General features: G+C 57.9%; 8 protein-coding genes across 13 annotated transcripts; 4 read left to right on the top strand and 4 right to left on the bottom strand.

The window, feature by feature from the left end:
• The first annotated feature begins 2,776 nt into the window (after nucleotides 1-2,776).
• On the top strand, nucleotides 2,777-7,767 carry CCR10 (C-C motif chemokine receptor 10). Its single transcript, XM_039516269.1, has 2 exons — nucleotides 2,777-2,803; nucleotides 6,598-7,767. The coding sequence occupies exons 1-2, from the start codon at nucleotides 2,777-2,779 to the stop codon at nucleotides 7,669-7,671; spliced, it is 1,101 nt and encodes a 366-aa protein (XP_039372203.1). The 3' UTR covers nucleotides 7,672-7,767.
• An 8,170-nt stretch (nucleotides 7,768-15,937) lies between these two features.
• PLEKHH3 (pleckstrin homology, MyTH4 and FERM domain containing H3) lies at nucleotides 15,938-33,519 on the top strand. Of its 2 annotated transcripts, none has more exons than XM_039516873.1 (13): nucleotides 15,938-16,228; nucleotides 22,792-22,847; nucleotides 25,113-25,201; nucleotides 25,849-26,043; nucleotides 26,435-26,592; nucleotides 26,880-27,003; nucleotides 27,846-28,143; nucleotides 28,772-28,979; nucleotides 29,371-29,498; nucleotides 29,978-30,098; nucleotides 30,500-30,949; nucleotides 31,374-31,565; nucleotides 32,107-33,519. In XM_039516873.1, exons 1-13 carry the CDS (start codon nucleotides 16,082-16,084, stop codon nucleotides 32,302-32,304), a joined length of 2,364 nt encoding a protein of 787 aa, XP_039372807.1. In that variant the 5' UTR covers nucleotides 15,938-16,081; the 3' UTR covers nucleotides 32,305-33,519. The 2 variants fall into 2 exon arrangements, with proteins under 2 accessions (XP_039372807.1, XP_039372806.1); XM_039516872.1 differs by having other exon boundaries at nucleotides 15,939-16,228; nucleotides 29,371-29,507.
• Nucleotides 33,520-35,694: 2,175 nt separating this feature from the next.
• On the bottom strand, nucleotides 35,695-46,659 carry TUBG1 (tubulin gamma 1). Its single transcript, XM_039516874.1, has 11 exons — nucleotides 46,460-46,659; nucleotides 45,112-45,224; nucleotides 44,047-44,214; nucleotides 43,696-43,764; nucleotides 42,222-42,301; nucleotides 41,549-41,675; nucleotides 40,636-40,722; nucleotides 40,004-40,153; nucleotides 37,977-38,129; nucleotides 37,323-37,484; nucleotides 35,695-36,441 (listed from the first exon to the last, which is right to left on the bottom strand). Exons 1-11 carry the CDS (start codon nucleotides 46,506-46,508, stop codon nucleotides 36,244-36,246), a joined length of 1,356 nt encoding a protein of 451 aa, XP_039372808.1. The 5' UTR covers nucleotides 46,509-46,659; the 3' UTR covers nucleotides 35,695-36,243.
• Nucleotides 46,660-46,687: 28 nt separating this feature from the next.
• Nucleotides 46,688-66,382, top strand: RETREG3 (reticulophagy regulator family member 3). Of its 5 annotated transcripts, none has more exons than XM_039516877.1 (9): nucleotides 46,688-46,764; nucleotides 52,942-53,048; nucleotides 55,193-55,223; nucleotides 57,214-57,340; nucleotides 58,080-58,164; nucleotides 58,602-58,739; nucleotides 59,289-59,368; nucleotides 59,969-60,101; nucleotides 62,078-66,382. In XM_039516877.1, the coding sequence occupies exons 1-9, from the start codon at nucleotides 46,703-46,705 to the stop codon at nucleotides 62,527-62,529; spliced, it is 1,215 nt and encodes a 404-aa protein (XP_039372811.1). In that variant the 5' UTR covers nucleotides 46,688-46,702; the 3' UTR covers nucleotides 62,530-66,382. The 5 variants fall into 5 exon arrangements, with proteins under 5 accessions (XP_039372811.1, XP_039372809.1, XP_039372814.1 ...); XM_039516875.1 differs by lacking the exon at nucleotides 46,688-46,764 and adding an exon at nucleotides 46,879-47,087; XM_039516880.1 differs by lacking the exon at nucleotides 46,688-46,764 and adding an exon at nucleotides 46,922-46,950.
• A 1,136-nt stretch (nucleotides 66,383-67,518) lies between these two features.
• LOC120392225 (PSMC3 interacting protein) lies at nucleotides 67,519-73,037 on the top strand. Its single transcript, XM_039516882.1, has 8 exons — nucleotides 67,519-67,691; nucleotides 68,638-68,744; nucleotides 69,203-69,292; nucleotides 69,985-70,096; nucleotides 70,329-70,474; nucleotides 71,298-71,351; nucleotides 72,239-72,298; nucleotides 72,484-73,037. The coding sequence occupies exons 1-8, from the start codon at nucleotides 67,658-67,660 to the stop codon at nucleotides 72,541-72,543; spliced, it is 663 nt and encodes a 220-aa protein (XP_039372816.1). The 5' UTR covers nucleotides 67,519-67,657; the 3' UTR covers nucleotides 72,544-73,037.
• Nucleotides 73,038-73,392: 355 nt separating this feature from the next.
• Nucleotides 73,393-82,493, bottom strand: MLX (MAX dimerization protein MLX). Its single transcript, XM_039516881.1, has 8 exons — nucleotides 82,399-82,493; nucleotides 80,554-80,590; nucleotides 79,888-79,977; nucleotides 78,963-79,069; nucleotides 78,241-78,340; nucleotides 77,420-77,519; nucleotides 76,705-76,906; nucleotides 73,393-75,490 (listed from the first exon to the last, which is right to left on the bottom strand). The coding sequence occupies exons 1-8, from the start codon at nucleotides 82,462-82,464 to the stop codon at nucleotides 75,434-75,436; spliced, it is 759 nt and encodes a 252-aa protein (XP_039372815.1). The 5' UTR covers nucleotides 82,465-82,493; the 3' UTR covers nucleotides 73,393-75,433.
• Nucleotides 82,494-91,624: 9,131 nt separating this feature from the next.
• On the bottom strand, nucleotides 91,625-94,219 carry LOC120392196 (coenzyme Q-binding protein COQ10 homolog B, mitochondrial-like). Its single transcript, XM_039516811.1, has 5 exons — nucleotides 94,037-94,219; nucleotides 93,623-93,784; nucleotides 93,202-93,394; nucleotides 92,414-92,515; nucleotides 91,625-92,107 (listed from the first exon to the last, which is right to left on the bottom strand). Exons 1-5 carry the CDS (start codon nucleotides 94,120-94,122, stop codon nucleotides 91,940-91,942), a joined length of 711 nt encoding a protein of 236 aa, XP_039372745.1. The 5' UTR covers nucleotides 94,123-94,219; the 3' UTR covers nucleotides 91,625-91,939.
• A 3,319-nt stretch (nucleotides 94,220-97,538) lies between these two features.
• On the bottom strand, nucleotides 97,539-106,786 carry COASY (Coenzyme A synthase). The gene is made up of 10 exons (XM_039516970.1): nucleotides 106,658-106,786; nucleotides 105,394-106,062; nucleotides 104,154-104,368; nucleotides 102,865-102,996; nucleotides 101,986-102,175; nucleotides 100,262-100,326; nucleotides 99,866-99,950; nucleotides 99,096-99,193; nucleotides 98,858-99,004; nucleotides 97,539-98,204 (listed from the first exon to the last, which is right to left on the bottom strand). The coding sequence occupies exons 2-10, from the start codon at nucleotides 106,055-106,057 to the stop codon at nucleotides 98,157-98,159; spliced, it is 1,644 nt and encodes a 547-aa protein (XP_039372904.1). The 5' UTR covers nucleotides 106,058-106,062; nucleotides 106,658-106,786; the 3' UTR covers nucleotides 97,539-98,156.
• Nucleotides 106,787-109,826: the final 3,040 nt, after the last annotated feature.

Below are 109,826 nucleotides of genomic sequence, written 5' to 3'. Positions count from 1 at the left end.
TCTCGCCCCCGACAAGGGCACAAGAGGGAAGCTTCAAGGTGGCTGCGAAGCCTGTTCCCCGCTGACCCCATCTCTGCAGCTGGAATCCAGCCCGCGTCGTCCTCCAGCTCCCCCGCTTCAGCCCCCCAGCCCCCGTCCCATCCTGATCTCGTGGGCACAGCCCCCTCCCCCTCTGCCTGCAGCCCCACTCTGTCATGGTGTCCATGGGGTGCAGGGTGGTGTAGGGTTGCCAACCCTCCAGGATTGGTCTGGAGTCTCCAGGAATTAAAGATCAATCTTTAATTAAATATTATGTTGTGATGAATTCTCCAGGAATATATCTAACCAAAATTGGCAACCCTCTGGGCAGGAGTCCCCAGCCCAGCATGCGGCCTTGCAGGTGTGGCTGCCATGGGCAGTGGCGCTGGAACATCTTGAGTAGTGGGGGTGCTGAAAGCCAGCCCCCTTACCCCGTCCCACCCCCTGCCCTGAGGCTGGGAGCAGGGCTGTGTTTCCTGGAGCGGGGGGCCCGGACAGGGGTAAGGGGGCCGAGGCCACAGCTGGGGGCGGGCGTGGAGAGGAGCCACGGGCAGGGGCCAGCAGCTGGGACCCCAGGAGCAGTGCCCTAGGCGCAAGGCCAGGAGTGGGGCGAGCCCCGAGAGCAGAGGCCTGGGAACAGGGGTGGAGCCAGCGGCCAGGACCCGAGCCCCAGGTGAGATGAGGGGTTGGGGAGTAGAGTGCAGGCAGAGGGCCTAGGCACAGGAAACACCCCCAGGTTTTATGCACGGAGCCAGCAGCTGGGGAGCAGGGTGCAGGGATAAAACCTGGGGGCGCTGCAGCACCCCCTGCACCCCTACTTCCCGTACCTATGGCCCTGGAGGGGCCGTGAATGACAGTCACTGTGTGCTGGTCCAAGCAGAAGCTGGGCTGACCCCCACACAACTCCTACGGGCTACTTTGCATTGCCTCCTAGTGAGGAGGGGTCGCTGCCCCTGCCAGGCGCCCCCCCTGCTCACAGCCCCTTGCTGCCAGCTTGCCAGGGTGTGGCAGCTGCCCCTTTCTTTGCACTAGTGCAGAGGGGGAGTCAAAGCCCAGAGCAGCAGCACATTGAAATGCTGTGTCTGTCCCAGGCTTGCGTGCCGCACTGCTCCCTGGGGTAAGAGCCACAGCCCAGGTCGAAAGCCAAGCAGGAGGTTTGAGCTGTTGTGTCTTTTGTTCCTTGCACAACAAAGCTCAGAGGAAGGAACCCCACAGGCATGGTGGAGCCCAAAGACCATGTGTACTGGCTAGATACAACATGCCAGGCCTGGCTACATGCACACACACACGGCTGCTCAGATGGGGGTCGAGCGGCTTCTGAAACCCAGAACACGGTGAGCACCCGTAGAAGGCTCACAAATGTTAAAGGTGCACCACCCTGTTCCTGTGCAGCCCAGGCTGGCTGGTGGACAGGAGTTGGCAGTTGGGGTGTGGGGGTCTGCAAGGCAAAGCAGGGATAAGCCATTGCAAAGATGACTCGAGCCTCGGAGAAAGGAGGGATTGTGGGATTATAACTGCAAAAGGCAGAAAGCCTATTAACAACTGGAATCGATTTGCTGCTGACATGGAGAGAAAAGCAGTTGCCCTCCCCCTCCCCCACCGTGCCCTAATCTGCATGGTAATAAAAAGCTTAAGAATTTTTGGGGGGGTCGTTATAAATTCCCCCAGGGTATTGGAGCAGGGCCGTCTGGGGTGACACCCCTGCTGGGCCAGAAGGGCTGGGCCTCCGCAGGGGTTGTGATGACAGCGGCTGCTCCTTGTTCCAAGAACAAACTGTTTCCTGTGTGAAGCTGAGTCCCGAGAGAGAGACTGTCCTGGCTCCTTACGGAGGGGGAGTCCCTGTCACATGGCCAGAGCCCCACAGGTGTCAGTGGGGCCAGAGCCCCGCTGGTGGAAGTTGGCCTCATTCCATTCATTCAGCTGCCCTGATTCACAGCAGCCAAGGGTCTGGCACAATTCGTGTTATCTGTGATACAGGGGCCCTGTCATGGCCCCGGACCTCACCGTGGCTGGGCGCTGTACATTATTAGGTGCATTACGGTAGCGCCCAGGAGCCCTGGGACCCATTGTGCTGGGTGCTGCAGGTTATTAGGTACATTACGGGTAGCACCCAGGAGCCCTGTCCTGGACCAGGGGCCTTTGTGCTGGGTGCTCCCAGGCTGTACAATCCCGGCTCCATTGTGTGGGCTCCTCGGGGGACTCCAGACAAGTTAATCCCAGTAAATGGCCCCCAATTCGTGAGTGGCTCCCCGCACCCCGACCATGGGCCAGCAGGACAGCTGGTACCAACAGCAGCTGGAGAAGCAAAGGCCCAGCAGGGCTCTGGGGCTGAGCAGGGCACGCTGACCCAGCCTCACTCCCTTGGCCCCAGCCCACGCATGCTCCAGGGGTTTCCGTTCAATTTGCTGGCAGCTCTAGCGCTCTGCGACCTACATCCCCATGGCTGGGGCACCCACCGTCCCACGGACCCCAGGGCCCGTTTCCATGAAGCGTGGCACGTGGGTGCACGAGGAGCCGTGCTCTGTTCAATCGGGTGCCTGCGCTCAGGGTGTTGGCTGGATGCCTCCTGTCACCGACACAGGGCCTGGCCCAGCCCTGGGGTCACCTCGGGCATTCAGGTCCCGTGGGGGCAGGTCTTGGATTCTCAGAGCAGCTCTCGGTATCAGGTAGGGCACGTGGTCAAACCACAGGCTGCGTCGCGCTCAGGGGTGGCCACGGCAGAGTCTCGAGGAAGCAGGACGCTTGCTGCAGCTTCACAATGACAGAGATGCCTCCCCCAAACCAGGTGAGGGGCTGCGGGGGCTTTCCGGGGCAGGGGAGGGGACATCGCTTGCTTGTTTCCATGTAAAACTGTTTTTTCTGATTGGGTTTGAGTCGTGAGCCCCCGGTCCCACGTGGGCGCACCTGGGATCCTCTGGCCCGTGCAGGCTGGGATGGGTTCCACGCCCAGAGCCTGGGGGCTGGGAGCAGAAAGGGATGTCAGGGCCCCGATCCTGCAGTGAGCTCCAGGCTGAGCCCTGCGCCCACACAGAGCTCCAAAGCTGGGTCTGCAGGAAAGCTGCTGTCTGCCCGGCCCACCAGGAACTGACCCTGTGGGTCCCACGTCCCTGGCAAAGGCAGGGCAAAGCTCCACACTGGAGTCTCAGGGGCCAGGCGCTTGGAAGAGGCCAGCATGGGGCCGCTGAGAAATCGCACTGTCCCTGGGCAGTTCTTGGGCTCAGTCCAGCCCCGAGACACCATGAGCAGCCACCCGCAGTGCAGGGCCCCAGGGCTGCTGCGAGGCAGGAGAAGGGAAGCCAGGCCCCCAGGGGCTCAGCACGCAGCCCACTCAGAAGGAAACTACGAGCCAGGGCCCAATTGCTGGTGTAACAGCAGCAGCTTCCCGGAGTCAGCAGCACTCAGTTTGCCCATTTACCCCAGCTGGGCTCTGGCTCCGTGGCGCTGAGCTGCAAGGGACCAGAGCTGGGTCTCCAGGCAGGGCTGGCCCCAGGCGTCCCGGGGCATCCCAGAGGACAGCTGATCACCCGGGAGCCAGAGAAGCTCAGCGGGTTTTGCATGTTTCTTCCCCAAACATCTTTACTAGCAATTCAGGCAGCCCCAAGGGGGGAAAGACCTGCCGGTCCCTGGGAAATCCCCCCGCGAAGGACAGTACGTTCCCCATGTCTGAGTGCCGGTGTGTGTCTGTCTGTGTGTCCAGGCCCATGGACCGACACACACCCCCCACCCCAGGCGGGGGGCCACCTGCTGCTCAGTGCAGCGTCACTGGGTGGGGTCCCAGTGCCCGTCTGTGGGGCCTGACATGACTCATGAGACAGACTCACCCCATAGGCACCTGATCTACAGGGGCTCAGGCTCTGGCAGTGCCCCCAGCAGGGGTCAGTGACCACAACTCCAGCCCTGAATGCCAAGCTCTGGGCAGCTCCAGTTCTGGGTGCTGAGCTCCGGTTCTGGGTGCTGAGCTCCAGGCAGCTCCAGTTCTGGGTGCTGAGCTTCAGGCAGCTCCGGTTCTGGGTGCTGAGCTCCAGGCAGCTCCGGTTCTGGGTGCTGAGCTTCAGGCAGCTCCGGTTCTGGGTGCTGAGCTCCAGGCAGCTCTGGTTCTGGGTGCTGAGCTTCAGGCAGCTCCGGTTTTGGGTGCTGAGCTCCGGTTCTGGGTGCTGAGCTCCAGACAGCTCCAGTTCTGGGTGCCGAGCTCTGGTTCTGGGTGCTGAGCTCCAGACAGCTCCAGTTCTGGGTGCTGAGCTCCGGTTCTGGGTGCCGAGCTCCAGGCAGCTCTGGTTCTGGGTGCCGAGCTCTGGTTCTGGGTGCTGAGCTTCAGGCAGCTCTGGTTCTGGGTGCTGAGCTCCATGCATTTTCCGTTCTGGGTGCTGAGCTCCAGTTCTGGGTGCTGAGCTCCAGTTCTCGGTGCTGAGCTCCAGGCAGCTCTGGTTCTGGGTGCCGAGCTCCAGGCAGTTTCAGTTCTGGGTGCTGAGCTCCAGGCAGCTCTGGTTCTGGGTGCCGAGCTCCGGTTCTGGGTGCTGAGCTCCAGGCAGTTTCGGTTCTGGGTGCTGAGCTCCAGGCAGCTCTGGTTCTGGGTGCCGAGCTCCGGTTCTGGGTGCTGAGCTCCAGGCAGTTTCGGTTCTGGGTGCTGAGCTCCAGGCAGCTCTGGTTCTGGGTGCTGAGCTCCGGTTCTGGGTGCTGAGCTCCAGTTCTCGGTGCTGAGCTCCAGGCAGTTTCAGTTCTGGGTGCTGAGCTCCAGGCAGCTCTGGTTCTGGGTGCCGAGCTCCGGTTCTGGGTGCTGAGCTCCAGGCAGCTCTGGTTCTGGGTGCCGAGCTCCGGTTCTGGGTGCTGAGCTCCAGGCAGTTTCGGTTCTGGGTGCTGAGCTCCAGGCAGCTCTGGTTCTGGGTGCCGAGCTCCGGTTCTGGGTGCTGAGCTCCAGGCAGTTTCAGTTCTGGGTGCTGAGCTCCAGGCAGCTCTGGTTCTGGGTGCCGAGCTCCGGTTCTGGGTGCTGAGCTCCAGGCAGTTTCGGTTCTGGGTGCTGAGCTCCAGGCAGCTATGGTTCTGGGTGCCGAGCTCCGGTTCTGGGTGCCGAGCTCCGGTTCTGGGTGCTGAGCTCCAGGCAGCTCCAGTTCAGGGTGCTGAGCACCTGTTCCCTCAATGACGCTCCCGTCTCGCACTCTGGTCACTGACACTTTCATTGTTCGTCAGTGAAATGCCTCGAGCTGATCAGTGCCTCGAGTCGCAGCCCAGCGCTGGGGGTGCCTCCAGGTCCCCACGCCGCCAGGCTTCCAGGAATCAAAGGAAACCACAGACGGGGCTGCCGCTCCCCCTGCCTGCAGGGCATCATGCCAGCCTGGCCCTCTCCCCCCTTGGCACCCCTCGGCACATGAGTCTCCAGCCCAGGGAGTGACACAGCAGCTCTCACAACTGGCAGCCCGGAAATCACCCCCGCCGATCAGGGCTGGGTGTGAGACAGAAACTGAGTCACTGAATCCAGCGGCTCTTGGTGTGGCAGGGCCCGTCCCGAGGCACCAAGCCGGCTGGGTGTTCCAGCTCCCGTCTCTTCTGGGCTCAACCTAGCTCCTAGCAGAACAGGTGCCCACATCACACAAACCCACCAACCCAGCGGGCACCAGCCAGCCCCCCTCGCTGGCAGCCTCAGCAGAGGACCAGGGCTGAGCGGGATGCAGAGACTGAGCTTCTGGCTGACCCCAGAGGGGTCTGAGCGAGGCGGGGCAATGGGGCAGCACCAGACTGGCAGCAAACTGCTCCAGGGAGTGACCCCCCCACCCCCCGCCACCCCTTGATGCACAGCATGTGCCTGGGGGAGAGGGTCCCGGGCTAGGCTGCCGGCCTGGCTGAGTATCCCAGCAGGGGTTGTGCAACGGACATTGATCCCGTTGCTCTGCAGCGTTGTGGGTTGCTGTGCAGTGCTGCTACCTCTTGTATGGAGTTGTGCTGGACTGTGTGGTGCTATGCGGTGTTGTGTTGCTGTGAGGTGTTGTGGTGCAGTGCAGTGTTGCAGTGCTGTGCTGGATTGTATTGCTAGGTAGCTGTGCGGTGGGGTGCTGTGTTGTGTTGCTCTGTAGCTGTGTGGTGTTCCTGTGTTGCTGTGCGGTGCTGTGCAGTTTTCATGTACTGTGCTGTATTGCAGTGCTGTGTTGTGTTAATATGTTGTGTTGCAATGCTGTGTTGTGTAGCTGCTTTGTTGTGTTTGCTGGGTAGCTGTCCAGTGTTGTGTTGCTGGGTAGCTATGTTGTGTTGCTGTGTGGTGTAACTGCGGTTCTGTGTTGTGTTGTTGTGTGCTGTCGCTGTGCAGTGCCGTGTTGTTGTGTGGTGCTGTGTAGCTGTGCTGTGTTGCTGTGTGCTGTAGCTGTGCAGTGCCGTGTTGTGTTGCTGTGTGGTGTAATTGCACTGCTGTGCTGTGTTGTTGTGCTGTGCTGTGTTGTGCTGCTGTGCGGTGCCGTGCTGTGTTGTTGTGCTGTCTAGCTGTGCTGTGGTTGTGTTGCTGTGTGCTGTAGCTGTGCGGTGCCTTGTCGTTGTGCGGTGCCACGTTGTGCAGCGAAGCTCCTTGCTAACGATAACGATGTTTCGCCCTCACAGACCTTCAGCCCCTGGGCAGCCGAGCCCCCGGTCACCACCGACTACTACTACGAGGATGGGGAGTACTCGGCGGGGGGCAGCCCCCTGCCCGAGATGTGTGAGAAGGGGACCGTGCAGAGCTTTGCCCGCACCTACCAGCCGGCTGTCTACCTGCTGCTGTCAGCGCTGGGCGTGGCGGGGAACGGGCTGGTGCTGCTCACCCACGCCCGCTACCGCCAGGCCCACTCCATGACCGACGTCTGCCTGCTGCACCTGGCCGTGGCCGACCTGCTGCTGCTGCTGACGCTGCCCTTTGCTGTGGCGGGCGCGCTGCAGGGCTGGCTGCTGGGCACCGACGCCTGCCGGACCCTGCAGGGCTTCTACGCTCTCAACTTCTACAGCGGCTTCCTCTTCCTCACCTGCATCAGCGTGGACCGCTACATGGCCATCGTCCGGGCGCCTGCTGCCTGCCGCCTGCGCCCCCGGGCCCGCTGCTACGGCTGGCTCGCCGCCGGGCTGGCCTGGCTGCTCTCCACCCTGCTGGCGCTGCCCCAGTTCGTGTACAGCCGGGCCGAGGATCACCAGGAGCTCCGGCTCTGCAGGGTGCTCTTCCCTGCCGGCGTTTCCAGGGCAGCCCAGGGAGCCACCAACCTGGCCCAGGTCATCCTGGGCTTCGTGCTGCCCTTCCTGGTCATGGCCTCCTGCTACGCGGCCGTGGCCCGCACCCTGCTGGCTGCCCGCAGCTTCCAGCGGCACAAGGCCCTACGCGTCATCCTGGCCCTGGTGCTCGTCTTCGTGGCCCTCCAGCTGCCCTACAGCCTGGTGGTGCTGCTGGACACGGCCGACGTGCTGGGCAGCCGGGAGATGAGCTGCGCCCAGAGCCGCCGCAAGGACCTGGCTCTGGTGGTGACCAGCGGCCTGGCCTTCGCCCGCTGCTGCCTCAACCCCGTGCTCTACGCCTTCGTGGGCGTGCGCTTCCGGAAGGAGCTGCGGCTCCTGGCCAGCGATGCTGGCTGCGTGGGCCAGGCACAGGATGGGCAGCGCCCCAGCCCCAGGCGCCGGGCACCACTCTCCACCTGGCTGGACACGGTGTAGTGGGCGGTGCTGACCGGGCTCAGCCCTCTCCCTGCCGGCCAGGAGGCCAGGGCTCCCCTCCCCGGCTGGCAGGGGGCCGCTGGGGCAGGCTCATGGCAGGAGGCAGTGTCACTTGTTACTGCACCCTCCTCTGGCCGCTCCAGGGGCAGTGTTCACTGGACGGTGGGCGGGAGGGGGGTGTCTGTGAATGCCCAGCACATTGGGGGGAGGGAGCTGTCTCACGCCCAGCACACGGGGGGGGGGCATGTGTAATGCCCAGCACATGGGGGGGAGGGAGCTGTCTCACGCCCAGCACACTGGGGGGGTGTCTAACATCCAGCACATGGGGGGAGGGGGGTCCATGTAATATCCGGCACTCGGGGGGTATCTGTGTAATGCCCAGCACACTGGAAGGTCTGTATAATGTCCAACACATGGGGGGGGAGTGTATTGCCCAGCACACTGGGGGGGTATCTGTGTAACGCCCAGCAGGGGGGGTGGGAGGTTGTGTAACGCCCAGCTGTCACCGAGTGTGGGGGGAGTCAGGGCCCTGCACCCCCCACTTCCTGCGATTCACCGGGACTCTCAGCCAGCCAGTAACACAGAAGGTTTATTAGACGACAGGAACACAGTCCCAAGCAGGGCTTGTAGGTACAACCAGGACCCCCAGCCCGGTCCCTCTGGGGCAAGGGGCTTAGACCCCAGACTTGGGGTTCCTGCCTCTTCCCAGCCAGCCCCATCCTGAAACCAAAACCCCTCCGGCCGGCTCTCCCCCTCCTCTCCCCCTCTCCCTTTGTCCAGCTTCCCGGCAAAGGTGTAGACTTGCCTCCCTTCCCCCCCCCCCGGCTCAGGTTACAGGCTCAGGTACCTTCCCTCACCAGAGTCACCCCCTGCTCTCCCATCCCCCATGCAGACAGTCCCAGTAAAACTAGAGACATTCCCAGGTCAATCCGCCCTGCTCCCTCCTGCCTCACAGCAGGGCACTGAAGGGTCTGTGTAATGCCCTGCACGTGGGGGAGGGGTCTGTGTAATGCCCCGCACGTGGGGGAGGGGTCTGTGTAATGCCCAGCACTATCTAGGGAAGTGGGAAAATAGGCTTCCTCCTCCTCTTCCCCTGCAAATCAATAAAACCTGCCCTGGGCACCTGCGTGTGATTGTTATTCATGTGTGTGATTCTTCGTTAACTCCCCTGCTCCAGCCGCCCAGCTGCAGTGTTGGGGTGACTGGCCCTTTAAAGGTTCTCAGCCGCCTTGGGGCACAGCTGGCTCCCACGTGCCCTGCCCTGGCTGCTTTGCTCCTCTCCTCTGGGACACAGACGGGTAAGGCCCTGGGCCAGATCCGTACTAGGGGCTTCAGCAGGGGCCTGGAGTGTGCAGAGGACTTGACTCCAGGCAGGTGGGGCTGGGAGCAGCTGCTGGGGAAGGAGCAGGGAGTGACCCACTGGGGCCCGGCTGGGAAGAGGGAGAAAGGAAAAGGAGCCTGGGAAGCCCAGCTGGGCGGAAGGGCGTGGGGCGATGTGTGACTGGCAGAGCAGTTCCTCAGACGGGAGGTGTTGGGTGCAGCTGCCCAGAAGACTCTGTCTTGTGTTTGTACCTGTGCACCCCAGCAGACCAGACAGCCAAGTCCCTGAGGGGAAACTGAGGCAGGGATGCTGCATGGCTGTGCCACGAGGGGGTGTTGGGAGGTGGTGACCCTGTTACATGCAGTCTCATGGTCAGAGCCAAGGACCAAGAGTCAGGGAGCTCTGGACATCAAGGCCCTGGGGCCTCTAGGGCCAGGACAGGCAGCTGGCCAGATGCTCTGAACCCTTCCCCCCGGGTCTGTTAATGGCCTATGGCTGTGTCAGCAACAATGAAGGATGGGGCCACATGTTCCCAGCCCCCCGGTACCAACTGCCCCTTTGCCAGCCAACCTGTGGGCCGGGGCTGGGGTAACTGCCGGTGGCCTCGCTGGAAAACATGGCGCTGGAGCTGCGGCTGCAAAAGGGGAGTGGCAGCTGGTGGGATGGGGTGGCTGGCTGGGTAGGGGGGCTGCTTAGAGGCTCTCAGTGGGGTTAGCGGTGGTCTCATCATTGCCTTCCAGGACCTGGCTAACCTACTGGGAGCCTCCCTCGTCCCTGCCCCAGGTCCTGGGGGCCAGGGGGCAGAGTCGGGGCATCTGTGCTGTGTCACTTCGCCCCCTTCGATCGCGCTGACCCCTCGTGGCCCTGGAGGGCGGCAGACACCCAAAGAGCTTGTCAGGTGCTCCCCTGCCCTGGGGCCGGTGGGTGGGGCCAATGCTTGGTCGAAAGTGAGGGTGGCGCTGGCAGGAGAGCAGCGGGCTGGGGGTCAGGGGGAGCCTGGGGGGCATGGCCAGACCCACGTGGGGTTTGCCACTGGGGTGAATGTCTCTGAACCTCTGGCCAGGGGTGCCCTGCAGGGGGCAGCAGAACCAAACTCTTCAGCCCAGTCCCTTCCCGCACCCTGTGGTTAGCGGCCCAGACAGGAGAGTCATAACATGCGGGAGCATCTTGCAGGGGGGCTCAGGGGAGCCCAACCCCCCGCCCAGGCCTGTGCCCAGCCTGCTCCCATTTGTCTCCTCTGGCCTCAGCCCCCAGGGCTGGCAGGGGGAAGGTGTTCTCGGCTGCCCTTGATCCCTGGCTCTCTGCTGGCAGACATGGCTACCCACACCGGGGGTGGAGAGAGGAGCAGCTCTGGCTCTGGCCCACACAGGGCACCCGTGTATGGGAGTCACAGCTCAGCTGTAGTCCCGTCCCCTCCTGCTCCTTGCACGTCAGAACTTGCCCTGGCAACCCGTCGGGTTGGCAGAGCTTCTAATCTCGGTGCAAGGCCCTCCCCCCCCACATCCCTGGGGAGAAGGGCCAACCAGCCAAGCCTCCCTGCAGTCCTATGCTCTGAGTCAGCCAGGCTGGGAGCCCAGGGTCTCTCCCTGGATGGCAGCATGGGGGACCCCCCCCCCCCCGAGATGACCAGTTTCACTCCCTCCTGCCCCTTTGGGACCGCACTGCCCGGCTGGTCGGGGACTCTGCAAACGCCTTGCGATAAGGGTGAGGCTGGGCTAGCAGAGCCCCACCGCCCCCTTTCGGTGGCAGATGGTCAGACGTCACATCATGCTCCTGTGAGATGCACCACGGGCACCCATCCCTGCTGCACCCTCTCCCTGGCACCGGGGCTGGGCACGGGACCTCCCAAGGGGAGTGGCACCACACTGACAGTGCCACCCCTGGAGCAGCGGAAGTGAGCTCATGGCTCAGTTTCCTGTGCTGGGCATTGGCTCCTGGGGTGGATTTCTGCCATTGTCCAAATCTGTGAGGATTCCCGGTTTCACCAGGGTAGGGGCAGTATCTCTCCTGCCCGGCAGGGCAGCTGGAGACCCTGGTCACACACAGACGCTTGACACAGCACTGCGCTTCTCCGTTGGCTTGTGGGCAGCACCTGGGATATTGGCAAACACCCCTCAGGGCTGGGGGTGGGGCGGGAATGCCACAGCCTCATGGGAGGGATAGGCCAGCTGTGGGGGGCAGATGGACCCAGCAGGGTCTCAGCCCCCACAAAGTCACCATGGCCTAAACCAACCCCTCCTTTGTGATGCTGCTGGCGGGTTCCCAGCCCTGCAGCCTAAACTCTCGATCACCACCAGGACAGGAAACTCCCAGCAGGACCCTGGCCATGGGGATTCCCCCCAGGGAAACACCCACTGTCACCATGGAAACCCCCCTCCCAGATGGAGGCTGAGAGGGACTTTTTGCTAGTTTCACTTCCTGGATCCCTCAGTCCCACAGGCAGCACTTCCCAGTTGCCTGCAGATGCCATCCTGGGCAGCCCAAGAGACACCTGTTCGCTCAGCCACCCCGGCTGGCACACCCAGGCAGCACTACGCTGTGCCCTGGGGGGCACTTGGATGGGTCACAGTTTCCCAAGGGGGCATTTCCCCTCTGCACGGCATGATGCTAGCCAAGCGGGGCTGCAGCAGTATCTGTGCCAGCTGGAACTGACACAATTCCGGAGCCAGGCAGCAGTGCAGGGACCAGCTAGGGGCTGCGGGACCAACAAACCAGTCCCTGCGCTGTGATTGCTTTTCCTTCTAACTTTGAGCTGGTGCATGGGGCAACCGCCAGTCCCCCGGCCAGGCCTGGTCCAGGGGGGATGGTGCTGGACTAAAGACAGAAAACAACTGCCGGCCACGTCACCGTTCCCCTGCCCGGCACAAACCGTCCTCCAGGAAGCTGTGCTGCTGGGCCTTGCACAGAGCGGGCCGCACCAGAGGCTGCTGGGCCCTGGCACAGTGGCAGGATGGCAGCTGACAGCTGGAGGGCAAGGGGTCCAAAGGGACAGAGGCACTGAGCACCAGCAGGAACTGGGCTCTGGCCCCTCGCTCGAGGCTCCTGCTGCAGCTCAGCAACTGCTGAACATCAGCGAGCAGCTCTGGCAGCACCCGCTCTTTTACTGAGCCTCGGGGGGAGCTGGAGCCCAGTCCCCGAAAGCATCCTCCCCCCTGCAGACACACACACGTGCGCACACGCTTCCCCCCACGTTTCCCCCTCACACGCTCGGCTGCCAGGATTACTGTAGCTCTGCTGGGCCCAGACCCTTCACCTAGTTCTTGGCAGGAAACCAATTATAGCTGAGTCAGCAGATCCGGCTGATTATTCCTGGGCTGCTATTCACAGAGCAGCCAGGGCCTTGGTTCTCCCAGCCAGCACTTCCCTGGGCTGGCTTCTCTGTGCTGTTTCCTAGCCACAGGGGGGCACCTGGCTGACAGCAAGAGGAGTGGGGAACTGGCACTGGGAACAGGCAGCTCGGGGGGCGTTGCCCAAGGGGATAGGCAGCCAGAGCGGGGGGCTTCCCGCGGAACAGCCTCCGCCAGTGTTGTAGGGCCTGGCTTGCGTGTGCTGTACTGCACAGAGCAGCAAGGAGGCTCTGTCGCCCCAGGATGGGCTCCAAACGCTCAGATGGGGGCGGGGGCAGGAGACAGATCCTCTTGTGGACACCAGGGCCCCTGCCCCATGGCTCAGCGTGGGCTGACGTGGAACTGAAGGTGTGTCCTTCACTCGGGTTAAAGGAGCAGCGAGGACGTGGCCACTAGCCTCTATCTCGGGGTACCAGCTTTAACTCACGCTGCCAACCCAAGTTAAAGCCAGGTTCCACCGTGTCTTCGCCGCTTTAACCCCTTGTGTGCAGTGCGGACGTGGCAGCCAGAAGGGGGGCATGGCGCTAGCAAGAGAGCAGGCGGGTTAAAGTGCCTTTAGCTGATTATCATGCAAGCTGGTGGCTGGAGACAAGGAGAAGACCCAGCAGCCTGTGCACAGCCTATTCCCCAACGCCCCCGAGTCCCACTCCCCGCCCCACAGCCACTAGCAAGAGCCGAGCCCCCAGCCCCCACCTGCTCTGCACAGCCCCAACCTGTCCTGTCCCTGCAGCCCATGGGAGTCTGCTGCACAGCTGCTCAGCTCCCTGCCCCTGCAAGCGAGGCAGGATAAAGGCCCAGTGGCCCAGGCTGGCTCAGACCTGCTGGGAGCTGCGTCTCCTGAGCCGCCTGGGAGAGTGGGAGGAAAGCTGGCAAGCCCTGCTATTTCCTGTGTGTGCATCCCGGCCCCCACTGGCTGCTTCCAGAGACATTTTTGACCCAGCAGCTGTAGGAAACCCAGTGCCAGAGGCTGAGGGATTTAACCCCTTCTGAGCCAGGGCAGGATTCGGGAGGAATAATACAGCTCGGAGACCAGCCGAGCACACGCAACCCAGGGGTTCTGTCCAAGGAGGCCAGCCCCGGTCACGAGGCACCACAGCCTTGGCTGCTGGGTTTGCTGCAAGTGGATCCTGGTATCGGAGCACCATTTTGGTCCCAAGGGCCCAATCCAGCTGAAATTCACATAACTCAGGGACTGTCTGTTTGGGAGGTAGCCCAGGGGTTGCTGCCTTGCTGCAACCACCAGTGTAAACACCCGGCACCGAGGCAAAAAGGGACTCGAGCTGCTGCAACTTACCCTGGTGTCAAACTGCTTTACCCCGTGCAGGGCATGTACCCTACAGTCTGTATTACCATAGCAACCCCCAGAGGTGGTCTTGGGATCCCTGATCTGCCCTGCTGTATTGCTGACTCCATCACTGCCCTGGAAAGGAACTCTGTGAACAACCCTCAGAGGCCTAGGCAGAGAGAACTCCTCCCTCCCCACCTGCTGGGGGTTCTGGGGAGAGTTCCAGCCTCTTCCAGTGGGAAGTGGCGGATGGGGGGAGAATGAAGCATCTTCACAGGAAACAATTGTGTCTCGCTGGGGGTTTGTTCTCGCTAGTGTTTCCCACTCTCCTTGCTGCTTGGCGCTTGTGGAGTTGGTTCTAAACTGCCCCAGTGCACGTGGGGACCGGTCACTGCCCCTCTCAAACATGTCTGGTGCTAGCTAACATGGTAACAGATGCCTTGCAAAGGACGGTTAGCTAGAAAAGGGCCTGGGGATGGACAGGAGGGGTGTGTGGGCCGGGGACAGATAAGAGACCGATTGTTGTGTTTTGCGATATTTTAGATTTGCTGAATATTCCTGCCACTGGCTGGAATCTGCCAGTTTATCACGTCGGGCAGATCTTTGTGATGGTGTCCCTGGCAGAAGAGCTGGGTTGAGTTTCCTTTACTCTGGGTTTTCAGAAAGTCCTTTCCTTCAACTGGCCCTTTGGAAAACTGCTGCAAGTGTTTGCTTGTTACACACTCACACACACATGTGCACACACATACACCTGCATTTAAATGACACTAAGGGGCTGCTGACAGAAATGTAGAGTGAAAGTAGCTGCTACCATCTATCTCAACATACAGTGACGTGGGTGTTTGCTGCCCCAGTGGGTGGTCTGAGGGACCCTGCTACCCCTAGGCTCCGCAGGGAGAGAGCAGCAGTATTGCAGGGTCAGTTTACATTGGATTTGACATTACTTCTAGAATTTTTAGGATTTTTGCATGTAGATTAAAGAGTATCTTGGTTTGGGGGCTGGGTCAGCTAGTAACCCTCTCCTCTGCCATCTGGTGCACCAACACCCACAATTCTCCTCCCATTGTTGTGTGTCTCCTAGCTCTGGCCCAGGCAGAAATCCCACAAGCTGCAGCTGGAGTCCCTGCTAACCCACAACTTTCCCTGACACTGCTACAGGCAGAAAAGCATGTAGCTCTGCGGAGTGACTCAGTCAGCTGATTCTGGCTCCTGGGGTCAGTGTTGTTTGGTTCTTGTGCACAATGTTTATTTGAAAGCCATCCAGAGGTGAGGGGTGGCTTACAGCAGTGGGTGGGCGAGGTTCTGTGGCCTGCAGGTCAGACTAGATGATCATGATGGTCCCTGCTGGCCTTAAAGTCCCTGAGTCTCTGAAAGCAAATAAGCGCCAGTCTCCAGTGCACTCCTGGCTGCACAAAACATTTTGGGAATGGTCACTTTAAACAAATGGATTCAACGGAGCCAGTGAAGCCGGTGGGATCAGCAAAGGAAGCGCTTTGTTTGTTTCTCTTGCCTCTGAAGTCATAACCTTCTAACCAGGGGCTGCCGAGAGTCTGGAGGGGGCTGGATTTCTCCTCCCCTTTGATAGCACCAGGCCCTTTGTGGGAGTCCAGCATCCTTCTCCCGCCCAGTGATGTCAAAATCCTCTGCCTGTGACATCTGCCATCTCCACGGCAACCAGCAGTGAGGTCACAATAAGCGGATTGTGGCCTCACACCAGCAGGCCAGGGGCTGAAGAGACCTTTGCACACAGCTGGGGGGAGGAGGGGGCTAGTGGGTGGCTGTGAATTCGAACCCAGCACCCTCTGCCCTGCAGGGCTCTTGGGGAGCAGGGAGCCTGTCCCCTTCCCCCCCAGGGCACCTGCCTCTCGGGGGGCGGGGGGGCGGAAGGGCTAGTGCAGGCTCAGGGGTTGCTATGGCAGGGTGAGCTGCCCAGTGGGGTCCCAGCGCTGGGAACCAAAGGCTCTACCCAGGACCAAGCTCGCCCCCTGCCCGGAGACCCCGAAAACTCAGACGCTCTTTGCCTGGCCTGGCCCGGCCCGGCCCGGCCCGGGGCGGGGGGTGTGAATCACAGACACGCGTGCCCAGATTTTCCGGCGGGGAACGCGCTGGGGCGGGAGGAGGGCACCGTCCCCGGCAGGCGCAGGGCGCGGCAGGTCCGCGCTCTCCCGGGGCAGAGCCCCCCCGGCGGGGCACATGATGCAAGCGGCCGCGGCGGCGGGCGGGGCTCCTCGGGCACCTGCCGAGCGATTGGCCGGGCCCCGTGACGCGCCTGCCCCCTCCCCGCCCGGGGGCGGAGGGAACCGGGCCGGGTCCCCCCAGCCGGAGCCGGGAGCGGCCCGCGAGAGGCCGAGGGCGCCCGGGCGGATCAGGGCTTCGCAGCGCGCAGGGCTCCCCGGCCCGACGGGGCGCAGCGGCTGCGCCCGCCCTGCCCGGAGCGGCTGGTGCCCGGGCGGGGGGATGCCGTTCCCGGGCGGGCTCTGGTGGCTGGTGTGCTGCCGGCAGGGCTTCACCCTGCTCCGGCGGGACTATGGCGAGCCGGACAAGGAGCCGGACGGGGAGGCCGAGGAGGAATCGTCCTTCGAGCTGCGGAGCAAAGGAGCCCAGGTGGGTGCCCAGCGCACTGCGCCCCCGGGGCTGGACGCGGCTGCTTCGGGCGCTTTCCGGGGGCAGGGGGCGCAGCCCCGGCCCGGTTCCCCGGCCCCGCGGGGTGCGCTCCCGCAGCCCCGCACGCTGGGGCCGGGACGTGGGAAGGTCCCGGGGCCAGGCCACTCCCCGCTGCCCCCGCCGTCCGTGCGCGCTGCTGGCTCCCTCCTTTGGAACGTGTCCCGGCCCGGCCCGGCCCGGGGTGGGGGCGCGGGGGGGAGTCCCGGGACGGCTCAGCCCCGGAGAGGGGCCCGGCCAGCCGCAGCGCAGGGCTCGGGTGCCCAAGGCCCCCTGCACAGCGCGGTGTCCGGGGTCCCTGTGCCCTGCAGGGAGATGCAGCCCCTGGTCTCTGCCGTGTGCGGGGACCCCCAGCCCCGGCTCATGGAATCCAGGCACCCCCTGGCCTGCCCCGTCCATGGAGCCTGGCAGCTCCCAGCTCTTTGGGGAAGGGGGGGCGCAGATCCTGGGCCACCCCACTCCCAGCACCCCTATGAAAGGGAGGTGGCATCAAACTGTGTATCAGGAGACTTGGGCGTCCGTTGGGTCCTAGCTTCCTTGGGCACCTGCCACCCCAATAGCGTGGCTTGTGCCAGCCCTGTCAAGGGACCGCTCTGGGGGTGCGTTGGGGCTCAGGGGTCTCCCCTGGGGGTGCGTTGGAGCTCAGGGGTCTCCCCAAGGCTCTGTTATGCCTGTCCCATCAGGGGTGGCCTAGGAAGGGTCGTGGGCCCTTCTGGCAGGTGGAGCTGAACGTACAGACCCTTCACCCTGGCTCCTGGCACCAGCCGTGTCTGCAGGGAAAGGCTGGGGCTGCCCCATCGCCCCTGGATTGGGCCTGCAGCACTGTGTGTGGCAGTGCCCGCAGGCAGGTCGGTCTGGCACTGAGCTCACTGCTGGGGGTTGGATTTGCCCCCAGGTGGGTTACACCCCATGTTTCTTTCAATTGGTTTCCCAGCCCTTTCCTAGCAGCCTGCACTAGAGTCCCCTCTTCACACCTTCCCAGGCAGGCAGCGCCATCCCCACCCGGCTCCGCAGGGCCGACGTGCTGAGACATGCACCCCTGAGCTGGCTGCAGGCTTTCAGCAAATGTTGCTGAACTTCTCCCGGCGGTTAGAGGGTCTGGCTGGGCCCTGGGGGCCCTGGCTCGATTTCCTGGCTCAGCCCCAGGCTCCCAGTGCCACCCTGGATAAGTAGCTCCTGGCCAGATTTCCAGAGAGCCCCGAGCCAGATTTCCACAGGCTCAGCCCCAGCAGATGGGGCCAGGTTTACAGCCTGCTGTTGAGCTCTCCTGAAAACTGTGGCCCGTCTCTCTGGGCCTTGGTTCCTGTTCCTGTGCCTGCCTTGTTCCCGCAGACAGGTCTTCGGGGGCAGGGCCTGTGTCTCACTGTGTCTGTGCAGAGCTTGGCTCCGATCTGGGGGTGCTGGTAGCGTGGGTGGATCCTGCCCCCCCATCTCAGGGGGGTCTGTGCAGAGCCTGGCACGACAAGGCCGGGTTCTGTCTGGGGCCTCTGGATGGTCCTGCTGTTGCTCACTGGCAGTTTCCCTTCCAAGAGCCTAAAAGGAGAGAAGTCCCAGGCCTGTTTCCTTTGGGAGGGACCTTGGCCCAGGCTTTCTGGAAGTCCATGTCTGCTGTCACTGATGCGCCCTTGGCCGTGGGTTAGCCCTGGGGGAATTCTCACAAACCACCGAGATAAAGGGGCTGTGTGCAGGGCGGCTGTTATGCCCACCTAAGATCACGCTGCCCTCCCGTGATGGTGTGTGCAGGAGGGGCACGGGATCCTGGCTGTGGCTCTTGGGGTTGGTGCAGTGTGCGTGTGCGCGTCCGTCCCCAGGACCTGGCCCAGCCCAGCAAGGTGATCTCAGCGGAGATGCGTGTGGTGCTGGTAATGGGGAGCCCTGTGCTGCCACTGCTCGTCTGGGGCTCCCCAGAGACCTGGCTCATCCTGGGCCTTAAATAGAGGATTCTGGGCTGTCAAAAGGGGCCAGAATCCTTCACGTAACCCCAGAGCAAACAGTGTCTCCCCCTGCTAGCTGCCAGCACCCCAGTCCACACCAGGTAGCTGCCCCCAGCCAGGGGAGGGAACTGGAGCCAGCTCTGGAGGCTAGAGGGGGCTGGTCTCTGTACCCTGAGTTCTGTGTTCCAGGCCTGCGCTGGGACAGGCTCCCCCCCTGACTGCTGCTCACTGGGTAAGGAGACTGGGGTCTGTTCTGTGTGCAGGGGGAGTAGGAGCTGCTGGAAGGACCCAGGTGATCCTGCCCCTTTAATGCCACTTGGTGCTGTAATTCAGAGCACGTGAGAGCTGGCGTGGGGGCCCCGGTGCTGGGCCCCTGGGGGCCGAACGCATGAACTAGGAGCTAATCCTGGACCCAGCGACGCTGGGGAGTGAACAGCCCCACATTGTCCGTCTGATCACCCCATGCGGCCTCCTCTCAGTGCACAGGTTCAGCTCTCCGGAGTTCTATCTGCCCGACGGAGGAAGGGGGGGTGGAGGGGAAGGAGAGGTGCCCCTGCTGCCCCAGAGCTGCTGCTGAGGGGTGCTGGTGGATGGAGCCAAGTGCCCCTGCAAATTCCTGGTAACTAGAATGACCAGGGGGTGGTGCTGTGCGTGTGAGCGGGCCCGGGGTGGGGAGGGGTGGCGGGTGTGTGAGTGGGCCCCGGGGGGGCGGTTGCGGTGCTGGGGGTGTGAGCGGGCCCTGGGGGGATGCTGACGCTGGGCATGTGAGCGGGCCCTGGGGCGGGGTGGGGGGGGTGGTGTGGGTGCGAGTGGGGTGGGGGGAATGGCGCTGGGCGTGTGAGTGGGCCCCAGGGGGGGGTGTTGGTGGCAGTGCTGGGCGTGTGAGTGGGCCCCAGGGGGGTGGTGGGGTTGTGGCACTGGGCATGTGAGGGGCCCCGGGGTGGGGTGTTGGTGGCGGTGCTGGGCGTGTGAGTGGGCCCCAGGGGGGTGGTGGGGTTGTGGCACTGGGCGTGTGAGTGGGCCCCGGGGGGGGGGTGGCAGCGCTGGGCGTGTGAGTGGGGTGGGGGATTGGGTAACTCTGTCTCTCTTGGCCCAGACATGCTGGGCCCAGCAGCTCAAGGGTGCTGGGGGTCCCGGGTACTGAGCCAGGGTCCCCCCATTCCCCAGCCTGTCCTGGGGTCTGAGCCCTGGGCTGGCCTGTCTCTCCCAGCGGGGTCCTGGCTGGGCCGAGTCCCTGCGTGCCAGCGGCTCTCCCCGCAGTGACGGCGGGGCTGCCAGCAGGGCCCTCGCCAGGGCGCTGCCGCAGGAGGCTTGGGATCCATCAGACGCCGGGGCCCAGAGTGGATGAGCTGAGGCCTTGGCTCTGACAGACAAGGCAGAGCCTGTGGGAGAGGGGAGCTCCCTGCAGAGCTGCCCACCCCGCTCCGGGGCAGGGAGCAGCAGGGCTGGGGTGCCGAATCCCAGGGCAGAGGCCCATGGTTGGGGGAGGGGGGGGGTTGCCCGCAGTGCAGCAGAGAGACCGGCCAGCAGCGACCAAACAGCTTCGCAGGGTCCCAGTGGCTTTACGGTGCTCCTGGCCCTTGGGCGGCCCCAGGGCCGTTCGTGGGGCTGCCAGCTCCGGAGGGTGCCCGGGCCACGGGGCTGTTGTTCCTCGTTGCCATCAGAGCATGGCAGGGCGAGGCTTAGTGCCAGTGCGGGCGTGGCGGGGCCGTCCCAGGGGTGCGTGGAGACAGGTCGTATTGCAGTGCAGGGTCTGGCAGCGCCTGCGGCTGCTTCCGCCGAGCCTGGGGAAGCTGCTGCTTGGCCCTGGGGCTGCCCTGTGTGGAGGAGGCTGATAACACTGGGGACTCCCTGCTGTTTGATAAGGAGACTTAGTGCTTCCCCTTTCCCAAGGCCTGTGCACCTCCGTGGTCTGGGCTGAGCAGCGCGCCGGGCCCGGCCCCCCCCCCCCCCCGGTGCGGTCTGTGGTGAAGACGTTATCAAACCACCACGGGTCATGTGCTGCCTGGGGCGTGGCTGCCCGCGCTGCCCTGCCGGGGCCCCCGTGAGCACCTGTCTGTGCACAGGCTGATACGTGTGGGGCTGTTGCCTGGCACACGGGGCTGGGGAGCTGGGGTCCCAGGCTCCCTGCTGTGCAGCTGGAGAGGGTGCAAAGGAAACTGGTGCCCCTCCGTTATACACACCTGGGCACCTGCCACCGTTCAGCTCCCCAGGACTTGCCATCGGTATGGGCCATGATACCCCTCGTCGCCCTCAGAGCCCAGTGGCAGCTGCCCAGATGTGGCTGGGGGGTGGTTTTAGAGGGAACTGTCTCTTTAGGGGGGGCTATGGGTTTGTAGGGTCCCTTTCTCTGGGGCTGATGAGTGTTTGGCCAGAGCTGGAGGAGTGACTCCTGCCTGCCCTTGGGGAGCTGGGCTGGATGCTGTGGCTAGGTCTGGGCAGCAGCCTCACCAAGCACCCCACGGACCAGCCCCAGCTGTGCTGGGACCACCCCCCCGCCATCGTGGGAGCAGCCGCCCCAGCCCTGCACGCTGAGGCCTGGCTCCTGCCTGTTATTTATATCGCTGGGAAAGAGCCCGCGGCTCCCCCGCAGCTGGGAGGCAGCCAAGGCCCCGCGGCTCGGCCGAGGATCTTCCGGGAAGCTGTTCGGGGAGCGGGGAAAATCCTCCCCTGCTCCGTGGCTGGGTGCATGGGGGCCCCAGCCAGACCCCCCCAATGCTGCTGGGCGGCTGGGACTGAACCAAGCCAGGCTGTCAGTGCAGGGGCTCCGGTTATATTGGTAACAGGTGCTGCTAATGCCACAGGTCAGCCGAGCGCTGGTCCCCCAGGGCCGCCGCTCAGTACCTGCTGGAGCCCCCCCCCCGCTCTATTTTTAGCTGCAGCCTCCTTTCCTTTGCATCCAGTCGCTAGTCTGCCCCCCCCCCACCAAACTGTGAATGGCCCATTTGTCACAGAGTCCCCGGGCGCTGCTCTGGAACTGCTCCCCACAAAGCCAGGCAGGACTTTGGGGAGCCTCCTCTCCCTCGGAGTAGCCTGTCTGCAGGGCAAGGAGCTCACACGGCTTCACCTCCTGGGTCTCTCCTTGGAGCATTCAGCATCCCCTGCCCCTCCGTGCGCTTCCCACAGCGAGTGCGCCCCAGCGGGGTCCTGGGGAAGCCACAGGGTCCTGCCCCCCCACTTTGCAGTCAGACTTGACTCTCAGCCAGCCAGTAACACAGAGGTTTATTAGCTGACAGGAACAGGGTCTAACACAGAGCTTGTAGGTACCGCGAACTGGACCCCTCGGCCGGGTCCATTCGGGGGGGGGGGGGTGTCAGTGAGCCAGACACCCACGTCTGCACCTCACTTCCTGTCCCCAGCCAGCTCCCAACTGACCCCCTCCAGCTCCTCCTTTCTGGCCTTTGTTCCTTTCCCAGGCCAGGAGGTCACCTGATCTCTTTGTTCACCTTTAGCTATTCCCTTGCAGGGGGGAAGGGCCCCAGCCATTTGTTGTCAGGAGACAGAGTGTCGGCCATTTATGCACACTGGAGACTTAAGAAATGCACAGGGGAAACTGAGGCACCCACACAGTATTCAGAGGAAACATTAAGAACAGTCCCACTTCGTCACACCCATCAACTCCTCCCTTGCAGACAGGGTAGGGGGCTTCCTCGTGTGGGTTTGTTCTTCGTCTGTCTACATCTGCCAGTGCCCCTCCCTCCCGACCTGCAGCCCCCTGGTGTCCCAGCCCTAGGCTTCCCCCCCAGCTCTGACTGGACTGGTGCCCCTCATTCACAGCCCAGCCCTGGGTTCCCCCCCAGCTCTGCCAATGCCCCCCAGTCCCGGCCCACAGGCCATTGGTATCTGAGCCCAGCTCTCCTGGTGCCCCTCAGTCCTGACTTGCGGCCCCTGCTTTCCCTGCCCCTCTCCCCCTCCACTTTGGAACAGTAGGACTTTCTAGTCTGGGGGGTGCCCCCCACCTGAGCTCTGCTGATGCCCCTTGGTGCTGCCTGCAGTGTTGTTCTCCCCCCCCCCCCCCCGCATCTCAGCCCAGCAGTCTGGGATGTCCCAGGCCCAGAGCAGGGAGGATGGGGCGTCAGTAAAGCCAAGCCCTGCAGCTGGGGAGGATCCAGCACCTCTCTGGCTGCTGGGCTGGGGACTCTGCCGGTGGCTCTTGCTGCGCGGAGCCCCCTTGCTGCCGGCAGGAAGTCGGTGGCCCCAGTGACAATGGGGCTTTGTGCCGTCAGGTCAGCGTCTTGTGCAATGCTGCACGGGACAGAGCCTGGCGGGGTTGGCTGAGGATACAGGGCCAGCTCACCTGGCCACAGCCCCCAGGCCTGGCCGGGGTGCGGGGGGGTGGGCTGGCTTCGTGGGTCACTCATCTCCTTTCATGTGGAAGTGGCTTGGGGTGGGGACGTGCGGGCTGAGTGTTGCCTGCTCCCAGCCACCCTCCTGGGAGGGGCTGGGCCTGGGGCTGAGACCTCTGGCAGATGCTTGTGTGAGGCCTGGTGTGGGGTGAGTGGGGGAGGGGGGGTGTCACGCGCCTGGCTGGGGATCTGGGACTCTAACGGCGCCTCTGCCTTTGCTCCCCAGGGGCCGTTGCAGCTAAGCCTGACCCAGCCCGTCCGCACCAGCAGCGGCTCCGAACGGTGAGTGACCTGGGCCTGGCAGCCCCGGTCTCTCGGGCACCCAGCTTGGCTCCTGCTCCCCTGGAATGGCCCGGCAGTGTCGGGAAGCCTGGCGCGGGGCCCAGGTTAAACGCAGCCAGGAACGGGCGCCGGGTTGGCCCCTTGGCTCGCGTGCTGCTTGAGCGCTGGGCCCTGCTCCCGCGGCCCGGCCCTGCCGATAACCAGCTGCCGTGTGGCTGGCCCCTGGCATGGTGCCCCCTTCCCAGGCCGGGGGGGCTGGTGGAGCAGAGGGGGGCTGAGGCCCTGCTCCTTGGCCCTGGCCCTGCCCTCTAGTGATGACACCCCTAGCCCATGTCTGCCATCCCCTCTGGGCCCCTCTCCCCAGGGTGGAGCTGGCCTGCTGTGGTACCCAGCCCTGATCCCATGTGCCCCGATCCCGGGCAGATCTCCTGGCCTGTGTCCACTCCCAGATGGTCTGAGCTCTCCCAGACTCTGTCCCTGCTGAGCCGGAGCGGGGGTCACAGGGCACCCAGCGGGCACTGGCGTTGCCGGAAGGGGAGGCTATTGCGGGGCAGTGCCCAGGCACCAGCCCGTCGGCACTTGGCTCCGCGGATGGCCCAGGCTCTCTGCAGCGGATCCTGCTGCCGGGCCCTCCTGGAAGTGACTCACGGCTCAACTGGGCCTTGGTCATGTGTGGGATGGGGGAGGGGAGCAGCTCCTTATCCAGATGGCAGGGTGAGGGGGGGAGAGACAGGGCCCTGTGGTGGGAGGGGGGGTCTGGTTTGGGCGGCAGGGTCAGGGCCCCACAGTGAGGGTGTGTGTGGAGGGCTGTGTCAGGGCTCCGCGGTGGGGTGGGGTGGGGGGGTGGAGAGCGGTGGCAGGGCCCTGCGGTGGGAGGTAGGGTCTGCTCTGGGCGGAGGGTCAGGGCCCCGTGGTGGGTGGGGTGGGGGTGGAGGGCTGTGGCAGGGCCCTGTGGTGGGGTGGGGTGGAGGGCTGTGGCTGGGCCCTGCGGTGGGGTGGGGTCTGGTCTGGGCGGGAGGGTCGGCCGTGGGTGGGGTGGGGTGGGGTGGAGTGCGGTGGCAGGGCCCTGCGGTGGGGTGGGGTCTGGTCTGGGCGGGAGGGTCAGGGCCCCGCGGTGGGGTGGGGTGGGGGGGTGGAGGGCAGTGGCACGGCCCCGCGGTGAGAGGTGGGGTCTGGTCTGGGCAGGAGGGTCAGGCCCCGCGGGGTGGGGTGGGGGGGTGGAGGGCTGTGGCAGGGCCCCGCGGTGGGAGGTGGGGTCTGGTCTGGGCGGGAGGGTCGGCCGGGGGCTGGGCGTGGAGGGCTGTGGCAGGGCCCTGCGGTGGGGTCTGGTTTGGGCAGGAGGGTCAGGGCCCCACGGTGGGGTGGGGGCGTGGAGGGCTGTGGCAGGGCCCTGCGGTGGGAGGTGGGGTCTGGTCTGGGCAGGAGGGTCAGGGCCCCACGGTGGGGTGGGGGCGTGGAGGGCTGTGGCAGGGCCCTGCGGTGGGGTCTGGTTTGGGTGGCAGGGTCAGGGCCCTGCAGTGCGACGCTGCCCACTCAGCCGCTGCCACCAGCATTTTCTGGTGGTTCATTTTCCAAATTCCTTGGCAGGCCGTGAGTGCGAGCGGGTTATTTTTAGCCGGGGTTATCTGCATCCGACGGCTCGGATGCTTTCCCACCAGGCGGGAGCGGGGGCGGGGGGGTCTTTCCCCTCTGGATTGGACTGGGTCACCCCGCGCCCCCGCACTGCTGCGTGTGAGCCATGCACAGTCACTGGCGGGGGGGTTATTGGGGGCTGGGGGCTCCTCTTCTAGTCTTGGCAGAGGCCAGGTGCTTGGGGCTAGACCCCCGACCCCCAGGGTGGCGCTGGCTTTGCAGGGGTTTGTTGGGAGGGCTGGGATGACGTGAGGCATGAATCCCCCTCCCCTGCCAGGGCCCCTCCCAGACTCCTTGGTGGGAGCTGGGCGTTGGCAGGGTCTCCCAAGTGCCCATTGGGCTGCACTGGGGGTGCCACCTGTCTCCTCTCAGGCCAAGATGGGCGGGCTGCTGCCCCCTCTGGGGCCGGCGCTGCCCCCTCTGGGGCCGGCGCTGCCCCCTGAGCTGCTTTCCCTGCACCCCCTGCCTGCAGCCCCAGCCTGGCCGTGAGCCCCAGCGGCTGAGTCCAGAGGCCGAGTGGTGCTGCTGCCGCGTGGCCTGTGCCAGCCTGGTACCCCCAGGCAAGGGAGCTGAGCCCTGGCTGTGCCAAGCAGGGTGCGCGGGGCCCTTGCTCACCCCCTGTCTTGGTCCCAGGTCTCTGCCCGTCTCGGAGGAGATGCGCAGCCTCATCACGGAGAAGGGGCCGGGGCCAGTGGAGGAGGAGCCAGATGCCATCGTGAAAGGTGGGTGAGGGGCTGGGGGGAACTCAAGGGGCAGACGGACGCTTGGGCAGTTCCCTGCTTCCCGCGGCGGGTCCCTGCGGGCGGGGAGGGCTCCACGCTGGCCCAGACCCTGAGCCAGCCCCACTGGGATTTGAACCTGGGGCTCCAAGGAGCCTGGCGTCTTCAACCTGCTGCTCAGACACTCCCCCTCCTCCCGGCTCCCATTGCTCTGGGCTGAAGCTGCAGGTGCTGGCCAGGGGCGTGGAGGCCCTGAAGGCCCCAGCACGGCCATGTCATGGCCCAGGACCAGCCGGCTTCCTGTGGTTGCATAAGGCGCTGGCCAGACGTGAGCGGCGGCTCTCCAGCCGGACCCCCCCCCATCCCCCTGGAGCTGTAACGTGGGGGAGCCACAGCCAGGCCAGTTCTGCCTGCAGCCCTGCCCCTGCCCCCCAGCTGCCTCGGGCTGGACTGTGCAGTGGGTACATGGAGGGTGGGTCCCTCAGGTCAGCTCAGTCCCTTCCCCCACACCCTCTCCCTGAGCCCCCTGTGTGGCAGGGGCCCGAGGGGCTGCAAACGGCCAGAACTGCTCTGGTGCGGGGGACCGGCCGGCGGGGAGCCGGGGCAGTGCTGGGCCCTGGGGGAGCTCACCCCATTCTCTGTCTTCCCAGGCTGGCTGCAGAGGGAGGCGCGGGGGGGCGTGAAGGGCCCGTGGATCCGGCCCCGGAAATACTGGTTTGTGCTGACCCAGGACTCCCTGGATTACTACAGCAGCAGCGAGGTGGGAGCCCGGCGCCTGGGCACCCTGGTGCTCACCAGCCTCTGCTCCGTGCTGTGGCCCGACAAGCAGACCTACAAGGAGACCGGTATGGGTCCCTGCCCCCGGGCCAGTGGCGCAGACGCCAGGGAGGGGTTGGGGGGGAGGGCTCATCCTTAACGGGCCCGGGAGGACGTCAGTCTGGAACACAGAGCTCACCGGTGTCCCCGTGCAGAGCTGCTGGGAAAGGCCGCGTCTGGCTCAGCGTCCAGCGCTTCCCCCCGGGTTGCATGTGGCTCCCTGGGGGGGGGCTGCTCTGGATGCTAGCCCCCACCCCTGGGCCCAGCCGCTGGTGCAGCGGGCCAGGCCTGAAGGGCGCATCCTGCTTTCTGGAGCTGGCTTCTGGCTGGGGGGAAGCAGGAGCTGCCTGGTGCGCGGGAGGGGGCTTGGGGCTGGTGGCCTGGGGCCGGCGGCCTGTGTGAGCGCTCTGCCCTTCGCAGGATACTGGAGCGTGACGGTGTTTGGCCGGAAGCACTGCTACCGCCTGTACACAGAGCACCTGAATGAGGCCGTGCACTGGGTGTGCGCTGTGCAGAAGGTGATCCACAGCAAGGCCCCCGTGCAGACGCCCACGCAGCTGCTCATGCACGACATCGAGGTAAGGCCGGGAGGGGACGCGTTTGGCCGGCCCATGGCTCCCTTGGGACCCTCCTCTCCCCTGGCCCGGAGGCCTTGCCACAGCCCTGGCCGGCTCCCAGCCCTTGGGTGGGGAAGCTGCTGCCGGGCGATCACTGGCTCCCATGACATGGCCTGCAGCACATGGTGCCTGGCTGCAGAGCAGAGTCCCCTGGTACTGGAACCCAGAGCCCCAGCACTTGCCTTTGCTGCAGCCGTCTGTGCCCAGCCACCTGCCCTGCAGCCCCGGCTGCTGCTTTGTCTCCCCAGGAGAACTGCGGGAGCCCGGAGATCCTGGAGCAGATCTATCGCTGCAACCCCGTCCTGCGCTACACCAGCAGCCCGCTCTACGCGCCGCTGCTGCCCTTCCCGTACGGCAGCTCCGACCAGAGCGGTGAGCGGGTGGGGGCAGGGCCGAGCTCTGCGGCTCCCTGGGAGGGGGGCGAGGGCTGGATGTGCTGCCTGGGGCTCCGTGGAGGGGGGGTGGAGCCCTGCCCCATGAGCACGGGGCTCCGTGGAGGGGAGGGGGTGTCCTGCCCCATGAGCACGGGGCTCCGTGTACGGGGGGGATGTCTTGCCCCATGAGCACGGGGCTCCGTGGACGGGGGGGGGTGTCCTGCCCCATGAGCACGGGGCTCCGTGGACGGGGCAGTGCCATCCCATGAATGGGGGGGCTCAGGGAGTGGGGGGCGCCGCGGAGGAGTCTCCTCCTTGCGGGCCCAGCAGACGTGGCTGCCATGTGTCTCTGGGGTCTCGGCTGGGCTGCTGCCCAGGCCCCTGCGTGTCTGTCTCACGAGTCTCTCGTGGCAGCTCTCACAGAAGGTGCTGCCTGGGCCCTGCGCAGGGGCAGGGGCCCAGCCAATGCTGCCCTGGGCTCCCTCTGGCCCTGGGGCTGGGCGCCGCGCTCCTGCAGGGCAGGAAGGGGCTGGGGTTGCTGCCAGGAGCCGAGCTGGGCTCTGACCTACCCACCAGCCCAGCTCCGAGCTGCCGGGGGAGCAGGCCCAGCGTCTGTGCCGGAGGGTGCAGGGTCTTCCCCTCTGGGTCGCCATGGTGACACTTGTGCCTGGTAGGGTCTGGGCGGGAGTCTGGTGATGGGGGGGACCCCATTGTGCCAGGTGCCCCCCCGCCCCGAGCTCAGTGAGATCCAGGGACTGGGCCCCAGAAGCACTTGGCCAAGTGGGACCCAAACCTGACCTGCCTGGTTCCTGCCCCGTTAACCGAGCTGTCCGCCTCCAGCCCCCAGCCCCCGCGGCTACATGACCCTGCGTGACGAGGCCGTGAAGCTCTTCAACTCCCTGCAGCAGCTGGAGTCGGAGCGAGACCCGGTGCCCCTGATCCAGGGCGTCCTGCAGACATGCCTGGATCTGCAGCCGCTGGTTGACGAGATCTACTGCCAGCTGGTCAAGCAGACCACGGAGCCGCCGGTGCCCGGCGGGCTGGGCAACCTGCGCTACTGGCAGCTGCTCACCTGCATGAGCTGCACCTTCCTGCCCTCCCCGCCTGTCCTGCGCTACCTGCGCTTCCACCTGGGCAGGCAAGTGCAGGGGTGTGGGGCGTGCACCCCAGGGGAGAGTGCTGCTGGTGGGGGGGTGCATGCTGGGCCTTGGGGGGTGGGGGTGAGGCACTGCATGTGTCTCCGGGCCGTGTACTGGAGGGGTGAAGGGCCTTGCTCTGCAGAGAACAAGGCCTGGAGCAGGGGGGTATGTGCCCCCTCCTCCCTACATCTGTGTCTGAGCCCCTGTAGGATCTTCTGAGCCCTCGGGCTCAGTGATCTTGTGGCAGTGAGTGCCGTGGGCTAACGGTGCTAGGTGCCATGTCTGCCTTCCCAGCTCTGGTGCAGGAAACCTGACTCCCATCAGCAGAGAGCAAATCTGGCTGCTGAAATAGCCTGTGGGCTCCCAGCCAGGCCGGGGGGTGAGGGGCACCCTGGTCCTGCAGCCCCCGAGGGAGCTGCTGGGGATGGAGTGGCCGCGAGGGCTGCATGCCAGATGCCCTTGGTGCGGCGCAAGGGGCAAGGTTCTGGCTCCAGGCCGCCCGTGTTACATCCCCTGTGGCAAGGCTCTGGGGGTCGGGAGTGATGGCGGCCGGGCCCCAGAGGCTGGGTTCTGGGCAGCGTGCTTGGTGCTGCTCATTCCCTGATGCCCCCGTGTCTTCTCCCACAGGACGGAGAGTGAGTTCCCCGGCTCGGAGATGGCGGAGTACGGGCGCTTCATCGCGGCGGCTCTGGACAAGACTCAGGTGCGGGAGTGCGTCCCCTCGCTGGATGAGATTGTGGTGCTGATCCAGCGGCAGGACATGCTCTGCACCGTGCACTGCCCTGGCACCTCCGCCTGCACCGTGGCCATCAGCTCCCACACCACGGCCGAGGAGGTGAGCAGGGAGTGGGGCAGGTGTCTGGGCGTGGGGGGGCCCAGCATGGAGGGGAGGCTCCCGATGTGGGGCTGGCTGGAACCACAGTGCCCAGGCTGGGGCACCAGGGTTGAGCGGTGAGGGGGCAGGTTTCTGCAGAGTGGAGGGAGCGGGTGACCTCGGAACACCAGGCCCTGTGTGGGGAGCAGTTGGGCTCAGGGCTGCGGAAAGCAGGCTGGGGACTCCTGTGCAGACCCCGGCCCTGGTGCCCCGGGGCGTGTGGAAGGCGGGTGGGAGCCACTGGGGGAGCGTCTGGGATTTCCCGCTGTGACCTGTCTGTGTCCCTTTGCAGCCCTGAGCGCCGTGGCCCGGGGCGTGCAGTCACCCCTTGGTTGCCTTTGTCTCGCCCCAGGTGGCCCGGGAGCTGGTGGCTCGGCTGGGCTTGTCTCAGAGCCCCAACGTCTTTGCGCTCTACGAGCAGAGTCGGCACCACGAGCGGCCTGTGGGCAGGGCCACGCTGGTGGCCGACGTCCTCACCAGGTTTGAAAAGTAAATGTCCCCTCGTGCAGCTGTCTTAGTAGGGCCTGGGAGGGAAAAAGGGTGGAGGGGGTTTGGGGGAGCCAGGGGAGGTGGCTTGAGGGGATCCAGGGGGAGAGGAGGCGCTGGGAGGAGATGGGGAGGGGGCAGAGGGGGCTGAGGGGAGAGAGGAGGGGGCTGGGAGACGGAGCCCGGAGCTGGGAGGAGATGGGGAGGGGGCAGAGTGGGGCTGAGGGGAGAGGGAGGGGGCTGGGAGACGGGAGCCCGGAGCTGGGGGGAGCCAGGGGGAGGGGAAGGCAGGTGCGCCCATGGGGGCGGGAGGAGCCAGTGTGTGTGTGGGGGGGGAATGTCACTTGCCTGGGCCCCATGACGATAGCACAGTTCTGCCTGGGCTCGGGGGGCTCGTTTGTCCCAGGAGGAGGCCTGGGGGGCTGCATGGCCTGGTGCTAACGGGCGCTGTGTGTCTCTTCGGCCTCGCCCAGCCTGGCAGGGGAGGAGAGGACGCAGGACTCGACCTGGAGACTCTGCTTCAAGCACTACGGCTTCCTGGACACGGAGAACGTGCCCCGGGACAGCGTGGAGTTCGCCCTCCTCTTCGAGCAGGTAGGAGCCGGGCCCCGGCCTGGGCTGAGCCGGGCAGCTGCTTGTGACGGGGCTCCCAGTACCCTGCCCCAAGGCGCCAGGCAAGCGGGGCAGTGCTGCAGCTCTGAGCTCCTGCCACTGCGTCACCCCCCGTGTCCTGGCCCAGGACCCCCGGTGCTTCCCGACCCAGCTGCCACAGCCCACCCCAGGGGGTTGAATGAGTTAATGCATGTGGGGTGTGGAGGGCAGGCGACTCACCAGTCTCTCCCCACACCCCGCAGGGTGCTCCACGGCTGAATCCCCCCCAAGCCCTTGTTCCCTGCTAGGTCTGCTCCCTGGCTCCCCCCCAGACTGCTCCCTGGCGGACACCCCCCCACCCCCCCGGACCGCTCCCTGGCTGACACCCCCCCCTCCCCCCCCAGGCCCACGAGATGGTGATCCGGGGCTACGTGCCCACGTCGGAGGACACGCTGCAGTCCCTGGCCGCCCTGCGCCTGCAGAGTCTCAACAGCGACTTCTCCACGCACGCCCCCGTGCCCCGCCCGGAGGAGCTCTTCCCCGTCCACGCACTGCACTCCCGCCTCCGGGCCTCCTGCCAGGGCCTGCCCAGGTGCCCCGGCGCCCGCCTCCGTGCAGGGCTGCTGGCCGGCGCCCTGCCCTGGGGCCACTCGCTGGCCAAGCAGCAGGCGGAGCAGGACCAGAAGCTGCAGGGCCGCCTGCGCGAGGAGGGCGCCAGCGTGATGGCTGCCATTGTGGACAAATGGAAGCTGCTGCAGGGCATGGGCCGGGCCGAGGCCATGGCCGCCTACCTGGCGCTGGTGCGGGAGTGGCCGGGATTCGGCTCCACCCTCTTTGACGTCGACTTCCACACGGTGAGCCCCTTCCCTGGGCTGGGGTCCCTGGAGCAGGCCCTGTACCCTCAGCAGAGCCAGCACCAGAGCACAGCACACGCTTTCTGTAGGACCTACAGAAACAGGAGCTGCTCTGCGTGAAGGGACAGCCATTCTAAATTCGCTCTCCTGGGGTTTTGCATGGGGGGTGGGTCACAGCCAGGAGACGAGCATTTCCTGGCAGCCACCCCACAGGAGACGGAGCCCCACTTGGGCTGGGGGCAGCTGCAGCGTCCCTCCATCGTTACCCTGAACTTCTCTGGGGGCAATAAGCAGCCTGACTGGGGTCGGGGGGGCAGGGGATGGAGCTGGGGGGTGATGGGGCCTGGGGGATGCAGGACTGGGAATGTGGCTGGTGGGAAGGGAGGGGCCGTGGGGCTGCCCCTGACTCTCCATCTGTCTGCAGAGCCTGGAGGGCAGCTGCCCCCAGCGCCTGTGGCTGGGCGTCGGGGCCAAGGCCGTGTCTCTGTACAAGCCCGGGGAGGCCGAGCCCTTTGACAGCTTCTGCTACAGCCGCATCTCGTCCTTCGGGGTGTCTGACAGCAGCACCTTCCACCTCTCCGTGGGGGACAGGGACCTGCTCTTCGAGTGCCCCCGGGTAAGGCCCCCGCACTCCCTCCCCTCCCCATGCAGATGGAGCGCGGTCTCCCTGCAGCACAGCTGGGTACCCCCCGCAGGAGTCCACGCTGGTGGCTTGGGCTGTGCAGTGACACCGGGGGGCCGGGAAGCGAGGGCCAGGGCTGGGGGCCGGGCTGGGGCCAGAGAGCCAGAGCCAGGGCCAAGGCCGGGGAGCCGGGCCGGGGCGCCAGGGAGCGAGGCACCAGGGAGCGAGGTGCTGGGGAGCCGGGAGCCAGAGCCGGGGAGCGAGGGCTGGGGCCAGAGAGCCAGGGCCAAGGCTGGGGGGCCAGGGAGCGAGGCGCTGGGGAGCCGGGCTGGGGCCAGAGAGCCAGGGCCAGGGCCAGAGAGCCAGGGCCAAGGCTGGGGAGCCAGGCTGGGGGCCGGGGCGCCGGGGAGTGAGGCGCCGGGGAACCGGGCTGGGGGAGCCGGGCTGGGGGCGGGACGCCAGGGCCGAGGCCGGGGGCCGGGCCCAGGCTCCAGGGCACCTCATGTGCCCCTGACTGGCCTCTGCTCCCCTCCAGGTGGATGAGATCGCCCAGCTCCTGCACACATACCTCACCAGCCTGGGCACAAGGCAGACGCCCCTGCGGGAGGAGCTGGCCGACACCTGCCACCCTGGGGACTCACTGGACTCGGGCCTCCCTCCCCCACAGCAGAGACTGTGCCCAGCAAGCGCGCCCTGGGGGGGCCAGCCCAGCGCAGGCTCCTTCCCCATCTAGCTTGCTGGCCCCGTGTGCCAGCTCAGGTGACGTGCCCTTTGGTGGGCCCCTCCTGCACCAGCAGGGGGCCGGGGCTGCCCCGAAGCGGCTCGCGCCCTGCCAGCACTGAGAATCCTGCCCACCGGGATGTCGGCGGCTGGGGTCTGCTTTGGGCCCCGGGGTCAGAGCCCTGGAACTACATGGTCCTGAGGAGTTGGACACTGTTCCCAGTGTGGCGTCTATAGCCCCTGGCTCTGAGCAGGGGGTGGAGGGCAGGGGGCGGGCAGAGACTCGCTCCCCCCACTCAGCTGTTGGGTTGCTAGTTTATTTCCTTAATTTATTTGTAGAAATGCCAGCTACCTGCACTGGGTGCTGCGGGTGCCCGGCCTGGCAGGGAGGTGCCAGACACTGCTTGGCACCTTATTCCTGGCTCTGCCTTGGGGTGCTGGTGTACTGGTTTGTCATGCCCGGGCTGGGGATTCACCCTTGCAAGTCCTGCTCGGCTGGTGGGAAAGGTGGGGGTGCCCAGTGGGATCTCCCGTGCAGCCCCTGGGGTCTGGTGATGACCTAGGAACCAGCAGAGGTGGGCCAGGCAGTGCAGCTGCTTGGGGGCCCAGAGGCTGGCCAGTTGCTGTGGGGGTGGGGTTGGCAGTCTGTTTGCTAGGACCATGGGTGGGAGATGCTGGGGCTGCTGTCTGCGCTGGGGCTGGCCAGGTGTCATCTCCGGGCACCTTGGGCTGGCACCACCTGATCCCACGGACAGTCACTGCGGTGACTTCTCCCAGTACTTGAAGGGTTAAGGGGCCGCTCACGTCTGCCCGCCTGGGGCCAAGATCCCCTTGGGCAGGTGGTTCCCAGGTGCCTTCACGCTGCTCTGTGCCATGGCACTGGGCCCCCCGCGGAGCACAGCCCTGCCCTGGGCCCACTGGTAACTTGCAGCAAGTTTCCCCAGGGCTTGAGAGCGCTGGCAGCGGCAGCATCCTGCCTTCCACCCCCATCCGTCTGTCTGTCCTGTGCACCAAGCACCTTCCCCGTCTGTGCCCCAGAAAGCTGCAGGCGGCCTCTGAGTGGCGGCTGGTTCCCGCATGGGCCTGTCTCTGCTGTGCTGGCCAGGCTCCCTATGGGCGTGCTGAGGGCCGGGCCCATGTTGAGGGGCGGGGGACGCTCAGGCCTCTCTCTGTGTTGCCTCTGTAAAGTTCCTGTTCTTGTTTTTGTATTAAACACCCAAGGAAAGTGCAGAGCCTGCTCTGTTCTGACATGCCGCCGGGGGCGGGGCTCCCTCGGGGCAAGGGAGGGACGGCAGCCTGGCATCCCTGCTGAACTGCTGCTTGTGGCCAGAATCGGGGCCTGCTTTAGTGACTTCCCCTCTCTGTGCCTGTGATGACAACGGGGCCAGAGCGTAAGCAGCGCAGTAGCTCCTGCCTGAGTCTGTAGAGAGCCTGGGCCATGCTCGCTGAGGGGGAATTGCCCTGGGCTTCCCAGGCAGCTGGCGACCTCGAGCCCATGTAGTGCCCTGGGTGCTCCCAAGGGGCAGGCTCCCAGCATGACAGCAGCAGGATCGGCATCTCCCCCGGGGGCCATGCGTGGGGAGCCCAGCTTGGCCGTTTGCCCCCATTGGTGAAGGAGTCCTGCCCACGCTGGGAGGGACAGGCCTGGGGCACAGGCAGGGAGTGCACTGAGGGGCGGGGGGGAGGGGTATTGCCCTCTCTGCCACCACGCTCAGTACTGGGGGCTGGGGCCTTGGCTCAGCCTGCACTGGAGTTCAGCTGCCAACTCACCCTGAGACTTTCTGAGGAAATTGGTGCCTTGCCTTGGGGGTCCTCCTGGGGGCTGCAACTCCCCACAGGCTGCATGCCCCCAAGGGCCCAGGCTGGCAGGGCCCATGACCAGGTCCCTTCCCCCAGCCAGAGCCCCCTGGCATGGAGGCAGAGTGACAGGGCTGCTGGGGACTGGCTCCCAGCCTTGCTTTGCTCTGACCTCTGGCATTTAATCAACGCTGCAGCCACCTCCCCCGGCCTGCCCAGGGAGCTGGGGGAGGAGGCAGCCCTCAGCTTCCGCCTGTGCCCAGCAGGGCATGGGAGCTGGGCTGGGCACATGGCAGGGGAGTATTTTTAGCTCCCGTCTCTGTGCTGCTGGACCAGAGGAAAAGGCTAATTCTCACCTGGGCTGGAGCCAGTGACTCCCCCTACCTGGCTCAGCTGCTCACTCCCATGGGGGGGCCGGGCTGTGGGGTGAACCAAGCCCCTCCCTTTAACTGCAGCAAAGTCCAGCCCCAGCTGGGGGCCTTGCTGGGGTGCCCTGGTACTCTGCCTTAGCCTGGCAGGGAGGGGGTTGGTGTCCCAAGGGGCCCCAGGCAAAGCGCTAGGAGGCAAGTCCATGGGCCAGGGGGGTGGAGCCAGGCCCCTGGCAGGGGCTCTGGGGAGGAGGGATGGCAGAATGAGCCCCCAGTGGGGGTGCACTGCTCTGAGCTGGCTCCTCCTGCCCCAGAGCCTGCCCCTCTCACCTTATGCCTGGGCTGCTCCACCCTGGGGAAGGTGCAGGTGGGACGTGTGGTTTAGCAGTGGGGCAGGGGCCTTCACCCACCCTTGGCTTTCTGGTGCCAGGCACATTAACCCTCTGCAGGCTCCGGAGGCTGGGACCTCCCCCCCCGGTCTGGGGCCACAATTCCAGATGGACGGTGATAAACTGGAGCCAGGACAGAGACGAGAAACGGTTAGAACCCTGCCCTAGGGACAGACCCCAGGAGCCCGGTCTATTCAGCAGGGGTTCGGGGGGAGCCGATCAGTCTGTAAGTACCTCCCTGGGCAATGGATATTGAGACCAGACCAAGCAGGGCCAGGGCTGCTGTGGGCCCGTGGCTGGAATGCAGGGGAGTAACTAACCCCTGGACCCCGCCCCGAGGGCAATTCTCTCTTTACATCAAGACCGAATGGTTTGGAAAGCTCGGCTCTAGCTGGGGCAGGTCCCGGGAGGGGTCTGACCAGATGCTCACGTTGGTTCCTTCTGGCAGCCCCAGGCCCTTAACAGCCTTGTGCGCTGCCTGCAGGGAGGCCCAGGCCTGCTCTCCTGGAGCTGCCTGCAGGGAGCCCCAGCCCACCCTTCCCACACACAGCACAGCCAGCTCCGGCTCTGCACCGCCCTTGGGCCTGGGTTATACGCGGTGCTGGGCCCTGTCCACACTCCAGCTCAGTGAGCTCCCAGGAGTGAAGCAGGGCTGGGATCCCCACTCCCAGGGTGCTTTGGGGCCTCTGGGGAAAAGCCCAGGGCTGGCCTCCCCTAGGCAGCTTGGGGGCAGCTGGCTCTGTAGGGCCCCCCCCCGGCCTTTGCCCCAGCATTGCAGGCCTGGGCAGTTGTCACCCGCTCCGTGCCCTCGTTCCCGGCTCTGTCATGCCCCGGCAGCACAGGGAGGGCTCAAGGCAGCAACAGCCTTTATTGAAGCAAAATAAGCTACAAAAATAGATACAGCCCCCGCTGCCCTCAGCGCCAGCTGCCCAGGCTAAGGACTGAGGGTAGCTGAGGGGCCCAGCTTAGCTCAGCCAGGTCCTACATGCTCCCTGCTTGGCCGAGGTCTTAGCCCCGGCCCATTCCAGGCTGAGGCCTGTGGCTTTTGCCCTCCCCGAGAAGGGGAGCACTTAGGGCAAGGATTCCTGCTCCCACACAACACCCCCCCGGGCGGCGAGCCGCTGCCCCTAACCCCCGGCAGAGGAAAGGCCCCTGTACTAAGGAGCCACCAGTGCTGGGGCTGGGGTCCTGCTGGGAGGAGGGGTGTACGGGCTCTGCCCCGCAATGGCGTGACTCCCAAGGGTGCAGTGCTGCTGTGCCAGGGAGCCCCACTCCGTCCCTCCTCGGGGGGTGAGCAGAAGCCATGAGGACTAACATGTAGAGGGGGGGCTTGTGGCCCCTGAAGTTACATGGAAAGGGGCCGTGCTCTGTGCGCTCCCTCGCAGAGCCTGGGGGTGCTCACTGCTCCTGCGTGCCCCAGGAGATGTAGTCGGGGCGTGTGGCCGCGTGGTACTCGTCAATCAGCTGCTGCACAATCTCCCGGGAGTTGTCCAGCTCGTCGAAGTTGTCCTTGAAGATATCCTCCTTGCGGAACTGCTCCAGGAAGGCCTCCCTCTTGCGCAGCTTGTCGTACTGCCGGCACGTCCGCTCGAACAGCTGTGCCGGCCCCAAGTCCCCGTGAATATGAGGGCACGGCCCGTCCCTCACCCCACACGCCAGGGGAAAGTGCTGGATGGGCGCTGGGGCATTCCCCTGGCCGTGGCTACCTGGGGGAGAAGGAGGGGCATCCCCATGGCTACCCTGGGGAGATGGGATGTCCCTGGGGCCACCCTGGCTCACCCCCTGGGGGTGATGCAGAGCAAGCCCATGCGAAGGGCTCTCAGAAAACCTCTGCGGTTGGGGCTCCACCACAGCCAGGCTGTGATCTGGGGAACACCCTGCGCTCCCCAAGCTGCTTTCAGCAGAGGGCTTTCCAAGGGGCTAGGTGACTTTGCCAAGGTTCTGGAGGCAGTGGCAGAGGCAGGAAATAGAACCCTGGAGTCCTGCCTCCCGGCCCTGGGCTTTACTCTCATGAGGAGGCTGTTCCTCCAATGGCAGCATGGCCCCGCAGGGCAGGACAAAGGGAACCCACTACTGGGTTAATGGACAAACCTAGCGGACAGCGTCTGTTCCTGCCAGTGGATTCAGCAGGCCAAGTTTATGGGGTCGGAGGCTAGGGGAGGGGCTGGGAGCTGTGCCCAGAATGACTTTCTACTGAAGGAAATGCTGCAGGGCAACCAACTGGCCCCATCCCCCAATTCCAGTCACTGCCTTCTCTAGCCTGGCTGGGCCTCCGCTCTCTGCAGTGCCACCCGCTGCCTTCTCTGGCAGGGCTGGGGCGGGAGGCAGCCACCGCCTTCCGCTCTCCTGCGGATCCTGCGGCAACAGCCGAGTCAAAGGATACATGAGAGCACCTGAAGGTGAAAGCCCCTACCTCCCTGCTAAGGGCACTCGGCAGCAGAGAGGGCAGGGGAGCGAGGGGCCGAGCCCGTACTCACCGAGGAGATGTTGGTGTGGTTTGCCATCATCAGGCCACTGACACGGTGAGCAGATGGCAGGTACGGGGACTTCCTGGACAGCGCCACCTGGATGCTGGCAGGGCCCCAGGGGATGAAGTTGGCCAGTTTCCTCTCCCGGATCCTCTGCAGGCTCTTGTGAACCTAGGGAGACACGAGCAAGAGCTGGCAGTGGTGCTCCAGCCACCTGCCCTGGCAAGAGTCACAGCATCAGAGGGGCAGGGGCTGGTCCCTCAGCTAACAACGTAAACCGGAACAGGGCAGCGTGAACTCCCCCCTGCTGTCCCAGCTGCTCCACACGCCCAGGGGCTCGGGCCCAGGGCTGCTCGTGGGGCAGGTGCCTCCTACGCCTGGCAAACGCCTGCTGGCAGAGCACGTGCCGAGGGGAAGCCTTTCCCAGGGCAGCATCCAGGCAGCTAGGCCCCTGCAACGTTAACCCTTTGGCTGGCTCTGCCAGCAGCTGTTTCCTGCATGGACCCTGCAAGCCTGGCTGAGGTGGGTGGGCGTCCGAGCCCACTCCCCACTGCAATGCCTGGCCTGCTCCCACGCCCAGCCCTATTGGCATCTGCCTGCATGATGCCCAGGGCCACACGACTCAGCCAGCCCTGGCTTGGGGCAGGGTTGCAGCTTGCTCACCTGTGTTGGGTCCACCTCACCCTGGATGATGTTCAGGATGGCGATGTAGCAGTGGTTGGTTTGTCTGTCCCTCCCCGTGGAGACCATGACATTCTTAGGCTGCAACAATCTTCTCATCACGTCCAGGACCGTGGTTTTCCGCACGCTGGCCACCTGCAAACACCAGCATGGGGCACTCAGGGGGAGACCACCCCTGCGCCCTGTCCCCGGGGGGTGGCGGAGCCACACACACTGCACACGCATGGAGTAGAGGCTCTGCCACCCTCGGCTGAAGTTAGCAGAGGCAAATCCCTGGCCAGCCAGCGAAGAGAGAGAGAGAGAGACAAGCCCTGTGGAACGGGCCAGTCACATGCACAGGCACAGAGCTGCATGCAGGAGCTCACAGGACAGCGGTGGCCAAACCTGGGGGCTTGTAGCGATGCCCTTTCCAGGGGACGCTAGGGAGCCAGCCCCGTCTCCCCTCCCCCTGTCCTGACACTGGAGGAGTTGAGTTAAGTGGAGCTCAGAGAGAGCCAGCCAAGGCCTGGGAAGCGGCTATTGGAGACTCTGTGTCCCAGACGGCAGTGGCAGGCTCCTGCGCAGGGCCTGGGCTCGCACTTCATGGGGGACTCGCTAGGAGCAGAGCAGCCAGGCTCCCCGCGGAACCAAGGCCCCGCTCAGCCAGTGCTTGGGCCTGTGCTGCCTGCTGCCCCCCTCAAGCACAGAGGGATGGGACGGGGCGGGGAGCTCGCATGCTTGGAATGTGGCCAACAAACCCTCCCCCGTCCCCACCCTTCTCCAGAGGGTGCCAAGTTAACCCCTGCGTGCAGCAGGCTTGGCCGGAGCACTCCCTACCTTCCCATAATGCACCTAGCTTGGCTGCCGCTCTCTGCAGCTGGGAACATGCCCCAACAGGCAGCGACTGAAGGGTTAATGGTCGTCTGCTCAGGGTGTGAGAGGAAGCTGCACGCCAGGCCCTAGGCTGGGAGAGCTGCAGGTGGCTGGGCTGTTAAATGCCACAGCACCTGGGCACTAGGAAAGGCTGGCCCCAGTGGTGGCTGGCAGGGGGAGAACAACCAGCCCCACAGCTGCTGCAGCCACTGAGCACTCTGGGAAAGCAAACCCCCCTTCTCGCTCGCTTGGCGGCGCGTGAAGGCCCATCCCCTCCCCACCACAGGCTGGACACGGCGTGCTCCGCTGGCCAGGCTTCTGGGGACTTGCAGAGAGGTGGCCCCAGGTTGGAAGTGGGGAGGTCAAGTCAGACACCTATTAACTACTGCAGAGTCCCCCCCGGCACAGGAGAGGACAGAGCACACTGGGTACCCGTTTCAGAGCCAGCAGCCTTTCCGATGTGCTTCTCTGAGCAACGTCCTGGGGAAATGCAGGTCGACAGGAGGAGAAAGGGCCCAGTTAGCTGAGCAGAACGGTGCCCCGGAGCCAGCCCAGCAGCCTCTCCTGCAGACCCAGAACACTGGCCCAGCCGCCCTTCGCTACGGCCCAATGGAGTCCTGGATCCGGCTGGGAACCGTGATCAGGGACAGCACAAGTGTCCTGCTCACCTCACCCCAACGTAAAGCCCATGAACCCCTGCAGGGGGGGCTGGTGCCTGTGCTCGCCGTGGGGGTGGGGGGATCTCTGGGGCTGGTATCCAGTACTCCCACCGGGAGCAGTGCATGGCAAGGCTGGATCTGAGCACCTGTTGCCTGGGAATAACCCCACTGCACTCCCTGGGACGGGCGGGGCTGCCGGCAGAGCGTGAGGCCAACTTGGAGCACCCAGCCTTACCATGTGTGGGCGAGGGACATCCCCTCCCCGAGGCATTCACAGCAGCTTGGGGGGGCCAGGCAGGGGTCCCGCCATGCCCGGGGCTAAGCGAGGAGGCTGGGGGTGCATGGGAGTGCATGTGAGCTGAGAGGCAGACAGCAGCTAAGCTGCAGGGAGCCTCAGGGCCACCCCAGAGGAGCTTGGCTGAGGTGCAGGAGGCAGCCAGGAGCCAGCGTAGGGATGGTGCAGGGCTGCCCGTGTGCCTGGGGAACTGCAGCACCTACCGACTGGTCTGTGGTGAGTGGCGTGTACCCCGTCATCAGGAAGTGGAGTCGGGGGGTGGGGATGAGCGAGGCGATCAGCCCAATCAGGTCGTTGTTCATGTAGCCGGGATACCTGAGCGTGGTGGTGCTGGCAGACATGATGGTGGAGACCTGGTGCAGAGAAGGGAGAGACAGTCGGGGTGAAGGCTCTGGAGGGATTCCCTGGAGCCAGAGCTCAGCTGTGACTCCCCTTCGCTAGGAAGCAGAAGCACAAGCAGGGGTGGCTCTAGTTTTGCTGCCCCAAGCATGGCAGGCAGGCTGCCTTCGGCGGCGCGCCTGCGGAAGGTCCGCTGGTCTCGCGGCTTTGGCGTACCTGCCGCCGAATCTGCGAGAATGGCGGATCTCCCGCAGGCAAGCCGCCGAAGGCAGCCTGACTGCCGCCCTCGCAGGGACTGGCAGGGCAGCCCTCAGGCACGCGCTTGGAGCGGTGGCACCTGGAGCCGCCGCTGAGCACAAATGCAGCAAGGGAAACATCCCAGCTCCACACCCCCAGCCTCCCATCGGAGCTACTCATCAGCCAGCACCAACAGGAGCCCTGGCCCAGACATGTGGCTAAGTTGCCAGAGCGAGCGCTCCCCCGTGGGGCTTCTCACCAGCTGGTTGATCTGGGAGAAGGACGGGTTCTGGATGTGCAGCCGGTCTGTGGCGATCCGATTCAGGGCTGTGTTGTCCAGAACCACCTAAAACAAAGAAAGTCGGTCCCATCAGAGCAGCTCTTGGAGGCTGCAGAGAGGGCCCAGAGGAGGCCAAGCGACTGACTGCTCGGGTGAGAGCACTGATCCATACAGTCTCAGCTCGACGGGCCTGGATACCACAGCACAACGGGGCCAGCAGACACATGAAAGCATGAGCTGACTCATTCCTGGGGCCGGCTACCCCGGGGCGTAACTGACACTGTCAATTAGAAAGCTCTTCTCCTCCTCCCGGAGCCCTTCCAAGACAGCACTGGCCCCACACACCGGCCCCCAGGCCAGCACATCCATCCTCTAGGCCCAAGCAATCTTAAAGCAGTTGAAAAATAGGAGGGTAGGGAGAGAAGGTGCCGTCCAACAGGGACTGCTCTGCCAACGCAGCTGTGCCTGTTCCTCTGAGTGCCAGAAACGAGGAACCCCCGAGAGCAGGCGTCCTGGTTAGTATGTGCCCAAAGGTCTATGGTGGGGCCTGCTGCTGGATCCTTGGCTTCAAACCCGGGGGCAGATTACAAATGATGCTGCAGGAGCCCCATCCTCAGCCATGTGTGTACACCAGAGCCCCCTGCCAAGTGGCCTCTGCTCCGGCAAGCCCAAGGCCTGGAGCAGCAGGGAGAGCAGAGAAGGCAGCTGTGCTAGAGCACATGGGGCCTTCAGGGCTCTGCGGGCTGCTGGCCCTCGCCTCAGAGGTGGCTGCCGTGCCATGGAAATCCAGAGGGTGATCTACTGACTTATGTCGGTCTGTGCAGGTTAGAGCTTCGAGGGCCCCCGTACTGAGTGGTGGGGAGCTGGGGCTGGCTTGCAGCAGAACTCTTACCACACAGTCAGCGTTCTGAGTCAGCCTCTTGAGTGTCAGCAGGGAGTTGTATGGCTGGACCACCACATCGCTCATCTCATCCTGGTTGGGGAAGACGGAGTAGGTCTGCACCAGCTTCTTGGGATACCTGTGTGAGGAGAGCGCCCCGACACCGAACTGGTTAATGTCCCAGAGCCGCCGCCTCCCACGAGCTCCCCGGCAGTCTGCAGCATGCCGGGCGGCAGTGAGTCACCGCACAGCATGCCAAAGTCTGCTCCCAGGGAAGAGAGGAATTTGTCCCAGCACAGGAGGAAGCTGCCAGACAAAGCCACGGGCGAGGCTGAGCCATCCACTGGCTGATTAAGCAGCTGCTCCCCAGCCTCTTCTCGAGGCTGCATGCTGGGACAGGCGGGGTGGCTGCACAGGGACCGTGGCTGCAGCCTCCTGCCTTGCCCGGTGCGGGCAGAGCTTCAGAAGGCTTGACAGGCGACGGGGAGGCTGCAGAGCAGGGGTCCAATTGCAGAGCCTCCCCGGACACAACAGGAGCCGGCCCATCCCCTGGGCAGCCTGCCAGGGATTGCACAAGACAGTGCTTGGGTGGGGGCGGGGGCCCCGGCTCTGAGTCAGCGCTCTCCAGCTTCATGCTCTGGCAGGACGCCCAGGCAGGGCCAGCCTCCCCCAGCGGGGGACTCACCTGTCATTCAGTCGCTCCAGCAGATAGGAGCCCAGCCCTGAGCCTGTTCCACCAGCAATGGAGTGGCACAGCACGAAGCCCTGGAACCAAAGGGAAGGCAGCTGAGGGCGGGGGCTTACCCTCACAGACAGAACGGGGCGAGCCGCACCACCGGCTAATGCCAGAGCCTAGGCCAGGGCAGATGGTGGCTGCTTCCCTCTGGATCTGTGCCAAGAACCGCTGGTGCGATCAGGCAGTCACCAAACACCCCGAGCGTAGCCCCGTGGGCACGGAGAGCTGCAAGCCAATCGCAGCGCTCCGGCCGGAACTGCAGGGCCTCACTTCTCTGCACCCACTGAGAACAGCGCCAGAGCCAGAGCTTCCCAGGAGACAGGCAGAGGCTGGAAGGGGCTCCCCCCCGCCCCCCCCTGTTCAGTTAAACAAAACGAGCTCAGCCCGTCCCAAGCCCCTCCCCCCACCTGCTCCTTAGTCTCCTTGCCCACGGTTATTTCCCAGTCGCCTTTTCCCTTCCCCTGTTGCTGTGCAGCAGCCAGATGTAAACAGCAGGGGGCTCTCTCTCTCTGTGGGGTAAAGGTGCAGCTGACGACAGCCCAGGTGGGATCTGACGCCCAGAGTAAACCCACTCAAAGACTGAGATTCCCTCCTTCAAGTGCCACTGGGAGCAACAGAAGGTTCAAGGAGTCGGGCCTCCACCTCGTGTCTGACTTGCCGAGTCCCTTTGAAACCAGCTGCCCCGAGCTCTTCAGAGCCAATTCCACCGCAGGCAACAGCCTCCGCTGGCCCAAGCCCTCCTGAAAACAGCGGCATGCTGCCCCCCCGTGGCACCAAACTGAACACCCTTCAGACTGCAAGGCCCAGGCAGAGCAGGCAGATGCCACTTCAGCAGAGCTTTTCCTAACTGAAGCAGGAGAGTCATTGGAGGCCAACCTGGAAAGACGGTTGCCAAAAGGTGCAGACAGCACAGGTACAGGGCGAGCATGTTCTCCTTTCGGAAGCAGAGAGAGGAATTGTTCAGGCTGATACTAGCGGAAACAAGCAGGAGGAGTGGGACGAAATGACGAAAAGGTAAATGGAGGCCAAATATCACAAACCCTTCCTGGCGGTGAGCTCTGGTAACTGCTGACCATGTCCCCTGGGAAGAGTCCAACGCTGGAGTTCTTTTTAACTGGATTTGGAAAACGCACCGTAGGGGTGACTCCTGCTTGCCTCAGGAGGGCCTGGGGTCGAGGGGGAGGTCAAGAGAACGTGGCGGAGATGGGAAAGGCCTCCTGTCTAGGATTAACCCTTTCCATGTGCCTGTTGCTTAGCACCCTGACCCCCAGAGGTCGTCACAACTGCCAGGCTTCCCTAGAGACTTCAACTCCATGCAAACAACACGGCAGAGACCTTAGATTGGGCTCCTGCTCCGAAAAAAGCCATCTGGCTCAGAAAACAAACAAGCCAGGGAAGCCAATCCGAGGCCTCCTTTCTTTACCTCTAAGCTGTCGCTCCCATCAGCCTCTCTGTCTATGATGTCAAAGATATCTTCGTGGATTTTTTCCCCCTGCAAGATAAAACCAAAGCAGGCTTCGGTCCCTGTACTTACCCCAGAGGGAGCCGCTTCCCAGGCATAATGCAAAGCCAGGTCAGCTGGGAGACAAGGCTTCCAGCCATATCAGCAGATCCTGCTGGTGGTGAGCTGTCCCCAGTGCGTCCCTGCCGAAAGGTACGGTGCTTGCTCCAGCAATCACACACCACCGCCTGCTGGGAGGCAAGGCGTCCCTGACAAAATCTCAAGCCCAGGGATCTGAACTACGGTTGCACATGCCAACTCCAGCCCTGTTACCTGTGAGAAGCCGCTGGCCCAGTTGTTCCCAGCCCCGCCGCCATGCTCGGACAGGTAGATGTTTTCCGGGTTGTACAGGTTGGCGTAGGGGGAGTTCAGAATGGAATGGATCACTCGAGGCTCGAGGTCCAGCAGCACAGCTCGGGGGATGTAATGTTCATCATCTGCCTGTAACAGGGAAGGACAAGAGGGCCTAGGAACATGCCGGGGCACGATTCCAGACTGCAAAAGAGCGAGCGTGACAGAGGGTGCCCCCCACTGGTCAGAGAGAGGTATAACACACTGCCACAATGGACAAGATAAAGAAACTATTATGTATTGTCTGTATTAGGGGAGCACCTGGCTCGCACCATGCTGGGGGTCATACCTCACAGAACAAAGAGATGAGCCCTGACCCAAACAGCTCACAATCGGAGAAATTATGTAACAAATATGAACTGATTCTTGAGTCCCCAGCACTCTGCACCCACCACGGCACACCAGGCTCCAGGCCACGACAACGTGCTGTTAAGCAGTAGATCTCGGCAGAGATGCCACTGAAGGAGATGAGCTGGGGCTGGACTGAGCTCGCCAGCCCCTTTCACAAAGTGAATGTGGGTTGCTGGCTAGACAGAGAGAGGGGGTGGCCAGAGACTCCCCAATGTGTCCTCAGCAAGAGGAGTAGCTACAGAAGGGGTTTGTTCTCAACAGAGGAGCTAGGATCCATCAATAGAGAAGGATCCAGACTTAGGGTTGGACTTTGTGAATTGAAATAACAACTGGGTCTTCCTGCTGCTGACCCCAAAAGCCAGTCTGGGCTCCAGCCACAGAGAACAGAGAGGAAATGTGAACCAGAAACTCTTGACTAAGGTCCCACCTTGGCTCTGGGAGGCTTTTGGAGATACCAGCATTATGTCAGCGGGGCGGCTGGCAGTGCCAGACCTCCAGGGCTTTCTCCCTCTGGAGGAGGGATGCCTTCTGTTTGTCCAGGGGAAACCCTAGGGAAAGGGCACCCGGCCCAGCCTGGGCTGGATCTGAGCGATGGGCTGCGGCTGTAGGAAGGTGCAGAGCTGGCGCCTGCTGTACCTGGTAGAAGAAGACGTCTTTGCGATCGGTGCCCTCGGTGGCGAACTCCTCAACGATGCCCTCGGGGCTGATGCCGTGCTCGGCACACAGCTGCTTCCAGAACTCGAACCCGACTGAAGAGAGACCAGCCGGGGCTCAGGCAGGCTGGAGGGGGGAGACCCGCCCTGCTGCCCCCAGCGCCCCCCAGCCCAGCGGGGGCTCAGGCGGGCTGGAGGGGGGAGACCCCCCCCTGCTGCCCCCAGCGCCCCCCAGCCCAGCGGGGGCTCAGGCGGGCTGGAGGGGGGAGACCCGCCCTGCTGCCCCCAGCCCAGCGGGGGCTCAGGCGGGCTGGAGGGGGAGACCCGCCCTGCTGCCCCCAGCGCCCCCCAGCCCAGCGGGGGCTCAGGCGGGCTGGAGGGGGGAGACCCGCCCTGCTGCCCCCAGCGCCCCCCAGCCCAGCGGGGGCTCAGGCGGGCTGGAGGGGGGAGACCCGCCCTGCTGCCCCCAGCGCCCCCCACCCCAGCGGGGGCTCAGGCGGGCTGGAGGGGGGAGACCCCCCCTGCTGCCCCCAGCGCCCCCCAGCCCAGCGGGGGCTCAGGCAGGCTGGAGGGGGGAGACCCCCCCTGCTGCCCCCAGCACCCCCCAGCCCAGCCGGGGCTCAGGCGGGCTGGAGGGGGGAGACCCGCCCGGCTGCCCCCAGTGCCCCCCCCCCCAGCGGGGGCGCAGGCGGGCTGGAGGGGGGAGACCCGCCCTGCTGTCCCCAGCGCCCCCCAGCCCAGCGGGGGCTCAGGCGGGCTGGAGGGGGGAGACCCGCCCTGCTGCCCCCAGTGCCCCCCTGCTGCCCCCAGTGCCCCCAGCCCAGCGGGGGCTCAGGCAGGCTGGAGGGGGGAGACCCACCCTGCTGCCCCCAGTGCCCCCTGCTGCCCCAGTGCCCCCCAGCCAGCGGGGGCTCAGGCGGGCTGGAGGGGGCAGACCCGCCCTGCTGCCCCCAGCGCCCCCCAGCCCAGCGGGGGCTCAGGCGGGCTGGAGGGGGGGAGACCCGCCCTGCTGCCCCCAGCGCCCCCCAGCCCAGCGGGGGCTCAGGCGGGCTGGAGGGGGGAGACCCGCCCTGCTGCCCCCAGCGCCCTCCAGCCCAGCGGGGGCTCAGGCGGGCTGGGGGGGGGGGAGACCCCCCCCTGCTGCCCCCAGCGCCCCCCAGCCCAGCGGGGGCTCAGGCGGGCTGGGGGGGGGGAGACCCGCCCTGCTGCCGGGCCAGGACGCCTGGGTTCTATGGCCGGCTCTGCCGCTGTCTGGCTGAGTGACAGGGAAAGGGGAGGGGCCCGCTCGGTGCCTCAGTTTCCCCGCCTCCAAGCCCCGCCCCCGGCCTCACTCTGGTTGCCGCACTGGCCCAGCTGCAGGGTGATGATCTCTCGCGGCATCTCGGCCGCTGCGGCCCGGCCCGGCTCCTCGCTGCACCCGCCGCTGCCTTTGCGTCCTCCCGCCCGCCTCTAGCGGAACTGAGCATGCGCGGGCTGCGCGTCCGGGGAACCGCCGTTAACCCAGCCCCCGGGCTTCGTCTTGGAAACGCGCATGCGCGAAATTAAAAAAAAAAACCCCACCCGCTAGAGTGCGCATGCGCAGTAGGAAGACACCGCCTTTCCGTATAGCAAGATGGCTGCGCCGTGCATCTCCCCAGTGCGTTCCGCCATGCCGATCGCGGCGCGCGGGGGTGGCGGTTGGTAACCCCGCGACGGCGCAGGGCTGACCCGGCCCGCCTGTGACGTCCCGGCGCGGAGCGGATGTTGACCCCCTGACGGGGAAGCGATGGAGGCCGCGGCCGGAGGGAGCCGGGCGGGCGGCCCCGGCGAGCGGGAGCAGCGGGTGCGAGCGCTGAGCGCCGCGCTGCGGGCCCGGCTCGGGCCCTACGAGCCGCTGCTGAGCGCGCTGCAGGCGGCGCTGGTCTGGGAGCGGCCGGGCCGCAGCGCGCTGGGCTGGGCGGGCGCGCACGGCGCCTTCTGGTGAGAGCGAGCGGGCGGGGGGCGCGGGCGGGCCGCGCCTCCATCTCCCGGCTGGGCCCGGGAGCCCCATCGCCCTTAGCCGGGGGCCGGGGAGGTGCCTCCGGGGCCGCAGTTCGGAGAGCGAGGCTCGCGGGGGCTGAGCTCTGGCGAGCCTGCCGGAGGCTGACGTGCGCCTGTGAACCAAGCGGGCCTGGCTGTCCGCCGGGCCGGGCTTGCTGTGTGCTGGCTGGTGGCCGGTGCCTGCCCTGGATCCCGTTTGGGGCTTGGGTTTTGATGTTTTGCAATGTTGCCGCAGGAACTACTTGTGCCACGTTTCAGGTGTGTGTCCTACGGGTGATTCTGAGCATAGCACCTGTGGACGTGCTAAATGTCGGTGGAAAACCAACGCACAACTTCGCATGGAAGACTTATTATTATCTGAGGGGTTTGTAGGTAGGATCCATTCCCAATGGGAGTAGTTTTAGGGACTGACTAGGTCTAGGACATTAATGTCCTGTACATACAGTTTTCTGACAGTAATTACTGGTTTCTACTCAAGTCTGAACTAAACCTAGTTTAATGTTTGTGTGATTAGCGTCAAGGGGTCTGTGGCATCGAGCGGATTCTCATGAAATGAGTAAACAGGTTGTGAAGTTCTAGAGTCTTTGGCAGTTGTGCTGGCTAGTTCAAGTAAGTAGCCATTTCCTCTTCTCCTACAAAGAAGCAAGTGCATTGTCTTCCTCCTGGAGAGAAATAGGAGACTTTGAGCTGCTCTAATAAAGAGGAGTGTGTGATTAGTTTGGGTCAGTGGTGTATGTTTCTGGTAGTCTGTGGCTCTATGGAACTACTTCCTTAACAGGGCCCTGTGCCAAGAATGGATGTTCAAGTGTCTTATGTTTTCATAGCTCTGGCCATGGGCTTCCAACAGCCTCATGCAGCTGGGGAGGGGGCTGACTTGAAACAAAAGAAAAAGCTTTTGTGATGGTTGTAGCACTGTTCTCTTGCTCCTTCCCCTCACCTCCCTGGGGATTTTCCACATCCTACATCAGTCACCAACCTTCTGATGGTGAGAGAATGATGAGGTCCAAAGGGAGCCTGAGCCAATGCTAATAAGTTAACCAAAGAGGATTGCTGTCTGGGTAATTACAGGTGTAGATCCTCCCTCCAGGGGCTGAGCATAGGGGTTGTGGGGAACCAGCCCTTCCTGGGGAAATGGAGTACAACTTAGGCCACTGGGTCTGACCCTACATCTTCTAAATAACAAAGAAATGGGAGATTGTGTTACTTTATCTCAATAGGTGAAGTCAAGCAAAATCCATCTAGCTGTGTTCTCATGGCAAAGCCTTGGCCAGCTGGCAATTTCATGTAAGAAACAATTCTCAAGTTAGACTAAAAGCAGTAAAATGCAGCAGTGTAAGTGTGAGTATTGTCGATGGGGGTCCCATTCCTGAGGTGCCTGGAACTCTTGAGTGGGCTCTGACTGGCCAAAGTCACACGATTAGGAAGAGGGAAGATTCAAAGTGGCTGACGTTGGGAACCCTTTCTAGCACATAATGTTCGGGTCAAGGTCTCCACTGTGAAATAATCAGAGGGGGAGCCGTGTTAGTCTGGATCTGTAAAAAGCAACAAAGAGTCCTGTGGCACTTTAAAGACTAACAGATGTATTATAAGCATGCGTCTGACAAAGTGGGTATTCACCCATGAAAGCTCATGCTCCAATACATCTGTTAGTCTTTAAGGTGCCACAGGACTCTGTTGCTTTTTACTGTGAAATAACATTCACAAAAAGTAGGAAATGTATAGCAGGGTTTCCTGATGATCAGCTTGGGCTTCCAGATGTTTAGTTTGTTAATCAGAAGGCTGTCTCATCTGGCAGTTTTCAGAGTCTGTTTAATCTCCAGGCAGTGTTACAAAAGCAATGCTGTTTGAACTCCAGTTCTACAGTGATGGTAGCAGGAGGATGAGCACATAAAAACACATTCAGAAGGTTTTATTGTACAATCCTTTACCCAGTTATCACTCTGACCGTACTGGGTAGTAACTTGTTTTCTGAGTCAGTGTGTGACTGTTCAAAATTGGGGACTGTTGCCCAAATTAACTTGAAATCTATTAACTTGCTTCTATATTGACTGGTTATTGCAGTGGTCTCATAAATTCAGTCTCAATATCTGGCTCCGGGGGCCCCACAAAGGACTAACTGGGAGTCATCTGTATGGCAGAGAAGGAAGTAGTGAGACAAAGTAATTATTCAAAGTTGCCACTGCCTGGCGGTACCATTGTCGTTCTCCGAACACTGACATGGACAAAGCAAGTAGCAGCTGCAGTGGCAGGATTAGCTGTAGCACATTGTAGTGGACAGGATGGTTGGGAGGGTAATGGGGAAGTAATTCCCAATGCATGTCTTGCGAAGAGGCTACTGAGCTTCATGTTTGTTTAAAGCAGGGGTTCTGCTTGTACTGGTGACCCCTTTTCACACAGCAAGCCTCTGAGTGTGAACCCCCATACATTAACAGCACTTTCTAATGTATTTAACACTATTATAAATGCTGGAGGCAAAGTGGGGCTTGGGGGTGGAGGCTGACAGCTCACAACCCCCCATGTAATAACCTTGCAATCCCCTGAGGGGTCCTGACTCCCAGTTTGAGACCCCCTGGTTTAAAGTTCTAATATAAAAATGCCTAAAAGATAAGTTGTCTCCATATGTAACCATAACTCCGCTGGAGTTCTTGGACACGCTCTTGTTATGGTGTTTGTACAGCAAACATGGCCATGTCAAGGGAGTTTAAATGATCCCTGATATTTAAGCTGCAGGCAATTATCTTCATAGCTTCATGCCCTGTGCTTCTCAGTGGCATCCAAATGCCTCATTAGTTTGGTTTGACTCTTCCATTGCGATTTCCATCTGCATTGCCTCCAAGAGGGAATTGTGAAGTGACCTTAGCGAGGGGAATCAGTATACGCTGCGACTGTCAGGAGGAACTGCTTTCATTGGACAATCAGCCGCTTACGGTTATGAAGGGTCATGAAGGGTCATATGCTCTTGCTTTGACAGCACTTAAGTGTGGGGTTTGTCTAATACCCGGCCCTGGTAGGAAGGCTTCTGTGAAATTACCTCTTCTATGCAGTATCTGTTTCTCTGAGTTTTCAACAAATAATCTCCAGATTTAAACCACCATTTGGGAAAGGGATAAACTGTTAGCATGTGCTCCTAATCAGATGACTGCCTAGACCCACTTAGCTAATGATTGCTAGGCTATAATTGATGCTTTGTGTGTTTTCTTACAAAAATAAAAACACCCTGCATGCTGATGTTTGGCATAGGATGTCATATCTATGGCCTGTTGCTGTAGTTTTGGTCATGTTCCAGTCTGATTCTTCTAGGCATTTAGCTAATCTTTGCACTCTTTAAATATATCAGAGGGATAAACACCAGGGAAGGAGAGGAATTATTTCAGCTCAGTGCTAATGTGGACATGAGGACAAACGGATATAAATTGTCAGTCAGGAAATTTAGGCTTGAAATTAGACGAAGGTTTCTAACCATCAGAGGAGTGCAATTCTGGAACAGCCTACCGAAGGAAACAGTGGGGGCGAAGGACCTCCATGACTTTAAGATTAAGCTAGATAAGTTTATGGAGGAGATGGTATGATAGGATAACGGGCGTAGTCAATAGGTCAATTAAGTGCCACACTGGTAATTAGTACAATGGGTCAATGATAGGATATTGTTAGCCTTTTTCCAGAGGGTCTGGCTGGAGAGTCTTGCCCGCATGCTCAGGGTTCAGCTGACCGCCGTATTTGGGGTTGGGAAGGAATTTTCCTCCAGGGTAGATTGGCAGTGGCCCTGGAGGTTTTTCGCCTTCCTCCGAAGCATGGGGCAGGGGTCGCTTGCTTAAGGAGTGGGTGGATTGGCTTATGTGGCCTGCATCTTGCAGGAGGTCAGACTAGATGATCATAATGGTCCCTTCTGATCTCGAATTCTATAATTCTATGATTCTGTCATGCATTCCCAGCTGCTGGAAGTCAGCGGTTTAGGGGGACACAGAGCATCTGGTTGCATCCCTGGCTTGATGGACTATCCTCCACAAACTTATCTAATTCTTTTTTTCAACACAGTTATACTTCTGGCCTTCACAACATCCCCTGGCAATGAGATCCAAAGACTGATTGTGTGTTTTGTGCAGAAGTACTTCCTTATGTTTGTTTTTTAAACCTGCTGCCTGTTCATTTCATTGGGTGACCCCCTGGTCCTTGAATTATGGGAAGGGGTAAATAAGACTTCTTGATTCACTTTCTCCATGCTATTCATGATTTTATAGACCTCTGTCATATCCTTCTCCTTAGTTGTCACTTTTCTAAGATGAACAGTCCCAGTCTTTTTAACCCTTTTTGAATTTGTAGAGGGTTTAATTCTTTAGTCTCTTAAGCTACTGGAATGTCTGCTTGTTTTGGTATGGATTTTAAACTCTAACTGGCATTGTACCATGGTCTGGCCATGCTATTTGAGCACAAGTAGGAAAATAGCCATATGGAGATGAGCTACACAGCACTTTTGATTCCATCAGTTTTCTGTCCTTAATCAATCCACAACAAACTTTTTAATGCTAAATGTAACTTGTTTTTTGTCTGATCTTTGCCCTGTGAATTCCCTCCATGGGACCTGTCGCTTGCTTGGCCCTACCAGCTGATGCTTTATGCTAGACGAACATGTGTCCGGAACAGTCCAGATGACTGTGATTCAAAATAGATGAGAGCTTTGGTACTGAACCTTACTATTGTCATAACTAAGCAATAATCCCTACAAAATCAGCTAGTCTTACCATTGACTGATTTAGGTAATAGCCTGAGGGGAAGCTGAGGACTGGACAGACACTGAGTCTGTGAGCTATTTCAGCAGCTGAGGATGGGAATTAGGGGTACTGGTGTCAAACTGTTAATTACTTTTTTAGAGTCTTTTTAGCAGCTGACAATTCCAGATGAGCACCATTAAGTTCAGGATTCTGTGTAGGGAGTAGGAGACTGGTAGGGAGGGACCAGTCTGCAGGCAGAAAACCTCAGTTCTCAAAACGAACTACGTTTTAAACTGGAAAGTGAGGAGGAAGGTGACAGTTTGTGCCTTGGGACCACTGATGGCTTCCATCAGACTAGCTATAAACCGAGGCCGTGTGGCACAGAAACCCTGAGCAAACATGAAACGTTTCTTTAGGGTTCTAGAGGCAACTTGGTGTAAAAACAACCACTCCTTCTGCCCAGGCTACCTGAGTGGAGGACTGGTTTGTCCTCTCTTCCTCCATCATATAACTCTTTTTTTCCAGGCTGGCTGGTTAGTCCGAGGTGTAATGGATACAAGACAAAGAACACTTATGAATAAAGTTATTTTGCATCTCCCAGTTCCTGATTAATTCAAAAACCACTTTGACTCGGAATTGGAGGCATCTGCCAGATCCTGAATAGTGCACAAAGCCAGGCATCTTTAATGTCAGCGTGGCTTGTGGAAATGCCGACAGACTAACTATAGTGGTGCAAACATCACTCTTCTCATACTGCCTTGCTGCAGTTGTTAGTTGCTGTACCCTGGTCATTCAAGAGAGTAAGAGAAAACTGGTGTCTTTAAAGTAAATATAAAATTATTTTAGAAATAAATTGGGATAAGCGCCGAACATCCGAGTAACAGGAATATCCAATTCCATGGATCTGATACCAGTTTTGATTCAAGATGTCTGCTGCCCCCAGAGACCAAATGAGCTATTTTCTTATTTCACCCAACCCAGTTGGTCAGTGCATTTAACTAGAGGTGCTCATCTGAGAGGCCTGGTACAACAGTAGAAGCAGACGCACATGCTCACTGCTGATTCTCTCTGCTTCTTTCTTGCAGTTTTTTGGCACTGACATCCCTTCGGCTGGTGTTCTTGGTTGCGTTTGGCCTGATAATAATAGTTTGTTTAGATCAATGGAAGAATAAAATCTGGCCTGAAATTAAAGGTAAGGTGCATTGGTCAGAGCTGGCCCCTGAAAGTGACACCTGTTTCTCAACTTCCCACCATGCGCTCTTTCTCTTCACCATTTGGCTTTAAATATGTCTCGGACAGAGTCACAAGGGGCTAGATTCACAAAAGGACTTATGTGGGTAAATCCCAGATCCAGGCCCCACAGGGATTTGCAAAACCCCCGCAGAGCTGCTGCCAAACCCTGCATGTGCCTAAACTCGCTTGGCGCCTAAGCTTTTGCAGTAAAAGTTCGCTAGGTGACCATGTTTTTGCCCCTGAGCATGTGCGCTGCAGTCCCATGCTGGCATATAAACGCCTCAGCCCCAGTGCAATGCCCGAACTGGGGAAAGGAGACCTGCCCTCTGTCTAGCTTGCCTGTAGAGCCTGATCCATTAAACTACCTCAGAGTAGGCCACGAATATGAGCAGCTGGTGGGGGGCTTCCCTCATAACTTCTAGCCCAGTGGTTAGGCTGCTCACCTGGGATGTGGGAGAACCCTTGGTTCAAGTCCCCCCTCCACCTCTGGGAGAGAGAATTTGAACAGGGATCTGCTACCTCTCAGGTGAGTGCTCTAATCTGTGGGCTGTGCGATCCTGATGGGAGATGAACGCTCTCTCCCTCTCCCAGTGAATAAATAATGTAAAAAGTTGTTGGAACAGGACGACTGGATCCTGGGCCTCCCACGCCCTGGATGAGTGCTCGGCCCGCTAGGCTGCAAGTCATTCTCAGGCCTGTGGGCTTGTGTGGGCAGTTTTGTTGCTCTCTGGCCCAGTGACTTTTTTAAATGACTTTTGCACAGTGAGGTAGCCCCACATCAGAGTGTCCTGTAGCCCAGTGTTTATGGCTCTTAGTTCAAATCCCTTCCCCCCTGAGGTGGAGGGGGGACTCATCGGGGGTGTGGAGACCCCCAGTTGGAAGGCCCTAACCACTTGGCTAAGAGTTCTGAGGGGGGTCGTCGTCCTTCTCCTCTTCCTCTCCTTGCACAAGGTGCCTAATGCCAAGAGCGGGTTTGAATCCCAAGCAGAAGCAGGTGCCTATAGCAGAGGGGCGGGGCTTAGCACAGACCCCCCTCAGCTTGGCACCTCCCAGTGGCTAGCTTGTGAGGAGCCAGTCAGTGACACACTTCGATATTCCAGTAGTGCCCACAATGGATTGACTGCACAGAAGACACAAGTCTGCCCCAACGAGCTTCCAGTGTAAGAAATCAGAGCTTGCAGGATAGGACTGAATTAGTTTTCTCACTTGAACACACTGGAAATTGTTTTCAGAGTGTTTGTAAGGTAATAAATGGTGGTGGTCAGAGGCCCAGCCTCATTATGGAGATTCTGAGAGGGGTGGAATCTTCAAGAACTGTCAGTTACTTGAATACCAAAGTGTTTAGTAAATCACCAGCTCTAACGCAGAACTCCGCCATCCTGGCCTTGAACACGGGATAAGATTTGATGCACAGCCCATTCACCATCTAAAAACAGATCGGTGTGAGATCTGCAGGCTCCCAAGGGGTAACTCCCTGGCTAGCTAGTCGAAGTTAGGTAGTAAGCATTAATATTGTCTTCCAAGAGACAACACAAGCTGAGGCATAGAAGCTGGCAGTGATTCCTGGCATCACCTTTCTTGGAAGGTAGGCAGGCTAATTGTTTCTACTTATCTTGAGGGTTGTATATTCAAGTCCCGCAGTAGCCCTGAGCTGTGCCAGTTCTCTAAGCTAACTTGTCCCTGGGTCACTTATCAGCCCCAGTCCAGGAAGTAAGGCTTTCCTGGATGTCTCCAAATTATGAGCAAATTGTCCATCCCTCAGCACACCCAGTTCAGTAACAGGTGTGTAGGTTGTATGTTGAAACAGGACTGGTAGTTCTTGCTTTTGGTTAAGACTAAAATGAGCTATTAGTGATTTGCAGAACAGAATAGCCATCCACTCACCCTCTCTAATGGTACCTGTTGTGACACAGAGAGGAGGACTGTTTCAGGCTGTCCTATGAGAATATGATGCAGAGCAACAGATTTTTGGTTAATTACCTTTATCAATCACACTGGTTGTTTCTCAACCTCATACAAGTTTTAGTTAAACTCCCATTAGCTAAACATTCTTACAGCAAAAATTCCTTGCAACTAATTCAGTGTCTGTTCTTAATATTTCAGTGGCAAGATCTGACGAATCGGACAATGAGAGGTATGGAACACTAATTAAATCCCTTTTTTTTGTTTTGTTTTGTTTGCTGCTGTGTTGGTACTTTGTTACGATGACAGAATTTACTCATTTTTGCACATGCTTGTCATATCTGCTCAGTTTCAGAGGAAGCATCGAGTGCGGGTTCTCTTCTGCCTCTGCCACAAGCTTTTGTTGTGACCTTGGGCCAGTCACTGAATCTCTCCCTGCCCCCACAGCCTCTTGTGTAAAATGGGGATAATGTTCATGTCATCTTTGTAAAAACCCCACTATGTTAAAAAAAAGTTTTGTGGTGCCTTTAAAGTGTATTGAGAGCTTCCTTGCAAGTGACAGAATAACCATCCTTGAAACAAGAGAAATTTGTCAAACTTCTCTGACCAGAGCTGGATGCACTGCAGGCTTCCCTGGTAGTTAGTGAGACCCTGAGTGCAGCATTAACAACAAAACTAGAACTCTCTTGGGATTTCGTCCTCCATATCAGTTCTTTCCTCTCTCCAGGCACAGCTTACATAGGAATGGTCAGACCAATGGTCTGTCTAGCCCAGTATCCTGCCTTCCAACAGTGGCCAATGCCTGATGTCTCAGAGGGGATAAACAATCTGTCAATCCCGTGCAGTCTAGTCCCAGCTTCTGGCAGTCAGGGTTTAGGGACACCCACAGCATGGATTCTGTCCCTGGCTGTCTTGCCTAATAGCCACTGATGAATCTATCCTTCATGAACTTATCCAGTTCTTTTTTTTAACCCAGTTGTACTTTTGGCCTTCACAACATCCCCTGGCAATGAGTTCCACAGGTTGACTGTGCAAAGAAATACTTCATTTTTGTTCATTTTAAACATGCTGCCTATTAATTTCATTGGGTGACCCCTGGTTCTGGTGTAATATGAAGGGGTAAATAACATTTCCTTTTTCACTTTCTCCACACCGTTCATGATTTTATAGGCCTCTCGTATCTCCCCTTAGTCATCTCTTTTCTAAGCTAAACTATTCATCTTTTAAATCTCTCCTCATGTGGAAGCTGTTCTACACCCCTAATCATTTTTGTTGCCCTTTTCTGTACCTTTTCCAATTCTAATGCCTTTTTTTAAGATGGGACGACCAAAACTGCACACAGTATTCCAGATGTGGGTGTACTATGGGTTTATATAGCGGCATTATATTTTCTGTCTTCTTATCTATCCCTTTGCTAATGGTTCCTAATAGTCTGTTAGCTTTTTTTGTCTGCTCTGTTGTTCACGTGCACTAAATAGCTAAATCAATCTTTCAAAAGTTACATTTTAAAACTCCTCAAATGTTAGAAAACCGCCTAATCAAGTGTCAGAAAAGCACGTCTCTCTTGCAAGTGACCTGGCACAGGAGGAAGCGCTCTTACAAAGGCACAGATACCATGTGTGACCTAAGGTTAAGTGACAACAAATTTCCACCAACCAGGTCACAGGGCTCCTTGGAAACTTGGCACTGAATTCTTACAGGGAGTGGGGAGGTGTAAACAGCAAGAAATAACTCTACTGTACTGGCTAAATCCCCCTGCCTCAGCTGTAGCTGAACTAGAAGATGAAACTTCAAGCAGGGCTTTCCTTCATTTCACTGCAGCTCATTCTAAACTGTGTTAGTGATCCCCAAAATCCTTGTGTGCTCTAATCGGATGCACGTGATTGCTATGGGAGTTTGCAGAACGTGGGACCTGCCAGCTGCCTTTGATGTCCAACAACTTGCAAGTTCTTGCATTCTAATTGCAGTACTCAGCTAATTTATTAGCTGTCTGTAAATTTAAAGAAAAATGGGATGCATATTTAATGGCATATGGGTCTAGCTATTTGGTTTTTCCAAGTACTAGATCTGGTCTTCCAGACTTTGGGCAGCTGGTGGAGGGGGGAGGAAGTGGTCTTGAAACAATGCTTCTGAGGTGAAGAGTGCCCTATATTAAGGTCAGTTTAGTAACACCATGTGGCTCAGTAGACACATGCTCACTAATTATTCTGCCTTCTCTGTAGCTGGGGCTATGTTCACCCTCAGTTGCTGAGTGTGCCGGAGCTGTGTCACCATTTAGCTGATGGATGGGTTACTGGGGTCACCTTCTTAAGGAATCTCTTCGTTTTCAAAAGGCAAAATCCGGGCAAGGTAAGACCACACTTGCTTGGGCAAACTAAACACTCTGCATCTAATCTTTGATGCAGACAGCCACTCTGTGTATTGCAGGAGCATCCAGAATGGGTAAGTATTCCAAACATAAGATGGTCCCTGCCCCTGAAGAGCTCCCACTTTGAAAAAGAGAGGTGGGAAGGGATTGAGTGTACAAGTAAGCGGGGCAAGGAGGTGGGAAGGGATCGAACGTAGGAGTGAGCAGGGCAGGGAGGTGGCAACTTTGCTTGTTAGAAGCTCTTTTTCCCCTCGAGTCCTATAGAACCAGTGTTAGCCTAGTGACAACTGCGATTGTATGGGTAGTATGAGGAGGCTGAATACTTAGATGCTTATTACTGTGATCGCAGCCTCATGAAACATGCCCCTACTCCCGCCTTTGGAGGGGACCGTCTCCCACAACCTTACATCTGCTTGTCAGCACAGACATTGTAGAATCCTACCCTGTCTATAGCAGTGAGCAGTAACTTAAGTTCTCTTTAAATTGCCATGGTGTCTTGGGATGATAGACAAAAACTCTGAAAATGAGACTGTTTTGGTACCTATCCTGATGAAATAGGATCGCCTAAGAAGACCGGAGTATCCAAACAGTGTTGCTGATATTTGAGCTGTTGTTTCTTGGCTGGAACTCTCTAGAAAACAATCCAGTTACACCAGCTGAAATCACCTGATTTGGTTATTTTAATGCTATGGAAACTCATGCTTTCTCCTATGCCTCCAGTTTTGCCTTTTAGTGTGTGGAGTCTTTACATTCTTGGCTGTTCTGGGCCGATACATTCCTGGACTCTTGCTCTCGTACCTTATGCGTAAGTACAATATTCCTCAGTCAAACAAGGTGGTGTATACAGAGGGCTGATGCAGTATCGCTAACGTAGACTCAAAGGTGCAGCTGATATGAAGGGCTAAAATTCTGACAAATATAATATAAAATGACGTTGCTCTTGTGCTAGAATGTTAAAGTGTTGGGACAGATTGGCCAGCTAGCCCCAAACAGGCTCTATGTGCATGTCAGTCTAGGCAGATACATGGACGAAGTGCTCTAGTGTGTTGGTTGCTATCTTAGTTCTAGTCAGTTGGCACAGATCTGCACTGCTCTCTGCCTAGCTTCTGATGCACTGGATTGTGTGCATACAGCACAGCAAAACTGAGTCTTGTATCTTTGTACTGCATCCCAAAACACTTGATTGACAGATCTGTTAAGTAGCACAGGCAGGTTTCTAACCAGCTTCCCCATTTACCTCAGTGCTCTTCATCCTGCTATGGCCTCTCGCAGTGTACCACAGGCTGGGGCAGCGCATGTACATGAAGCTGGAGCCAGCCCTGCAGCGGCTGGATTTCAGTGTTCGAGGCTACATGATGTCAAAGCAACGAGTGAAGCAATGTAAGACTCCAAGAGTGTCTGAAACTAGCCAGACAAACAGCCGCCCCTTGAAATCTACAAACAGTTGCTGATATGAACCTCCAATCATGGGGCGTGACAGCAACCGCATGTGTAGTACAGCATTCATGTCGAGTCCTCTGGTCAAATATTCGCAGCCCCTCCACAGAGATGAAGCTGTGCCACTACACTGGGTCCCTGCTTCAGATGAGAGCTTTCTACAAATTCCCAATGGCTCCCAGCCTTTCCCCCTTTCTCAGCTATGGGAACACAAGGGCACTAAGTGCTGCTTGTTGAAAGCTGATTTTTGCCTGTAGCATCTCTCTCCAATGTGAGGTTGCTGCTGAGCATCTTCCATTTGGCACTAGATCCGCAACAGCCCAAACCAGAACTAGAGAGCCCCCGTTTAACACAACAGCTTTTTGATCTGTGATGGATTGACACCCTTTGGTCTACATTTGAAGTGACTTTCTGCTGTGCCTAATGTTATGCTTAAATGTTGCCTTGTCTGCCCTGGCAATAATGGGAGATTTCTGCTTTGACTCATGGCAGTGCGCCAGCAAGCGCTGAACCAGGAGCCTGCTGATGCTGGGACTGACAGTGAAGAAGAACTTGCTGCGTTCTGTCCCAAGGTAACCAGGCATCTCTGCAAATTTCAAAATCAAGCAAGAAAGCCTCCAGTGCATTGATGGCTTTTGTGGTGTCTGAATCAGGTTTGTGATAAAACTGCAGCCTTGGAATGCTCTCTGGCCCCAAACATAGGGTATCAGGTGGAGAGGAATATCTGGGCAGAGTCTGGCTGCAGGCTTTCATACACTGTCCAGCCTTAGTCTGGCTGCAGTGCTCCCAGCCCACTTAATTAAATCCACGTCTTATCTGTGTATCTTAAAAGCTTGAACTTTCCAGACCTTCAGTCTGAAGGACCCAGCTCCCAAAGGTACATCTGTTACCTTTTCCACACCCCTGCTATGAATCCTGTCCAAAGCCAGATGTTGCACCTGAATTGGCCATCAGAGTATTGTGGAGCCAGCACCCCACACCCCTTCCTCTTCCAACACCATAGGGACTAATATCCCTCCTTCACCCACCTAGGGGTAGCAAAGCAGCAAGCAAGTCTCACGTGGGAGCCTGTCATGCTGGGTCATCAGAATCTTTCTAGCTTGGAGCACAGAAACAATCTTAGCCAGTAGTGCTGATGTTCTTCTAACTGTGTTTTCTTCTCTGCTTCAAAGCTGGATGATTCTGTAGTTGCTAAGGAATTGACTATCTCCGACTCTGAGCATTCAGATGCTGAAGTTTCCTACACTGAGAATGGGACGTTTAATCTGTCAAGGGGACAAACTCCACTGACTGAGGGATCTGAAGGTGAGAGAGAAGAAACAGCCTCCTAAAGGCAAAGGGACTCTACTCTTCCCTCCTCAGCATGCACCACTCTGAAATGAGGACAATAGACCAGATGTATTCCCTGAGAATTGAACTCTGGTGTATAATGTTCACCTGCTACCTGCCACAGGATGACGAGCTCACTGTCCTGTCTGAATAGATCCAGTTTCCACGTACGGTGCCTAGATATGGCACAGAGTGCTTGGGAAGAGCAGCATAACCTGATGCTGGTACAAAGTGACCGCATTAGCATGTTTCCTATTCACACCATTAGTGAATGGAGGCAGCTAATTCTCTGCGTTAAGGAATATTCATATTCTGTTTACAGCTACCCGAAGAGGGAATGTGAGCCATCAGACCAGGCCTTCTGCAAGATGGTCTGACTAGAAAGTGTCTGCCAGGGCAGCACACAGATGATCTAAGCCAGTGGTTCTCAAACTTTTGTACTGTGACCCCTTTCACAGAGCAAGCCTCTGAGTGCGACCCCCCCTTATAAATTTAAAAACACATTTTTATATATTTAACACCATTATAAATGCTGGAGGCAAAGCGGGGTTTGGGATGGAGGCTGACAGCTCGCGACCCCCTGAGGGGTCCCGACCTCCAGTTTGAGAACCCCTGATCTAAGCCTTTTCAATATAGAAATGTAGCACTGGTTTAACTAAAGGTGTCCTTTTAAACTAAGGCAGTTAAACCCATGCAAATTCCTGGGTAGATGCTTATTCTGGTTTACCTTTATCAGTTCCTAATTAACTTGAGAGAAACTGAAGTAAGCCTGGTTTAAACCAAGATGAGTGTCCACACAGGGGTTTGTACCAGTTTAGTTAAATCAGTTCAAAATGCAACACCTATAGCAGTGGTTCCGAAACTGGGGTTCGTGAACCCCTGGGGGTTCACAAAATGTTACAGGGGGTTCTTGGGGCTGGAAAAATTCCCTAATGGCAGACTGAGCTGTTTCTAGGGACCCTGTTATGGGGCCAGTAGACCAGAGCCCCTGGACTTCCAAGAGCTAAGCAGATCAAAGCAAACATCTCTATCTCACTGAGGAGATTTAAACTTCAAGACTCATAAGAAATGGAAAGGGAGTTGGATAATTTTTGCTGTTTTTAAAATTAAACAGGCAGCTAGTATTGTTTTTTAAATTATTATGAAGAACAAGTTTAAGCTTTGTTGTAACGTGCGTTGTTTGCCTGGACTGCTCAAGACCTGAATGCTTGTGTAGGAGGAACTTGAGTTGGCTTCTTAAATACCTTCCTGCTGTTTCACATCTGATACTGCTTGATGAAACATAGGAGCCTTGTCTTATAACAGGCTTATTCAAAGTGATACAAGCTATGAAAGAGTGTTGCCGTTTTCATAATGTAATAAAAATACTGTAATGATAAATAATAATAGTGTATAATAAGCATGTCATAAAAACAAATTTCATATTTCCAAGCTCACTGCTTTGATAATTTATACTCAGGTAAAGGAGAAAATCCCTGGGAATAGTCATTTTTAGGAGGGGGTTCGCGAGACATGACATTTTAGTGAAAGGGGTTCACAGGTTGTTAAAGTTTGGGAACCACTAACCTATAGTAAAACCAGTGCAATATACTCTTATAGTTGAGCCCTTAATCTCAGAGGGTTCAACATCTGAGCACCCTCTGCTGGCTGACGGTGAAAGAAGCCTGGGAGGACATGCGTTCTCTCCGCAATAGCTGTCCCCTGCAGTATCCTCACTCTCTTGGATAAGAAAGCAACTTTCCTCTGTTGTGCCTGCCAAAGGAAAGTGACACTAAGTGTAGCTTGGTCAGAGGAGGCAAGCGGGTGGTGTGTTGGGGGCCAGGACAATGGTTTCTTCCATCAAAGATGGCTGAACTCTGCAGGGGATCCGTATGACACTGTCTGTGGCACTCGCCTGATGGGTTAGGATAGTCCGTGCTCTAAGCTTACAGCTGTTTCTTTTTCCCTTCTAGATCTTGATGGTCACAGTGACCCTGAAGAATCTTTTGCCAGGGATCTCCCTGACTTCCCTTCCATAAATCCAGAGGTGACTGGAATAGATGATGAAGATGACACCAGCATTGGGATTCCCAGCCTTGCTTACCGCTCGCAGGGCATGGAAGATCTGCGTCACCCGTATAACCAAGAAGAAGCTGTCCCTGCGCTCCTACTAGGGGCACTGCCCTCTGCGCACAATCTTACAAATAACTTAGCTGGATTTGTCACCAGAGGCATGATACAATTAGCCTTGTCAGGAGCCTCTCAGCCAGGCCCTGTATGCAGTGACAATCTGCAGAGAGGCACAAAAACCTATCTTAGAACCTCCAGCTCTGACTTGGACACTGATGCAGAAGGGGATGACTTTGAACTGTTGGATCAGTCAGAGCTGATCCAGCTGGATCCAGCTGGCTCCCGCGGCCAGTAAGCAATCACACTTCCTTTCCTTCTGATTTTTCTGTCATGAGTAGCAGAGGGGAATCTTCAGAAGAAAAAGCGTTGTACAGTAATCTAAATTTGTCTCCTGTGGGTACAAGTAGTACGGCAACCAATCCTGGCTGGGTACATCACTGTGATGTGAATTGGTAGGGCTAGCTTGGATTTCAAAATAAACCACGCTTTGGTCATTCACAGGGCAGAGGCTTTTGATGCGATAGCCCCAGTAGCACCCACACATCACTCTGCATTGTCTACTGTGATGCTCCTTGCCCTAAACCAAACCTGCTCACTTGAAACGATAACTGCTGAGTGTGTCTGCAGCTCTAGTGCCCCTTGGCAGACAGACTTCAATCTCAGTTAGGAATGTTCTTGCACCAGCCCAGTCTCTTGCAGCAGACACTCAGCAGAAGGTGAACAGGACTGGTTTCCTCTTAGAAACCTGGATTATGCTATTTTCACTTTAAAAAAAAAAAAAATTCCCTACTCCTAAGTCACGCTTAAAAACAACTGACATTTCTCCCTCTTCCCTCAGCAGTATCCAGCTGTCTTGGGTAGAAAAAACAATCTAATGGCAAAAGCAGTTTCCTCACAAGTAATGACATAATTCATATTGCTCCCCATCAAAACTCAAGCTTTCCAGTGACGCTAGTTTATAAAAGTCATAATGGCAATAACTCCTCTACTGTGCTGGTCCCAGTCCTTCGGGGAGCATCGGTGCAGCACCCGCTATTGCATTGCCTTTCTAAAAGGAAGGGGCTTAGTGCTGGATTGACACTCTGCAGAACTAAATTCTCCCACTTTACTCTAGAGCAGCTACCACCTGGGCAACAGCAATACTACATTCCATACCCTGCCCTGGCATGGAACTCCTGAGCTGCTGTGGAGGGACTGCCTGAGGGGGGGTGGAGAGGATTCAGTCTCCATGGCCCATTTAGTTCTTGGCCTCTGTGACATTGCCCAGTCTGAGGCAGTATTGTGCAGGGAGGACACCTGTCCACTAGGCCACCAGCTTGCGTCACACAAGCCACCAAACAACTGGGAGATGGTGACTATTTTGGTCACTTTTAGACTTGAGCCAGCAACCTGAAGGGGAGGCTCTGTAAACTGACTGGCCTGAGCCATCCAGTCCCTAAATTTCCCGATGCTTTTCTAAGCCATAGAAATTGATACCGATTACACTTGTGCAGCAAGCAGCTTCTCTCTTCAAGGAAATTCTCTTGTTCAATTCAATTCTAGCTTTCATTTTATTTGTGCATTTTTAAGTCAAAGTTAGGCTGAATGTAGACTACCTGTCTGGAAATCATGGCCATATAGAAATCTAAGCTATAAAATGGACATGTGTTGGTATTGAATTTAAATTCAGGAATTGGGTGACCTTTCTAGGTTATGAATAAGGAAAAAAACTAAGGATGTTTTATCCATAATTAGTATCAAATCAACCTGGTAGGATAAAAATCAACCTTAGCTATGGTGCAGCAAGGGCACCCCATAATAACCAAAATGGACACGGGCCTAAATTGGCATTGAAAACAAAATATAGAAATAGCTCCAACCCCAAATCCTTAATTGGGTTAGTTTGGACACTGTATATACTTGGCTATTGTACAGTGTTAACATTCTCATTAAAAATACAAAGATCTTGTTCACTGAGCTTCGAAAAGAATCTGTGCCCTTTACCTACTATCAGACCTGCTTCTTGCTGCCTCTGACGACACTCCTGCCTCAGTGCTGCGGTATCCAGTGTGGCTGGGATTAGTCCAGTACCACGGATATGACTACAGAAAGTGCTTTGTGTAGGCTGCCTTCTCAGTAGTCTGTCACTGCCTACTGCTTTCATGTCAGTAAATGGCCATTTCTCTTGGCTTGCAGGCTACATTAACACACGCAAAAGACTAGAATCTGCCCCATATCACTTGAGAGCAATAACTAAATGAGCCACTAACTAGCACTTTAAATTGTTTGAAACCATTAACCTGGGACTAGATTCTAAAATCTACTTAGTATAGTCATTCTGCTCACCTACAAGGCTCTGATGGTGTCCTCCTCAGCTGATCTAGTGAAATTTTAATTCTTATTGGTAAGGGAATTTCTGGGAATAATTCTTTAATGTAAGAGGAGCATATTGCAGGAAACTACCATGTTACTGGAACTGCCTTTCACCAAGGGCATGGAATGGGTGTAGAGAGCAGATCTCAATCTGTCACGCTGGACAGGTTGTCAGTCTCACTTTGGGGGTTGAGAGGTTTCCGAACTGGTGATGGGAGGCCTGTGATATAGGGAAGAGGAGCTGCCTCTTACAATGTCAAGTACTAGGTTCTGGAACAAGCACAGCAAGAGCCCAGGCATGCATAGCTTTAGTAAAGCCCTGATGCAAACTTGCATGCCGTAGTTTTATTAAACAAAAGCCCTATGTTAGCACTTTGCAAACACTGAAATGAACCTTGTCATTAAGTCTTAATGTCTTGCAGGTTGTTTGAAGAAAATAGATTCTCACTGTGCAGCTATTGCATGAGTAACTTACAGCACCAGAGGTTCAAACTTCAGGTACCAACGTGACAAGTTGACTTTTTTTAATCCCGGAAAAAGTATTTAACTCTTATGTGAGATCTTGCCTTTTTCCTACTGTTTCCTCTTCTCTGCTGTGAGGAAGAGCAACCGTGTATGAAATCAGCCTTTTACACTCCACATTGGTGTTAATACCATGCTGTAAAACTGTTCAGAAGTTCTGGTGTCCCTAAGTACTTAAAAACAAGATTTGCAGCTCCCCAAGTCATAGGAAGTCCTCTAAACTCAGTTGGCTTTATTAGACACCTGGATAGATTAATTGTATCAAATCAGGGTAAAACAAGTAGAGTGGTGGTGGTCTCTGAAACATCCCTGTTTAATTGCATCTATTTGTAAGCAATCAGCATAATCAAAACTAGAACTGAAAAAACAATGCTCAGTGCTAATGATTAGTCTATTTTCAGATGCATCTACTAGCGATTTAAGAGTCTGTGAACACCCAGTTTATTCCCTGAAGCACTAATGACACTTCCTGTGTCACAGACTCGTTTCTTCAGCCATTCCTTTGACCCCAACCCTCCAAAAAGGCTGGGCGTTATAGGGGAGTGTTGTGGTACGAGCAGAGCTAGGACACGGGTGTTCTGAGCATGGATCTCCTACGGATGGCTGCCTCTGCCACCGGGCAAGTAACTTTTTACTTCTACATACTTCATCGTTCCTATTTAAAAGTTACTAGCCTCTTATGGGGGCGGTCAAGGAGGAGAAAATAAACCAATCCATGATGAGCAGTGTAGGTTTTCCCAGACTATTTCCACTGCTTTTACCAGTGCAGACTCCAAAACGAAGCTTCCTACACACCATGTTGTGAATTTTTGGATCCATATTTCCATACTCATTACAGCCCTCCTTGTCCATTGTGTAATCATCACCATGGCTTTTAAGGCTGAAGAAGAATGCCGTACTCCACTTAAATCTCTGAAAATTCTTATGAGTTATGTCTTTACTAGTATACAGTGTTGTAACAGTGTTGGTCCCAGGATATTTTGTCTTTACTAGTGGCAGTCTACCTGTCTTTTCTCTTGTAGGGCCAGATAGAAAACAACACCTTCTGCAGACTTTTGTGGCAGAACCCCTCCAAATGATATATAACTATGGATGGGTGATGAGCACCTCTAGGTCAAAGTGCTTTCTTTGCTGCAGTGCAAAAAGGGAGAGCTAACCCATTGTAACAAACAGGGTTGTCTATTCTCAGCTGTGGCACAAGTGATACTAGGGCTGCTTAAGTATAAATCTTTGGAATACTCCTGACCTGGCCAGTCTCTCGCCCCCACCGCCTCGCAAAAAAAAAAAAAATTCTACTGAAGTGCTGCTGCTTCCTAAGGATGGAAATGCAGAATCCTCTGCAGCAGTAAATGTTTGAAAATAGCCTCTGTTAACTTTTTAACATTCTTTTGGAGCAGGGCCTGTTAAGTTCTAGTAGCATTAACAGATGCTGTGCCCCACATGAATGAGCTACTTTGAAACAGGTTGCTTTTTCTTAGTTGGTTAAAATGTAGGGACCTCTGTGCTGTGGTCCCCACCAAAAGTGTAAATTTGTAACTCCACCTAATGCCAAATCAGGTTTGTAGCCCACACTGGGAGCAGAGTTCACCTGGTTTTGTGAACAATGTGAAAGTTGGGGGGAATCTTGTGATTTTAAATTTGAATGGCTCTCTGGGAGTTTCCAAGATCTTTAGTAACTTGTGAAAACGTGTAAATTTGCTTAACAGAAACTTTCTGTAGACCAGCATATCCACTGTGAAAGCATCTAGTTCCAGCTGAAGTTGCTCCATCTCTAGAGTTCATTAGTTTAGAATTTCATGACTTTAAAGCATAGCGTTTTAAGACAGATGATACCACCCTGCCCTTTTTTGCCAAATAATAATGTGAAGTCAGTAGTCACAACATCAGTGACGTTTCTAGTGAAACACTACACCCCAAGGCTCCCTAGGCCACCGTGCAGTGCGTTGTAACTTCTCAGTGGGGTGGGTTTGAGATCATTGGTGTGGCAATATCATCCTTTGTGTTTACAGTAGCCACCGTGGTGAACGTTTATAGTCATTTGTCAGTTTGCAGTTTTTTGAAGTGAGTTAAATAAAATGTTGATAAAAACTTAGTTTTTGTCTCTTTTTTTGGTTATTCTCTGGGCTGGGGGCAGGTGAATTAAACAAACAGCCGGTTCGTCCGAGGAGTGTCCCTGTGGGGCAGGGGCAGGGGCAGCTCTGCCCGGGGGGGGAAGGGGGCAGGGCAATGGGGCGCAGAGCGGCGCCTTCCCCCCTGGCGCTGGGCCAGGAGGCGGGGCCCGCGGGGAGGGGAGAGGTCATGGGGGTCACGGCCCAGGCACCGTCTGTGCTAACCAATCAGAGCCCAGTTCTGTCAAATTGCCCACGCGTAGGCTCCGCCCCGCCCCCCCCAGCCGAAGCGCGTTCTGATTGGTGGAAAGGGGACCGAGGGCTGCGTACCGGAAATAGGGACGGTAACCATAGCAGCAGTCGAGCGGGCTGCTGGGGCTGCGTTCCTTCCGCTTCCGCCTCCCTCTCCCTCTCCGCGGGCCCCGCACAGAGACCGAGAGGATGAGCAAGGTCCGAGAGAGCCCCGCGGCGACAGGTCAGGAGAGGCCCCGCCCCCTTTCTCCATCGCCCCCTCCCCGCTGGGCCAGCCCCCTCCCCCGGCCTGATCCTCCCCGCTGGGCCAGCCCCTCCCCCGGCCTGATCCTCCCCGCTGAGCCGGGCCCCTCGTCCCCCTCCCGCTGAGCCAGCCCTCCCAGGCCCGACCCGGCCTGATCCTCCCCGCTGGGCCAGCCCCCGCCCTCCCAGGCCCGACCCCCGGCCTGATCCTCCCCGCTGGGCCAGACCCCTCCCCGGCCTGATCCTCCCCGCTGAGCCGGGCCCCTCGTCCCCCTCCCGGCCTGATCCTCCCCGCTGAGCCGGGCCCCTCGTCCCCCTCCCGCTGGGCCAGCCCCAGGCCCGACCCCAGGCCTGATCCTCCCCGCTGGGCCAGCCCCCCAGGCCCGACCCCGGCCTGATCCTCCCCGCTGAGCCGGGCCCCTCGTCCCCCTCCCGCTGGGCCAGCCCCTCCCTCCCCAGGCCTGATCCTCCCGCGCTGGGCCAGCCCCCAGGCCCGACCCCGACCTGATCTTCCCCGCTGAGCCGGGCCCCTCATCCCCCTCCCGCTGGGCCAGCCCCCTCCCCCGGCCTGATCCTCCCCGCTGGGCCAGGCCCGACCCTCCCCGGCCTGATCCTCCCTGCTGAGCCGGGCCCCTCATCCCCACTCCCACTGGGCCAGCCCCCGCCCAGGCCCGACCCTCCCCGCCGGGCCGGGCCCCTTCGTCCCTCCTGATCCTATTCCCCTCCCCGTTGGGCCAACTCCCTCCCCGCCTGACTCTCCTCCCCGGTGGGCCAGGCCCCCTTCACTCCCGCCCAACCCCTTCCTCCTGCCAGAGTCCGTCCCCCTCTCCCCAAGGACCGCCCCCCACCAGCCCTGGCGCACTCCCTTGACTTTGCTGTGGCCAAGCCCTGGCGCTGAGCCTCTTGTCCCGCTCTCTTCCCTGCAGGAGGAGCCGCCGCAATCCTGCTCCGCTACCTCCGAGACCAGAATCGGCCACACAGCGCCCAGGACGCCTTCGGGAACCTGCAGCGGGAGCATGGGCTGGGCAAGACGGTGAGAGGCAGAGCTAGGAGCCTGCCCGGATCTATAGAGGCTCTGCCTCTTCCCCCCCGCCCCTCTTGGCTGCTTGGAGCAAGGCCCCTGTGGCACCAAGGCGGGTCAGAGCCTTCCACCCAAGCGAGAAGCTGGTAGGGAGCATGTTAGTGACCACGCCAGATGGGTGGGAGCTCACTCTGCCACTGCCTCCCTTCCCCAGAGATTGTCCCACAGCGGCGCGAGAAACCCCCAGCCTCTCACCAACCCACGTCACTGGTAGGTGGCAGCGAGAGCCCCTTGGATAGATGCATAGATGGTTGGCTGCCTGGGCAGATACCATATCTGCAGCTGTAACAACACACACAGCCCTTAAGGCCTGTCTAGTTCATCTCTTCCCCTGCCCAGCTTAGTCCACAGGGTAGCTTTCTGGTGCTCTGTCCAGTTCTCATGTGGACTCCTGTTCCTCTTTGCATCAGGCTGTGGTGAAAGCACTGGAGCAGCTGGCTCAACAAGGGAAAATAAGAGAGAAGGCTTATGGGAAACAGAAAATATACTTTCCAGACCAGGTGAGATGAATCTGTTCAATTTCCCTAGGAAACAAAAACAATGTTGAGTGAAAAACTAAACAGACCAGCCTCAAGTAAAGCCCTTTGGCGAGGCACGGCCTTCCTTGCGGTCTATGTTAATGTGCTGACAGCACTCTTGGTGCTGCATCAGGCACAGAGGAGATGCTGTCAAGAAGCTTTTATTTACATAGTGGTTCAGCACAAAATGCACTAGGAGACTCCAGTATGTGTGTTTATATGGGCACCTGCGGCTTTCCTCACGCTTCAAAGCAACATAAGCTGTTCTGCGTTTATTCCATTCAAATGCTTTGGTTCTTCCTTTTACTTTGGATTATTTGTTTAAAGGAACCCAGCACTCTGCTGTTCAATAACATAAAACCTGCTGTGTCTGTAACATCCTAGACAATGTCACCAGTTTAGACTATAATGTAATAAATATGAAATTTTGTTAATATTAACAATGACCAAAGCTATGCCATTCTAGCCCATTTATCAGCACTCTTCCCATCCCCTCGTAACCAATGGAGATGATACCTTTAGGAGCACACTGTGTATGGCTGATCTCGAGAACTGCAGCAAGCTGTCATGGAAACAAATGTCTCTAAGATCTCTGTCAAAAATGGGTGGTGGTGACTGTCCAGGGAACATCTGTTTTCTGTAATTCATAATGCATCATCTTTCTTTTCTCTCAGGATCAGTTTCCCACAGTGAGTGACTCTGAGCTTAAAGCCTTGGACAATGAAATCTCGGAGCTTTCTTCAAAAGTACAAACCCTTCAACAGAGCTGCCGCCATATGGAATCAGGTATGTTTGAATTTCCACTTCTACTGCCAGGTTTATTTCAAAGTAGAGTAGCTCTGAAGCTGAACCGGCATGGAGTGTGTGTGAGGCAGTGCAGTGTGGCACCAGCATGGAGCGTGTGTTTTGAGGCATCGCACTGTGGTGCCAGCATGGAGTGTGGCGTCATGCAGACATTAATGCTAGCTGTTGAGCTTTAGCTGTGGGCATCCCTGGGTAACTAGCGATTCCATTCCAGAACTGAAGGATCTGAATGGCTCAATGACAACCCCAGAGATGATTAAAGAGATTGAAGAGTTAAAAAAAGATTGTGCCAGTTACACAGAGAAACTGGAGCGAATTAAATCTGCAGCCAACCATGTGACTCCTGAAGAGAAAGAGAAGGTAAAGAGCTGGAAGGGGTTGTGCCACTGAACACAGCAGCCAAGAGCCCAGCTCAGTGCTACTTGTCTTAACAAAATGCTGAATAAATTATCCTTAGATGTAGACAGGGAATAGCTTGTCCCTTCTGGACGGGTCCTCTGTTTCTGTAAGCAGGTGGTGTGTCTGAATGTGAGGATGAAAGGCACCTTAGAATGCTGACAGACGTTTTGAATCTGACATCAAACACTGAAGAATTGGAGTGGTTGTGGGAGGGGTTTGAAACTCCAGCACAAACTGTCCTCTTCTCAATTAACTTCCCAATGTTCCTGTTCATAGCTTAGGGTGGTGCTTTTGTGGCCTCATCTCTGAAGTCTGATCACACTACCCTGGCATTACCTGCCAGGCCTGTTGCAGTGCTGGTCAGCTTTAAGTACGGCGCACTCCAGCATGGAGCCAATCCCAGAGTCTGATGTCGTTGGAAATGCCCTGCTCCCTAATGTTCTCAGCAGACCCTTCACTGTGTGCCTCCTTAGGTTGTGTGTGTATCTAGGGGGAGCAGCTATAAGGCTGGTTCCTGAGAGACTCTCGCCTGCAGCCCTTTGCTCTGGGTTGTCATTTTACTAATACAGAAATTCAACATTTTAGCCTCTCAAATCATCCATTTTAAAAGGAGACCCACTGCCAAAGAGCTTATTTGTCAGACAGTTGCCTGCACTGTGTGATGGTCTTGAACACTAAATAAGCATCTTGCTCGGGCCTGGCCTCCCCTCCTAGCAGTAGTTCCTTGGTTCACACTAGGGAGTGGTTGGGTTTAATGTTACTCACTCAGTCTTGTTGGTTGCAGGTTTACAACGAGAAGAAGCTGTACTGTAAAGAATGGAGGAGGAGGAAGAGAATGGTAGCGACCTTTATTATGAATACTGGGTAGATGGGCACCACTGGGTGGTGGCAATGAGACCGAAGAGGCGACGTGGTGTTTCGTTCAGGGAAAAAATGCTAGTGACCTAATGATTTACGGAGCAGCCCTAGGGGCCTGTGGTAACTGAGCATCTTGCTTCCATAGCCTGCTGCCGAGGTAGCCAAGAACTACTTGACGTATGACCCTCTGTAGCACACTCAGCTTATGCTAGTCTTGAAGTGGGGATGCCTGGGCCCTTCTGGTGTCACCCAGGAGGAGGAACCACAAGGCCACTTCTCCCCACTCTAGTGCTGCTGTTCTCCAGCTTCCATCCCATAGTTTCTAGTGCTGGGAGAGCAGCCATCCTGGCAGGGAGACCTCTTCCTGGGCTCTGATATCTGCTTTCCAATGTATGGACATAGCAAGACAAGCTCCCAACCATCCTCTCTGGCTTTCCAGTGGCAGCTCCCTCTGTCACTCACCAGAGTCATCTTGTTTGGGGGTTTACAGTCAAATAGTGATGCCAAACTGCCACTTTCAATGGACCAGTGGGTGATTGCAGCAACGCAGATTGTTATCACTTAGAGCCCTGAAATATATGGGGTGAAAGGAGCCCCACAGCTGTCTGGTAGGGGCCATTAGCCTCTCATTAGTGTGTAATGGCTAACTGGGAGGAGACCTGACTTCAGCAGCCTGGGTAATGGCCTCTGTTGAGGAGGGGTGCAAGGCAGGCATGCGCCCTAGGAAGCCTCACTGCTTGTGACCATGGGGGCTAATGCTTTGGCCTTTGCTAAGCTGCATACTTAGGCTTGTCCCACTGGTGAGCTTGTGTCTGTTTCCTGAAGAAATGTAGCTAAATATTCTTTCAAATTATTTTGTGTTACCAGGCGACTGAGCTACTTGATGCAATTCTGGAGGGCTACCCCAAAAGCAAGAAACAGTTCTTTGTAAGTACGACCATCTCCACCTGCCTTTGACTAACACAAATCCGCAGTTATTCTACTGCAAGTGTAACCATCAGCAAGTCCCACAGTGCTGGAAAGGGCCCTGTTTCTGAATTCTCTCTGTGCTGTACAGCCAGCTTAACTCTCCCTTGTGCTCTTGGTAAAGAGGCTGCATTGTTCTTGTGCAGGAGGAAGTTGGGATAGAGACGGATGAGGATTACAATGTCACTTTGCCGGTGGGTGTCTGAGTTGCTGACAGGAGCCACTGCTCCAAGGGAGAAAATTGGCCAGTGTGGAACCCAACAGAAGCCGCTTCTGAAACTTGCACTGTTTGTAGGGCTTGGTTTTGTCCTGCGTCTTTTATGTATGTTTATGTTTTAAAATGCTTTGCAGTCAGGAGGGTGGCTAGAGGGGTTGAGGCAGCTCCAGGCCCCATCATATTCTCATTTGCAGTGGAGTCCCGTTTCTATTATCCTTTGTTGCAATGAGCAGTTGGGATGGTGCCTCTCCACTGGGCTAGCGGTGTGTTGGATTGCCAACAAGTAGGTGAGTTTGTTCTAGCAAAGGGAGGAAAGGAGTGTCTAGGAGATGGGAAAGAAACTAGTTGTTTAACTGTGTAGAGATGTACTAGCATCTCAATGTATTTAATAGAGAGGGTGGGAAATGCTTCCCCCAGCATCTACCATGCCGTAATGCTGTATACAGGAGTGTGATTCATTAAACACCACTGTGTCTCATCTTAGCCCTGCTTCTTCCATAATTATTTCTCACCCTGCATGTCCTGGTGGTAGCAAGACTGGCTTCCCAACTGTTGTCTGGAATCTTGGCCGCTTTGCTCTCACAAAAGGGAGGTTGTTTGTGTTCCAGTCTGGTTTAACTATGGCTTTGAGAACAGTCGGAGTCAGGCACCCAGATAACAGGAGATGAGCAGGTGGAGAGGGCTGTTCCAATACAGCTGCCATAACACTGGCTAAGAGGTCACGCTGGGCATCCTGAAATCATTAGTCACTTCTGTAAAATTGGCCCTTGCCTCATCACCTCTCATAGCAAACCCAGCGATTCTGTGTCAGAAATAAACAAACTGAGGGGGACAATCCTTAAAATGCTTAGCAAAAATTTATTATAATTACTTTTCATGATAGAAAAATATTTCATTTCCACCTGAGTGAGGTCTGTAAAAAGCAATGTCCTTTGAGAAATACACATGCCACTTATTAGTAAACAGCACAGGCTATCGGTTCTGCAAACAGGGTGCTTTCCTTACAGCAAAGCAACATCTTACAAGAGTTACATGTCTGTGCTTGAGTACAGGCCTAGCGGCAGCTTCCCCTGTTGTGTGCAGTTCACTTCAGCAGTTAGACACGTCACTGCAAACTCACTCTTGAACTTCCATGGGGCTGTATGCTGCATTTGGACCGACAATGCAAGCTTTGGAGAAGTGCTTTGTCTTATAAAATCCAAGACCAACAAGAATATTTCCTTGATTAAATGGAAACATTATGCCCCTGCTTCAGTGTTTGAAAGGCAGACAACCAGCACCAAGAAACTACTGTACCCAAACTGAAAGAAATGCACAACAGCCATTAACATGGGATTTTTAGAGGTGTGGTAGGAACATAATTGAAAATTGACAAATACTGTTGTAAGAGTCACTTTGCTGGGGTAATTCCAATAGTGTCACCTTGTTTGAGCAGTAAAATGCCATTGCTGCTTTAGCAGACAGCTGCCATCTGCTGTTAATAGACCTGTAAGGCTACAGGGTGTAACTGATTTAAATTGTCCCAGACAAGCAGCTGTCTGCAAAATGTAAACTGGTAACATGTTAGTGTGATTTTTTTTTTTCAATTCATTACAAAAATCAAGGCTTTATTAGCTATAAAACTATCATTCTAAACAAGAGCGGACGTCTACTTAGAATTCACAGCAACTCTGTGCTACACTATTCTACTTTCCCACACAGTGTGACTTCATCAAAAAGTGCCAAGTCATATAAAGCCCGACAGATCAGCCTCTGTGCTGATAAAGCTGGAGAAGGCTGTAGCGAAAGCTGCACTCATGTTTAATTGTTTAGGAAACATGGCTCGAGTCACAAAGGCCAAGTCAGCAGCTGGCTCAAGCGAAGGTCGAGGCCATGGATTAAGTACTTCTCCTTGTGGCAGTGAGGGGCCAGGCCACCAGCTTCCTTTGCATGGCTTTTTGGAAAGTCATTCTGCACCAGTAAAGGAAGCAGCCTTCCATCCCTAGGCAGAACTAGACAATCAGGATTGAGGCACACAGGAATTGCTAGTCCAGAACCCATCTCGACAGTAACTAGAACCAGCTGCTTCAGAGGAAGGTGCAAGAAAGCCTGCAGTGATGGGAGAACCTGTGCCAAGGGAAGCTTCTTCCTAACCCCCTTTTGTAGAGGACAGTTTGTTGCCTGGTGCAGGAGGGTTCATAGCCCAGCCAAAGTCTTTAATCCTAATGTGGCAACTAGCTGCGGGGGGAGGTCACCCTGCATTGCTCTATGGAAAGGTGCCTGGGTAGCTGCAATGTCAGCAAGTGCTTACCTGGAAACCAAACAGCCTGCGTTCCATCTGTTCTACAGCTCACGCCCAGGCCCTGGTTTTCAGGGCATGCATCCCACCAGGCAGAAGATGTGCAGTGCTAAGATGACCAGGCAGTAGTTAGACTCCATGCCATTCCCCCCCTACAGGGAGCAGGACAGTCTGACTGCTACAGAGCAGATCCCTCCCACCAGCTGAGCTACTGCCACTCTTGCAAAGAGTCAGGGGCTCCGGTGAGGTCCGTTCACTGCCATGCCAGTTTGGGCGAGAGCCTCTCTTGCCTTCCTTTGGGGCAATGAGAAGTGTATTTAATCACATCTAAACTCCCTTCTCTGCTGACTGAGTCCTTACACAGCCTCTAGTGCTACAGACTGCGACAGGGTCTGTGGAGAGGTACGTACGGCCCAGTTTTGGTTTTTGGTCAATACAATAAATAATCCAGAGAGAAGCTTTAAGAACAACCCCAAGGGAAACAGATCAGCCCTTCCTGGAGTCTGTCTGTTTCCCAACTCCCTCCCTGCTGGGTGGCACCCCACAGCAGTGTGGATGATGAGCGCAGGCCCGTGCTGCTGGGGCAAGGGCAGGGAGAGAGTCAATAGAGCTGATTCTTCAGCTGATGCAGAACCCCAAGCACGATGTCCCGCAGAGTCTGAGGAGAACAAGGAGGAGGCAGGATCAGTCACTCTGCAGGATGAAGAAACATTCACCTTGGCAATGCCTCTGTGGGTTCCGGAACAGGCCAGGGAACGCCTTACAGAGGGGACTGTGTGTGTAAAAAGGCAGCTAGGTACCAGTTATGTCAGCCACGCACAGTGGTGTTTATGGGAACAAACCTTGGGGTGGGGGGGTACATGGCTTCAGTGCCTCAGTATTACTGGGAGTACAGCACCTGCCAGCTTGGATCAGACCAAGGGCCAGTTTCCTGTCTGACAGTAGCAGAACCAGCTGCTTTAGAGAAAAAGCCTAGTGCAAGAAGGTGTGGTATGACTACCTGCCCCTCAGGGAAGGGTCTCCTTAGCCCCCATGAGCTAGAGCCTCATTTATGCTCTGAAGCAGAGGGTTTCTCTCTCTCTCAAAGCTCGTGTTTGCTGGTCTCATGCTGGGGCTCTTGTTCACCAGGGTGTCTCTATGCTGAGAAAAGAAGGCCACAGCAGCAAGTTTCAGAGCCTGGGTCGGGTAACTCGGGCTTGCAGAGCTTGCGCTATGGGGCTCAAAATAGCAGTGTAGATGTGCCCGCTCAGGCTAGAGCCTGGGCTCTGAAACACCCCCTCTGCCGGTTTGCAGAGCCTGGGCTCTGAGCCTCGCTGCTGTAGGGGTTTTTGCAGTGTAGATGTACCCTGGGGTTTGCCTGATCATCTGGGGCAGGCAGCACTACCCTGCCAGCTGCACGTTGGGGGAAGTTTCTCCCTCTCTTCATTCTGAATTTGACGCTTTCAATTTCACACATGGTCCCTTTGCTCATTACGAGAGAGGGAGAACAGAAGTTTCCCATCTCCCTCCTCAGCCCCAGGCACTATTTTGCATCTCTTTATCATGTCCCCTGTTCTGCCTCTGGTAGACAGTCCCAGGCTTTCCGTGCCCCTGGTCATTCTTGTCACTTGTCTCCGAACTGTCTCCTTGTGCTTCGTCCTCTTTGAGATGGGGTGACTGGAACTGCAGTCACTATCTCCAGCCTGGTCTTTAAACCTCCTGAGGTGCTTGGGCTGCGGCCAGGTGCTGAACTGGCCCTGGCGCTAGTGAATTAGAGCCCAGTAAGGTGCAGGAACAGATCAAGCAGTTCCCTCCAACGTGCGCTGCTTTGCGTTTGTATCTACTGTAGCTATCTGGCCCCGTGGTACTTTGTGTGTGGCTCCTCGTCCTTACCTGGGGCTTACAGTGCTCTTCAATCCAGCTGAAGACACAGGCTGAAAGTTCCTGAAAACTCGTTACCGAGATGGAGGCATTAAAGGACTGGAACAGTGAATCCATGATGCCTTGGAAAACATTAAACTTGACTTGGTCAGAGACCTGGTCTTTCCCCTCATTTGGATTATCCTGATGAGCTTTCACAATCTGCTCATAGTTTCTGAAACAAACCAAAGAAACCTGGATAAAATGGCAGGCTTGGGAAGCCAGCTCTGGCCTCAGACACTTTCCAGAGCTCTGTCTGAGGTGTGAGAGAGACCAAAGATGTGCCACAGTGTTTGCTGAAGGCTATTAACTTTGCTTGTTAGGACCATAAGGCGACACTCAGACTGGTTGTATGGTTAAGGTAGCAGGCTCTGGGCTTAAATTCCTTTAGGGGAATAAATGCAGGGAACTCATGGCCTTCCTTCCATGTTGGAGAGGAGACCCAGGAACAGGCTGGGGCTCCTTGCTCTGAAGTGGCAGTCCCCGTGCTCAGCCCATGCCCCTCACACTGTATTGGGATCTGCGTCAAGTCCAGCTTGACCAGCGAGTCGGATACTAACCAGCCCTGGGATGGATTTGCACAGAACAGAGGGGGAGTATGGTGGGTGTCTGCTGCAGTATGTAAAACACAGGGTGTCTGTCTCCCTGGCCCCTCAGGGTGGGAGATGTGTGACAAGTTGCTCCTTACACTTTCATGATTTTCAAAGCTGTGACATCTTTCCTGAGTGTAGAAACTTCCTCCTCCTGCTTCTTCTTCTCCTTATGGAGGAACTGAATGTAGTCAATGGCTGAAAAGCAAAGGGAGGACGAGGATTCAGGATGCTCGAGACAGATCAGAGGTCACAGTGATGTTGCTCAGCAGGGGACAGGACAAGCAGACACTGGGGCACTTGTGGGATTGACGCATGGCCCTATATTTCATCCCCACAGGCCTCATGCATCCAAACTGACCAGGAACAAGGCTCCCCCTGTGCCGCCTCCTCCTCAGAGGGTCTCAGTGCTTCACAACCCGGCTTCTGGGACGGGGAGCAAGGTGCTCTAGATCGTACGCTAGCAGTGGCCAAGCCTCCTAAGCCCTAGACAATCTACCACCCTCAACCTAAGTGATTTCGATGCCTGTGAGCTGCACGAAGGGGTGAGTGGGCTAGGCAGCTAGTGCTTCACCCTGTAACAGTGTGCCTCCCTTGCACTCCAGGCTGATTGCACAAGTGTTACCCTCAGCAAGAGACCAGGACAGTGTTAACCTGCAGAGCCAGCCGGGAGGGAGCAGACAACTCAGTGAGGCCTGGAACAAGGCACCTGCCATTTTAGTTTTGAATGTCTGCAGGGAGGGTTTAACAGCCAGAGGACTTTCCCCATCGAACCCCCATGAACGGCTCCAATTCTGGCTGGCCAGTACCCCACTCAGTGGCCAGAGGAGCACAGCTGTCCAGCACAGAAGCTATTTGTCACAGCTGTTAGGAATGCCAGCACAGGCCCAGAAATCACTCCCCCCGACCCCAGACTCACTTTTCTGCAGGACGATGGCTTTGCTCAGTTTCTGGGAGCCAATGGAGAAATCCTGCTGCAGGCACGTGGGAACAATGGCCTGCAAATCATCGTAGCCTTTCTGTGGGGGGGCAGAGCAGAAGTTGACAGGGTGTTTTAGATTCAACAGCATGGGATGATGGCAGCTGGCTGGGCAGATGGTTTAACAAAGTGGAAAGCTACAGCTCCCCCAGGTTGATACAACCCCCCTACAGCACTGTTTCCCAAACTTGGGACGCTGCTTGTGTAGGGAAAGTCCCTGGCGGGCCGGGCTGATGTGTTTACCTGCCCTGTCCACAGGTCCGGCCAATCGCGGCTCCCACTGGCCGCGGATCACTGCTCCGGGCCAATGGGAGCTGCTGGAAGCAGCGCAGGCCGAGGGACATACTGGCTGCCACTTCCCGCAGCTCCCATTGGCCTGGAGCAGCAAACCGCAGCCAGTGGGAGCTGCGATTGGCCAGACCTGCGGATGGGGCAGGTAAACAAACCGGCCTGGCCCGCCATGGTCTATCCCTACGCAAGCAGCATCCCAAGTTTGGGAAACACTGCCCTGCAGCATCCTGAATGTTTGGGGGCACATGGAATTTAACAGCTAAGTAAATAACCCAAGGTGCAATAATGGGCCCTCCCGGGTCTGATGTGAAAGGAAGGCGCTGTCTGAATTCTCATGCAAAGGAGCAGCCTGCTAGCTGCTCTGAGGTTACCTTGATGGCATCTCGTCTCTTCTGCTCGGCCTGGGTGTGAGCGCGTCTGCGCCGGTCCTTGTATGACTCTTTGTAGGCTTCCTGGTGATAATCGCTGTCTTCATCATCTGCAGCGGAAGAATGGTCACCGTCAGCTCTGGGGGCACATGCAGCTCCCAGAGCCCAGGAAGCAGAGACAAAAACGGATCCCTCCAGTTACTGAGGCAACATGGAACCCACGCGGTGTTAGACCCCTGTCCCTGAGAACACCTCACAGGCATACCACTTAGCTACCGACTGGATGGACTAGCTCCAAACAGCTCTTTCAAAAGGATGGGACCAAAGATCCACCTGTCCAAGGGCATCTCTGCTGACAACAGCCCACAACATGAATGAGCAGCTGGGGAAATTCATTATAGCGAAGGCCAATAACAAAGATACTAGGTGCCAACTGGGCCACCTGCTTCTCCCGCAGGCCCCTGGGGTTGGGCCCTGGCTTGTCTAGGCAGGATTCTCACTAGAAGGGCTCTGCTGCAGTCCGGATTACAAGAGGGACTGGGTGTCAGCTGAGATCCCTTCCGCAGAGGGGCCAACTTTTCAGCCCTTCCTGGAATCAGGCCCCTTTAAGGTGTCTCAGAGCGGGCACCCATCACCACTCAGCACTCAAAAACCTCAGCCAAGAAGTTTCTTCAGCACTTCGCTCCAGCTCTCCTCTGTTCTCCATTACCAGGAGAGTCCCATCAAACTGCCCTGCAGGAAGCCAGGACACCATCCTCCCTACCCAAGGGCAGGGGAAGCTGGCAGAGGAAGCTCTTGCAATCACAGTCTCTTACAGAAGAGCTACCTAGGGAGAATGAGACTGAACAGGAATATGAGTGAGAGAGTAGGAAAAGCCCCTATTAACTGCAGTGCTGGAGAAGCTGGTGGAACAGAGAAGGGACCATACCTGTATTGGGGACTGAGGAGGCACTGGTGGAGCCAATGCTGTTAGCTCGGGATACTATGCTTCCTTTCCTAGTGCTTTCCACAAAGAGTGCTGAAAGAGAAAATACCACACCGTCTTTCCCTAAGTCATGCAGGAGGCAGTAAGTGTCACTAACCCCCAGAGACACTGCAACTGGGACAGAGAAGGGATCAGCTCTGCGAGGCAAGTCCCGGGGCAACCAGCTCTAGGGATTAGCAGCTCTTGCAGTCCCAGTCAGTGTGCAGATAGGTACGATGAATGCTGAAAAGCCACTGGGCCCAGACATGAAAGCCAACTAAAGCACAGCAATGTCACTCTAATATCCTCTGCACCCGTTTCCCTGTCTGTAAAATGGGGGAAATACATTCTGGGAGACTTATGAAGTGCTCCAAGAGCCTCTCATTAAAGGAGCAAAGAACACATTGATGATCGCGACCATGCTGCTTTTCCCATGAGGAGATGTTAGGCTTGATTTAAAAGGCCAAAGGGTCTGATTAGAGACTCTGGATTTGGGCCAAATTTGACCAGATTATCTCTCTTCTAACAGCATAAACTAGAGCAAAGGACAAAAGTGACCAGGGCTTCCTGGCCCATTTAGTCAGCTGTGACCTGACAGAGTTTGGGACAAGAGGACACAAAGCTACTCACAGGGATCCAGTCCACTGTCACTGTATGCAGAATCCACCTGGTGCATTGTAGGATGAGCCAATTACAGCGTGAGAAAACGGGAAGAGAAGAGAGAAAAAGAAACCAACCAGTGAGTGAGGCAGTTCCCTCTTTAGCACATTTGCTTTTTTGCGCAATAAACTATAGTGCCAACACGTGACAGCAAGTGGGAACAATGTGGGTGGTCCCATGAGCCCCCACGCAACACATCCGCTTTCCAGAAGAACAGTGCTGCCCAATTCCCTTGCAGGCTGAAACACTGGTTTGTTCTTCAGTTTAACAAGGCTGTGACAGCAGGATTGATCTGGTTACAGTTTAATAAAATTTTTAAAAGTAAATGTTTGAAATGAAATATACACAGGTTGAGAGGGAAGGTACTGTACATCTGGGGTCAGGCTTGGGTTATGGGGGGTTACAGATATCTTTTGCAAGGATGAAAAGTTACATACATATCGCATAACTGGCATAGACCCAGATTGGGGTGCAAGGGTTTTTAAAGTGTCAGTGAATAAGTGGGCTCGGGTTCGCCACCCATGGAATGAATACTACACTTTGTTCTAGGAATACATGGTAAGATTTTTAAAAGCATATGCACATTGACGACAACAGGAGAACCTGGGTGTTGAAAATCTGACCCTGGTTCCTACACGGACTTTGGGCACTTATGGACACACAGTCAACACTTCCTCCCCGTTATGTTGTTATATTTATCTGAATGTTAAGACTGAATACAAGAAAAGACAAAGGACCAGGTAGCTCTGCTCCAGGCGTTCAGGAGGACAAATCATTCATAGAAAGTTACAGCTCAGCCTCTGGGTACGACTCTCAAGATACACTGTTCCCTGGATATGACAAGCAGGAAACCTAAGTGCATTCAACAGCCAAGTCCTCCGCTTGGCAGCAGTTGTGTAAGGCCTCCCCCAAGGAACCAAGGATCAGATTTGTAAAAGTATTTAGCTGCCTAAAGAAGCAGATAGGCACTTAGTGGCATACCAAAAAGTGCCTAAGAACCTAAATCCTGGGTCACACAAACTTCCATTGATTTGAGGCTGTGGGCCTTAGTTCCTTTGCAAAATCCCACTAGGCATCTAAACACCTTTACAAATCTGGCCCTAAGTGTATTTAGCTCCTTTGACCTACTTGAGAGATGTTTTCCCAAGACAGTCAAGATTTTGCAGTGACAGAAATGTAGAGTTGTGGAATAATCCACCCATATTGGATGGTTCCTCTCCAATCCCGGCTGCCCAGAGTTGGCTCGTGTCCAATGCAGGAGGGTTTCTGTCCCTTCCCAATGTCTGGGGGCGATGGGCAGAGAATAAATCACCAGTGGTATCTGATTCTCTTTATGCAGTAAAAGGCAAGATGCCCCAGGAGAGCCACCAGCCAGTGGCTTTGCATCCGGTCACATCCCCTCAGAAATCTGCCTCCTCTGGCACAGAGCTGGGAACCTGCATGGTCACAGGGAGGTTGGACACCTGACCTGACCCCTGGCCTCATCCCTGACCCATGACCCCAGTCCTGACATAACCCCCAACCCCCATGTGACCCCATCCCTGACCCCAATCCTGACCCCAGTCCTGACACAACCCCCAATCCTGATCTCACCCCATCCCTGACCCCAGTCCTGACGTGACCCCACCAGGCCCCGCCCTTGGGCTCCCCCAGCCCCGACCCACCCGGCCCCCGCGCCCGCTGTGACCCGGCTCCGGGCCCAGGGGGCGGAGCCCGGCGAGCGGGGCGGGTACCAGAGGGGGTGTCGCCCTCTCCCGGGGAAAAGGGCCCCGCGGTGTGTCCCGCGCCGGCCGCCGTCCCGCTCCCGGGACTCACCTTCCCCCAGGGGTCCTCGGGCGAGGCGCCCGCCTGCTCCGCCATCTTCCCGCGGACTCGGGTCATGTGACCTCCAGCATCAGCCAATCACAGCGCCCGACCATTGCAGCGAAAGGAGCTTCCGGGAGGTGCCTGCCGCGGGGGCTGCTGGGAGATACCGTGTCACCGCGGGGACTGACGGGAGTTGTAGTTCCACCGCGGGGACAGAGGGGAGCTGAAGTGTGTCCCGGGCCCTGGCCCGCCTGAGCCACGAGGGGGCGCCGTGACAGCGAAGATCCTGCAGCGGGAGGCGCCGCGTACCCCGAGACCGGCGGGGAAGGGGCCCGGAGGGGGGGGCGCACAGAGCAAACCACGTGTCAGGGCTGCGAACGGGGGGACACTGGTGGGGGCAGCGGCCAGGAACACCTGGGGGAGCTGGTCCTGCGACCTCACGTGGCCCCGTTAGGTGTCCAGTGACCCCAGATGACCCCATTTGCTCCCCTGGATCTGGGCTGTAACCTCAGATAACCCCATTACTTGCCCAGTGACCCCAGATGACACAATTCTGTGTCTTGGGTCTGGACCTGTTACCTCAGACGGCCCCATTACTTCTTCAGTGACCTCACATGACCCCATTTGCTCTTCTGGAGCTGAGTCTGTGTCCTCAGATAACCCCATTACTTCTCCAGTGTCCTCAGATGACCCCTGTTACCTCAGATGACCCCATTACTTCTTCAGTGACCTCACATGACCCCATTTGCTCTTCTGGAGCTGAGTCTGTGTCCTCAGATAACCCCATTATTTGTCCAGTGTCCTCAGATGACCCCAGTTACCTCAGATGACCCCATTACTTCTTCAGTGACCTCACATGACCCCATTTGCTCTTCTGGATCTGAGTCTGTGTCCTCAGATAACCCCATTACTTGTCCAGTGTCCTCAGATGACCCCAGTTACCTCAGATGACCCCATTACTTCTTCAGTGACCTCACTTGCTCTTCTGGAGCTGAGTCTGTGTCCTCAGATAACCCCAATACTTCTCCAATGGCCTCAGATGACCCCATTCCCTGCCCTGGGGTCTGACTGTTACCTCAGATGACCCCATTACTTCTTCAGTGACCTCACATGACCCCATTTGCTCATCTGGATCTGAGTCTGTGTCCTCAGATAACCCCATTACTTGTCCAGTGTCCTCAGATGACCCCAGTTACCTCAGATGACCCCATTACTTCTTCAGTGACCTCACATGACCCCATTTGCTCTTCTGGAGCTGAGTCTGTGTCCTCAGATAACCCCATTACTTCTCCAGTGTCCTCAGATGACCCCAGTTACCTCAGATGACCCCATTACTTCTTCAGTGACCTCACATGACCCCATTTGCTCTTCTGGAGCTGAGTCTGTGTCCTCAGATAACCCCATTACTTCTCCAGTGTCCTCAGATGACCCCATTACTTCTTCAGTGACCTCACATGACCCCATTTGCTCTTCTGGAGCTGAGTCTGTGTCCTCAGATAACCCCAATACTTCTCCAATGGCCTCAGATGACCCCATTCCCTGCCCTGGGTCTGGACCTGTTACCTCAGATGACCCCATTACTTCTTCAGTGACCTCACATGACCCCATTTGCTCATCTGGATCTGAGTCTGTGTCCTCAGATAACCCCATTACTTGTCCAGTGTCCTCAGATGACCCCAGTTACCTCAGATGACCCCATTACTTCTTCAGTGACCTCACATGACCCCATTTGCTCTTCTGGAGCTGAGTCTGTGTCCTCAGATAACCCCATTACTTGTCCAGTGTCCTCAGATGACCCCAGTTACCTCAGATGACCCCATTACTTCTTCAGTGACCTCACATGACCCCATTTGCTCTTCTGGAGCTGAGTCTGTGTCCTCAGATAACCCCATTACTTGTCCAGTGTCCTCAGATGACCCCAGTTACCTCAGATGACCCCATTACTTCTTCAGTGACCTCACATGACCCCATTTGCTCTTCTGGATCTGAGTCTGTGTCCTCAGATAACCCCATTACTTCTCCAGTGTCCTCAGATTACCCCAGTTACCTCAGATGACCCCATTACTTCTTCAGTGACCTCACATGACCCCATTTGCTCTTCTGGAGCTGAGTCTGTGTCCTCAGATAACCCCATTACTTCTCCAGTGTCCTCAGATGACCCCATTCCCTGCCCTGGGTCTGGACCTGTTACCTCAGATGACCCCATTACTTCTTCAGTGACCTCACATGACCCCATTTGCTCTTCTGGATCTGAGTCTGTGTCCTCAGATAACCCCATTACTTCTCCAGTGTCCTCAGATGACCCCAGTTACCTCAGATGACCCCATTACTTCCTCAGTGACCTCACATGACCCCATTTGCTCTTCTGGATCTGAGTCTGTGTCCTCAGATAACCCCATTACTTGTCCAGTGTCCTCAGATGACCCCATTACTCTTCAGTGACCTCACATGACCCCATTTGCTCTTCTGGAGCTAAGTCTGTGTCCTCAGATAACCCCATTACTTCTCCAGTGTCCTCAGATGACCCCAGTTACCCCATTACTTCCTCAGTGACCTCACATGACCCCATTTGCTCGTCTGGCTCTGAGTCTGCGTCCTCAGATAACCCCATTACTTCTCCAGTGTCCTCAGATGACCCCAGTTACCTCAGATGACCCCATTACTTCTTCAGTGACCTCACATGACCCCATTTGCTCTTCTGGATCTGAGTCTGTGTCCTCAGATAACCCCATTACTTGTCCAATGTCCTCAGATGACCCCATTACCTGCCCTAGCTCTGGACCTGTTAACTCAGACGACCTCATTACTAATTCAGTGACCGCACATGACCCCATTTGGTCATCTGGATTTGAGTCTGTGTCCTCAGATAACCCCATTACTTGTCCAGTGTCCTCAGATGACCCCAGTTACCTCAGATGACCCCATTACTTCCTCAGTGACCTAGTTACCTCAGATGACCCCATTACTTCTTCATTGACCTCACATGACCCCATTTGCTCTTCTGGAGCTGAGTCTGTGTCCTCAGATAACCCCATTACTTGTCCAGTGTCCTCAGTGGACCCCAGTTACCTCAGATGACCCCATTACTTCCTCAGTGACCTCACATGACCCCATTTGTTCAGATGACCCCATTACTTCCTCAGTGACCTCACATGACCCCATTTGTTCTTCTGGATCTGAGTCTGTGTCCTCAGATAACCCCATTACTTCTCCAGTGTCCTCAGATGACCCCATTTGCTCCCCTGGATCTGGATCTTGACCTCTGATGACCCCTTTAATCTCTCCAGTGACCTCAGATGACCCCAATTGCTCTCCTGGGTCTCGGCCTGTGACCTCAGGTGACCCTATTCACTGCCCTGGATCTGCGGCTTGACCTCAGATGACCCCGTTACCTATCCAGTGACCTCAGACGACCCCATTACTTATTCTGTGACTTCAAATGACCCCATTCCTTGCCCTGGATCTAGGCCTGTGACCTCAGAAAACCCCATTCCCTGCCCAGTGGCCACAGATGAACTCATCCCAGTCCTAGGTCTGGGTCTGTGACCTCATATGACCCCCATTCCCTTTCCTTGGCCTGGCTCATTGACTCCAGGTAACAGCCCCTCACTTTGCTGGCCCACCCACATGACCCCCCAATCTCTGCTGTGGGCCTGGCCTCCCCACCCCCTCAAAGGTTCTCCCATCCCATGTCTGGACCTGTGACCTCCATTTACTCAGCTCCCTGCCCTGTTCCTATGACTGCAGGTGATTCCCCCACACACACACACAGCCCCCCCCCCCCCGGCCTGGGTCTAGGCCCATGAACCTAAGTAACATCACTCTCTGCGCTGGTCCTGGGAGCCCCATTGGCTCAGACCCAGCCCGTCCGGCCCCTCAGATCATGGGATTTTAATGTTACACACAATAAACCATTGAGGGTTTCAGTTTTTTTTATTTTCTGTGCCTCCTGGATTTGACCCTTAGGGTCATGTTTCCTACTTGTCTTCCCAACCAGGCATGCTCGGTTTGTATTGGTTTACGCGGAAGCTGATAGTCGCCTGTAATCACAGGACTCCAGGAGCTGAGGCTTTCATACGAGGCTCCTGATGAAACTAAGAGTTCACCACACTGTGCAGTTGGCAGGAGCCAGAGTTGGCCAGGCGAGCTCTGAGCCCCAGGGCTGGTTATTGGCAGGGGCAGGACAGAAAATCCCCAGGGTCTGCATCCAGCAGAGCCAGTGAATCTAAAGTGCAAAATCCCTGGCCTCAGGCAGTGTGGATCACGGGGGCAGTATCAGGCAGGAAGCAGAGTCACCTGGGGGATGGGGGCCAGCACAGGAAACGGGGTCTCCGGTGGGGGTGTCACAGGGGCCAGCACAGGAAGTGGGGTCTCGGGGGGGGCAGTCACAGGGTACACGAGGTGGCTGGGCAGGTTGAGTTCAATTCACTGTGCTACGTCCAGAGCAGCATTTGCCAGCTGGGGGTCTTTGTAGGACATTTCCTCTGATGACACTGATGCCTCCAGACCAGAAAGGAAGCTGCTTCCTGCTCGACATGATAACGACTCACATGGGGTTAGCTGGAGGCACTGGGAGATGGTGCAGGCACCTATGTCCCTCAGTGCCCTGCCTCAGGGCTGCGGTGGGAGGTAGGCAGGGGCAGTGCCCCTCAGCCACGGCTCATTGCAATGGCACAGGAACCAGGGTTGTTTCTGAGCCCCAGGGGCGCCCTGCCACTCCAGAGCACCTCAGTCCAGCCAGGCCAGCTGGGCCCTTTGCACACTGGTGGGAGGGGCTCTCTCCTGGTGCTCTGGACACTGATTTTTATGCCTGGTTGCCATGAAGGGCTTGGTCCAATCAGGCGAGGGGCAGGCTCAGGCCACTCTGCCAAGCCGGCGCATGCCCTGGAGCCACCTCCTACCTGCTCCTTGCTGTGGCCCTACCCGCAGAGCTACCCAGCCCCATGGGACTCTGGCAAGGGGGCCTCCTGCCTTGGCTGAGAACTGCCCCCGCCTGGGGCAATTCCCGAGCCCCCTGCCGCCAAGGCTGTGAGGCCCCAGCCCCTGGAGCAGAGCATGGGGCTGGGATTCTGGGGGCAGGCAGCTGAAGGGTTTCCAGCCACATGGGGAAATGTCCTGCCCTGCTGGGACGCACATCCCCACCGGGGCTGGGCAGCAGCGACCATCAGAGGAGGGGCTTTGAGACTCCCGTGGTGACAGGGTGGGGGGAAGGTGCCAAGCGGGGACCGCAGCAGGCTGGCTCAGTGCTGTCCCTGCGCAAATGCCCCTTGGCGCATTCCTGCCTGGGCCACTGCAATGGGGCCCTGCTCTGGGCAGCGCTCGCTGCAGCAAGTTCAGTGTTTGGCCTGGGCTCTAAGCCCCTCCCATCGCCTCTGCCACCGTCAGCACCTGCCCGCTGGCTGCGCTGGCCTCCCCGGCAGCCTGGGCTCCTGCTTCCACTGAGGGGGATGCTCAGCTGCACTGCCGGTGCTGCCTGACTCCCAGCACCAGCAGGACGTGCCAGCTCTGGCTGAAACTCAGCAGCGCCTGGGCCGGACAGAGCCCTGCAGCGTGGGAGCCAGAGACATGACGGGGGGGCTGGGGGGCACTCTCCCAGGGCAGCACAGAGCAGAGGGGAGCAGGCTGGGCTGGGAAGGGGTGTCCCATGTGGCACTGCAGGGCACTCGCCTCCAGGCCATGAGCACTCCACAGCCCTGAGATGGAGCTGGCCCGGCCTCGGCACACCGTGCTGTGAGCACATGGAAGTAACATGCAAACGTCACCGTAAGCCCTAGCGTAGGCGAGGCCCTGAGCTCAGCCCCCTGCCTGGGAGTGCGACCAGGACCCCAGGCTGGCACAGGCCACAGAGCCAGCAGTGCCCCGTGTGACTGAGCGCAGCACTCGGGGAGGTTCTGTCAGGGCCCCTGGGCTCGGCTGTCACGCTGCCCTCAGGCCACAGGCTTCACCCACCACCAGCTGCTCCCTGCTCCCAGCCAGTCCTCAGGCCCGCTGGGAAATCACCGCGATTCCTCCCCTGTGTGCAGAGATGCTGGGAGGCAGCTCAGCCTGGGCCTTCCTGCAAAGGGGCAGCAGTGGGATTTACCCTCTCCTCCCCATGTGGGGACAGGCAGCACCTGGGCGCAGGGCGGATCAGGTGACTTGCCCCAGGTCGCGGAGGTGCGCTGGGTCAGAGCCAGGAATCAGTGCCCAGGGCTGCTGACACCAGTCACCACCACAGACCAGGCCGCCCTTCTCCCCGGCAGTCTGGCCGCCTGCCTCCAGCAGCAGCCGACACCCCTTAATGCACCTGACCACTTGGGCAATTCTGCACATGGTGAGACCTGCCATAGAGGGCACTGGCTGCCTTCGCCGGCTCCCTGGCTCCCCCCACCCCAGGTGTTGTTCAGCAAAGCCTGTGCAGAGCCCACTCGGTGTCGCCCCTCCGCCCCCCACAGAGAGCATGAGCTGCGATTGGGCAGCGGGACGCACACCCCCAGGGCACTGGGGCACAGGCAATGTTGATTCAGTCCGAAGGGGCTGGAGAACCCGCCTCCCGCCCATTGCATCAGTGGGAGTCTCTGCCAAAGAGGCAGGCGGATTCCCTCCCATCCCACTACCAAGCCAGCACGGAGGGCAGCCTCCACCAAGAACCCCCCTGGACAGACCCAGAAACTGGGCTAGTAAAGCAGGGACCCCCTGGAGCCCCATCACCCCCCCACCACTGCAGACCCTGTGGCCAAAAGCTGAGGGAACAGCCCTGCCAGACAGGCTCCCTCCTCCCAGCCACAGCCTGGAGTAGGGGGAGGCTGCACCTGCTCCCGGCTTTGGGACCCACATGGCCTAGCCCTGAGCCCCTGGGCCCAACCTCAGCGCACTTCCTGCCTGCAGCCCCCAGCGCGCTGCAGCCCCCAGCTCAGATGCCTGCGAGTGCCACCGAGAGGAGACAGTCCCCAGGGCACCTCCTGGCTCCTCTCCCTGCCCCCTCGCCCCGGGATATCCTGACAGCACGTCATGTTCTCCTGCTTACGTCAGGTGCTGCTGGCGTATCCAGCCCTGAGATAACAGCCACCTCCTGTTCCCGGTGTGTCCCTCCTGACGCTGCTGCGGGGCCAGTGCAAAGGCCAGGCTGACGTGCCACCTGCCCTCCGCTGGCTGCAGCCCCAGTGGAGCCAGAGGGCACAGGTGCAAAGGCCCTTTGCATCACTCCAGCTATGGTCCTGCTGGGGCTGCACGGTGAGACACGCCTGGGCTGTGACGGGTGGACAGCACAAGCCCTCACTGCCCCTGGGGGCTTGCAAAAGGCACAGCCCTGGAACCCCGCTGGGCCCCACTGACCCGTTACAACGTGCCCAGAGCCTCCCTGTCACTGACCAGGCCCCACTTGTGCGAGGTGCTGTACACACAGACCCTTCTCTAGACACCCCACCAAGGGCCAGCAGCTGCTGCCATTGGCTTGTCTGCAACAGACGTTTGCTTCACGCTCTAAAATCCAACCAAGGCTCCAGGCCCAGACAGGGCTAACGGGGGTTTCTACAGTGGATACCAGCTACATCCAGGAGGGACCCCTGGAGCCACCTACTCTGACCCCAGCTGCTAACAGAGTTTCACCTGCTAACACCCGACACCTGCAGAGTGTGTGTCCTGCCCCCCTCCCCGCTCAGAGCCTCCACCAGAGGGGCCTGCCTGGCATCAGGTATTTCGAGGCAGCCTCCCCCTCAGCACCCCAGTGGCAGGATCTGGGGGGCACGAGGAACATTCCTGGGCCATGCAGCCCCTGGCCCTGGCCCAGCGTCTCTCTAGCTGGGCCGTTCCAGCACGGTGCGGCCGGGCTGTTTGTGAGCACGGCTGTGACGCAGACGGGGCAGAGCACCGGGAATCGGTGACCTTTCCTCCCCCTGCCTGCAAAGGCCACACACCTCACTGGGCAGAGAGAAAACATTCTGTGCTTTCCCCCGACCCTGGACTCGGAGCCTAGGCCCCCCCCCTCACAGCGACTGGGGGGGCTGCTTCCCCCAGGCTCCTTCAGTCACTTGCCTGCATCTCCTGGTCCAACAGCCTGTGCAGCTCAAGGTGGTGGGGGGGGGCCCCAGCCCTCCCCTTAGCATGGATTGGGCAGCTGCCTGCCCAGCCCCCAGTGCAGCTCTGTGGAGGAGGCCAGAGAGCACAGAAGGTAGCTGTGAACCGGCAGCAGTGACCCCTGCACCACAGCTGAGCTGCCTGGTGCTCGTCCATGGGCTGGAGCTCGTGAGCCTGAAACTGGTTCCTTTGTTGTGGGTCTGGTTCGCTTCTGCCCACATGGGGGGACCTGGCTGCTAATAGGGAGGGAAGGAGCAGGTGGCCCCCAGCTGGGCTGCAGCACTAACGGGACTCAGCTCTGAGAAGCAGGAGGGGGCAGCCGCTCAGATTCCACCAGCCCAGGCCCAGACAAGACCCCTGAAACCTGAGCCCAAGCTGAGCCCAAGCCCAGGGGCAGGCTGTCAGCAGGGCCCTGGGCCCAGTGATTGGACTGCAGACCTGCCAGCAGGCTGCTGGGATCACCTGCACAGAAACCCAATTAGCAAGTGGCAGGTGCAGGCCCATGGAGGGATTGGAGCTTAATCAGTCTGAGAATGTGCCCCTGGGACTCGACCCCACCCCACTGGGCCTGCAGCCACACTGCCCCAGCACCCGCACGGGGCCAGGGCCCCTGCGATCAGCAGCAGCAGCTCCACGCGGCCGCACTTTGTATTCATCAGAACACGCCTGGCCAGGGAGCGACCCGGGGACACAGGCCATTCGCCTGGACACTGACACACGGGGGTGCAGAGACACCAGCCAGGGGCGCACGATTCAGGCAGTCAGGGCAGCTGCCCCAGAACTCTCTTGGTTCTCTGGGTTCCCCCAGAGCAGCACATCTAGCAGGCCCTGCCCTGGGGTGCAGGTTACAGGGCCAGTTCCCCACGGGTGGGTTTAACTGTTCCACTGCTGGATGCTGCCAGTGCCAGAACACAAGCGCCCTCCAAGCCTTTCTATACCCACCTCCCCCACGTCCGACCAGGGCTGTGAAGTGCACAGGAAGCTCGGATCACACTGGATTCTGCAGCCCCTCCCTGTCCCCATGGCAGTTTCCATTTCCTGTTTGCCTTGCTACGCTCCCTGCACTGACATCACGGTTACTTCACTTCCCAGAAGTGGGGAAGGAGGCTGCTGAGAAGCAAAAAAGACCCCAGGGCGGAAGTGAGGCTGGTGGGTGAAAAAATGTTCAGAACAACATGACTTCATTCAACATTTTATTGTGGTCACATTAAAACCAGAACAGGACACAGAGTCTATTAACATTTGATATTGCAACAGACACATAGATCAGGACAACGGACTTTTGGTCTTTGTGGCACCAAAATTAAATAGAAACAAAAAAGGATTAAAAAAATAATTTATCTCTAGGGTGTGTGGGTTAAATAGACATAAATAGAGCAAGGGATCTGGGTGGTGTCCAGCCAAAAATCTGGACAGAATGAAACGAAGACAGAGTCTTCTGCTGAGCTCAGAGGGGTGTCCCATTGCGGCAGGAGATGCTGGTCCTGAGGCATCATCACATGCAGCGGGCTGCCTGCAAACACTTCTGGGGATGCACATCCATCTGCGGGCCGTACATCTTCTCCGCCCGCCTCTCAAAGGCCGTCACCATCTGCTTCACCACCTCATCGAAGAACAGGTTGGCCAAGTGGGAATGCAGGATGGACTTGAACTCAAAGGAGACCTGGCAAGGTAACACAGATCTTAACAGGGGGCTGCCCTGGGATCTCTGGCCAGGCAATTAACCGTACCACTGAGAACCAGCACAGGAGCTGGCACACTTTGCTCAGCCAGTGGCTGCACATGCAGATTGCAGCTGCCCTTGACTTCCTGCAGAGGGGCAGCCTGCCAGAACTGCAGGCTGCAGTGTCACTGGGGTGGCCTGTCTAAGGCATTCACTAAGCGCACACGGTGACCCCCCCATGAAAGAAGGAATGCTCTGTGCAGGGCCCAGCCTGCCGCGGGGATTGGCACAGGCGGGAATACTCACATAGAAGTCTAACGTGCAGGTGTCCGGCTGCCCCGGCAGCCCTGGGCTAAACCGCCACCGCGTCTCCAGGTGGCTGAAGATGCGGCTGTCGTTGCATACAGCCTGCAGGAGGAAAGGGGGCTCATGTCAGTTTCATCCGACAAGGCTCTCAGCTGATTTCAATCCACCCACACCCAGGAGTGCCCAGGAGCCAGTGACACTGAGCCAGGGCTGCTGGAGCCAGTAAGAACCAGGCTCCCTGTTCACACACGAGTTCACATCTGCATGAGTCTGTGAACGCGGAACCAGGTTACACAGGCTGTGTGGTAACACGTGTCCCCCATCCACAGAGAGGCTGGGGCTGCCAGTGCGCTCGGGCAGGGGTTCCTTAGCCGCACCCGTCCCAAGCACTGACTTAGTGTGACATCAGCGTATCCTCAGCCCTAATCCGCCTGGAACTGGACCCACACAGCTCAGCACCAGATACAACCCTGGTTTTGTCTGGCTCCTTGGAGCCCAGCTGCTGCCTCAGCATGAGGGGTGGGGGTGTTGGGGGCTGCATCTCACACACAGAAGCTGTTCGAGAATGAGGCAGCCGGGGTCACAGCCACAAGCACAGGCCTGGGAACCTTTTCCAAGACCAGCCTCTGAAGTTAGGTGCTTGATGTGCCTTGGGCCAATTAGCAGAAGTGTCGAGCACCTGCAGCGAGTTGTGAGTGCTCAGCACCTCCCAGCTAAGCCCAGGGTGTCTGGCCCTGGGCAGCCCCCCAGACCCCTAGTGAGAACCCGGCTCCCTGGTGGCCCCTTACCCGGATCTGGTGCTGGGGAGTCAGGGAGATTTCAGAGACGTAGCGCTCCACGAGGGGCGCGAAGCCGACCTCCAGCTCTGCCCGCGTCAGCCCTTTGCGGCAGGACAGGATCTTGGAGCTCTTGCACCAGGGCACGAAGTGCTGGTAGCTCTCCACGTTGGCCACCACGTTGTACATCTGCTCCATGGAGTAGCTGGAGAGGGGAGACGAGACCCTGTGAGCAGGTGCTGGGCAGGGTGACGCGAGACAGGCAGCACCTGGCGAGGGGGTCCTCAGGCTGGGAACTCGGCCACTGCCCTGCACCCTCGCCCCTTCCCTGGGCAACAGGCCCCTGGCACTGCCCACCAGAGACAACTCCCACTCCCAGCCCCACGGCCAAGCCCCCCTGGGAGCCGCCGGACACACCACGGGAGCGACTCACCCCAGCACTCGCGCTTCCCCGTACTCCATCCGCTTGCCGCCCAGCCGGGGGGCTGCCAGGTTCAGGAAGGTCCGTGCCGGGGGCTGCAGCCCCCACGCCGGGGCGGCGGGAGGCCGCTTGCGGGGCTGCGGCGTGGCCAGGATCCCACAGGAACTGAGATGCCTGGAAGACAGAAGGCCGGTTACAGGGGTGAGCTCAGCCCCGGGGGCTCGGATCCTGGGCCCCTCCCGCGTCTGCGCCCACGGTGCCTCGCCCGGCTGGGGCAGCTCCCGGGGTCCCCCCAGAACCCGGAGCCACGTGGGATGTTCGCTCCGAGGGGTCGGGACCAGGCGGCGGCTCCGAGCAGCCCGGCCGGTGGAACCGGGAACCCGGCCCGGCAGCATCGCGGCCCCGCTCCCCCGGCCCGGCCCTTACCGAGTCCCGTCCCCGGGGCGCGGGCGGCCCCCAGCTCCCCGCAGCGCCCGCAGGAGCGCGGCTCCCCGGCTGCTGCTCCCGGCCATGGCTCCGGCTCCGTCTGTCTGCGCCGGCCCCGGCCGCGGCCCCTGCCCGGCCCCCGCGGGGTGGGTCCGCCACGTGCTCCAGCGACATGTGGGGAAACTCCCACGGGGCGGGGCGGCGGCAGGGACCGCCCGGAGACCGGCGCCCTGGGGCCTGGGCCTGTACGGGGGGGCAGGAGATGGGCCCCCTGGGCGGTCCGGACACAGCCCTGGGCCCGAGCTGGAGCCGTGTCCTGGGTGCGAGTCTGGTGGTCGCTGAGTGTGTGTGAGTGAGTGGGGGGGAGACTGTGTATATGGGGGGGGGGGCGACTGTAGGGGCGAGTGTGTGTATGTGGGGGGTGTGTGTGTGTGTGGGGGGGTGGAAGCTGCCTGCAAACACCAGGGCTTGTTTAGGGCTCCAGCGAGACTGGCCTTGGGGAACATCCGGAGCTCCAGGGCAGGAGACAGACAGACACTTGCTGGCTTTGCAGCCCTGGATCCTGGAGGTCTAGGCCAGAGGGTCTCAACCTTTCGTACTGGTGACCCCTTTCACATCACAAGCCTCCCCCCAATACATTAAACACGCTTTTTTATATATATTTAACACCATTATAAGTGCTGGAGTTTGGGGTGGAGGCTGACACCTCCCGACCCCCAGTTTGAGAACCCCTGGTCTAGGCAAACCTCCAACCTGATCTACAGGCAGGCGGCTGGTTTTCCCCTGCTCAATCCTGCGCGAGGGCTGGTTGTGTAACAGACACTTTACAAACCGGGTTTCCGTTGCAGATGACTCACAATCCAAGTATGTTGGCCAGCCCAAGGGAGCGGGAATGCGGACGGCCAGACCTCCTGCCCAGCTACTCTGACGCCCTCTCAGTCTGGAATTTAATTTCCTCTTTCCCTCAGCTAAAAAATGTTCTCTGTTCCTGAGTGTGTCCTTGACTTCTCCCTCGGTGGGACATACCTCGGGCCTAGGGAAGGAAAGTGTCTGCTCACCGCAGTCTGAAAGTGAAATTCTAGCTGAGGTTTTCATGAGGCGTTTCCACAAGCTCCAAGGGCTGGAATCTCTGGAGGGAAAAGTGGCAGCAGCACTGGGAGACGGTCTGAAACCTGCCAGTGCTGCCGCTCTGCAGCCAGCATCAGGGAATCAATGTTCTCCTTGGTTGGAGGCAGAAGGGACAGGCCCCACCTGGGCCTGGTTCTGTGATGGGCTGAAGCTCAGTATCTCCCAGCTCTGCTTCCCCTCTGGGTGTGTCTTGTAGATCACCAAGCACTCAGGGACAGTAGGGTGGGACCTTTCCTTCATTGACCCTTGGTGATGGACCCACTTTATCCTCAGAGATGAAGCTTCTGTGACCAGAACACAGCTTGGGGGGAAGAGCACAATAGGTTTGCTGGAGGGGAAACACCCTGATCTACTGTAGGGCCGAAAAGAGTGTGAACAGCAAGCCCTGCTCCGAGCAGTCAGGGTTTGTCTACATGGGAAAGTTTGACCGCTATAGCTAAACCAGGGGTTGTTCCACTATAACCCCACAAGGACCCTCAGAGTCCACTATTCAAGTGACTTTCAGGTTAGCTTAAAACCCTTCCTAAATGTCATAAGCAACACTGAAAAAAGCCACCGGTACACTGAATATCAGTGGGCACAAGGATGGGGCATGGTGTTACTATACTGTTACAACTATCGATACCAAGCTGGGGGGGTGGCAAGCACAGGCACCGACTTCCCCCGTATTCCGTGGGTGCTCGACCTAGAAAACATGACCTATGAGTGAAGATTGAAAAAACTAGGTTTGTTTAGTCTGGAGAAGAAAAGACAGAGAGAGAACAGTTTTCAAGTAGATAAAAGGTTGTTACAAGGAGGGAGAAGAATTGTTCTTAATCTCTGAGGATAGGACAAGAAGCAATGGGCTTAAATTGCAGCAATGGTGGTTTAGGTTGGACATTAGGAAAAACCTCCTGTCAGGGTGGTTAAGCACTGGAATAAATTGCCCAGGGAGGTTGTGGAATCTCCATCATTGGGGATTTTTAAGAAAGGGTTAGACAAACACCTGTCAGGGATGGTCTCGATAATACTTAGTCCTGCCTTGAGTGCAGGGGACTGGACTAGACGACCTCTCAAGGTCCCTTCCAGTTCTATGATCAGTTAAATTCACACCTTGGCTTAAACCAGTGTAACTTCCCTTCCCATGTAGACAAACCCCCAGACTCTGAAGGGAGTGGGGGCACTTCTTCCCTCCATTGCTCTTTGGCCAGAGGAATGGGGGAGGGTGGACAGCTCTTCTGGGTTCTGCCTGGGAGTTGGAAAGTTTGCCCCCAAACCAAATAACATACAAGGGGAGATCAGAACTGCTGCTTCTTACATGGCATCCTCATTATTTGCACCCATTGATCTGCTGCTACCCTCCTGGTGGCTGAATGGTCTTGTTGATCCACCCAGGAGACCTCTCCATCCATCCAAGATCTTATTCTGCCTTGTGTTCTTCTGCCATCAGCTTTGCCTTCCTGTGCCCCTAAACATGCATCACCCGCTGAACCTATGAACACGGGCCTTGCACTAGAGGTGCTAGTGGGAGTAAAATGAATCTCAAATCATCAGCACCCGCAAAGGTGGCATGGAATTTGGGTCCCTCTGCCCAGTGCAGTGATAGCTGGTTGAATGAGCAGCTCCCCCTGCTGGCCACCTGGTACAACTGCTAGGTCTATTTTTTAAAAGTGATTTAAGTGCCTTGGTTACTGACAGCCGTAGACAGCAGCCGGGGCCGGATCCTGCACGCTGCTTTGGTGCTGTCTGTTGGGCCAGGTTGGGAGGCTAATGAAGGATTCAGAGCTGGCTGGTTAGGGCACCCTACAGACTCACCCCTCACAGGGCCAAGCTGAGCATCTAAGCCATGTCCAGGGCTGAGCGAGAGCTGGGCATGAAACTGAACACGAACTCAGCCTCTGCAAATTCCAGTCCATTGGCAAAGCTCCTGCTGCAAGGACTGGTGATGGCAGCAGCACACCCGAGGGGCGTCTTCCTCACTGCGCCCAGGATCCAGGCAGGAGCAGAGGGGCACAGCTGCTTTGCTGCACTGGTGTTGTGCAATTTGGATCCGTTTCCCTGGCTGCACGGGGGCTTTGTATCATCCCTATGAACAGCCTTAAGCTACCTTCAGTTCAGGCTCTGAAAACACTAGGCTGGCACGGGCAGTGCTCAGAGAATGGGGAAAAGCCCTCCCGGGTCCCCCTAGTTCCACAGACCTCTGGCCCGGTGCTGGCCCAGTGCTCACAGAGTGACACACGAGGGCTAGTGAAGCTCCCATCACGAGCCAGCAGGATTCTCCCCTACAGCGGGAAGAGCTGCTTTACCTCAGACCAGTGGCACAAGTGCAGCCTGCTTGGGGACAGGCGAACAGAAGAAACAGGCCTGGCAGAACAATTATCACACAGAGACAGACTGCACAAACCGGACCTTTAACTGGCACATGCCCACAGGGTACAGAGTACACCCAGGTCTGGCAGCCCGTGCCCCATCCACGGAGAAAGGGGGACAATCCAGGGATACTGATCACACAAGGGGGTGTCGGCGCTCATGTCCCCGCTCCATACAGCGCAGCCCAAGATGTTTAGGGTGGCAAGGAGCTGGGCCTACTCCTGGGACGTGCTGCGTGGCAGTGTCCTCTGGCTCCCCAGGGGGTGCAGGGGACATCGGTCACATCAGGCAATCCTGGCTTGTGCCCATGCTGCCAGCTCAGAGCAGCTGCCCCTCACTGCCCTCTGAGCCCACAGTAGGGTACTGCCTCTTGCTCAGGGCCTTTAGCAACAGGAAAGCAGGATGCCTCTGCCCCCAGCCCCTCCCCCTCAATACCAGGCGAGCCATTTAACCATCCAGCTGAGACCTGAACTGCGCCCGGCTGACCGACGATGTGCGATGCTAGAACACAGTGAGAGAGAGTGGGGGCAAGAGCGCAGGCACTCAGCCCCGGCAGCAGGGCCCAGCAGTGCTGTGATGCCCAGTCTGGCTGCGAATGAAGATGAGACGGGAGTGATGGGAAAAACCACCAGGTCCCAAGACTCTAGTCTTGGCCGATGCGCTGCTGCAGGAGGGCCCAGGCCTTCTCCACCTGCCAGAGCAAACACGGGACAGCAAGTCAGGGTTCAGAAGGAACAAGGGCACCAAATGCAGCTGTGCCAGGGCGGGGATGGGCACTGGTGCAGGGACGGGCGGGAACTCCCCTTACAGTGCAGAACGGACAAAGCCCCCAAACCTTTCACTCCTTCCAGGCTGTGGTTAGGACTCAACCCAGCCGTGGGGCGGATCTGCAGCATAGACAGGACTTGGGGGGTCTCACTGGCCACCCACCAACACCCGATTCCGCTGAGCGGATGCAGCAATTGGGCATCTACCAGAACGTGCCACTTTCCCAGGGGACGACCCTCATCCCGGGAAGGAGAGACCCGCAGCCACAGCTCCTCCATGGGGAGAGGGACGCGGAGCCAGCTGTAGGGACCAGATATTCCGTAAGCCCCATTCCACTAGCGAGGAACAAGGCTCTCTCCCGATCTGATCACAACCCGGCGAGCAGTGGCTTGTCCAAGGCCCTACGGGTAGCCCAGGCAGGACTCCTATCTAACCACATGGTACCTAGGTCCTCGGCTGGAGCTGCAGTGCAGGTGGGGCTGGACCCCAGTGGCTCCCCTCCATCCCTGCTGGCCTGTCCTAGGCAAGGCAGCAAGCACTCCTGGCTCCCCCGCCGGGCAGACCCTGGGCTCTCACCTGCTTCTGGGTAGCCTCCGGCTCCCAGAGGGTGCACAGCACGACATGGGACTGCTTCACCCGCTGGCTGTTGCTCAGCTGGCTCTGCAGCCTGTTGCGAGCAGCCTCCTCACTCAGCCCATCTCTGGCCATGATGCGGCGCAGGGCCTGAAAAGACCAAGAGGGGACATTCAGCTCCACACGGGTGCACCAGGATCCAATCGCTAACCGCAAACGGCTGGGGCAGGGAGTCACCTACCTCCTGCTCCGGGACGCTGGCCATCCAGACCTCATGGACCATGTCTGTCCAGCCAGCCTCCAGCAGCACGGCAACATCCAGCACACACACCACTTTACCTGTGGAACGAGGCCATTCCCCGTGAGTGCTTGGGAACCACAAGCGCGCACAATTCCCCGGGGCTGTTTATACGACCCAATCCAAGCAAGCCTGAACTGTCACGAGTTCCTGCAAATGGGCAGCGCAGACACTTCACCGTGGAGCAAGAGAACCCCGTGCAGAAGAGAAAGCAGCAGGCCCCAGACTGTTTTCTGCCTAGCATGTGCACACAGGCTGGGCCAGGCCACGGGGGCTTCTCCAGGAAAACGCCTGGCAGGCTAGCAATGCTCCAGGGGCATTCCATTGCCCCAGGGAGCTAGAGGAACTCTCTCCCGGGGAAACACGCCGCACTCTCACTGCTGGGATTTGGTATTACAAACGCACTCGTGGCCTTTTCTGGAAAGGGAGGGGGGCAGAGTATCCAACCATTTAATGCAAAGGCTCCCAATCCAAGTCTGGCAGCAGTTTGGCCCTGGCACGTACCCAACTGCAGGAAGATGCAGTGGACAAGCTCCCGGTAAAGCACAGAAAGGACTGAGCTGGGAAAACTGACCAGCTCTAGGCTGATCAGGAAATAGATGCAGCTGCAGACTGGGGCTTAGGACAGCAGTTACCCAGGGTCTCTGGACTGCGCGGTGGTAATAGGATATGTCCCAGTCCCCTTTGGGTTCAGAAGGGAAGATCACGCTCACCCTGTGCTGCTGCTTCATTCAGCTGCCTCTTTGTCATCTTCGCAATCACAGGCCACATGATGTCCGTGAGACACTTTAACCGCTCCTAGCAAGGGCACATGGCTGGACTTCAGTTATTTGCTTTCATATGATCAAGTGACAGATTTCCCGGGTAACCCAGCAAAGGGAGTCACCCACAAGCATCCCTATTGCCCCCTCCAAGGGCCCCATGTTTCCAGCTCGCTAGGTTAGCCCCCGACGGAAGGTGGTGATGCTGCACTAGGAAGCAAGGTGCTCTCCTCCTCTTTCCTGCCCTGCCGAGGGAGCAGCAGAAGCACAGAGGGGAAGATACTGAAGCCTTGGCAGCAGTGGGGACAGGAGAGGTGAAATACTGACACTGAGCTGGGCGGGTTTTACCTGGTTTCCAAACACTTTGGCCCCAAGGGTTTTCCTGTTAATTGTCCCATCTTCATTCAAAATGTCTGGAAGACAAAGAAGAACAGTAAAAAAAGGACTCAGTTCAGATCCTCATGGGAGAAGGGCTCCAAGGGAAACGGGCTGCTGAGTGGGGTCTCTGCCTGGCACTCCCTTAAAGGGATCTGCAAACAAGGTTTCAAACCCTGGGCTTCTTTACAGTGTAGCGAGGGCAGGAAAGGGCTTTTTCCTTCACCTTGAGAACATTAGGAATGTCAAGTCCAGCCTTCCCTGCTCTAGCTGGAGGACTTGTTGGCGGGCACGGCTATGGAGTGGGAGGTCTCTCGCCTTACCAGAAATGTCCTTTCGCCCTACGGTTCATTAGGCAGTGGAATTCAACAGGAGTTAAAAACAGTTCAATGATCTTCCTAAGAATCTCTCCCCCTCCACTGCTCAGCTTTCGCCTATCACGTCGCCGGGTCTCCAGGCACCATCAAGACCTGAATTTCTTATGGAAAAGACAACAGATTTTTGGACAACCTTACAGGCCCATCTCTAAGTCCCTTTCTCCTCACCTTCCGGTCACTTTTAAAGCAGAAGGGTAGCCAACATGCTCATGGCACAGAGGCAAGGCCTAAGAATGCTACAGACCAACATGCTAGGTTTCGTCTTAAATTAAGCACCTTCTGCTTGGTTCAAAGCAGAACAGTGGTTCTCAACCAGGGGTACAAGTGCCCCTGGGGATACACACAGGTCTTCCAGGAGATGCATCCACTCATCTAGAGATTTGCCTAGTTTTACAACAGGCTACGTAACAAGCACTAGTGAAGTCAGTACAACTTAAAATTTCACAGGCAATGATTTGTTTATACTGCTCTGTATACTATGCACTTAAATGTAAGTACAATATTTAAATTCCCATTGATTTATTTGATAATTATATGGTAAAAATGAGAAAGTCGGCCATTGTTCAGTAACAGTGTGCTGTGACACTGCTGTATTTCTATGTCTGATTTTGTAAGTTTTTAAGTGAGGTGAAACTTGGGGGTCCAGAAGACAAATCAGACTCTTGAAAGGGTACAGGAGTCTGGAAAGGTTGAGAGCCACTGAGCTGGAGCACTGTATGCTGGGACCTGTGTACCAAGGAGGAGGGCACCTGAAGCTGCCACCATTTTCTGCCACTCACAGGCAGCCTTTGTGCTACCACAACTCTGGATACAACACAGTCCTTAGCTCAGCCAAGCTTGGCTACCCTTGTCTTACAGGGCCCCTACCAAGCAGTTTAGGCTTCCAAACCAACCTATGTCCAAGAGTTCTCTGCCAGCAGCACCCTCTGGATCCCAAAGAGCTGTTTGTTTGGGTCTGAGACACCACCGAGGGCTGAGTCAGCCAACAGACAAACTCTAGGTAGCCTGGTGTTTTGCTGCTTCAGTGGCAGGGAATAGCCAGTATAGGGAAGCACACGTTAGCAAGCATCCTGGGTCCAGGGCCAATAATCATGGATGCTGTTAACAGCCAAAGACGTCAGTGGATAAGAAACAAACTACCTCCAGCACTTCACTTTCAGACATTAGCTCTCCACAGCCCTGTTAGCTGGGGAAGTGCAGGGTACGCTGACTGCTCCCAAACCAAAGGAGGGAGAGATTTGGAACTCAGAAGTGACTAAGATGATGTGTCCCCGCCACCCTTGCTGCCCCGGCATTCTATGCAGAATATGCTCGCTGTACCTTCTCCGAACTCCTCCGCCACCTGCTCATATGCAGGGCCACCTGGGGCATAGGCTTCATGGCCCAGTTTGTCAACATCGATGAGGAAAGCTCCTAGGCGTTCCAAGTATCGGGCAATGGAACTTTTCCCACTTCCAGTTCCTCCAGTCAGACCGATCACGTAGGGACGAGAAGGCAGGGCCGGGTCTTTCTACACAAAGAAGAGTTACGGTGTCAGCGCTGGTGGGGGCAGGAAGGGTTGGGGAGAAGAGACCCTGATTGTGAATCCCCACGAGCTCTGAGGATGGATGTGAAAGCTGATGCAAGCTGACTGCTCCTCCCTGGGACCGTGAGTAGAGACATGGTCTGGTCTTGGTATGTTCCATGGATGCCCCTGAGAGGGAGACCCCGGTACACCCCAGTCTCCACCACACCAGGCGGCCACATCTCCCCCCAGACCCGCTCAGTGTCCGGCTGCGCTTCTCCCTGTGCTTAGTTATGGTCACAGGATCCAAACTAAGCCCAGGAACGTCACTGTCAACCTCCTTCTGGCATCAGGTCAGTCCAGGAGGAGGATGCAGTTACAGGGCCCTGGGCCGAGTTGGTTTGGACAATGCCAGCTGACTCCAGCAATGGGCCCTGTCCAGGCCTCTCTGCTCGGTGTCCCCACGCTCAACGCCGCCCTTATTTGACCCAGGACATGCGGTTCAGCTCCGTTGTGTGTGTGTTACCCCTCCCCTGGGGGAGCCATTGTTGTTTCTGGTCCCCACTCAGTGGAGGTTGAGTAGAGCAGCGTCTCTCCCCAGGCCTAGAAGCCACACAAAACCCTACAAGCCGGAGGTCGCTTGGCAGACGGAGTGGAGTCACGATTGCAGAGCTCCAGTTACTGTGCGTTTCTACCTGTGGCGGCTGCAGCAGTGTTCCAAGCAGCCTCTGCCGGATGGTGGAGGAGCTGATCTTTTCCTCTTCGTTCTCCCCGTGCCCGGGATCTTTAACCAGCAGGATCTCATGGAGGGCCAGCTCGGCGAGCCCCTGCAAACAGAATGTGCAGCACAGCGTGGTCAGAGGGTGGAGAGCCACCGGCAGCCCTTCAGTCAGACCGGCGCCCGAGCAGTCACAGCATCTTCACACCAAGCTCTGGAGGCGGCCTGGGGGCAGTTCTGCAAGGCTGGCGGTTGCTGCCTCCCACCGATTAGGCACTGCCTGCGCCTGGGCAGTGCTACAGGCCGCTGCTGGGCAAGGACGGGGGTGACAGAAGGGGACTCTGGAGTCAGGTGGGAAAGCAGCCGCCAGAGAAGAGGAGGCTCCCAAGGAATCAGGAGCCTCTGTTTACCTACGGGACACAGCTCCCCTACTATCCTTTGGGGCCAGCCCAACGAGTAACTGCCTAGGCCCAGGAGACAGCTCCCGTGGGGCAGGCTAGTCCAGAATTGTCCATTAAGGGGACCAGCTGCTGTTGGAGTCAGAAATCCCCTGCTGGGTCCAGGGCCGATCTGATGGGGCTGGCAGTTCCTATATGTGACAGTGGACAGAGAAACAGAGCCTCAACAGAGACTGCCGAGTTCCCAGGTGCGTCACTGGGGTGCTCTTGCTCAACCAGTGAGAGATGATGGGAGGAAAGGGTCCCCCTTGGGTAGCTTCCCCCACTGCTCCAGAGGGGTACGGCTGGAGGGGCAGGGCTTTACACCTCATGGCATCAGCCACAGATCGGGGGAGGTTTCTGCAGAAGGCCAACCCCAAGGAAGAGGTACAGCCTTAAGGAGCAGGGTCCCCGCCATGGAGGGGCCACCTCTGTGGAGCTCAGAGGAGGACAGAACCCACTAAACTGTTTGTCCCATCTCTCTCTTGCACTCTCTGCTCCCAGCTACCTGAGTTTTCATTCTTTTCCTCTGGAACAGCTGCACCCTCCCTTCACAACACACTTGGGAAGGACAACCAGCTCATGAGGGGCGTTGGCAGAGTTGAGCTGGGGGGGTGGGGGTGGGGAGGAAGCAGGGGGAGTGCAGGTCAAGACTACTGTTCACTGGAAGAATCAAACTGGGGAGCTTGTACAGCACCTGCCACCCTATGCCTGGCTTTGGCGAGAACTCCCAGGTCCTCACTTTCAATGCCACCAGATTTCGCCACACAGTTAAGGAATGAATAGCAGGAGGGGGTGTATTCCGCTAGGTCAACTTTAAAGGCATTACATTTTCAAGTCTCTTCTTGTTCACGGCCACCCCTCCCTTGCGGGTCTCCTCACTGACTACTATACACTCCAGGTCAGGGTCCGTTATCGATGGGCCATAGGGGTCTACCAGAGGCACAATGTCATAACGCAAAGAGGGCTTCACGTCCACCAGGAACTCACAGAGCTTCTCCACTCGTTGCTCATATGGTTGGATCAGCTCCTTCAGCATCTTATCTGGAAGGGACAAGAAACAGGGAGGAAGCAACAGCATGCAGCTCTCCGCACCCAGAGCTAGCAGCAAACAGTCACAGTTAAAGGAGGGGCCAACAGAGATGCAAAAAGGCTTTAGCAGCCTCTGGAATGACTTAAACCCTCACTTCTCTAGTGCCCAAAGGGCATTGAGCTTCCCAGGTTTCTGTGTGTTGGAGAACAGAGTCACTCTGGCAAGACGACAATGCTGCAATTCCTTGGGTTTGCTATCAGAAGAGCATCATCTCTGCACAAAAAGCAGCGAGCACAGACAAGTGACTCAGCCTTGTGCTGCTTGGCAGGGAATATTTAACTCCAAGGGCAGCACATCTGTCATAAAAACACAGACAGCAAAACACACTCAAGGGACACGAGCAAGATACCAATCACTATGACAACCCTCCCCGCCGGGACATGGAGACATCTCATCTGTTCACCAGGGATGCCATTCCACCTTGGCTCAGGCAGTGGGAGTAGTCTGGTGAGTCTCACTTATCAGCTCTGGCCAGTTTCCCGTTCTCAGGCGCAAACCCAAGGCTACTGCTTGGGCGCATTACTGCCAGGGAAGGGTTAGCAACATTGCTAATCCTATTAGAAGGTTTACAAAATCTCTTCATAAAAGCCAACAAGCCTAACCGCTGGGCCTAAATGACTCTCCTGTCTTGTTAATAAATGATGCTTTTCAATTATCACTGTGCCCACATGGTTCAAATGTGCTTTACATCTCCACTAATGTGAAACCTACTCTCCCCCTTCATCCTCTCACGGGGTCTCCCCTTTTCTGCAATTTACACACTCCACCTTTAAAGAGCCTAGATGCTTGGACAGCACACCCATTTCAGAGTCCATGAAGGCTGCTCCTAAGCTGGCCCAAGGGAAACATTAGAGAGTGACCTAAACGGCTCCCTTCCCTGCCATCGGGAGCAAAAGGACTGAAGGAGTGATGGCCCGAGGAGAACGAGTGTAACTGGGGTTTTGCTTTCTGGTTTGGGACTAGGATTCTCACTCACTCTCCAGAAGATCCTTGTCAGAGACACCAACCAGAAGCCGGTTCTCAGCCAGCAGGCAGCATGCACTCAGAAGGATCTTGTGAGCATTATGGAGTCTGTCGAACGTGCCCCCTACAACGACATCACTATAACTCCGCAGAGCCCCGCCATCCAAGTCTGGCTCCCATGGGGGCAGCTCGCTCTGGTCCATCATGGGCTCATACTCTGGGTACAGCAGCACAGAGATAAGATTGGGCCTGCAACTGTAACAGCTGGTGGCATAACGCTCCAGGCGCTGCTTCACCGGGTTGTACTGGCCCCCATCGCTGGTCTGAAAGTCGGTCAGGATCACCTCAGGCGGGTGGGAGAGGTTCTGCACCGAGGACAGCGACTGTGGCGTCAGGTTCTGGTTGCGGATGTTTGTCAGCAGGACCCGCACGTCCAGGTGGCTGTGGGTGTCAGCATCCACATACAGCTTGTTGATGAGGCTATAGACCTCAGGTGTGGCTGGCACGTAAGTGGACCTGGGCTGCGAAGAGCCTGTCAAGCTGAGGCCCGGCTGTAGGTGAATGTAGAGCGTATCCTCCACGATCCGGGAGGCCGAGGCCAGGATGGGCACAAGGCGCAGAGACAGGGCGGAGAGTGGGGCCGTGAGCACCAGCAGGCCTGAGCGGAAGACAGACATGGTACCTGGAACAGACACGCAGGAGCAAGGCAGGGGGGTTACGCGGGGGACAGCAAAGTGTGAGCTCAATGACATGGCCTGTGAGCTTCACTCACCCCCAACCTCACCACCCAGCCCCCCGCCTCACTGCCCCGTCCCCAGCGCCCCCGCCCTTGCCACCCTCTGCCCCACTGCCCCCACCCTCAGCACCCTCTGCCCCCAGCCCCCCTGCCCCCACCACCCTCTGACACACTGCCCCCTCCCCACCACTGCCCCATCCCCAGCACCCCCGCCACACTGCTCCCAGCCCTCCTGCCCCCACCCCATTGCTCCCAGCCCCCGTCCCTAACCACTGCCCACAGACTCACTGCCCCGTCCCCAGTCCCCTGCCCTCATCACCCTCTGCCACACTGCCCCCTTCCCCCACCCCACTCTCCCTTCCCCCACCCCACTACCCCCAGCCCCCGACTGCCCCATCACCCCGCCACACTGCTCCCAGCCCCGCCCCCACCCCATCGCTCCCAGCCCCCTCCCTGCTGCTCCCAGCCCCCCGCCCCACCCCATCGCTCCCAGCCCCCCTCCCCTCCGAGCCCCCTCCCTGCTGCTCCCCGCCCCACGCACCCGAACCAGCCCCGGCGCCTCAGCCTGGGAGGCGCTACTAGCCCGGCGGGGGGGCGGGGGGCCGCAGGCAGGGGAGCCCGCGGGGAATGCTGGGTAACGCCCATACCCCAGCGGGGGCGGAGCCACGGGGGGGCGGGGCTCGTGGTCACTCACCGCGCGGCCGGGCCGGGTGCCGCCTCTCGCCGCCACCGCTCCGCGCCTGACCCGGAAGCGCTACCCCCAGCTCGCCGGAAGTGTGTCAGCGCCATTTTTTAAATCTCAGTTTAAATTTCAATAACTTTATCGACTTTCCGGGCGACCTCTGACCCCCGGGCTCTCGCGAGAGGGGGCGCGACTTCCGGGGGGGGGCGTGGAAGCGGGCTGACGAGGGAGAGGCTCACTGGGGGCGGGGCTAAGGGGAGAAGTGGGGCGGGGCTCCTGGAAGGGGCGGGGCTAAGAGGAGAGTTTGAGTGGGGCTAAGGGAAGAAGTGGGGCGGGGCTCCTGAGGGCGGGGCTAAGGGGAGATGTGGGGCGGGGCTCCTGTAAGGGGCGGGGCTAAGAGGAGAGGTGGGGCGGGGTTCCTGGAGGGGTGGGGCTAAGGGAGAGGTTGGGTGGGGCTAAGGGAAGTGGGACGGGGCTCCTGGGGGCGGGGCTAAGGGGTGAGGTAGGGGCGGGGCTAAGGGGAGAGGAGAGGTGGGGCAGGGCTCCTGGAAGGGGCGGGGCTAAGGGGAGAGGAGGGGGCGGGCCACCTGGAAGGCGCGGGGCTCGGGGGAGAGGTTGGGTGGGGCTAAGGGAAGAAGTGGGCGGGACTCCCGGGGGCGGGGCTAAGGGGTGAGGTGGGGGCGGGGCTAAGGTGAGAAGAGAGGCGGGGCAGGGCTCATGAAGGGGGCGGGGCTAAGGGAAGATGTGGGGGCGGGGCTCCTGGAAGGGGCGGGGCTAAGGGGAGAGGTGGGGCGGGGCTCCTGGAAGGGGCGGGGCTAGGGGGAGAGGTGCCCCCCCATGTCACTAAGCATCACCTGGGGCCAGGAGGACCCTGCCAAGTGGGATGGGAGTCCTGGGACCCATTTAGGGCTCTGAGGGCCTTACAGACCCTGAGCGGGGAGCTGGCGGTTGGGGCCCGTGGGCCTGGCTGCTCCACTGCAGCTCACCAACCTGCGTGTGCTTGGCTCAGACTGATCACGACTACCTGGAAACCCAGAGGGTGACACGAAGACTCTCAGCCACCTCTGGACAAGCCGCCTTTCAGAGATCCCCCCTCTAGCCACGGAAAAACAGAGGGTGTCTTGAGCCCTGCTCAGGAACCCCAGTGTGCTTGAGAACCCCTCAAACACCCTCTACAACAAAGGAACCCTAAACCCACCCCCAGAGAGTCTGACCCCCAGTAAACCCGAGTTTTTAGCCATTTAGATGTCACAGCATTGCTGGTAACCTAGAGGCTCACCCGTTTTGTTGCTTATGGAGCCAAACTCATTGCACACATGAGGGGCTCCTTGTATGTCTCCATTTCCCCCCACAAGCTCCTGTGTCAGCCCCCCCATACTCCTTTATTCAGGGACCCCCTGCAATCTCTCCCCACCCCCTCCCTCATACCCAGGGCTCTGGGTGCCCTCCCTTCCCTCACTGCCCTTCTGATACATGGAAGGGGCTCTTCACGCCTCCCTTCTCCCATGCCCCCCATACCAGGGTTCCCTTTCCCACCTGCCAGGGATGCTGTTGTGCACCCCCATTCCTCCCACTATTTTTATTTCTTTTCTTTCTGCTCTGCTAACCAGATGCCAGGGGCTCCATGACCCCCACATTTCTCCCCTTTGGTTCCCCCCACCCCACAGTTTTTCCCAAAATCAACAGGGTTCTGCTCAGCGATGCTTAGAACATTCCCTGAATCTTTGGAATTGATCAGCCGCGGTATTCACAAGCTATCGCACTACAGCCAGAGATAGGCCCTGGAGTCGCTTCACGAGGCCAATAAGCCTCTAGGGTAAGGGACTATGTTGTCTAGGGCTTCCAGCAAACCTATGCAGCACCTACAGCAGCTTTTCCATCCACCTGGAGTTGTGAGCATTAAGCTTCTCTGCAGCATAGGCCAGGTGTGTTGGAGAATGGACTCCGGGATGGGACAGGATGCTAGGGTGACACTGAGGGAATAGGTTCTGTGACTGCCGAGGTGTCTCCATCTCTAACTACTGTGTCCCTACCTAGAGAGGAGGCTCTGGGAACAGCCTTTCCCACCTGGCCTCAGCCCTTTCTGAAGCAGTTTCTTTCCACACTTAGGGCAGCTTTCTTAATTCTTCAGAATACATTTCTTCTCCCTGCGTGACCCGGGCCAGTCCTTGGTACCAGCAGGTACCCCCCACATTCTTATCTCACTAAGGAAACAAAACCAAAATACGCCAGAAACCGCTTCTGCAGCACCATGTCACATCCTTGCTATGACAGGCTGCAGGACTGTGCCCTGCTTAGGTGCATGGGCCTTGGGAATTCCTGACTGCAGGTGCCTGGGACTGGGTGGGGGTTGCTATTTTGATTGTCCAGGGCAGGGGGTGAGATCAAGGCAGCAGGAGCTGTTCGGCAGCGGGAGGGGGAAGAAACCTGCCCCAGGGATGGTGCTCTCTGGGGCTTTGGGCAGAATCTGGTCTAAGTCCTTTCATGACAGCAGCAAAGACACTAAAGAAACCTACTTTTAAAAGGTCCAGACAAAATTTATGAGTTCAAGAGCTGAAGCAGGAGCTCCAGGTGTCCCCCAGAAAGACAGGGGAGGCGGGCAGTGACCAGATACTATGGTGATGGGTGCACTATAAACAGTAGGCAGATTAGACAATTATGATGATGGTGGCTATGCAGCAGCATTCTCGTTATATAATATTAATACTTTCTCACTCCCGGGAGGTACTCAGGGACAGGGGCTATGTTCGTCTTTTCTTTTCAACACATAATTTTGAATTCTCCTGTTTGTATGACAGACAGTGCGAACCCTCCCTGCCGACTCCTGGACTGGTCTGGGGGAAGGAGCAGGTACCTCACGTGCGGAGACACATCCAAATGGCAGCTCATCTGCTGCTGGTATTCACAAAGAAGGTGACATGACAAGCATTAGAGCGTAGAATGTATTGAATCCAAACCCTACAGCACAGTATTGCAGGCAGAGCCCAGCAAATATAAAAAGGTCACTCCTGTGTGCATGTGTGTGTAT

This window comes from Mauremys reevesii, linkage group 27, assembly GCF_016161935.1.
Source record: "Mauremys reevesii isolate NIE-2019 linkage group 27, ASM1616193v1, whole genome shotgun sequence".
NCBI classification, from domain to species: Eukaryota; Metazoa; Chordata; order Testudines; family Geoemydidae; genus Mauremys; species Mauremys reevesii.
Note: the sequence above shows the minus strand (reverse complement) of the source record. Positions and strands in the feature narration are given on the sequence as shown.

Excerpts from the sequence above, each read along its gene's own strand:
- CCR10 (XM_039516269.1), top strand. The coding sequence starts at position 2,777 with ATGACAGAGATGCCTCCCCCAAACCAG. Across the intron at positions 2,804-6,597 it reads AGATGCCTCCCCCAAACCAG|ACCTTCAGCCCCTGGGCAGC; the intron begins GTGAGGGGCTGC and ends TCGCCCTCACAG.
- PLEKHH3 (XM_039516872.1), top strand. The coding sequence starts at position 16,082 with ATGCCGTTCCCGGGCGGGCTCTGGTGGCTGGTGTGCTGCCGGCAGGGC. Across the intron at positions 22,848-25,112 it reads ACCAGCAGCGGCTCCGAACG|GTCTCTGCCCGTCTCGGAGG; the intron begins GTGAGTGACCTG and ends TCTTGGTCCCAG. Across the intron at positions 30,950-31,373 it reads TTGACGTCGACTTCCACACG|AGCCTGGAGGGCAGCTGCCC; the intron begins GTGAGCCCCTTC and ends ATCTGTCTGCAG.
- TUBG1 (XM_039516874.1), bottom strand. The coding sequence starts at position 46,508 with ATGCCGCGAGAGATCATCACCCTGCAGCTGGGCCAGTGCGGCAACCAG. Across the intron at positions 44,215-45,111 it reads AAGACGTCTTCTTCTACCAG|GCAGATGATGAACATTACAT; the intron begins GTACAGCAGGCG and ends TCCCTGTTACAG. Across the intron at positions 43,765-44,046 it reads GGGCCAGCGGCTTCTCACAG|GGGGAAAAAATCCACGAAGA; the intron begins GTAACAGGGCTG and ends TTTATCTTGCAG.
- RETREG3 (XM_039516875.1), top strand. The coding sequence starts at position 46,894 with ATGGAGGCCGCGGCCGGAGGGAGCCGGGCGGGCGGCCCCGGCGAGCGG. Across the intron at positions 47,088-52,941 it reads GGCGCGCACGGCGCCTTCTG|TTTTTTGGCACTGACATCCC; the intron begins GTGAGAGCGAGC and ends TCTTTCTTGCAG. Across the intron at positions 55,224-57,213 it reads GACGAATCGGACAATGAGAG|CTGGGGCTATGTTCACCCTC; the intron begins GTATGGAACACT and ends CCTTCTCTGTAG.
- LOC120392225 (XM_039516882.1), top strand. The coding sequence starts at position 67,658 with ATGAGCAAGGTCCGAGAGAGCCCCGCGGCGACAG. Across the intron at positions 67,692-68,637 it reads AGAGAGCCCCGCGGCGACAG|GAGGAGCCGCCGCAATCCTG; the intron begins GTCAGGAGAGGC and ends TCTTCCCTGCAG. Across the intron at positions 71,352-72,238 it reads GGAGGAGGAGGAAGAGAATG|GCGACTGAGCTACTTGATGC; the intron begins GTAGCGACCTTT and ends TTGTGTTACCAG.
- MLX (XM_039516881.1), bottom strand. The coding sequence starts at position 82,464 with ATGACCCGAGTCCGCGGGAAGATGGCGGAGCAGGCGGGCGCCTCGCCC. Across the intron at positions 77,520-78,240 it reads AGCCATCGTCCTGCAGAAAA|CCATTGACTACATTCAGTTC; the intron begins GTGAGTCTGGGG and ends TTTGCTTTTCAG. Across the intron at positions 75,491-76,704 it reads AAGAGCACTGTAAGCCCCAG|ACTCTGCGGGACATCGTGCT; the intron begins GTAAGGACGAGG and ends TGTTCTCCTCAG.
- LOC120392196 (XM_039516811.1), bottom strand. The coding sequence starts at position 94,122 with ATGGCCGGGAGCAGCAGCCGGGGAGCCGCGCTCCTGCGGGCGCTGCGG. Across the intron at positions 93,395-93,622 it reads GGGGAAGCGCGAGTGCTGGG|CTACTCCATGGAGCAGATGT; the intron begins GTGAGTCGCTCC and ends TCCCCTCTCCAG. Across the intron at positions 92,108-92,413 it reads CCTGCACGTTAGACTTCTAT|GTCTCCTTTGAGTTCAAGTC; the intron begins GTGAGTATTCCC and ends TTACCTTGCCAG.
- COASY (XM_039516970.1), bottom strand. The coding sequence starts at position 106,057 with ATGTCTGTCTTCCGCTCAGGCCTGCTGGTGCTCACGGCCCCACTCTCC. Across the intron at positions 104,369-105,393 it reads TGACAAGGATCTTCTGGAGA|ATAAGATGCTGAAGGAGCTG; the intron begins GTGAGTGAGAAT and ends TGTCCCTTCCAG. Across the intron at positions 99,951-100,261 it reads CCAAAGTGTTTGGAAACCAG|GAGCGGTTAAAGTGTCTCAC; the intron begins GTAAAACCCGCC and ends TGCCCTTGCTAG.